General features: G+C 31.8%; 4 protein-coding genes across 7 annotated transcripts; 2 read left to right on the top strand and 2 right to left on the bottom strand.

Annotated features, from left to right (window-relative positions):
* Positions 1 to 36415: 36415 nt before the first annotated feature.
* LOC134710425 (leucine-rich repeat-containing protein 74B-like) lies at positions 36416 to 51798 on the bottom strand. Its single transcript, XM_063570784.1, has 13 exons — positions 51522 to 51798; positions 49874 to 50222; positions 48442 to 48614; positions 47530 to 47637; positions 47014 to 47107; positions 46667 to 46716; positions 46098 to 46179; positions 45424 to 45509; positions 45079 to 45273; positions 41290 to 41385; positions 39106 to 39381; positions 38124 to 38209; positions 36416 to 36861 (listed from the first exon to the last, which is right to left on the bottom strand). The coding sequence occupies exons 1-13, from the start codon at positions 51567 to 51569 to the stop codon at positions 36819 to 36821; spliced, it is 1686 nt and encodes a 561-aa protein (XP_063426854.1). The 5' UTR covers positions 51570 to 51798; the 3' UTR covers positions 36416 to 36818.
* A 3885-nt stretch (positions 51799 to 55683) lies between these two features.
* Positions 55684 to 63287, top strand: LOC134710423 (uncharacterized). The gene is made up of 3 exons (XM_063570781.1): positions 55684 to 55895; positions 57349 to 57456; positions 58003 to 63287. Exons 1-3 carry the CDS (start codon positions 55704 to 55706, stop codon positions 58567 to 58569), a joined length of 867 nt encoding a protein of 288 aa, XP_063426851.1. The 5' UTR covers positions 55684 to 55703; the 3' UTR covers positions 58570 to 63287.
* A 4665-nt stretch (positions 63288 to 67952) lies between these two features.
* Positions 67953 to 110267, bottom strand: LOC134710421 (disheveled-associated activator of morphogenesis 1-A-like). 4 transcript variants are annotated; one of them, XM_063570776.1, is made up of 27 exons: positions 110096 to 110267; positions 96852 to 97028; positions 92046 to 92135; positions 90118 to 90168; positions 89532 to 89620; positions 88661 to 88796; positions 87958 to 88155; positions 87175 to 87285; positions 86444 to 86547; positions 85409 to 85475; positions 84829 to 84946; positions 84100 to 84235; positions 83080 to 83206; positions 82347 to 82457; positions 81620 to 81788; positions 80698 to 80810; positions 79226 to 79270; positions 78166 to 78408; positions 77476 to 77582; positions 76999 to 77087; positions 76157 to 76371; positions 75352 to 75413; positions 74815 to 74875; positions 73736 to 73867; positions 73305 to 73475; positions 72674 to 72746; positions 67953 to 69342 (listed from the first exon to the last, which is right to left on the bottom strand). In XM_063570776.1, exons 2-27 carry the CDS (start codon positions 97002 to 97004, stop codon positions 69176 to 69178), a joined length of 3138 nt encoding a protein of 1045 aa, XP_063426846.1. In that variant the 5' UTR covers positions 97005 to 97028; positions 110096 to 110267; the 3' UTR covers positions 67953 to 69175. The 4 variants fall into 4 exon arrangements, with proteins under 4 accessions (XP_063426846.1, XP_063426845.1, XP_063426848.1 ...); XM_063570775.1 differs by lacking the exon at positions 110096 to 110267 and adding an exon at positions 106313 to 106448; XM_063570778.1 differs by lacking the exon at positions 110096 to 110267 and adding an exon at positions 106002 to 106289.
* Positions 110268 to 113466: 3199 nt separating this feature from the next.
* LOC134710411 (kinesin-like protein KIF6) lies at positions 113467 to 138127 on the top strand. The gene is made up of 21 exons (XM_063570766.1): positions 113467 to 113651; positions 115005 to 115114; positions 116622 to 116696; positions 117426 to 117468; positions 118034 to 118138; positions 120163 to 120272; positions 121910 to 122039; positions 122461 to 122579; positions 123121 to 123208; positions 123611 to 123754; positions 124090 to 124280; positions 124874 to 124979; positions 125442 to 125586; positions 126269 to 126487; positions 129866 to 130024; positions 131867 to 131917; positions 132926 to 133004; positions 133831 to 133966; positions 135169 to 135473; positions 136506 to 136600; positions 137353 to 138127. Exons 1-21 carry the CDS (start codon positions 113592 to 113594, stop codon positions 137367 to 137369), a joined length of 2487 nt encoding a protein of 828 aa, XP_063426836.1. The 5' UTR covers positions 113467 to 113591; the 3' UTR covers positions 137370 to 138127.
* Positions 138128 to 144179: the final 6052 nt, after the last annotated feature.

Raw genomic sequence — 144179 nt, 5'->3', positions numbered from 1 at the left:
CGTCTGAAACATTAATAAAAGACGTTTACCCGAGAATCAACAAAATAATACTAGGCGAGTCCGGACCATGACCTTAAATAACCCCGGACTGGGAGTATACGGATTGTATATAAATATACCAAATTATTTGTTAAATTGAAAGATTTTTTAGTCCCGTTTTGCTTTTGGCTTTTCCTTTATTCCTTTTTCTATTTCTTAAATTATTCGATAGTCATCGGAAAAATCAATAAACGACATTTAAGCAGCGATCACCCATGTAATACACAATGTTGAACAGGTGAGTCCGGACTGTGACCTGACATAACCCCGGACTAGTTTGAAGTTTACTATACCTGCGTGTATTGCATTACGACGACTAACTGTATGTACACTGTTTATTGTCGTAAAGTATATTGACGGGACCTTTGATCAAGCATGTAATACAGAAAACAATTATAAGATATTTATCCGACATTTAACGAAACAATTACATGTACTAGCCGAGTCCGGATGGTGACCTGAAGTAACCCCGGACTAGGTGTATTCGCAAACTATAGACATCGATAGAGACATAAAACTTCACAAATTATTTGATGAAACGAACTTTATCATTTTTATTCAGTCATTCATTTTTTGCTTACTGGATTATCGTCTGAAACATTAATAAAAGACGTTTACCCGAGAATCAACAAAATAATACTAGGCGAGTCCGGACCATGACCTTAAATAACCCCGGACTGGGAGTATACGGATTGTATATAAATATACCAAATTATTTGTTAAATTGAAAGATTTTTTAGTCCCGTTTTGCTTTTGGCTTTTCCTTTATTCCTTTTTCTATTTCTTAAATTATTCGATAGTCATCGGAAAAATCAATAAACGACATTTAAGCAGCGATCACCCATGTAATACACAATGTTGAACAGGTGAGTCCGGACTGTGACCTGACATAACCCCGGACTAGTTTGAAGTTTACTATACCTGCGTGTATTGCATTACGACGACTAACTGTATGTACACTGTTTATTGTCGTAAAGTATATTGACGGGACCTTTGATCAAGCATGTAATACAGAAAACAATTATAAGATATTTATCCGACATTTAACGAAACAATTACATGTACTAGCCGAGTCCGGATGGTGACCTGAAGTAACCCCGGACTAGGTGTATTCGCAAACTATAGACATCGATAGAGACATAAAACTTCACAAATTATTTGATGAAACGAACTTTATCATTTTTATTCAGTCATTCATTTTTTTGCTTACTGGATTATCGTCTGAAACATTAATAAAAGACGTTTACCCGAGAATCAACAAAATAATACTAGGCGAGTCCGGACCATGACCTTAAATAACCCCGGACTGGGAGTATACGGATTGTATATAAATATACCAAATTATTTGTTAAATTGAAAGATTTTTTAGTCCCGTTTTGCTTTTGGCTTTTCCTTTATTCCTTTTTCTATTTCTTAAATTATTCGATAGTCATCGGAAAAATCAATAAACGACATTTAAGCAGCGATCACCCATGTAATACACAATGTTGAACAGGTGAGTCCGGACTGTGACCTGACATAACCCCGGACTAGTTTGAAGTTTACTATACCTGCGTGTATTGCATTACGACGACTAACTGTATGTACACTGTTTATTGTCGTAAAGTATATTGACGGGACCTTTGATCAAGCATGTAATACAGAAAACAATTATAAGATATTTATCCGACATTTAACGAAACAATTACATGTACTAGCCGAGTCCGGATGGTGACCTGAAGTAACCCCGGACTAGGTGTATTCGCAAACTATAGACATCGATAGAGACATAAAACTTCACAAATTATTTGATGAAACGAACTTTATCATTTTTATTCAGTCATTCATTTTTTTGCTTACTGGATTATCGTCTGAAACATTAATAAAAGACGTTTACCCGAGAATCAACAAAATAATACTAGGCGAGTCCGGACCATGACCTTAAATAACCCCGGACTGGGAGTATACGGATTGTATATAAATATACCAAATTATTTGTTAAATTGAAAGATTTTTTAGTCCCGTTTTGCTTTTGGCTTTTCCTTTATTCCTTTTTCTATTTCTTAAATTATTCGATAGTCATCGGAAAAATCAATAAACGACATTTAAGCAGCGATCACCCATGTAATACACAATGTTGAACAGGTGAGTCCGGACTGTGACCTGACATAACCCCGGACTAGTTTGAAGTTTACTATACCTGCGTGTATTGCATTACGACGACTAACTGTATGTACACTGTTTATTGTCGTAAAGTATATTGACGGGACCTTTGATCAAGCATGTAATACAGAAAACAATTATAAGATATTTATCCGACATTTAACGAAACAATTACATGTACTAGCCGAGTCCGGATGGTGACCTGAAGTAACCCCGGACTAGGTGTATTCGCAAACTATAGACATCGATAGAGACATAAAACTTCACAAATTATTTGATGAAACGAACTTTATCATTTTTATTCAGTCATTCATTTTTTTGCTTACTGGATTATCGTCTGAAACATTAATAAAAGACGTTTACCCGAGAATCAACAAAATAATACTAGGCGAGTCCGGACCATGACCTTAAATAACCCCGGACTGGGAGTATACGGATTGTATATAAATATACCAAATTATTTGTTAAATTGAAAGATTTTTTAGTCCCGTTTTGCTTTTGGCTTTTCCTTTATTCCTTTTTCTATTTCTTAAATTATTCGATAGTCATCGGAAAAATCAATAAACGACATTTAAGCAGCGATCACCCATGTAATACACAATGTTGAACAGGTGAGTCCGGACTGTGACCTGACATAACCCCGGACTAGTTTGAAGTTTACTATACCTGCGTGTATTGCATTACGACGACTAACTGTATGTACACTGTTTATTGTCGTAAAGTATATTGACGGGACCTTTGATCAAGCATGTAATACAGAAAACAATTATAAGATATTTATCCGACATTTAACGAAACAATTACATGTACTAGCCGAGTCCGGATGGTGACCTGAAGTAACCCCGGACTAGGTGTATTCGCAAACTATAGACATCGATAGAGACATAAAACTTCACAAATTATTTGATGAAACGAACTTTATCATTTTTATTCAGTCATTCATTTTTTTGCTTACTGGATTATCGTCTGAAACATTAATAAAAGACGTTTACCCGAGAATCAACAAAATAATACTAGGCGAGTCCGGACCATGACCTTAAATAACCCCGGACTGGGAGTATACGGATTGTATATAAATATACCAAATTATTTGTTAAATTGAAAGATTTTTTAGTCCCGTTTTGCTTTTGGCTTTTCCTTTATTCCTTTTTCTATTTCTTAAATTATTCGATAGTCATCGGAAAAATCAATAAACGACATTTAAGCAGCGATCACCCATGTAATACACAATGTTGAACAGGTGAGTCCGGACTGTGACCTGACATAACCCCGGACTAGTTTGAAGTTTACTATACCTGCGTGTATTGCATTACGACGACTAACTGTATGTACACTGTTTATTGTCGTAAAGTATATTGACGGGACCTTTGATCAAGCATGTAATACAGAAAACAATTATAAGATATTTATCCGACATTTAACGAAACAATTACATGTACTAGCCGAGTCCGGATGGTGACCTGAAGTAACCCCGGACTAGGTGTATTCGCAAACTATAGACATCGATAGAGACATAAAACTTCACAAATTATTTGATGAAACGAACTTTATCATTTTTATTCAGTCATTCATTTTTTTGCTTACTGGATTATCGTCTGAAACATTAATAAAAGACGTTTACCCGAGAATCAACAAAATAATACTAGGCGAGTCCGGACCATGACCTTAAATAACCCCGGACTGGGAGTATACGGATTGTATATAAATATACCAAATTATTTGTTAAATTGAAAGATTTTTTAGTCCCGTTTTGCTTTTGGCTTTTCCTTTATTCCTTTTTCTATTTCTTAAATTATTCGATAGTCATCGGAAAAATCAATAAACGACATTTAAGCAGCGATCACCCATGTAATACACAATGTTGAACAGGTGAGTCCGGACTGTGACCTGACATAACCCCGGACTAGTTTGAAGTTTACTATACCTGCGTGTATTGCATTACGACGACTAACTGTATGTACACTGTTTATTGTCGTAAAGTATATTGACGGGACCTTTGATCAAGCATGTAATACAGAAAACAATTATAAGATATTTATCCGACATTTAACGAAACAATTACATGTACTAGCCGAGTCCGGATGGTGACCTGAAGTAACCCCGGACTAGGTGTATTCGCAAACTATAGACATCGATAGAGACATAAAACTTCACAAATTATTTGATGAAACGAACTTTATCATTTTTATTCAGTCATTCATTTTTTTGCTTACTGGATTATCGTCTGAAACATTAATAAAAGACGTTTACCCGAGAATCAACAAAATAATACTAGGCGAGTCCGGACCATGACCTTAAATAACCCCGGACTGGGAGTATACGGATTGTATATAAATATACCAAATTATTTGTTAAATTGAAAGATTTTTTAGTCCCGTTTTGCTTTTGGCTTTTCCTTTATTCCTTTTTCTATTTCTTAAATTATTCGATAGTCATCGGAAAAATCAATAAACGACATTTAAGCAGCGATCACCCATGTAATACACAATGTTGAACAGGTGAGTCCGGACTGTGACCTGACATAACCCCGGACTAGTTTGAAGTTTACTATACCTGCGTGTATTGCATTACGACGACTAACTGTATGTACACTGTTTATTGTCGTAAAGTATATTGACGGGACCTTTGATCAAGCATGTAATACAGAAAACAATTATAAGATATTTATCCGACATTTAACGAAACAATTACATGTACTAGCCGAGTCCGGATGGTGACCTGAAGTAACCCCGGACTAGGTGTATTCGCAAACTATAGACATCGATAGAGACATAAAACTTCACAAATTATTTGATGAAACGAACTTTATCATTTTTATTCAGTCATTCATTTTTTTGCTTACTGGATTATCGTCTGAAACATTAATAAAAGACGTTTACCCGAGAATCAACAAAATAATACTAGGCGAGTCCGGACCATGACCTTAAATAACCCCGGACTGGGAGTATACGGATTGTATATAAATATACCAAATTATTTGTTAAATTGAAAGATTTTTTAGTCCCGTTTTGCTTTTGGCTTTTCCTTTATTCCTTTTTCTATTTCTTAAATTATTCGATAGTCATCGGAAAAATCAATAAACGACATTTAAGCAGCGATCACCCATGTAATACACAATGTTGAACAGGTGAGTCCGGACTGTGACCTGACATAACCCCGGACTAGTTTGAAGTTTACTATACCTGCGTGTATTGCATTACGACGACTAACTGTATGTACACTGTTTATTGTCGTAAAGTATATTGACGGGACCTTTGATCAAGCATGTAATACAGAAAACAATTATAAGATATTTATCCGACATTTAACGAAACAATTACATGTACTAGCCGAGTCCGGATGGTGACCTGAAGTAACCCCGGACTAGGTGTATTCGCAAACTATAGACATCGATAGAGACATAAAACTTCACAAATTATTTGATGAAACGAACTTTATCATTTTTATTCAGTCATTCATTTTTTTGCTTACTGGATTATCGTCTGAAACATTAATAAAAGACGTTTACCCGAGAATCAACAAAATAATACTAGGCGAGTCCGGACCATGACCTTAAATAACCCCGGACTGGGAGTATACGGATTGTATATAAATATACCAAATTATTTGTTAAATTGAAAGATTTTTTAGTCCCGTTTTGCTTTTGGCTTTTCCTTTATTCCTTTTTCTATTTCTTAAATTATTCGATAGTCATCGGAAAAATCAATAAACGACATTTAAGCAGCGATCACCCATGTAATACACAATGTTGAACAGGTGAGTCCGGACTGTGACCTGACATAACCCCGGACTAGTTTGAAGTTTACTATACCTGCGTGTATTGCATTACGACGACTAACTGTATGTACACTGTTTATTGTCGTAAAGTATATTGACGGGACCTTTGATCAAGCATGTAATACAGAAAACAATTATAAGATATTTATCCGACATTTAACGAAACAATTACATGTACTAGCCGAGTCCGGATGGTGACCTGAAGTAACCCCGGACTAGGTGTATTCGCAAACTATAGACATCGATAGAGACATAAAACTTCACAAATTATTTGATGAAACGAACTTTATCATTTTTATTCAGTCATTCATTTTTTTGCTTACTGGATTATCGTCTGAAACATTAATAAAAGACGTTTACCCGAGAATCAACAAAATAATACTAGGCGAGTCCGGACCATGACCTTAAATAACCCCGGACTGGGAGTATACGGATTGTATATAAATATACCAAATTATTTGTTAAATTGAAAGATTTTTTAGTCCCGTTTTGCTTTTGGCTTTTCCTTTATTCCTTTTTCTATTTCTTAAATTATTCGATAGTCATCGGAAAAATCAATAAACGACATTTAAGCAGCGATCACCCATGTAATACACAATGTTGAACAGGTGAGTCCGGACTGTGACCTGACATAACCCCGGACTAGTTTGAAGTTTACTATACCTGCGTGTATTGCATTACGACGACTAACTGTATGTACACTGTTTATTGTCGTAAAGTATATTGACGGGACCTTTGATCAAGCATGTAATACAGAAAACAATTATAAGATATTTATCCGACATTTAACGAAACAATTACATGTACTAGCCGAGTCCGGATGGTGACCTGAAGTAACCCCGGACTAGGTGTATTCGCAAACTATAGACATCGATAGAGACATAAAACTTCACAAATTATTTGATGAAACGAACTTTATCATTTTTATTCAGTCATTCATTTTTTTGCTTACTGGATTATCGTCTGAAACATTAATAAAAGACGTTTACCCGAGAATCAACAAAATAATACTAGGCGAGTCCGGACCATGACCTTAAATAACCCCGGACTGGGAGTATACGGATTGTATATAAATATACCAAATTATTTGTTAAATTGAAAGATTTTTTAGTCCCGTTTTGCTTTTGGCTTTTCCTTTATTCCTTTTTCTATTTCTTAAATTATTCGATAGTCATCGGAAAAATCAATAAACGACATTTAAGCAGCGATCACCCATGTAATACACAATGTTGAACAGGTGAGTCCGGACTGTGACCTGACATAACCCCGGACTAGTTTGAAGTTTACTATACCTGCGTGTATTGCATTACGACGACTAACTGTATGTACACTGTTTATTGTCGTAAAGTATATTGACGGGACCTTTGATCAAGCATGTAATACAGAAAACAATTATAAGATATTTATCCGACATTTAACGAAACAATTACATGTACTAGCCGAGTCCGGATGGTGACCTGAAGTAACCCCGGACTAGGTGTATTCGCAAACTATAGACATCGATAGAGACATAAAACTTCACAAATTATTTGATGAAACGAACTTTATCATTTTTATTCAGTCATTCATTTTTTTGCTTACTGGATTATCGTCTGAAACATTAATAAAAGACGTTTACCCGAGAATCAACAAAATAATACTAGGCGAGTCCGGACCATGACCTTAAATAACCCCGGACTGGGAGTATACGGATTGTATATAAATATACCAAATTATTTGTTAAATTGAAAGATTTTTTAGTCCCGTTTTGCTTTTGGCTTTTCCTTTATTCCTTTTTCTATTTCTTAAATTATTCGATAGTCATCGGAAAAATCAATAAACGACATTTAAGCAGCGATCACCCATGTAATACACAATGTTGAACAGGTGAGTCCGGACTGTGACCTGACATAACCCCGGACTAGTTTGAAGTTTACTATACCTGCGTGTATTGCATTACGACGACTAACTGTATGTACACTGTTTATTGTCGTAAAGTATATTGACGGGACCTTTGATCAAGCATGTAATACAGAAAACAATTATAAGATATTTATCCGACATTTAACGAAACAATTACATGTACTAGCCGAGTCCGGATGGTGACCTGAAGTAACCCCGGACTAGGTGTATTCGCAAACTATAGACATCGATAGAGACATAAAACTTCACAAATTATTTGATGAAACGAACTTTATCATTTTTATTCAGTCATTCATTTTTTTGCTTACTGGATTATCGTCTGAAACATTAATAAAAGACGTTTACCCGAGAATCAACAAAATAATACTAGGCGAGTCCGGACCATGACCTTAAATAACCCCGGACTGGGAGTATACGGATTGTATATAAATATACCAAATTATTTGTTAAATTGAAAGATTTTTTAGTCCCGTTTTGCTTTTGGCTTTTCCTTTATTCCTTTTTCTATTTCTTAAATTATTCGATAGTCATCGGAAAAATCAATAAACGACATTTAAGCAGCGATCACCCATGTAATACACAATGTTGAACAGGTGAGTCCGGACTGTGACCTGACATAACCCCGGACTAGTTTGAAGTTTACTATACCTGCGTGTATTGCATTACGACGACTAACTGTATGTACACTGTTTATTGTCGTAAAGTATATTGACGGGACCTTTGATCAAGCATGTAATACAGAAAACAATTATAAGATATTTATCCGACATTTAACGAAACAATTACATGTACTAGCCGAGTCCGGATGGTGACCTGAAGTAACCCCGGACTAGGTGTATTCGCAAACTATAGACATCGATAGAGACATAAAACTTCACAAATTATTTGATGAAACGAACTTTATCATTTTTATTCAGTCATTCATTTTTTTGCTTACTGGATTATCGTCTGAAACATTAATAAAAGACGTTTACCCGAGAATCAACAAAATAATACTAGGCGAGTCCGGACCATGACCTTAAATAACCCCGGACTGGGAGTATACGGATTGTATATAAATATACCAAATTATTTGTTAAATTGAAAGATTTTTTAGTCCCGTTTTGCTTTTGGCTTTTCCTTTATTCCTTTTTCTATTTCTTAAATTATTCGATAGTCATCGGAAAAATCAATAAACGACATTTAAGCAGCGATCACCCATGTAATACACAATGTTGAACAGGTGAGTCCGGACTGTGACCTGACATAACCCCGGACTAGTTTGAAGTTTACTATACCTGCGTGTATTGCATTACGACGACTAACTGTATGTACACTGTTTATTGTCGTAAAGTATATTGACGGGACCTTTGATCAAGCATGTAATACAGAAAACAATTATAAGATATTTATCCGACATTTAACGAAACAATTACATGTACTAGCCGAGTCCGGATGGTGACCTGAAGTAACCCCGGACTAGGTGTATTCGCAAACTATAGACATCGATAGAGACATAAAACTTCACAAATTATTTGATGAAACGAACTTTATCATTTTTATTCAGTCATTCATTTTTTTGCTTACTGGATTATCGTCTGAAACATTAATAAAAGACGTTTACCCGAGAATCAACAAAATAATACTAGGCGAGTCCGGACCATGACCTTAAATAACCCCGGACTGGGAGTATACGGATTGTATATAAATATACCAAATTATTTGTTAAATTGAAAGATTTTTTAGTCCCGTTTTGCTTTTGGCTTTTCCTTTATTCCTTTTTCTATTTCTTAAATTATTCGATAGTCATCGGAAAAATCAATAAACGACATTTAAGCAGCGATCACCCATGTAATACACAATGTTGAACAGGTGAGTCCGGACTGTGACCTGACATAACCCCGGACTAGTTTGAAGTTTACTATACCTGCGTGTATTGCATTACGACGACTAACTGTATGTACACTGTTTATTGTCGTAAAGTATATTGACGGGACCTTTGATCAAGCATGTAATACAGAAAACAATTATAAGATATTTATCCGACATTTAACGAAACAATTACATGTACTAGCCGAGTCCGGATGGTGACCTGAAGTAACCCCGGACTAGGTGTATTCGCAAACTATAGACATCGATAGAGACATAAAACTTCACAAATTATTTGATGAAACGAACTTTATCATTTTTATTCAGTCATTCATTTTTTTGCTTACTGGATTATCGTCTGAAACATTAATAAAAGACGTTTACCCGAGAATCAACAAAATAATACTAGGCGAGTCCGGACCATGACCTTAAATAACCCCGGACTGGGAGTATACGGATTGTATATAAATATACCAAATTATTTGTTAAATTGAAAGATTTTTTAGTCCCGTTTTGCTTTTGGCTTTTCCTTTATTCCTTTTTCTATTTCTTAAATTATTCGATAGTCATCGGAAAAATCAATAAACGACATTTAAGCAGCGATCACCCATGTAATACACAATGTTGAACAGGTGAGTCCGGACTGTGACCTGACATAACCCCGGACTAGTTTGAAGTTTACTATACCTGCGTGTATTGCATTACGACGACTAACTGTATGTACACTGTTTATTGTCGTAAAGTATATTGACGGGACCTTTGATCAAGCATGTAATACAGAAAACAATTATAAGATATTTATCCGACATTTAACGAAACAATTACATGTACTAGCCGAGTCCGGATGGTGACCTGAAGTAACCCCGGACTAGGTGTATTCGCAAACTATAGACATCGATAGAGACATAAAACTTCACAAATTATTTGATGAAACGAACTTTATCATTTTTATTCAGTCATTCATTTTTTTGCTTACTGGATTATCGTCTGAAACATTAATAAAAGACGTTTACCCGAGAATCAACAAAATAATACTAGGCGAGTCCGGACCATGACCTTAAATAACCCCGGACTGGGAGTATACGGATTGTATATAAATATACCAAATTATTTGTTAAATTGAAAGATTTTTTAGTCCCGTTTTGCTTTTGGCTTTTCCTTTATTCCTTTTTCTATTTCTTAAATTATTCGATAGTCATCGGAAAAATCAATAAACGACATTTAAGCAGCGATCACCCATGTAATACACAATGTTGAACAGGTGAGTCCGGACTGTGACCTGACATAACCCCGGACTAGTTTGAAGTTTACTATACCTGCGTGTATTGCATTACGACGACTAACTGTATGTACACTGTTTATTGTCGTAAAGTATATTGACGGGACCTTTGATCAAGCATGTAATACAGAAAACAATTATAAGATATTTATCCGACATTTAACGAAACAATTACATGTACTAGCCGAGTCCGGATGGTGACCTGAAGTAACCCCGGACTAGGTGTATTCGCAAACTATAGACATCGATAGAGACATAAAACTTCACAAATTATTTGATGAAACGAACTTTATCATTTTTATTCAGTCATTCATTTTTTTGCTTACTGGATTATCGTCTGAAACATTAATAAAAGACGTTCACCCGAGAATCAACAAAATAATACTAGGCGAGTCCGGACCATGACCTTAAATAACCCCGGACTGGGAGTATACGGATTGTATATAAATATACCAAATTATTTGTTAAATTGAAAGATTTTTTAGTCCCGTTTTGCTTTTGGCTTTTCCTTTATTCCTTTTTCTATTTCTTAAATTATTCGATAGTCATCGGAAAAATCAATAAACGACATTTAAGCAGCGATCACCCATGTAATACACAATGTTGAACAGGTGAGTCCGGACTGTGACCTGACATAACCCCGGACTAGTTTGAAGTTTACTATACCTGCGTGTATTGCATTACGACGACTAACTGTATGTACACTGTTTATTGTCGTAAAGTATATTGACGGGACCTTTGATCAAGCATGTAATACAGAAAACAATTATAAGATATTTATCCGACATTTAACGAAACAATTACATGTACTAGCCGAGTCCGGATGGTGACCTGAAGTAACCCCGGACTAGGTGTATTCGCAAACTATAGACATCGATAGAGACATAAAACTTCACAAATTATTTGATGAAACGAACTTTATCATTTTTATTCAGTCATTCATTTTTTTGCTTACTGGATTATCGTCTGAAACATTAATAAAAGACGTTTACCCGAGAATCAACAAAATAATACTAGGCGAGTCCGGACCATGACCTTAAATAACCCCGGACTGGGAGTATACGGATTGTATATAAATATACCAAATTATTTGTTAAATTGAAAGATTTTTTAGTCCCGTTTTGCTTTTGGCTTTTCCTTTATTCCTTTTTCTATTTCTTAAATTATTCGATAGTCATCGGAAAAATCAATAAACGACATTTAAGCAGCGATCACCCATGTAATACACAATGTTGAACAGGTGAGTCCGGACTGTGACCTGACATAACCCCGGACTAGTTTGAAGTTTACTATACCTGCGTGTATTGCATTACGACGACTAACTGTATGTACACTGTTTATTGTCGTAAAGTATATTGACGGGACCTTTGATCAAGCATGTAATACAGAAAACAATTATAAGATATTTATCCGACATTTAACGAAACAATTACATGTACTAGCCGAGTCCGGATGGTGACCTGAAGTAACCCCGGACTAGGTGTATTCGCAAACTATAGACATCGATAGAGACATAAAACTTCACAAATTATTTGATGAAACGAACTTTATCATTTTTATTCAGTCATTCATTTTTTTGCTTACTGGATTATCGTCTGAAACATTAATAAAAGACGTTTACCCGAGAATCAACAAAATAATACTAGGCGAGTCCGGACCATGACCTTAAATAACCCCGGACTGGGAGTATACGGATTGTATATAAATATACCAAATTATTTGTTAAATTGAAAGATTTTTTAGTCCCGTTTTGCTTTTGGCTTTTCCTTTATTCCTTTTTCTATTTCTTAAATTATTCGATAGTCATCGGAAAAATCAATAAACGACATTTAAGCAGCGATCACCCATGTAATACACAATGTTGAACAGGTGAGTCCGGACTGTGACCTGACATAACCCCGGACTAGTTTGAAGTTTACTATACCTGCGTGTATTGCATTACGACGACTAACTGTATGTACACTGTTTATTGTCGTAAAGTATATTGACGGGACCTTTGATCAAGCATGTAATACAGAAAACAATTATAAGATATTTATCCGACATTTAACGAAACAATTACATGTACTAGCCGAGTCCGGATGGTGACCTGAAGTAACCCCGGACTAGGTGTATTCGCAAACTATAGACATCGATAGAGACATAAAACTTCACAAATTATTTGATGAAACGAACTTTATCATTTTTATTCAGTCATTCATTTTTTTGCTTACTGGATTATCGTCTGAAACATTAATAAAAGACGTTTACCCGAGAATCAACAAAATAATACTAGGCGAGTCCGGACCATGACCTTAAATAACCCCGGACTGGGAGTATACGGATTGTATATAAATATACCAAATTATTTGTTAAATTGAAAGATTTTTTAGTCCCGTTTTGCTTTTGGCTTTTCCTTTATTCCTTTTTCTATTTCTTAAATTATTCGATAGTCATCGGAAAAATCAATAAACGACATTTAAGCAGCGATCACCCATGTAATACACAATGTTGAACAGGTGAGTCCGGACTGTGACCTGACATAACCCCGGACTAGTTTGAAGTTTACTATACCTGCGTGTATTGCATTACGACGACTAACTGTATGTACACTGTTTATTGTCGTAAAGTATATTGACGGGACCTTTGATCAAGCATGTAATACAGAAAACAATTATAAGATATTTATCCGACATTTAACGAAACAATTACATGTACTAGCCGAGTCCGGATGGTGACCTGAAGTAACCCCGGACTAGGTGTATTCGCAAACTATAGACATCGATAGAGACATAAAACTTCACAAATTATTTGATGAAACGAACTTTATCATTTTTATTCAGTCATTCATTTTTTTGCTTACTGGATTATCGTCTGAAACATTAATAAAAGACGTTTACCCGAGAATCAACAAAATAATACTAGGCGAGTCCGGACCATGACCTTAAATAACCCCGGACTGGGAGTATACGGATTGTATATAAATATACCAAATTATTTGTTAAATTGAAAGATTTTTTAGTCCCGTTTTGCTTTTGGCTTTTCCTTTATTCCTTTTTCTATTTCTTAAATTATTCGATAGTCATCGGAAAAATCAATAAACGACATTTAAGCAGCGATCACCCATGTAATACACAATGTTGAACAGGTGAGTCCGGACTGTGACCTGACATAACCCCGGACTAGTTTGAAGTTTACTATACCTGCGTGTATTGCATTACGACGACTAACTGTATGTACACTGTTTATTGTCGTAAAGTATATTGACGGGACCTTTGATCAAGCATGTAATACAGAAAACAATTATAAGATATTTATCCGACATTTAACGAAACAATTACATGTACTAGCCGAGTCCGGATGGTGACCTGAAGTAACCCCGGACTAGGTGTATTCGCAAACTATAGACATCGATAGAGACATAAAACTTCACAAATTATTTGATGAAACGAACTTTATCATTTTTATTCAGTCATTCATTTTTTTGCTTACTGGATTATCGTCTGAAACATTAATAAAAGACGTTTACCCGAGAATCAACAAAATAATACTAGGCGAGTCCGGACCATGACCTTAAATAACCCCGGACTGGGAGTATACGGATTGTATATAAATATACCAAATTATTTGTTAAATTGAAAGATTTTTTAGTCCCGTTTTGCTTTTGGCTTTTCCTTTATTCCTTTTTCTATTTCTTAAATTATTCGATAGTCATCGGAAAAATCAATAAACGACATTTAAGCAGCGATCACCCATGTAATACACAATGTTGAACAGGTGAGTCCGGACTGTGACCTGACATAACCCCGGACTAGTTTGAAGTTTACTATACCTGCGTGTATTGCATTACGACGACTAACTGTATGTACACTGTTTATTGTCGTAAAGTATATTGACGGGACCTTTGATCAAGCATGTAATACAGAAAACAATTATAAGATATTTATCCGACATTTAACGAAACAATTACATGTACTAGCCGAGTCCGGATGGTGACCTGAAGTAACCCCGGACTAGGTGTATTCGCAAACTATAGACATCGATAGAGACATAAAACTTCACAAATTATTTGATGAAACGAACTTTATCATTTTTATTCAGTCATTCATTTTTTTGCTTACTGGATTATCGTCTGAAACATTAATAAAAGACGTTTACCCGAGAATCAACAAAATAATACTAGGCGAGTCCGGACCATGACCTTAAATAACCCCGGACTGGGAGTATACGGATTGTATATAAATATACCAAATTATTTGTTAAATTGAAAGATTTTTTAGTCCCGTTTTGCTTTTGGCTTTTCCTTTATTCCTTTTTCTATTTCTTAAATTATTCGATAGTCATCGGAAAAATCAATAAACGACATTTAAGCAGCGATCACCCATGTAATACACAATGTTGAACAGGTGAGTCCGGACTGTGACCTGACATAACCCCGGACTAGTTTGAAGTTTACTATACCTGCGTGTATTGCATTACGACGACTAACTGTATGTACACTGTTTATTGTCGTAAAGTATATTGACGGGACCTTTGATCAAGCATGTAATACAGAAAACAATTATAAGATATTTATCCGACATTTAACGAAACAATTACATGTACTAGCCGAGTCCGGATGGTGACCTGAAGTAACCCCGGACTAGGTGTATTCGCAAACTATAGACATCGATAGAGACATAAAACTTCACAAATTATTTGATGAAACGAACTTTATCATTTTTATTCAGTCATTCATTTTTTTGCTTACTGGATTATCGTCTGAAACATTAATAAAAGACGTTTACCCGAGAATCAACAAAATAATACTAGGCGAGTCCGGACCATGACCTTAAATAACCCCGGACTGGGAGTATACGGATTGTATATAAATATACCAAATTATTTGTTAAATTGAAAGATTTTTTAGTCCCGTTTTGCTTTTGGCTTTTCCTTTATTCCTTTTTCTATTTCTTAAATTATTCGATAGTCATCGGAAAAATCAATAAACGACATTTAAGCAGCGATCACCCATGTAATACACAATGTTGAACAGGTGAGTCCGGACTGTGACCTGACATAACCCCGGACTAGTTTGAAGTTTACTATACCTGCGTGTATTGCATTACGACGACTAACTGTATGTACACTGTTTATTGTCGTAAAGTATATTGACGGGACCTTTGATCAAGCATGTAATACAGAAAACAATTATAAGATATTTATCCGACATTTAACGAAACAATTACATGTACTAGCCGAGTCCGGATGGTGACCTGAAGTAACCCCGGACTAGGTGTATTCGCAAACTATAGACATCGATAGAGACATAAAACTTCACAAATTATTTGATGAAACGAACTTTATCATTTTTATTCAGTCATTCATTTTTTTGCTTACTGGATTATCGTCTGAAACATTAATAAAAGACGTTTACCCGAGAATCAACAAAATAATACTAGGCGAGTCCGGACCATGACCTTAAATAACCCCGGACTGGGAGTATACGGATTGTATATAAATATACCAAATTATTTGTTAAATTGAAAGATTTTTTAGTCCCGTTTTGCTTTTGGCTTTTCCTTTATTCCTTTTTCTATTTCTTAAATTATTCGATAGTCATCGGAAAAATCAATAAACGACATTTAAGCAGCGATCACCCATGTAATACACAATGTTGAACAGGTGAGTCCGGACTGTGACCTGACATAACCCCGGACTAGTTTGAAGTTTACTATACCTGCGTGTATTGCATTACGACGACTAACTGTATGTACACTGTTTATTGTCGTAAAGTATATTGACGGGACCTTTGATCAAGCATGTAATACAGAAAACAATTATAAGATATTTATCCGACATTTAACGAAACAATTACATGTACTAGCCGAGTCCGGATGGTGACCTGAAGTAACCCCGGACTAGGTGTATTCGCAAACTATAGACATCGATAGAGACATAAAACTTCACAAATTATTTGATGAAACGAACTTTATCATTTTTATTCAGTCATTCATTTTTTTGCTTACTGGATTATCGTCTGAAACATTAATAAAAGACGTTTACCCGAGAATCAACAAAATAATACTAGGCGAGTCCGGACCATGACCTTAAATAACCCCGGACTGGGAGTATACGGATTGTATATAAATATACCAAATTATTTGTTAAATTGAAAGATTTTTTAGTCCCGTTTTGCTTTTGGCTTTTCCTTTATTCCTTTTTCTATTTCTTAAATTATTCGATAGTCATCGGAAAAATCAATAAACGACATTTAAGCAGCGATCACCCATGTAATACACAATGTTGAACAGGTGAGTCCGGACTGTGACCTGACATAACCCCGGACTAGTTTGAAGTTTACTATACCTGCGTGTATTGCATTACGACGACTAACTGTATGTACACTGTTTATTGTCGTAAAGTATATTGACGGGACCTTTGATCAAGCATGTAATACAGAAAACAATTATAAGATATTTATCCGACATTTAACGAAACAATTACATGTACTAGCCGAGTCCGGATGGTGACCTGAAGTAACCCCGGACTAGGTGTATTCGCAAACTATAGACATCGATAGAGACATAAAACTTCACAAATTATTTGATGAAACGAACTTTATCATTTTTATTCAGTCATTCATTTTTTTGCTTACTGGATTATCGTCTGAAACATTAATAAAAGACGTTTACCCGAGAATCAACAAAATAATACTAGGCGAGTCCGGACCATGACCTTAAATAACCCCGGACTGGGAGTATACGGATTGTATATAAATATACCAAATTATTTGTTAAATTGAAAGATTTTTTAGTCCCGTTTTGCTTTTGGCTTTTCCTTTATTCCTTTTTCTATTTCTTAAATTATTCGATAGTCATCGGAAAAATCAATAAACGACATTTAAGCAGCGATCACCCATGTAATACACAATGTTGAACAGGTGAGTCCGGACTGTGACCTGACATAACCCCGGACTAGTTTGAAGTTTACTATACCTGCGTGTATTGCATTACGACGACTAACTGTATGTACACTGTTTATTGTCGTAAAGTATATTGACGGGACCTTTGATCAAGCATGTAATACAGAAAACAATTATAAGATATTTATCCGACATTTAACGAAACAATTACATGTACTAGCCGAGTCCGGATGGTGACCTGAAGTAACCCCGGACTAGGTGTATTCGCAAACTATAGACATCGATAGAGACATAAAACTTCACAAATTATTTGATGAAACGAACTTTATCATTTTTATTCAGTCATTCATTTTTTTGCTTACTGGATTATCGTCTGAAACATTAATAAAAGACGTTCACCCGAGAATCAACAAAATAATACTAGGCGAGTCCGGACCATGACCTTAAATAACCCCGGACTGGGAGTATACGGATTGTATATAAATATACCAAATTATTTGTTAAATTGAAAGATTTTTTAGTCCCGTTTTGCTTTTGGCTTTTCCTTTATTCCTTTTTCTATTTCTTAAATTATTCGATAGTCATCGGAAAAATCAATAAACGACATTTAAGCAGCGATCACCCATGTAATACACAATGTTGAACAGGTGAGTCCGGACTGTGACCTGACATAACCCCGGACTAGTTTGAAGTTTACTATACCTGCGTGTATTGCATTACGACGACTAACTGTATGTACACTGTTTATTGTCGTAAAGTATATTGACGGGACCTTTGATCAAGCATGTAATACAGAAAACAATTATAAGATATTTATCCGACATTTAACGAAACAATTACATGTACTAGCCGAGTCCGGATGGTGACCTGAAGTAACCCCGGACTAGGTGTATTCGCAAACTATAGACATCGATAGAGACATAAAACTTCACAAATTATTTGATGAAACGAACTTTATCATTTTTATTCAGTCATTCATTTTTTTGCTTACTGGATTATCGTCTGAAACATTAATAAAAGACGTTCACCCGAGAATCAACAAAATAATACTAGGCGAGTCCGGACCATGACCTTAAATAACCCCGGACTGGGAGTATACGGATTGTATATAAATATACCAAATTATTTGTTAAATTGAAAGATTTTTTAGTCCCGTTTTGCTTTTGGCTTTTCCTTTATTCCTTTTTCTATTTCTTAAATTATTCGATAGTCATCGGAAAAATCAATAAACGACATTTAAGCAGCGATCACCCATGTAATACACAATGTTGAACAGGTGAGTCCGGACTGTGACCTGACATAACCCCGGACTAGTTTGAAGTTTACTATACCTGCGTGTATTGCATTACGACGACTAACTGTATGTACACTGTTTATTGTCGTAAAGTATATTGACGGGACCTTTGATCAAGCATGTAATACAGAAAACAATTATAAGATATTTATCCGACATTTAACGAAACAATTACATGTACTAGCCGAGTCCGGATGGTGACCTGAAGTAACCCCGGACTAGGTGTATTCGCAAACTATAGACATCGATAGAGACATAAAACTTCACAAATTATTTGATGAAACGAACTTTATCATTTTTATTCAGTCATTCATTTTTTTGCTTACTGGATTATCGTCTGAAACATTAATAAAAGACGTTCACCCGAGAATCAACAAAATAATACTAGGCGAGTCCGGACCATGACCTTAAATAACCCCGGACTGGGAGTATACGGATTGTATATAAATATACCAAATTATTTGTTAAATTGAAAGATTTTTTAGTCCCGTTTTGCTTTTGGCTTTTCCTTTATTCCTTTTTCTATTTCTTAAATTATTCGATAGTCATCGGAAAAATCAATAAACGACATTTAAGCAGCGATCACCCATGTAATACACAATGTTGAACAGGTGAGTCCGGACTGTGACCTGACATAACCCCGGACTAGTTTGAAGTTTACTATACCTGCGTGTATTGCATTACGACGACTAACTGTATGTACACTGTTTATTGTCGTAAAGTATATTGACGGGACCTTTGATCAAGCATGTAATACAGAAAACAATTATAAGATATTTATCCGACATTTAACGAAACAATTACATGTACTAGCCGAGTCCGGATGGTGACCTGAAGTAACCCCGGACTAGGTGTATTCGCAAACTATAGACATCGATAGAGACATAAAACTTCACAAATTATTTGATGAAACGAACTTTATCATTTTTATTCAGTCATTCATTTTTTTGCTTACTGGATTATCGTCTGAAACATTAATAAAAGACGTTCACCCGAGAATCAACAAAATAATACTAGGCGAGTCCGGACCATGACCTTAAATAACCCCGGACTGGGAGTATACGGATTGTATATAAATATACCAAATTATTTGTTAAATTGAAAGATTTTTTAGTCCCGTTTTGCTTTTGGCTTTTCCTTTATTCCTTTTTCTATTTCTTAAATTATTCGATAGTCATCGGAAAAATCAATAAACGACATTTAAGCAGCGATCACCCATGTAATACACAATGTTGAACAGGTGAGTCCGGACTGTGACCTGACATAACCCCGGACTAGTTTGAAGTTTACTATACCTGCGTGTATTGCATTACGACGACTAACTGTATGTACACTGTTTATTGTCGTAAAGTATATTGACGGGACCTTTGATCAAGCATGTAATACAGAAAACAATTATAAGATATTTATCCGACATTTAACGAAACAATTACATGTACTAGCCGAGTCCGGATGGTGACCTGAAGTAACCCCGGACTAGGTGTATTCGCAAACTATAGACATCGATAGAGACATAAAACTTCACAAATTATTTGATGAAACGAACTTTATCATTTTTATTCAGTCATTCATTTTTTTGCTTACTGGATTATCGTCTGAAACATTAATAAAAGACGTTCACCCGAGAATCAACAAAATAATACTAGGCGAGTCCGGACCATGACCTTAAATAACCCCGGACTGGGAGTATACGGATTGTATATAAATATACCAAATTATTTGTTAAATTGAAAGATTTTTTAGTCCCGTTTTGCTTTTGGCTTTTCCTTTATTCCTTTTTCTATTTCTTAAATTATTCGATAGTCATCGGAAAAATCAATAAACGACATTTAAGCAGCGATCACCCATGTAATACACAATGTTGAACAGGTGAGTCCGGACTGTGACCTGACATAACCCCGGACTAGTTTGAAGTTTACTATACCTGCGTGTATTGCATTACGACGACTAACTGTATGTACACTGTTTATTGTCGTAAAGTATATTGACGGGACCTTTGATCAAGCATGTAATACAGAAAACAATTATAAGATATTTATCCGACATTTAACGAAACAATTACATGTACTAGCCGAGTCCGGATGGTGACCTGAAGTAACCCCGGACTAGGTGTATTCGCAAACTATAGACATCGATAGAGACATAAAACTTCACAAATTATTTGATGAAACGAACTTTATCATTTTTATTCAGTCATTCATTTTTTTGCTTACTGGATTATCGTCTGAAACATTAATAAAAGACGTTCACCCGAGAATCAACAAAATAATACTAGGCGAGTCCGGACCATGACCTTAAATAACCCCGGACTGGGAGTATACGGATTGTATATAAATATACCAAATTATTTGTTAAATTGAAAGATTTTTTAGTCCCGTTTTGCTTTTGGCTTTTCCTTTATTCCTTTTTCTATTTCTTAAATTATTCGATAGTCATCGGAAAAATCAATAAACGACATTTAAGCAGCGATCACCCATGTAATACACAATGTTGAACAGGTGAGTCCGGACTGTGACCTGACATAACCCCGGACTAGTTTGAAGTTTACTATACCTGCGTGTATTGCATTACGACGACTAACTGTATGTACACTGTTTATTGTCGTAAAGTATATTGACGGGACCTTTGATCAAGCATGTAATACAGAAAACAATTATAAGATATTTATCCGACATTTAACGAAACAATTACATGTACTAGCCGAGTCCGGATGGTGACCTGAAGTAACCCCGGACTAGGTGTATTCGCAAACTATAGACATCGATAGAGACATAAAACTTCACAAATTATTTGATGAAACGAACTTTATCATTTTTATTCAGTCATTCATTTTTTTGCTTACTGGATTATCGTCTGAAACATTAATAAAAGACGTTTACCCGAGAATCAACAAAATAATACTAGGCGAGTCCGGACCATGACCTTAAATAACCCCGGACTGGGAGTATACGGATTGTATATAAATATACCAAATTATTTGTTAAATTGAAAGATTTTTTAGTCCCGTTTTGCTTTTGGCTTTTCCTTTATTCCTTTTTCTATTTCTTAAATTATTCGATAGTCATCGGAAAAATCAATAAACGACATTTAAGCAGCGATCACCCATGTAATACACAATGTTGAACAGGTGAGTCCGGACTGTGACCTGACATAACCCCGGACTAGTTTGAAGTTTACTATACCTGCGTGTATTGCATTACGACGACTAACTGTATGTACACTGTTTATTGTCGTAAAGTATATTGACGGGACCTTTGATCAAGCATGTAATACAGAAAACAATTATAAGATATTTATCCGACATTTAACGAAACAATTACATGTACTAGCCGAGTCCGGATGGTGACCTGAAGTAACCCCGGACTAGGTGTATTCGCAAACTATAGACATCGATAGAGACATAAAACTTCACAAATTATTTGATGAAACGAACTTTATCATTTTTATTCAGTCATTCATTTTTTTGCTTACTGGATTATCGTCTGAAACATTAATAAAAGACGTTTACCCGAGAATCAACAAAATAATACTAGGCGAGTCCGGACCATGACCTTAAATAACCCCGGACTGGGAGTATACGGATTGTATATAAATATACCAAATTATTTGTTAAATTGAAAGATTTTTTAGTCCCGTTTTGCTTTTGGCTTTTCCTTTATTCCTTTTTCTATTTCTTAAATTATTCGATAGTCATCGGAAAAATCAATAAACGACATTTAAGCAGCGATCACCCATGTAATACACAATGTTGAACAGGTGAGTCCGGACTGTGACCTGACATAACCCCGGACTAGTTTGAAGTTTACTATACCTGCGTGTATTGCATTACGACGACTAACTGTATGTACACTGTTTATTGTCGTAAAGTATATTGACGGGACCTTTGATCAAGCATGTAATACAGAAAACAATTATAAGATATTTATCCGACATTTAACGAAACAATTACATGTACTAGCCGAGTCCGGATGGTGACCTGAAGTAACCCCGGACTAGGTGTATTCGCAAACTATAGACATCGATAGAGACATAAAACTTCACAAATTATTTGATGAAACGAACTTTATCATTTTTATTCAGTCATTCATTTTTTTGCTTACTGGATTATCGTCTGAAACATTAATAAAAGACGTTCACCCGAGAATCAACAAAATAATACTAGGCGAGTCCGGACCATGACCTTAAATAACCCCGGACTGGGAGTATACGGATTGTATATAAATATACCAAATTATTTGTTAAATTGAAAGATTTTTTAGTCCCGTTTTGCTTTTGGCTTTTCCTTTATTCCTTTTTCTATTTCTTAAATTATTCGATAGTCATCGGAAAAATCAATAAACGACATTTAAGCAGCGATCACCCATGTAATACACAATGTTGAACAGGTGAGTCCGGACTGTGACCTGACATAACCCCGGACTAGTTTGAAGTTTACTATACCTGCGTGTATTGCATTACGACGACTAACTGTATGTACACTGTTTATTGTCGTAAAGTATATTGACGGGACCTTTGATCAAGCATGTAATACAGAAAACAATTATAAGATATTTATCCGACATTTAACGAAACAATTACATGTACTAGCCGAGTCCGGATGGTGACCTGAAGTAACCCCGGACTAGGTGTATTCGCAAACTATAGACATCGATAGAGACATAAAACTTCACAAATTATTTGATGAAACGAACTTTATCATTTTTATTCAGTCATTCATTTTTTTGCTTACTGGATTATCGTCTGAAACATTAATAAAAGACGTTCACCCGAGAATCAACAAAATAATACTAGGCGAGTCCGGACCATGACCTTAAATAACCCCGGACTGGGAGTATACGGATTGTATATAAATATACCAAATTATTTGTTAAATTGAAAGATTTTTTAGTCCCGTTTTGCTTTTGGCTTTTCCTTTATTCCTTTTTCTATTTCTTAAATTATTCGATAGTCATCGGAAAAATCAATAAACGACATTTAAGCAGCGATCACCCATGTAATACACAATGTTGAACAGGTGAGTCCGGACTGTGACCTGACATAACCCCGGACTAGTTTGAAGTTTACTATACCTGCGTGTATTGCATTACGACGACTAACTGTATGTACACTGTTTATTGTCGTAAAGTATATTGACGGGACCTTTGATCAAGCATGTAATACAGAAAACAATTATAAGATATTTATCCGACATTTAACGAAACAATTACATGTACTAGCCGAGTCCGGATGGTGACCTGAAGTAACCCCGGACTAGGTGTATTCGCAAACTATAGACATCGATAGAGACATAAAACTTCACAAATTATTTGATGAAACGAACTTTATCATTTTTATTCAGTCATTCATTTTTTTGCTTACTGGATTATCGTCTGAAACATTAATAAAAGACGTTCACCCGAGAATCAACAAAATAATACTAGGCGAGTCCGGACCATGACCTTAAATAACCCCGGACTGGGAGTATACGGATTGTATATAAATATACCAAATTATTTGTTAAATTGAAAGATTTTTTAGTCCCGTTTTGCTTTTGGCTTTTCCTTTATTCCTTTTTCTATTTCTTAAATTATTCGATAGTCATCGGAAAAATCAATAAACGACATTTAAGCAGCGATCACCCATGTAATACACAATGTTGAACAGGTGAGTCCGGACTGTGACCTGACATAACCCCGGACTAGTTTGAAGTTTACTATACCTGCGTGTATTGCATTACGACGACTAACTGTATGTACACTGTTTATTGTCGTAAAGTTTGTTGACTGAACATTTGATTACACATGTAATACATCGGAAATTCCATTAGAAGTTATAGCTTATAATACATAGATATACCATTTGAAATTATACCACATCTTTCTTTTTGGTTAATGTTTATTGGCCTAGACGTTTTTTTGTTGTTTTGTGAATAGCCATTCAACATTCAAATTCCTTAATCAAGTTAAAATATCCCGATCAAGCTGCATGTGATAACACATTTTTTGTTGTATTGATCAAATACTTAAATATATATTTTTTTTGAATTGATGGAAAATAATAAATTAAGTAAACTTCACTATGCTTATCCGTCAAGAGCATACAGCCACCTTTCGATATATATAAATATTTTTTTTATTTTGTACGAGAATTATTTACATTTTAGTAATTTCTTTACATTTGCACTGTATCTTTTTTTGTCTTGTATACTTATTGTACCAGTTTTGTCTCTGATATAGACACCTGAAACAGGTTCCTTGATATAATCGTAATTGGCAAAATGAGTGATTTTGAGTTCATTTTCATTTCAAATACCATAGATGAATATTTTAGGACAGACAAGGAACAACCAATGAAATGCATATGCGATGTTTTTGATAAAACTCGGTCGATCGATTGTGTATGAATGCTCCAAGTGATTGTACAGTAAATTTGCAAGCGATTGTACTGTCAATAAAAATATCTGACATGGAGAAAATGAATATATTTGGAATTCTCCTTGGACAATGGCTTTGAAACTTTCAGACAGGTGAAACTATATATCAGAAAAGGTACACGTGAACATTCTGGTAGAAACAATTTTTTTTCGATGTTTATTTGACAGTTTTGATCGCTGATGTGAGACAGCTTTAATCGTTCTACTCGGATCTCCACCATTCTAAGAAACACGGTTTTTTTTATTATTTATTTGGTTCATAGTTACGGCATAGAAAATTATTAAGCTATCAAAATTTGAAGCAGAAACGTCATAAAGTAATATTAGAGTTCATCAAAGTTTCCATCAAGCAACTTGTAATCTACAAAATGTCGGATTCATGCTTGACAGTCTCCAGAATGACAAAAATATTAGAAAACCGTACAGTTCTGTTCCCACACTGTGTATAAACAATTCTTAATAATGATACCACAACACACAGATCAAGTTTATTTTTTTAAGTGTCATTTAAACCACTCTAAAGTAAAATTCCTTTACAAATGGAAAAAAATGCTGAAATTTTCGTTTCCGTTCTCTAACATTCACGAAGGTTTGACTTTACCAAATTTTTACCCAGTCCGGGTCCGGCATTCAGTCCGGGTCCGGCGTTCAGTCCGGGTCCGGGTCCGGGTTTCATACCCAAGTCCGGAGTCCGGTCCGGTCCGGGTTTCAGTGCGTACCCAACTTATCTCACCTAATCCGCGAAAATTGGAAAGAGATCGAAAAACATTCAAAACTATCCAAGATCTTTCCCGAGCCACCTGTACTGGCATTCCGTAGGCCCAAAAGCCTTAAAGACTTGCTGGTGAGAGCTGATTTATCCTCTCAAGCAGGCTTATCATCTATGGGATCTTGCAAGGGTTGCGGAAACAAACGATGTCTGACTTGCAAACAAATACTGGATACCCAGACTTTTAACAGTCACTCCACTGGCACAGAATACACCATATTTTGCAAGGTTAATTGCAAGACTTCAAATGTTGTGTATCTCTTACAGTGTAAATGTGGTAAACAGTATGTTGGCGAGTCAGAACAGCCGTTTCACAAACGAATGAACGGCCATCGTAGCGACTACCAATGCAAGCCAGACCTCCCTCTCAGTCGACATTTGAGATCCCCTGGCCACACTAAGGCAGATCTCAATCGACTGACCATTAAAATCATTGACCACAACTCTGCTTGGTCTAAGGAGGATAGACTCGCTCGGGAAAGATTTTGGATACGAAAATTAACAACTTTGGCACCAAATGGGATAAATGAGGGCCCTCATGGGGTTTTTGATTATGTGATTACTTGGCCGGTTTTTTTTAATGATTATTTGATTATTAAGCCAAATATTTCATGATTATTTGATTACCTAGGACTGTATTTTTAGTTTATGATTATTTGATTACTAAAGATAAGCAAATATTTAATGATTATGTGATTATATTGGCAAAAAAATGGTGATTATGTGATTACTAGGACCCCCCCAATGAGGGGCCTCATAAATGAAAAGATGTAGTTCGACTCCGTGTACTGCTTCACATTCAGGTTATATTACTTATTATTACAGTCTCTGTTTCTTTTTCTTAACCTTTTTCATTTGTTAAATACATTTGTTGAAGATACCAATTTAAATTGCCTAATTTTGAGGGATGTATAAGTACCTAGCCACGTTCTTCTAGTTATACTTAGTAAACAAATATTATTACATTTTTACGGCCGTTTGTTCACGATGTTTAAATATTCAGACTCTGTTGTAACTACTTTATTCTCAATTTCAAATATTTAGATCGTTCAGCAGTGCTGTCTATTTGGTAATTTTACAGACGTTATCATGCGTATACATGTTATACCATCATAATTGTCGTTCCCAATACAGTTTTAGAATTGTGCTAGTTCAAATCGCACATTATTATTTGTATTTAAAGCATATATATGAGCTCTCTGTTGTAATAAACCATATAACCTATGTCATGTTAACATTTTTTTAGAATGGTGCAAGCGTCTTTACTGATGTTCGGTTTGACTTTTTTTATTGTATAAAATTCAAGATTTAGTAAAAGTTTAATCTAACGAGACTCAAAGATGATTCATTTCACATCAGAATCTGACTGACGAAGGATATCTGTTATCCGAAATATTTATAAATAATTACATTTATAGTTACCTTTTTTTGTATTTGGAGTTGTTGTGTACACTTTTTTAGGCGTTTATATAATTTATTTATTGTGTACATGTATCGTTACGAGTAACGATCCAGCGCCCTCGTGGAAAAATCGTTGACTACTATACAGACGTTTTATATATATATATATATATAAGTCTATGGATCTATATGAATTTGTACCACAAGGTTCCATATCAATATAAGGAATGTTGGAATTGATTTTCAGGGTTGTGGCCCTAATGGTTTAGGAATTTGGGACTGAAAACAAAAAGGTTCTAATACTTCGTATAAATTGCTTAATTATTGATAAATTTATGTGGTTGAATTTTTTAGGTACATAAATATGGAGATTCCTATGGTGCATCTAGATTTTGTGTAGAGTTCTTTGAATCTGAATCTAACTGTGAATTTAGATATTGGGCCCTGTTATCAAATTGGTCCACATTGAAGTCCAAAGGGTTGAAAATTTAAAGTTTGTTTGATTTCACAAAAAAATGAATTCTTGAGGTTCTTTGATATGCTGAATGTAACCATTTAGATCATGGCTTTTGGACCATAAAAGGTAAATTTCCTAATATTTTTATTCAGTTCCAATGCATTCTGTGTTAGAAACCTATTAAATATTGAATTACAATCCAAATTCAGAGCTGTATCAAGCTTGAGTGTTGTGTCCCTACTTGTCCCATCTATTCAGGGTTTACCTCTTAAGTTGTATCAAAAATATATGATAAGGTCAATAAGGTTCCCATAATGTGTTCTTCTGTCATCTTTCTTGATGTTTCAGACTGCATCCTGAAACATCAAGAAAGATGACAGAAGAACACATTTTGGGAACCTTATTGACCTTATCATATATTTTTTATAGTTTTCCCTACTTACTCGTATATTTTCAAGCTTGAAAAGGTGATCTATTTTAGCTGCATTTCCTATCACCTTGCATATATATAGGAGGGGGCCACCGGAACTTCATTTGGTCTCTGGTGGAGTTACTTATTGGTAATCATACAACATCTTTTTATATTTACATAACAAGAATAAATTAATAATGCACAACCAAAAATATAAATTTCCCATATTTTTAATCACAAAATGATACAAAAGAATGTTTGCATACAATACAATGTTTTCAGTGCAAATAATAATCAAACATTTGGTCTGATGGTATTCACAAACCTCTCTGATTTATAGGTAAAAAATAAAAAATAAATGATCATGACAAAATAAACTACAACACAACAAACTGTAAAATATGGTCTACATGTAAAAGAATTTGATGGTTTGAAGATGAGACATTGGAACTTTCAAAAAGGACCTTTCATGTTTTCAAAATGAAGTCTGAGGGACCTTTACAATATTTCATATTGTTTGAATGAATGAAAAATGTAACATTTATCGTATCAGATGCCATGGGTATAAAAAATACACTTGTTATTTATTTTATTTTGCATTACCTCAACTAAAACCAGACATTACATGTAGCTTTCATAAATTGAAAACTTGAAATAGAAAGTTCAAAGTTAGTTTACATTCAAAACTTTTGTTGTACATGTATTTACACTAATGTATATATTTTTACTGAAAATTTCGAACAAAAATTGGTAATAAAATAATTGGTATTTAATACTTTAAAAATACTGCATTACAGCACCTATGAATCTCTTAGACACAGTCATACTGGAAACTGATAATGATCAACAACATATATGTACATATATATTAATGTTTATTTACATTGCATGACAATAAATATCTGAATGATTAAAATATTCTTCGAAAGAATAATTCATTTGTCAGTCAATCCACACTATTCATATTTCAGGAAGCAATCTTTATTGTCGTCGATACTTTGGCAGAAACCACACAATATTCAGCACCTCCAATGATCACTGGTTAATTCATATCACATTTTTGTAGCCTATTTTATATCACAGTGGAATAAATTCAGAGCTTCTTTTAGTCAGATAGTTCACAAAACTGAACATATACGGCTGCATAAAGTAGAAACTTGTGTATATAAACATTGCTGTAATTACAACTAAAAGAGTATCTGAGTATTTGTTAAGGTAACAATTTGTGTCAAACATTGAAAACAACAAAAAATTAAAAACGAGATGCTTCGCAGGGTGCAGTTTTATAAGACCGCAGAGGTCAAACCCTGAACGGTAGGGACAAGTATGGACACAACATTAAAGCTGGATACATTTTTTGTACATCCCTGAATTTGGGATGTGTTTAAATAGTTGACACAGCATAGGTTTCTGACACAGAATGAATAGCTAATGAACTTAATTTTTTTTTGCTTTTGAGCAATTTATGCTGTTGAATATCAATCCCCTCAAAGAAAAACTATTAAAAGAAATTTTCTTTTTAAATTCTAAACACATACCCCCCCCCCCCCTTTCCAATTATTTTTTTTCACTTCCCCCTTTTCATTATTCCAAAAATGATCTCAATTCAAATTTCTAATGGAGTTTGCAACAATAACTACTCATTTAAATACATCAAAAAATATTAAAATATAAAATGTCATACAGTCATGGTTAAAATTAATATTAATTATTATTATACTTCACGTTAAAATGCCATCTTTTGATTGGCTAAGACGAGGGTGTCAATTTACTCTATCACATAGCTGAGCGGGTGAAAATTTTTTGAATGTTACCCTCTCGTCTAGACCAAATGTAGCAATTGCAAAGAAATAGTAAAAACACAACCTACAAATCATGTCAAATTTTTCACTATATTTCTTGATGTAAATTAAAAATTATGGCAGGCTGAGTTTGGTAATATAAAGATTAAGTTGGCTTAAGGTCAACTTATTATCCAGTGCTCAGCATTGAATATATCAGGGTTTGAAATTAGCAGGGGCCCACTCGCCAATGGCCCCTAAAATTTTGTGTGGACTACTAAAATTTCAGTTTTTCTTGTATAGAACTACATATATAGTGTACAAAAGACAAGATGTGGGCTACTTTGCCATAAGTTTAACTTCAATCCCTGTATATGAATATATTAAAAGCTAGATGAACATGTACATTGTCTTTCAATCTTAAATTAAACAAAACAAAGAACTGAAGAACAAGATATCAGTTTACAATATGAAATGTTCTTATTTTATATGATTTATCTATATACATGTACATGTAGATCAATGATATTTTGGTAGGTGTAGCTTTTTTTTTATACAATTGAAAAATAAAGCCACATACTGTATGTATGTGCCTGTTCAAAGTCATTAGCTCAAATTCAGTTGTTTTCTTTTTGTTGATGTTACAGATTTGTTGTTGTTCAATTTTTATAAATAAATTAGGCCATAAGTTTTCTGGTTTGTATTGTTTAACACATGTCATGTAATATCAATACCAATTATAGCTGACACTGCAAAATGGCATTTGCACATTGTTGAAGGTCATTTGGTGAACTATCATTGTTAATTTCTGTGTCATATTGTGTCTTGTGGAGAGTTGTCTCATTGGCAATCATTCCACATCTTCTTTTTCGTATATGCATAAAAAAGGGGGATGGACACTTTCTTGTACAATAATTTGAGTTTGAGAATCATTAAAAGTTAACATATTGAGGAAATATCGTAATAGAGCAAAGAACAAAGAAGTCTAGTTAATCATTCGGCAGACACTTTACAGTGTACCTCAAACGTAAGGTGCAGTCCATAGGCATAGACATCATCTGATCATGACATATTATGTAAATACGTTACAAGATCTACCTCAGTTCAAATATTAGATTATAAAACAAAGGATACTGAAGACAATTCTCTCTAATGGTTCTAACATGTACAAAGAAGTAATTAAAGTGTACTGCAGATACCAGAAAGAGCAGAAATCTCGAATTTTAACTAACGTCCCAATCATTTTGAAGCACCTAATTTTTTGTTTACGAATATTGCGTGACAGTTCCGGTTTGAATACGGGAAAGATTTCAAAATCGAATTGTCTACGGTAGACCAAGGATTTGTATAGTGATCCTTGGGTAGACCATAAACATTATGACAACAATCAGACGAAATTTCCTAGGGTTTCAAATGCTGAATTCGCATTTCATTTAGCTAAAACATGGCTAAATAGATTAATCAAAATTATTCCACACGCGCTTGGGGCACTTCTTATTTTTCTTGAACACAAATGACTAGATCCATACTGATTAATAATACATACATCGTGGATCGGCTACAAAGTAACAACACTTGGTCAGCATCTCATCAGGAACATTTATGCTATATATGTTTGGTTTCATTCCATTCAGCACATGGCTCTCTAAAAGAAGAAAATTGAGTGTATTTCCCATAGGGTCCTATTATGTTAAACTAAGTCCCCAGCCGGCGGCCATCTTGGATAATGGATCAGCTACAAAGTTACAACACTTGGTCAGCACCTCATAAGGAACATTAATTCCATGTTTGGTTTCATTCCATTCAGAGGTTCTCTAAAAGAAGTCATTTGTATGCTTTTCCCATAGGGTCCCGTGTTAAACTAAGTCCCCCGCCGGCGGCCATCTTGGATAATGGATCGGCTTCATAGTAACAACACTTGGTCAGCACCTCATAAGGAACATTCATGCCATGTTTGGTTTCATTTCATTCAGTGGTTCTCTAAAAGAAGTCATATACATGCATTTCCCATAGGCCGGTCCTATGTTAAACTAAGACCCCCTCTGGCCGCCATCTTGGATAATGAATCGGCTACAAAGTGACAACACTTTGTTCATCACCTCATAAGGAACATTCATGCCACGTTTCATTCCATTCAGTGGTTCTCTAAAAGAAGTCATTTGTATACATTCCCCATAGGGTCCTATGTTAAACTAAATCCCCGGCGGGCGGTCATCTTGGATGATGGATCGGCTACAAAGTAACAACACTTGGTCAGCGCCTCATAAGGAACGTTCATGCCATGTTTGATTTCTTTCCATTCAGTGGTTCTCTGAAATAAGTCATTTATATGCATTTCCCATAGGGTCCTATTTTAAACTAAGTCCCCCGCTGGCGATCATCTTGGGTGATGGATCGGCTACAAATTAACAACACTTGGTCAGCTACTCATAAGGAACATGCATGCCATGTTTGGTTTTTTTCCATTCAGTGGTTCTCTAGAAGAAGTTCTAAATGTAAAAAAGTTTACGCCGACGATGGACGCCAAGTGATGAGAAAAGTTCACTTGGCCTTTCGGGTCAGGTGAGCTAAAAAGGGGGTATGGGTTTCTCAGCGGCCTGTCTGAGTACGAAATTTCAAACCTGGAAACACGTACAGAGCATGGGAAATTTTAATCAATAATGAGATAAATATGGATATTTTTTTTTAAATCAGTTTGGACGCTATCAATCTTTTTCTTCCTTTCCGGATATAACAATAATATCTGGGTTCAGAATATTTTTTTTTTATCTGCACAATATTGTTTTTCATCAAAATTTCATCCGAATATGTTTTTGGACTAAGCCAATTCCCCCTTTTTGTGAAGTTAACTTGATGGTCGTTCCCTCAAAATTCGGTGAACTACAAATGAATATCCATAAATTTACATACATAGCCTAAACATGAAAGCCTTTAACTGTAAGAAAGCTAAGTCCACTTATCAGCAAAATACGTCAAAAATGAAGGGGAAAAAGATTCAAAAGATATAGTTATATTTCATTTTAAGCTTCTGTCCATATCTTACTAAATTCCATGAAGGTTTGATTAATATATAGCTTTGTTAAAAAAAAACTAATCCTAGCTGACGCTGCATGACAACAACAATTAGTATTGTTTTGTCTGGACAAAAATTTCCAGTCCTATATAGTTCATATCAACGTATTTTTGTCATTACACACGATTGGATCATCATTTCTTTTTATAATAAATCTTCATTGTCATATAAGTAAACAAGATAATTGTGGCAAAACAAACAATAACAACAACAAAAATATAAAGAATTTAATTGAAATACAGATTTCTGATTCTGTTGTCCTTATATGACAAGAGCATGCGAGCTGTGATCTGAATTTCAATCAAAATTGAAAAAAATGGTATCGTCGTGTGAATCTTATAATGATGTGTTTCCCATTTGGTAATAGTGCTACACATTTAAATTAAAGTTTATATGCTCAATATTATGTAATTTTACATAAAAAGTTATATATAATCGAATTTACATACATGAAGCGTCTACAATTGTTTTATTGATGTGAGATGATAAAACAAGCAATTTATATAAATAAAGCATTTATACAACATAACACTACAAGCAATGCATGTAGTTTAATAAATTTATCCATATATAACCATGCCTATATAATCTAGTATATAATATATGTTTGTCACGGGTTGGAGATTTCGAAGCAGAGAAAAGGCGATCAACTGTATTAATAAAAGTATTAAATCAAAATAACTGGCTTTTTTTTGAGAATTGTTATTACCAAAATTGAAATAATGTCATGCACGGAAGCAGGAAGGAACACTTACATAATCATAATCTATTTATATCAACAGAAGCAGACTTTTCCATCGCTCCGTTTTCTCAAGCACCTGTTCCTAGTTTTCAGTGTTGCAGATTTTGAGACTCGATCATATGCAAGCTTAAGAGCAAACAAAATACTTATGGAGATTTTCTCCACGATAGATTAAAGATTAAGGGGCAGTGTCGATTTCCTGGATATATGTGCATTTTTAACATTGAAGACAAGAACAAATAAAGACTTTTTTTTTGTTGATACGGAATGGCTGTTTTTTTTGTTGTTTTTTGTTGGTATCTTTCTATCTGCTAAAATTTTGTTCCAAAATACAAAAATAGAGGAGAGATTCATCTTTCAAAGGCAATGACTAACTTACATTTTCTGCTATGTTAAATTATTTGTAGATCCTGTATAGCTGGTATTTTTTTATGATTACAATTTCTTTTTGTCTTCTAATAGGGTTAACTTGACTCGTTATTTAAGACCAGCTACTCTTATACTAACGAGCAATTTTGAATTGACCATTTCGGTAATGTAGAATTATATCAAGTTGTAGATGCTTGTCTTGCTCATTATTTTTTGATTTTACAAATTTCTTAATCTTTTTAAGTTTTCATTAAAAATGGGTAAAACTATTCATTTAGGGACAATAACTCCTATAAGGAGTCAACTGATAGTTTAAAAGAGACAGGCAAATAATCACAAGATTTAGAACTAGCTGTCATGAAGAGGGAGGTATATTGGGATTAAAGCTGAAGACAGAAAGTGTAAGCTATGTAAGAACGCAGTTGAAGACGAACTACATTTTCTTTTAAAATGTCCTGTTCTAAAAGATACTCGATCTCAACGTCTATCTAATTTAAATTCAAAATTCAAAATTTTTTCAAGATTATCTGATGAAATGAAATTTGTTTGGATTCTTTCATCTGAAGATTTGTTTGTAACTTCAAACTTATCTAATTTATTGCACTCCCTTTTTGAAGAACGAAAGAAAATTATAGAAAATATTGTTGTTTGAAAGAGAAAAAAAAATAGAAGAAAAATATATATAGATATATAAAGGAAATAAAATTGATCATAGACCTAGTACTATAAAGAATTATGTAATTTCTCCAGGTCACAGTGGCACCCATTACAACTATGTTTTGTCAATAACTTGGTTTATATCAGGTTAATTAGTGAAAATGTGTATTCTTGTGGTGGTTTTTTTTGTTTTTTGTTGTCTAAATGTACTTTAATCATTCTAATCATTTTCTGTGCTTTATTTTGTTATTCATTCATTTGATTGTATAGCTCAAATTTTGGGCACCATGATTGGTTAATAAAAAAAAAAAAAAAAAAAAAAAAAAAAAATATGGTAAAAATCGCCATTTTGGATGTGATAACTTCTACAGGAAGTTGTCTGACAGTTTTGGAGTAGCGGATAATATTTAAGTCAGTCTCAACATTCTGGCATTTCTTCTCATGTCAGATTTTCTATTTATTTTAATAGCGGGTTTCAAGTTGTCATTTTATATTCATACACATTTTCTTAAATAAGATAACAAGCGATGATTTGGGCTATGTTTGATTCAAATTATTTAACTAGTTTGAGAGGAGAATATTTTTTGATATTCAAAAATACAGGAGAACGACGTCGACGGACGCATAACGATGCTGAGTATTAAAAGCTCACTTGATAATTTGGTTAAGGTGAGACGAAAGATAACATGTGGAAATCAAAAACTCATAAGTCAAAGAGAAACTCATAACCCCACTACAAAAAGAAATACAATGTTGTAGTACACATCATGTTGCTCGTGATTAATTATAAAGGAATATGAGGCGAGATTGTCGATCAGTTAAGCACGTCACGGTTTACATGTGGCAGTTATTCCGAACGGTATTCAAGCAAATCCTGATGGCGTCCTTTACTGAACCTTCTTACGGAAGACTCTAACTTTCCACCTGGCACTCTTAGTTCAATAATTTCAATGCAACAACCTTCTATCGAATATGTTATAAACTAGGATTTTATACTAGATACATGCAGGTGCTGCAGGAATGTTCGTACAATAAAATGAAAAATTAACCAATGCATGGTATTTGGAATAATCCTTTTTTTTCATAAAGTTTTATATTAACAATTGACACCCACATTATAGTCTTTGTAGGGTTTTAGTATATATTCATGTACATATTACGATAAAAATGTAGACAAATAACAATAACTATATTTTATTTCAATGTAATATAACAGCACTTGCATAAGGACGGAATATTTTGCATCACAGATCATAAAACTCAATACACAACATTTTCTAAAAACAAATTTAAATTTATGACAATACGGGACGTTCGAACATTAAGCAAATGCATTTGATCATACATAAAAATAAATAAATGCCTCTTTTAGCGTAAATCAATTTTTTAAAGTAACTAATGATATCTCATTGTCACTGAAAAATATAATCCACATTTTGGCTGATTTCAATCATTTGACATTACAGATAAACATAAAATTTGTCATGAATATTACATATAGTGATTCTAGTGTGTCCAAGTCTTTTTTGAGCCAGTTTATATTATAAGTGAGCAGTCAATATGAGCTTATTTATTGTGCTGTTAACTCTCAGGCTTTTGATTCCCTTGTTGCTTCAAGAAGTCTCTGAAATTTAAATTAAAAAAAAAATGATATCAGCATATCTTCAAAATACAGATTATAGTAGTTTAATGTGTAATGACAATTTTATAATAGTCTGCTCAATGTTACTTTATCAGCAAGGAACGTAATCATGATTTCGTTTTTATAAGGAACAGACAGATACTGAGGCTTGATATACTCTGCCGGAGTATGTATTTACTACTGGCAGAATAATATTAACAATGCTATTTAGTTTTAACTGCTTTGTTTCGTATTGACAGTTGTTTTCGTAAAAGCAATATGCATCATTGTCCATTTTCAGATGTGTTGGTGTTCAGAGCAGTCAGACCCTCGGTCTGACATAAAATTGAAGCAATCATGACATCACACAAAGATGGAATGTAAGTAAGAATTGTTGTTAGCCGTATTTGGGAATCTTGGGTCCTCAATGCTCCTCAACTTTGTACTTGTTTGGCTTTATAATCATTTTGACCTGAGCGTCACTGATGAGTCATATGTAGATGAAACACGCGTCTGGCGTATTAAGTTCTAACTCTCAGTGGTACCTTTGATAACAATTTATCCTTGTCTGTATATAATTTTATGTATGCATCTTTAGACAAACACAACAAATATCACCTTACAAGCTAAAACCTTTTGCGTGCACGCATTGCCAAATATGTGAATATTTTAACGTTTGAATGTGGGTGTATAACTATAGGTGTGCTTCCTTTCCCATTGTGTTTATACTGGTTTTACATGTGTAATTAAATATGCGTTTAATTGTGCTTTAAAAGTCACCAAAAGGTGCATATTTCATATTGACCAGATACCAATACAAAAAAGATATTACCAAAATAAAAGACGTATCACTAAAATATACATAAATTAATAAGAAAAGTTCAATAATATTTTAAAAAAAAATAATATATATATATATATATACATCAAAATTTCCCCTCGAGTGGTTGTTTGTATTCACAAGTCTAAAATACATTTATGTTTATGGTATCTTGCGCCCGTCTTTTGGATACGGACATTGAAATTTTTAAAGATTTCTTCTTCAAAAACGTGATAAAACATCACGAAGAAATTCTTTCTTGAAAAAAGAAAAATGTATGGTTTAAGTAGCATGGAGTTTTTTGGCAGGACATCTGTTCGAAAATCTGGATTTTACATAATGATATAATCCAACGCAAATGAATATATTATACTTCACAAGACAGGCAATGCATTAGATTAATGTTCAATATTGGAGTATCGCATATTCTTCGATTAATACACACCCGAAATAAATTCTCCCCGATTGGTCATCTGCTAGTTTAAAAACAGCTTGTTGTACTTTTGGCTTATCATATGGTACTGCAAGTTCCTGTAAAATTGTAAAGGAGGTATACGTTTATTATCTACTTATTAAAGGTTTAAAATATCGCATACTGTTTTCCAAACGTCAAGATTGTCGATATAATACTGTTCGGTTTTATCACTTTTGAACTTGATTATAACCAAAACAATATATCTTGAAGTGCATACCAGGTATCAAGCATTTAATCTCAAAGTAAATAGTTTTTATCACTTCTTAAAAGTTCTTATCTTGATTACATTTTCATATTTTCAATGTATTTAAATTTATCAGCTTGACAATGTACTATACGAATTTGCATTGTTATTTATCTTATTATTGTATTTTTTATGCTACAAAAATACCATTTGAGATGACTGTGTAAACATTAGTGTCTACCGTATAATACTACAGTTACTTATATCCAGATGTAATTTAATAATTTTTCAATATAACTGGATACCTTGCATTTATCATGGTTTGCAATATATTAAGATCAAACTTCAGAAAATCTCCTCCCCTGAATTGTGGCCTTTAACACATATATCTTGGATTGAATTAGATACGCTCATTCGGTCAATCGCCCTCATAGGTGTTTATTTATCTTCTACTTTGTCAAATTGAATATGTCACCGAATAATTTTTATGACCGTCTTTCTAGTAAGAAGACCAAATGATTTTCACATCATCCACTTTAAGTCTAAAGATGACAATTTTCACCGTTTCATCATTAATTAGGCAAAAACGTTGCAGTATAAAAACAAAGAAACGTACATTGTATCAGATACCAGCTATATATAAGCTTCAGAAAGACTCGACAAAATACTTGACAAAATTTTTAAAAAATCCGATCCTCGAATGTTCTTCTGTTATCACATATTTTCATTCCGAAACAATGTATATATTTTTAAGTACTAGTAACATACCTCTATTGCTGCCATGAAATCTTCCGGTGTAACTAATAATGTTTGATCAGAGTCATATCTCTTTAAAATGTCTAACAAACGCATGTCATTCACAACTATATGTTCTTGTAACACTAATATGGGAGCCACTTTCTTCTTAGGATCAATACCCATTTTGCCTAGATCATCCGATGTATTTCCAGTTCTTAAAACAGGTCCAAACGAAACTTTAAAATCTGGTTTCTTCATCTTTATATCTTCACAAATCCTCAGGAACTCGTACTCAACTGGTACATCCTAAAGTTAAGAAAATTATGAACTTAAAATGTTGTTTTTTGACAATATCATACCAGTATTTAAGCAGTAAGTAGTCTTTAGTGAGCATATTGCAAAAATGATTTACCATTTGTGAGTGTATGTAAAAGAGGGACGAAAGATACCAAAGGGACAGTCAAACTCATAAATCTAAAACAAACTGACAACGCCATGGCTAAAAATGAAAAAGACAAACAGAAAAACAATAGCACACATGACACAACATAGAAAACTAAAGAATAAACAACACGAACCCCACCAAAAACTAGGGGTGATCTCAGGTGCTCCGGAAGGGTAAGCAGATCCGTTATCGATACGATGGACCAAAATTAAAACTGACATTAGGCTAACAACTTCGTCTCTTTTTCGTATTTGTTGTCATTAACGATATGTGTAGATTCCGATTGATTTAGAGTTCGTCTTATTTTCTTTGTTAGGCTTGTGCTGTGCTTACTTTTATGTGTGCTTCTCTATTTTCACCTTGCTTGCAGGCTTGTGCTTTAACTTTGGTGTATGTGTTGGTAGGTATCCGGTTAAAATATCTACCATAGAGCTTATGTTTTGTAGTTTGTAGCTAATAAAAGGCATACCGGAGTTCAAAATTCATAAATCGATCGAGAGAAAACTAATTAGGGTTACAAACCAAACCAATGAAACTCATCAACTTTACGTCCTCAAAATACAGCTTAATATTTAGTATAGCTTGCCACACAGAGCAAACACAAATACTTAGTGATACATAGAATAAGTATCATGAGGGCAAATAGCCTCTCATGCTTTAATGACGTTTATGTCATTTGTTTTCTCATTGCTTAAATTTTGCTACACTTTCCGGCTTTTTTTAATATCCTGAATATAGTAAACGTTCACGAGTATTTGTTATATGTGATATGTTTGGCAATTGAGCAGTACATCAAGATAGAAGGTGTTTTGTAATTGTAACTTCCATTAATATATGATGTCACAAAGGTTCCTGTAACAATATCACGTTTTAGATACTGTTGCCACAATAGAAAAACAAGATATTGTGAATATGCATAGTAAAATAACTCTCTAAGTGTAATCATTGCATTTTTACATTTGAAAATGCCTGTACCAAGTCAGGAATATGACAGTTGTTCCATTCGGTTTTGATGTGTTTTGTCAATTAATTTTGCTATGAATATGGAATTTCCGATTTGATTTTCCTCTGAGTTCAGTATTTTTGTTTTTTTTTCTATTGAATATCTAAATTTCAACAGTTTCCCTCTTATGTAAAATAGATATATGAAGTGCTTTTAAACAAATTTTAGTAATAACAAGACCTTAAATATTTATACGCTTTACACTAGTATTGCCAATGCTCAATTGAAAAAAAGACTACATCATCTCTTAAACAAAAAATGTTTCAAGTAAATAGAATTCCATGTGTTAGGTATATAAAAATATTTTGGAGGAACCACTAAGATTACACAACAAGTACACCAAAGATAGAATCATCAAAATGACGGACTTTCCATTGTCAGCATATTTGTTGAGTTAGATGGAACGGGCTTTCAGCAACCAGTCGGTATTCCAATGGGTACTTAGTGTAGACTTCTACTGGTTAACTTTTTCTTGTACACGTCAGTGAGTGATAACATTGCATTACACAGTTTTAGTTAAAACGTTACGCTTGTGCATGCACACACTATACTCACATTCTCGAATGTGACATTTTTACTAGTGTTAATTCTCATGACAGGACACGCTTATCCTATCGATGCACCCAATCACACTCCTTTTGAAGTACATGCACTTTCCTAAGTTCCTGTTTGTTACCTTGATTTGTAACTTCCTAATCAGTTAGCCCTAATATAACATTTCAAATTCTACATTTTATTTATAAAACCAAAGCTTAAGGTTACATACTGTCAAGTCCAGTTCTTCCATTTCAGTACTTTCAGATTCATTGATTACTTTAGCCAACGCAATAGCTCCTGCGGTAGTTAATAGGTTATTTCCCATCTGTAACGAAATAATTAAAATACTGGTATACATATTACCAAAAGCTATATTAATGTCTTTAAATGTGTGCAGTTTTTGTCTTTATCTGATTTTAAAATCTGATTAACGCCAATTGATAAAGTGAAACTCAGTAAAATTGTAGAATATTATACACTGTTGAAATCTTCATATTTTCACCCTCATATATTTAGTTGATATAGATATATAAGGAAAGCTTTAGTAAACGTACAGGCTATGAAGAAAATATGACATCTAAAAACATATCATAATCCCTTTTCTAGTGAATATGGACTGAATTTGTCAATGCATTTACACGTTTATAGTCTGTATATACACATGAGAAGGATAATTTAATTTAATATTATATGATATAAAATGGGAAGGCTAGTGCGCTAAGCTTTACAAATAAGTAACAGTAAAAATGCCATACGTCACAGATTTTCATAGGATTGTGCTTACAACTGTGGAATGTTATATTAAAAGCCGAAGAACAATAACACAAAGGTTCCTGGTTCGACTCCCGTTCGAGATGAAAATTTCAGGAACTCAATTTTCGGCTCTCCCTTGACACCATTTGCGAGTATGGTCTTTATGAAACGATGATAGTCCGTCGGAAGGATAAATGACTGACCCGTGTTAGGAGAGAGCCACATCTCTTGCACGTTAAAGAGACCCTTGTAGATTTCGAAAAAGAGTAGGTAAATGCCGCTATAAGGCAGCACTCGTACCCGCAAAGCGGAAAGGGGTTAATATAAGTTGCAAAACTCGTTTCCCAATCCACTATAAATAAATATGTTTAAGCTAATTGCGTCTTTCATTCTAAAATATTATTGGAGATGGATGAATTATTTCAACATTTATATCTGAGAAGGATCATCAACTTTGTCTTAAGTTCATTAATTTTCCAAAAACCAATGCATAGATTGTTTTTAAAATCGATAAGCTTTTGGTGGGGTATCGGTTCGTGTTGCCTATTTTTTAGTTTTCTATGCTGTGTCAAGTGTACTATTGTTTGTCTGTTTGTCTTTTTCATTTTAAGCCATGGCGTTGTCAATTTATTTTCGATTTATGAGTTTGACTGTCCCTTTGGTATCTTTCGTCACTCTTTTGTATGTGCTTTAGACGAAAAAAAGATATCAAGCTCCAATAAAAATTCAAAACGGAAAGTCCCTTATCAAATAGCAATATCAAAAGCTCTAAAACGTCAAACGAATGGAAAACAACCGTCATATTCCTGACTTGGTGCACTCATTTCCCTGTACAGAATAGATTAAACCTGAGTTTATAGCTCGCTTAACATCTTACTTGTCGGAAAGTCTTATGTATATACCTAATACTGATATTCTCAAGGTCAGATTTCGTAGAAGGAATAAAGCATACTTAGTTCTGTGAACATTAGCAAACAGATCGAGCCTTCACTGAAAATATCTTTGTAAGAAGAAAAAATAGTGATTTTGAGCATGTGCAAATATTCTAATACCTATATAATACCAAGTTTTTGTCTTTATCTGATTTTAAAATCTGATTAACGCCAATTGATAAAGTGAAACTCAGTAGAATTGTAGAATATTATACACTGTTGAAATCTTCATATTTTCACCCTCATATATTTAGTTGATATAGATATATAAGGAAAGCTTTAGTAAACGTACAGGCTATGAAGAAAATATGACATCTAAAAACATATCATAATCCCTTTTCTAGTGAATATGGACTGAATTTGTCAATGCATTTACACGTTTATAGTCTGTATATACACATGAGAAGGATAATTTAATTTAATATTATATGATATAAAATGGGAAGGCTAGTGCGCTAAGCTTTACAAATAAGTAACAGTAAAAATGCCATACGTCACAGATTTTCATAGGATTGTGCTTACAACTGTGGAATGTTATATTAAAAGCCGAAGAACAATAACACAAAGGTTCCTGGTTCGACTCCCGTTCGAGATGAATATTTCAGGAACTCAATTTTCGGCTCTCCCTTGACACCATTTGCGAGTACGGTCTTTAGGAAAAGAGGGACGAAAGATACCAAAGGGACAGTCAAACTCGTAAATCTAAAACAAACTGACAACGCCATGGCTAAAAATGAAAAAGACAAACGGAAAAACAATAGTACACATGACACAACATAGAAAACTAAAGAATAAACAACACGTCGTTAAACCAATCTTTTAGAATATAGGAAACGATGATAGTCCGTCGGAAGGATAAATGGCTGACCGGTGTTAGGAGAGAGCCATATCTCTTGCACGTTAAAGAGACCCTTGTAGATTTCGAAAAAGAGTAGGTTAATGCCGCTACAAGGCAGCACTCGTACCCGCAAAGCGGAAAGGGATTAATATAAGTTGCAAAACTTGTTTCCCAATCCACTATAAATAAATATTTTAAAACTAATTGCGTCTTTCATTCTAAAATATTATTGGAGATGGATGAATTATTTCAACATTTATATCTGAGAAGGATCGTCAACTTTGTCTTAAGTTCATTAAATTTCCAAAAACCAATGCATAGATTGTTTTTAAAATCGATAAGCTTTTGGTGGGGTACCGGTTCGTGTTGCTTATTCTTAAGTTTTCTATGCTGTGTCAAGTGTACTATTGTTTGTCTGTTTGTCTTTTTCATTTTAAGCCATGGCGTTGTCAATTTATTTTCGATTTATGAGTTTGACTGTCCCTTTGGTATCTTTCGTCACTCTTTTGTATGTGCTTTAGACGAAAAAAAGATATCAAGCTCCAATAAAAATTCAAAACGGAAAGTCCCTTATCAAATAGCAATATCAAAAGCTCAAAAACGTCAAACGAATGGAAAACAACCGTCATATTCCTGACTTGGTGCACTCATTTCCCTGTGCAGAATAGATTAAACCTGAGTTTATAGCTCGCTTAACATCTTACTTGCCGGAAAGTCTTATGTATATACCTAATACTGATATACTCAAGGTCAGATTCGTAGAAAGAATAAGGCACACTTAGTTCTGTGAACATTATTAAACAGATCGAGCCTTCACTGAAAATATCTTTGTAAGAAGAAAAAATAGTGATTTTGAGCATGTGCAAATATTCTAATACCTATATAATACCAATAAACACCAAGAAAGACATACACCATATGTAAATCAGGTTGGACTTTGAATCTAATTCGAAACATTTACAAAACTCCGGCACTATATATACACTGAGTCGTCAGTGCTGCATGATTTTCTGCTTCTTTTTTTTTATTTATTTGTTACTACCTGTCTTCAAGAAGAATCTTGGAACCAGTAAAGGTAAAGGAATAATAAGATTGCCTGGGACAATTCGATTAACTCATTGTAACAACTGTTATATGAGTAATTATAGGAAATTTAATTTCCAAAACCTTGCAAACCGGAAGTGTTTTATCGTCCACTCTTTAGAAATAGGATGTGAACTAATTACATCTTAAAGTTATTTAATCAATAATGCATTACCATAATTACAAAAATCAATTTAAAGTTATTAAATCATTATTTACTTGCGTGATTAGACACTCTTTGAAGTAGTTTGCATAATACATTACATGCATTCTGATTTTCCCAAAAGCATTTAACAATTTGCACGTCGTTAAACCAATCTTTTAGAATATAAAAAGTATATATCGATTGATCAAACATGACCGGATAGTATTTTCTTGGATTAACAAAAAAAACAAAAAAACACTCACTTACCCTTAGTATGCGTAAGTTGTCGTTAGAGAAGATCGATTTAGCTATCCTGATAGCTGCCTCAGCGGTTAGACGATTACCACTAATGTCAATCTCCAAAAGTGAATTATTTGTTGCCAGAGCATCTGCAATCGCACATCCTCCCTCAGACCCAAAGCCATTCCAACTAAGGTTGATTCGTTTCAGTCCAACATTCTCCTGTAAAAGAGTAGAATCAGCCTTCATTAACAAAAGTATTGGCGAACGCGTATGATTTATCCCCTTTCAAAATTTGTATTTCAATAATATAACGGTGTTTTTTTCCACATCTCATAAAAATAAATAATTATCGTTAAGAACTAAACATACCTTTATTCCATTGGCAACTGCAATAGCCCCCTTTTGTCGAAGATGGTTCCAGCTTAAATCAATAACATCTAATATATCGTTGGCACCTGTTTAGAATGAAAGTAAATTAATTTTAATGATTTAATTGAATGAATTCGGAAAATACTATACAACAGATGATTGTTTAATTTATTAAAACAAGAAATGTTTTTGTTTGCATCTAGAATTGCCAGTCTACCTTCCGTAGAAGTTGACTTATGTTTGCGACATCTCATCATGTATGTCTATGATTATTTTAGTTTCAACAGAAGGGGTCATAAAGTTAAAATATTTTCTTAATTTATAAAAACAATTTGCATCTCGCACAAACCAGATAAACGTATTTCAATGGGGGTTATTGACAATAATAAGGGCTCAAATATATGTACGTACTATATTCTAACAGTTGATATGTGCTTGAAAGCAGCGTGTATGTCTGTTTTATCAAAATAACATGCGTTGCCAACTGAACTAACATGAAATAAAACGCACTGGTTTTCTAACGACATATGATCGTGTGTGATACTTTGATTAAGTTGAAAACGTGTTTATGTAAGTTGTTAAGCCAGTTAAGGTGATATAAGTTTACCGGTGTTTCAATCTCGTAAATCGATAAATGAGACATCACTAATATCAGAAAATATTAAAAGAAATACCTATAGCAGCTCCTAATATCTCTCCGCCTTCTTCACCAAATAAATTATGACTTAAATTTAAATCTTTCAAATATTTATTATTCTGAAAAACAGAAAAAAAAGTCATAACAATGTAGTCATAGCAGCATACTCATATTTATGTATGGTATTGTACTGTATTAGTTTTATGTTAAATTTCGTATTTCATTTTAAGTTGGTTTTTGCTTTCACTTCCTTCGATATGATTAGGCAATTCAAGGAATCAATTTTTATGTAACTTCTTACTACAGTAAATACAAATAGAAAAAAAGAAATAAAACAATCTATGTTGGCACAATTTATAAATTTTCCAAATGTAACTCACCAATTATTGGTGAATTTAATTTCAGACAAATGAATTATATTAATGCTTTAAATATGAACTTCGAGTCATTATACAAATTGAGTTTACCTTAGAATTGAAAACAAATAATTTCAAAGTGAATTCGTATGCTTTCAAAGCATTGTCTACTTTATCTAAAATAAGTTATGATACATGAATACACTAGTAGAAATAATATGCTTGTAACTATAGAGCAGTTCATACTTACTTCTAACGTGTTCACTAAAAACTTGGCATCGGAATCAATAAAACCATTTCCTGAAAGTAAAAATAAAGTATATACGTGTTTGAGCGAAAGTTGTATACATGTAATAAGTAACGATTCTAAAATTACTAATGACAGGAAAATAAACGTTAGCAATTTCTTTGAAATGGAAATTTCATTATAAAACACATAAAGTTATATTAAGGATGGTATGATTTGGAACCACGGGTGTTGGAACTGCGTTCACTGGTACTTTTTTTTACTGGATGTATAACATGCAAAGTTATATCACTTTTGACCGAAAATGTCTATGTTTCCAAATTATATAAATAAAAAATTGAATTACATACCAGACAAATTAATTTTTCGAAGACCTGCATTCACGTTCAGCATACGACAAATACTTTGTGCTCCTTCGGACCCTAGTTTGTTGTCTGCCAAACTCTGTAAAAGAGCAGTTATTTTTAATTTGCTATAACGATTATAAAAGATTAACATTTTGCTTTAAACGTTGACAAAATATGTAGGTTAGAAATAATCAGTCACATTGAGAGAGAAAATACAGAATATTGTAAAAAGTTGTAAATGAGGCAAACATGTCATGTAATAAATTCGAGAGAAAATGTACATGTGCAAAATTCTCAAGCATCAGATAGGTGATGAGCAAGAGGCAAACGATTCATTAATTCTTGAAAATAGTCAAATACAAAAGGTTTTCTTTATTTCACAGAAAGTAAGAATATAAACGTTATATGAAATAGTTTTTTTTTTAAAACAATGAATATTTAAAATGACTTCATTATTTTTTTTAGTAATTAAATATTTTATCATGAACATTATTTTGTGCAGATTATAATTGTTATTACCAGATCTGTTATGTATTCATTTTCTTCCAACATCTTGGAAATAGCTTCACCTCCTTCTGCTTGTATCCAATTTCCGTCCAAGTTTAGTTTTTCTAGAGATATATTATCCTGAAAAACACCAGAAACTTGCAAGGATGTTCAAGTGGCAATATATATACTAGTAAAAGAACTTATTTAAGCTATAGCTGGTATTGCCTCGTAGCCTAGCCTAGTCTATTTGAACGAAAAAGGATTTTCTTTGTGCTGAATCACTTCAACTACTTCAACTTGTGTATAAATGCAAGAATAGATGATATTGATATATTTTGAAATTTCCGCTTTACAATATAGGAAATATGACATATGTATAGTCAAGTGTTATTTACCCCCTCTCAAGTTCGGATTGTTTGATGTTGGTTTTTTTATTGTTGTTGGTTTTTTTTATTGGGAGGGGGAGGTCGTACCAACGATGAACAGATATAAAGCATACCAGGCTTTGAAGGGAAAAAAAGTACAGCTTAAATAAAAAAAAATCGTAATTTTCAATATAAATCTTGAGTTGAAGGTTTTGTTAGGAAAAGACTGACCAGATAACATAATAAAAAACAGAACAGGCAAATAAAAATGATTTAATTTTGTTAAATGCGTATTTTGTTTCTAGATTTTGATATCATTTTGGTCAATGTAGGTGTTTTGTTAACTTTAAGTATTTCAATCAGTGTCGTATTTTTACTGTGACACATTGAAAGCCTTCCGTGTGGTGTTTTTTCTTTCTTTTTGATAATAGATCTCGTTTCACTATACCAATTAGTTTGAACATAATTATTTAAACTACTTAAAATATTTTGTCGTACTAGGTCATTATTTTAAAAAAAAATGGAAATGCAGAGTCGATTTTCATTATTGGTAATCAATTGTTATAATTGTACCTACTCGCAACACGAGGGCAATAGCCTTAGCTGCTGTTGGACTTAGTCCGTGGTATCGCATGGTGATCTCATTGTCTGTTATATGTCGAACAAAATACGATATAGGGACAAGTCCGTATTGTTGGCAGATCTTTAAGTAATTACTTTTCCCTGTTGTATCGTGGTAGAAAATCTCTTCTGAAAATAGACAAATACAAATACCATTAAAATTAAAACTCTTCAAAAGACAAATTCGTAATGATTTCGTGGGTTTTAAAAAGACTTGTTGTTCAACTGAACTAATATTGACAACCATACAATTTAAACATTATAAAATATTCATGAAATGAAAATATGATCTTTGTTAGTTCTTTCTTGTGAAAGATAATTCATAAATTTAAATTTAAAAATCTAGCTTTCTTCCGTATGGATTTTCACATAGTTAGTAGATATAGGAAGATGTGGTGTGATTGTATAAAGCCAGGAAAAAATGTAAGGTTCTATCTATTCATACAAAACAACAACAAAATTATTATGCAAGTGAAATACAAATATGTTCCATTGTATTGTCATGTTGGTTTACAAGAACTTTTTCAAAAACATTTTCAGACATGTAATTTATCAATACATATATCAAATATTTTATATCAATTCTTCACAAATCAAGTGACCAGTAAACGAGCTTTAGCAATACGTTTCCATGGAGAAAAAGCATAAAGATCGTACCGACATCAGTACGATGGGATCGATTGTAATTATAAAGCTTCGGCTTTTCAAATATAAGGATTTGATCTTTTTTCTTATCAGTTATTAATAATGATTTTAAATCCTTCTTTATATCTGTCAGTTTGTCTGTGGATCGACCATCTGTTAAGAAATGTTTTAAACCAGAAAACACGAAGTTTCTATTCATGGACTTGAGATGTAAATTGAACAAATATCTCGTACATTACTATGTTTCATAAGAACAAATATTACAGTAAAGTATTGAGACACAAAGTCCCTCCATTTATATTTAAATAAATAATAATAAAAGAATATCAAATAGGCATTGGCTTTTGGGTTGCTATAAAACAATTCTTTGATGAAAAAAAAAAGAATTGCATAATTTTGTATTCTGAAAATAGAGAAATTAAATACCACCCAAACACCACACGCAATATAGACAGACCTTTGTCGTCCTGAACATGCCTGAAATATTTGCCACTGGACGTCAAGCAACATAAAATCAACCAATCAATAGATCTATAAAACATGGTTCCGTGTACTTATGTATACGTTTATTTCAATAGTTAGGGTGTATGTGCATAGGTGGTTCAGACAAAATATATCTGTAATTTGTCCAGCAAAAATAAGACCAGTTTGGGATAGTCATGTTTGGCCACGGTCAGTTGGTATTCTAAACAAATTCCTAACTTGTAATTTCGTACACTAACATATATTCTTACTCAACCTACCATCAGCTTCTAAATCTGTATCATAATCATCCTCTGTTAACTGGGGCTTGTTTGTTTCTTGTGGCAAGACAATGTCCACTTCCTCTTCACTCTCACTGATATCGCTTCCATAATCCCCATCATCTTTCAATTCAGTAATTAAAAAGTCTTTTTCTAACTCAAGCTGAGATTCAGAAACCTCGAAGTCATTAGCCGGTGTGCGTATTAACATTGCTCGCGACCTTTGAGAAGGGACGCGTGTAGGACCTTGAGTAAGGTCATCTCTTGGACTAAGTTCATTTTTATTGTTGTTTTTATCTTGTTCTTCATCTTCTGTTTCCTCTTGGACTGATTCCAAGGGAAAATGTACCTATAAAGATGATATATAAACAATTGTTGGTTCATATAAATGATAAAATAAAGCGTGATTATTTTAGACATATGGTTTTATTAATTTCCCTTTTGTAAGTCTGCCGATCATTTTCAGGCACGGGTCTTTTGAGTGTGAAAAGAGCATTGACAGTTACAACTATGTGAATACGTAAATATACTAATAAATTCTATAATAAAGAGAGACGCATTATAACAAATATTCCTAAATCCTATATATTGACAATTGTTATCCTTTTATTGTGAAGTTCGACATTTATCGTACATAAAATAAAACATTATTTTGTGTGTAATTAAAAAGTAGAACTATATTCATATGAAAAATTGGGAAGAACACTGAATCAATTAATAGTCATGGATGAAAGAAATGAGAAAATAAAAACATAATATACATTTTATGAAGTAGTAACTTAAGTTAAAATTTTAATGTATGCTCTCAAATAAACAATTACCAAATGACTTTGAAAGGCAGGCATGTTTCCTTGTGTATACAAATGTTAGTATACTTTTAATGTTAATGGTAGTGGTGGCTTACAAGTTTGATGCACTTAAATAAATATAAAAGAAAATTGAATGAATTATATTTCTTTTCTCGAACCAGGATACGGATATTTTTGTAAAACTTTTTAACGTATAAAAACAAAAACAAAATAACATTGATTGTCGTGTATTTGTTCCTCGAATATTATAAGCAAAAGCTCAGACGGATATTTGTTTTTATCTTGGGATAAAATAATATGAAACTTTTAATACATATTAAAATTTCATCATATAGGAGGATTAAAATTAAGACTAGGTCGAGAACTTGGAAGTAAACATGATGATATTGGCGCCATACAAAGCATGATCTGGATTAAAATTCTCTATGTTTGCGGATTTAATTAATTACAAAGTTCATACAACTTGAATAAAATTGAGAATGGAAATGGGGAATATGTTAAAGAGACAACAACCCGACAAAAGTGCAAATATGCAATGGCACATAGCCAGAAGAAAAAAATATTTTCATTTTTCTGTTTATTCATTCATTTGTACATCTTTGAAATATACGCTATAAATATAAATATAAACATTTAAACAAAAACGTACATCTTTTATTAGATCATTCAGTGGCTCGTCTCTTTTCATAAGCATTTAAAGTTTAACCATTAAATGGAACGTGTAATTAACGCATTGTTTTAATTGAATAATGACATTTACTAATCAACAACGTGCTAGATCGGAATGATGACCTTTTGAAGAAAAAAATTCGTAAATTGATACACTACTAAGCACGTACCTGTTGAGGGGTTTCTGCTTGGTTCTCCATCTCCCCCGGAATAATCATTCTATACAATTATTTCATCCTTTCTTTCGACTTTATTTCATATCACTGTTATATATGTTTTATATTTGTATGCCAACTGTCAGCCATTAATATAAACAAACTTTCGTCAAGTGTAGTTTAGCCTATGATCGATTCATTCAATTAAATGGCAATGGTTGACAGCGACAGGTTCGATCAGGTTTTGATAGTATACCTTTATACATTTAAATTACCACGTAATCCGCTTTCATACCTGTAATTAAGTTAGATTCCTTTAAAGAAAATAAAAATCATTGGGAAAAGTAGTTTGTGCATTTAAATTAACAGTGTGTCAACGAATAGCAAATGATTTTTTCTGAATAATTTACCCAAATTTCTAGAAAACAAAGAAAAACAAAAAAATAAGTAAAAAAATAAAGAAGGCTAAAATGAAAAAATAAATTAAAAAAATTGAAATGTTATTATTATATTCTTAAGAAGACACAATCAGTAAGGCTTTAAATTGATAACTTTTTGATATAAAGGATTCCGAAGCGGTTAGTATAACCCAGGTATATATCAACTATCTTTACAATGATTCAAATTTATACCTGCATTCATTCCTGCAAAGCTAGTTTATCTTCTTTTAAAATATGAAATGTATGTCAAGAGTATCTCTTCTGTAGGTCTTCGTAGCTTACATTGATATGATACTATACAAATAAAAGAGGATGGTAACTCAGACGAGACACTTTTATCCAAGTCAATAGTTACCTAGTTTTTGTTTAACTTAAGTTAAAAGATTAATTAACACACCAACTTATGTTTCTGTAGATAATTTAGTTTCTTAGTTGTGCAATGATTTCAAACTTAAAAACAGATATTTATTTAATGATTTTATTTAAAAACGGAGAGCGGGGCGACCTAATTGTTCAGAGGCTGATCACATTATGTCATCACTTTTTTTGTCCGAAGCTATTATGATGGATCATTAGATGCATTCTTACATTTAGTTATATTTTAGGTGCCGCATACATAAGGGGAAAAGCTATAGTTTCACGTTATTCACGCGTCCGTCTGTCTGTCTGTCAACAATTTTTTTAAACGCATGTATTTAAACTGTATAGAATGTATAGGTAGGATGCAAATTGACGATCAATGCATTTGAATGGGGACATATAGTTGAACCCCCTTCTGAAAATGACTGTATCCGCTTCTGGGTTGACCGCTAAAATTTTTATATCAAATAAAATTAAGAATGGAGATGGGGAATGTGTCAAAGAGACAACAACCCGACCATAGAACAGACAGCAACAGATGGTCACCAACAGGTCTTCAATGCAGCGAGAAATTCCCACACCCAGAGGCGTCCTTTAGCTGACCACAAAACAAATATATATACTAGTTCAGTGATAATTAACCATACTTAACTCCAAATTGAACACAAGAAACTAAAATCAGTAAAGATAATACAAGACTAACAAAGACCAGATGCTCCTGACTTGAGACAGGCGCAAAAATGCGGCGGGGTTAAACATGTTTATGAGATCTCAACCCTTCCCCTATACCTCTAGCCAATGTAGAAAAGTAAACGCATTATAACAATACGCACATTAAAATTCAGTTCAAGAGAAGTCCGAGTCTGATGTCAGAAGATGTAACCAAAGAAAATAAACAAAATGACAATAATACATACATAACAACAGACTACTAGCAGTTAACTGACATGTCAGCTCCAGAATTGATTGAAAGATAATGTTAATCATATGAATATCAGGCACAACCCTTCCCGTCAGGGGTTAAGTATCATACCATCATAACATATATGAGAAGAAAATAACCCGTGCCATGCAAACAACTGTTTTTAAAAAAAATGTGTTTAATTGATGCAAAGACCCTATAAGTGAATCAATATTAACGCCAAAATATGCAATTTTTTATGACCTGACAACAGTATCGTAACCATATCCCTTCTTAATAAGTCTATGTATAGGTCGTGTTAGCTTCTGAGGTGAATACTTACATTTTTGTGCTTTATTAAGAATATTTCCATAAAAAAAAATGGATGTGAAATACCGGAACGTATAAGAAGTCTACATGTTGAGCTATATTTACGAATGATGTCCTTATACCGATGATAAAATTTAGTAAATGTTTTGACTAGTCAAAATATGTATTGCACAAAAATGTTTATTCAGGTGTATAAAATACATTTTTTAGTGAGGCCAAAAATTAAGTTTCAAAATTACAAGCACCTTTATGGGTCAGACATCAACACAAAACATAACGCAGTATCAACACATGTTTTGTAAAGAATAACCAATTACAGGTATAAGTATTATAAAAAATTCCAGTTTACTTTTGCATTAAAATTGAAATATCTTTTTTAACTTATTGGTGACTTATATTTTTCAAGGAAGCTGTACTCAAACTAAACTATTGTAAAGTTTAAACAATTTCTGTAATTTAGTTCTTTTTTATTTCGATATAACCTCTATTTCTCCTATTATTTCAACAGAAAAAAGTACATGTTACAGTACAAAAATGTATTCTTCTGTCGAAGGCAGATTGTGAATGAACGGTGACCCCATAGTTTTTTTGTTTCATTTTCCTATTAAGTATACGATAAAGTTCTTTTATAGAAAAATATAGCGAAATCCTATATTTAGAAAAAAAAAAAAAAAATCACCCATGCACGTACCCCCTTAAGTTTGATGATGGTTTAGTTTTGAACAAGAACCCAGTCATAGTGTTAAAACAGCTTATTTACTTTTCATGTTGACTACACCAAATCAGTAATTGATAGTGCCATCAGTCTTGACCCAACCGTTGAGCGCGATGCTTTTTTTTTTGTATGCATAAATAAATACATAAACTATCCACCAACTTTCAACGAAGTGGATGTAAGCAATGTTATAGGCAACAACAATGAGAAAAATAAAGGCAAGCCAACAGAAGTATACCGCGCTGTTCAAACGTCATAAATCGCTTGAGAGAAAACGAATCTGTGTTAATAAATTCTAAAACAGAAGGAAGCAAATCAACAAATCAAAGACATAATCTTTCATCAAGTTTAATTGATGGGTGGAGCTGACATGTCAGTAACTGCAAGTAGTCCTTTTTTACGAATTATTTGCCGATGACAAGTGCAATCGGTTCCCTGGCTTAACAGGACGCTTAAAAAAACATATGAGTTGAACCTGATTTTATGGCTAGCCAAACCTCTCTCTTCTATGACAATGTAATCAGGAACTTGACAAATATATATATTGACGGGACTTGACACTACCTGATTGTAGCCGATTTCATCGTCGGCTCATAGATGACATAGATATATAACGTAACGGTACCCAAATTGCACCTATTTGGCAAAAATAGCAGTGGAAATTTTAAAAATTTTCCTCGAGACTAAACAATTTGTATTTTAATTTATGATTTGATACTATGCATGTTTTTCAACAAAGGTGAACATAAATAAATATACACAAAACGTTCACAGTATTTATCAACAGATGAAAGTGTTTACCGACAAAGCAAAATGTATTGAAAAGTCGCTGTGCGACGTCATCAAAATGTCATCTTTTTAAAATTAGCAAATACGATGTGCTAAAAGTATCCATTTCTTAAAAAATGAAGAGAAAGCATGGACTAATATCCAGTTTTAAAAATATTTTAACAAATTAAACAAAAACTCTGTAATTCGACTTTTGACGATGCGAATTTAAGCATGGATGCAAGTTGGGTACTCCTCAGTCATTACAGATTCATTGCCATGATGGTTTGGAGGTCATTTCAGACCAGTTTTTCTATGATTCTATATATGGATTCAAAATTAATTTGGTGAAACCATATAGTAAATAATGATACATCTACAAAATAAACACATAATGAAAACTTTTGTCAGAAGCATAAAAAACGTAGGTTAAAAAAACTGTCAAAATAGGTGCAATTTGGGTACCCTTACGTTATACTGTTACCAGGTGGGTATAAAAGTACATTGATTTGTGATGGAATATATTTGATACACTTTTTTAAAACATGACCAATACAAAAATTCGTCAACTACGATGTTCCTTTGAATCATGCAACAGTAGTGGTAACTGAAATAGAATGAAGAAATAATATTCACAAAACGAAATCTTGCCTTTATTCATTCATTTTGTTGTCAACCTGAATATGAGCAGAGATAAAGTTGCAAAATCTAATGCATTGCATGAAAGCGAACAGCCTCTAGATCTATCAAAACCGCACAATGATAAAAACATTATAAAGCAATCGCTCAAAAGTTTAATTCAGACACGTCGACTTGCAGAAGGCAAGGGACTTTTGAACGTTACATTCACCCACGAAGAGGCGGCTGCTCATGAGGTACTGTTCCGGAACGGAACTGATAGTGTCGGCCGGAGTTTGAAAACATTGGAAAACAAAGCTACTGAAATAGCACATTTTCTGGTTTTTCCGCGATGTTTTAAATTGATGAAAATTTCCAAAAACAATTTGTCTAATTCAAAACGTGACACAACTTATTTGTTATCCCAGTTGTTTTTTATTTTCATTTGAAAAATATGGCCATGTTTCAGTTTACACCCCAAGATGTGTCTGAAAGTCTAATACTCATTACTGTACAGTTAAACAGGTCAGGAATAACCATTAATTGATGGATCATACCTCATTTCAGATATAATCCATCATTTGACATATAATGCGATCCACCAAAATGGCAATTGAGGGTGTAATGCAGTTTATATCACCAATTATTTTCAAGAAATAATGGAGCATTTTTTTGCATTTTCCATGACAAGCTTTGGTGACCACTTAGTCATGAAATGCAATTCATTCTGACACTTTTTGTTCCACAGTCTATTCAGATTTCTTGCCAAATTTAACTAACAAATCAACATACTGATGCAAACTTAATAAGAATGTTAATTAACCATTTGTGAATTATCTATCAACATGATCAACTACTGAACTAGGTGATTGAGGTATAATTAACATTTTCACAAAACGCAGCACACCAAAGGGAGTCCAATTACATGTCACAACTTGTCAAAGTTTTATATGATAAGAAATTAACTAAACGCAAAATGTCTAAAAGATGCTCAAATATCTCTTTAAAAAAATGTGTGATAAAAACTGCAATATACCTTAATTGGTCTATCTCACTATATGTCAAATTATGGATTATACCTCAATTGAAGTATACTCCACCAATTAAAATAAATGTAATTACTAACCTGTTAAACCAGAGTGTGCAATTGTAATTTATAATTTGCATAAAAATGTTTGGAATTTGTCTTACTGCAAAGTTTTGAAAGAGTGAATCTGTCAGAACTCAGATATTAGTCAAACATAGTTAACAATATTTCCACATGTATACAAAAAGAATTGAAACTTTATTGAAATTATTTTAGATTCTCATTCTCCACTTCTTTCAATGCATTAAATCATAGCTATTCAGATATTTATAAAACTTGTTTTAGTGATTTTTTTTTTAATCCAATAAAAATTCAGTTACATTTTGATAAATAAACCAGGAACTTTCTATAAATCTGCATAGACAGTCCCTGAAAAAAACATTACTTGTGTCATAAAGTCATAGAAAAGTCACTTTACAAGAAGTTATGATTTTCATGAAAATTTACAGATTTTGCTAGATTAATGAAGGTCCGAATATATATGAATATATACAATGTAGACTGAATGTAAGAACAATTAAATATTTTTTACTGTGTTTGTTTATCAATATATCAATGCAAACCAAACATTTTCTTTTATCCATATCATTTTTAAAATTACCTCTTATCATGTGTGATTTCAGCTTACAAAAGAGGAGCAACTAAGACAGAGCGAAAGAAAGGAGCAAAATAGAAGAGCTGCACATAAATGTAGACAGAAGAAAAAACATAAGCTAGAATATTTGACAGTGGTAAGTTTACACCTTTCGTATAACAAACATTTGCAGATACAATTTAAACAAACTATACAGAAAAGGCAAGAGAAATCTTGACTTAATTTAAGAAATACTGTATAAATCATCTTTAACTTAGAGGTAATTGGGTTATTATCCCTATATGGTCAAATGCACCTCATATTGAGAAACACAAAATAAATGTGCAATGAAATTTGAAAAGCAGAAAACCTTATGATAAAGATGTAAAAACTAGGGAGCTATATTTACCCTTTGACCCATAGCCACACTGACAGAAGTTTCTTCATTTATGTACTTGACGATGGCTAACATGGCTATTGTACATGTGTCACAAGTGAGAGATCTTCATCATGTAAGAAAAAAATAAAAATTGTCTGTAGTTATTTATGTCTTTATTTTATACACTTACACCAAAGACACAGGTTTGTCTTTGTTTTGATAAAAAATTTTTTTTAGAAAAAAACAAAATTTGTATATATTTGACATTAAAACTACATGAAAATTGATTTTTTTTTTGTCTAAATCATTATCAACTTTTTACAGGAAAAAGATAAGTTAAAAAAGAGGAAGAAGTGGTTAGAACAGACTTTAATTTCACTAGAAAAAGAGAAAGACACATTGCTACAAACACTGAGGGAAGATGGAAACAAAGAAACGACTGTGATAAAAAGCGAACCCAACACTGGTATTGACGGTAGTAATTCATCAATGATGGGGAAATCATGCATTTTACAAAACAACAAATCTCATATTTGTTGTGAGTGTGAAAATCAGTCCCATGATCCAAAGAATTGTAATAAAAATTCTCCATGCCAGTTCAAAGCCAAAGAGAGGCTGTCATGTGATAAACAAACACCAAATCAAACTTCTTTAGATAATGATGATAGACTTGCCTTTTTCAACTATTACATGAAAATGAAAGGCAATGATGATGATTGCTCAAATGATAAAGATTCTTTGTTAGACAGTAGTCAGTCTAATAAATATTATTCTAGTATTGATGAATATGATGATTATAGTGATTCCGACAGTAGTGATAGCGAGGGATATTTGGTGATTTATGAAAGCGAGTCTGATTCTGATATGTTTAGCAACAGTCAGTCATCTTAGCAGATTGTTATTGCTAGATTATTAAAAAGTGCTTTAAATCAAATTATTACTCATCAGTAAAGTCACTCAATCATAAAAAGATTGAAAATAGAATTTGTTATTTTGATTTTGTTAGTGTTTAAAGATTAGTAAAGCCTCATAGCTCTAAATAGCTTTAGTGTTGGTACCGCTTGAAAACTCATGAAGAGGTATACTACCATACAAAGCAGATTTACCACAAGACATTTTATGTTCTTCAAGAAAAAGGGAACTAGTTTAAAATTATTGAAAACCAGTATTTTATAAAACAGGGCATATAAACAGAGTTTTAGATACTATTGTACAATGTTGTATATACATAGGAATATAATTCCGTTTTTTGTATAAATGTTATATTCTATTTTTTATTTATGATAAAATTAAGTGGCTTATATTTATTTAAACAGTTACTTGGTTATATAATGTATGGCACAATGCAGCTTTAACAGTAATCTTTAATGGTGATGCATAATTAAAAAAGCAGCCTCAGAAGGCAACAGCCAAGTAGATTTGTTTTGTCTTTATTGCTCAGGAATCCTGTATATTACTTACAAACAAAAAAATGTCCAGAGTACATGTGTTTGAATGAACTTCACATTTGAATAATACTGTTCATGAAATTTAATTTATGGATTGTTTTTATTTATGGATTTAGTACTTTCGGTATCCTGCTTGTTTTAATTAATTGTTAACTTTACTTTATGAAGGGATGACTAAATCTTAATTATTATATAAACTTAATTATTATATATGTTAGATGTACATGATGTAAAGGGTGTTTCAAAAGTAACAAAATATAGTCAACACAGTAATGACATACATGTACATGTATCCCTATCATAAAATTGCCTTTTGTGGTTGATTGATTGTAGCTTGCTTTCACATGCAAAAAGGCTGCAATGCACATACATGTAGGTATCTTTTGATAAAAGAAATACTATTTGAAAGCAATATTGTGTTAATGATATACATGTATGATGATATAAAAGGTGGCCTTTGATGTTGGTTTTGTTTTATTGTACAAAAACTAGTGCTAATAATAAAGTTTGTTATGAATTGTACCTTTTATACTGCAAAAATAAGGTTTTCTCATTTAAGAAAAAACGTGTTGATTAAATTGCATGCTGTTTTATTTTTATGTGATAACTGTTTTATAGGGCACTATTATTATGCTTTTTCAGGTAATAGATAGTTCAGAGGTTGAAAATAGTTTTCTTTTCCATTTTTGTTTTATGACTAAAATCACAAAAAGTTTTGTCTTGGATCATCTGGATTGTGATCAACAAATGGTAAATTTTCTTATAACAGATTTTGAAATTTTGTGGATATATTATATTATTGTATAAGAATTACACAATTTTGAAGGCAAATAGCCAGAGAGACTATATATAGACATTGTTTAAATGTTAATGAACCTTTCTGAAAGTGAAAGTGATAGTTCAGCCTTAATTTAACCTGCTCAAGAATAAGTATTGATATGTTGTATATTTATAAGTAACACAGGCAGCTTGTTATGTATGCTTTGTCATTTAAATATATTATTGCATTAATTCATCTAAACGTCACATGATATTAGAGGGATATTTTATTTGAGAATATGTAAATAGCCATAGGGTGACCTATAGTTGTTAATGTCTGTGTCATTTTGGTCTTTTGTGGATAGTTGTCTCATTGGCAATCATACCACATCTTCTTTTTTATATTCACGATTATTACTATATAGAATCAGACAATTCATAAAAGTTGTTTTTAAAATTTGATATAAACATTATGGGACCTATGTGAGAACTAATCTAAAATGTAAATAACTTAAGGTTTTCTAAGATAGAATGTACCTCATTTGAATTGCCATTTCAAACACATCTGATCAGCTTAAATTTATTAAGATTATCCTGCTGTTTATTAAGTTTGCCTCAACATAGTTGAGGAAAGCAATGAAGAATCATGTGCAAACATGTTTGTGTCTGCATCTTCTTCAAAGTCATGAAAGTCATATTTTGAGAACTGCTTTGCAACCAGCAAGATTTGGTTTTAGGTGCATTTAAATAAGTCTTGCATATGTTTTAAGGAGAAAGTCATATGACCAATATTTCATATGATGGTATGTCTCTCTCACTATACATTGAAGGATCCATTATATTAGTGTATGAATGTGTCCTTTACTGTACACCAGCATTCAGGCAAATGAGAGGTACTGTAACTTTTTTGTTGTTTAACTTCATTGATTTGATTGAGTTAAATTTCAATGTTCTTTTTCAGTCAATATACATGTATTGAACATACATTCTACATGTAGAAGTAGGATCAAATAGTGTATTATTAGCTGAATTTTAATTTATGGACAAAATCTTTGGATTGTAGTTTATTAATTCTTTACCAATCTTGGTTGAATGATGCAAATGAGACAATGATGATTTCTATGGAAAATCAGCAGTGGCGGATCCAGAATTTTTCATAAGTGACCACTCCAGGCATGCTTCAATGATTCCCTATATAATCAACCAAATTATTACCTCAAAAAGGGGGGGGGGGCTGAAAACCCCTTTAAATCTGCCTCTGATTAGGTGAAAATTTCAAGGTCACAGTCACTTTTGACAGAGTGAAACTTAATTTGATGATGCCCCTTAAAAACAAATTAAAACAAGAATGTGTCCAAAGTACACGGATGCCTCACTCCAGGGTTTCCGCTGGCGGTCGCCATTTTTGCAAATTGCGAAAAAATTATAATTGTGGCGATTAAAATTCGTCATTGGCGAAAGAAATATATAACGATTTATTTTCAGCCATCTTGTTTATCTACTTTTTTTCGGGTTTCTCTGACTTTACCGATCAGACAATACTCGGAATTCACCTTGAACTTGTTAAGATTTTGACAGAAAATCAATAATCAGCTGATTGCATTTATAGCTATCGACATCAAAGGACTAATTAATAAAGGTGTTGATTGTATGATATGACAAAACGATATTGTTAAATGGCTTCTGTCACATGTCACAAAAGGGATTTATTAACCACATTGCGACGCACGTGTTTGAAGCAAAATTTTTACGCTTCCTCTCCTTCTTTTAATGATAGTCTAGCAAAGAAAATTGTTGTTATGACGAAAAATGTTCAAAAGCAAGAAAGGTCTCTGATTTAAAACTCTTATCATTTAACTTTCATATAGGTCATTGATTTGAATTGGAACTTCAAAGTCGTTTCAGTAACACACGTGTTTCAAGCATTTTTTTTAACTTATTTACGATGCCGGTCTAGAGAAGAAAACTGTCGTTATGAAGAAATCTATTCAAAAGGTTGGCATGAGAGTAACCCTTCAATGTAATGACTACACCTTACACGAGCGATCAATTCCTAGTGATGAGATTCTTCGTTTTGTTGTAAAAAACACTTCCTATTTAGGGGGGGGGGGGGGCTGGAAAAAAGGAAAATGTGAAAAAAAAATATATTTGTGTTTCTTTGCGAAAAAAAAATAATAAAGTGGCGAAAAATATATTGTTTTGGCGAAAGAGGTGGCGAAAAAAATAATTGACCCAGGGGAAACCCTGCCTCACTCGCACTATTATTTTACATGTTCAGTGGACCGTGAAATTGGGTAAAAAATCTAATTTGGCATTAAATTAGAAAGATCACACCATAGGGAACATGTGTACTAAGTTTCAAGTTGATTGGACTTCAACTTCATCAAAAACTACCTTGACCAAAAACTTTAACCTGAAACTCACACTTTCATTTTCTATGTTCAGTGGACCGTGAAATTGGGGTAAAAAATTTAACTTGACTGTAAATTTAGAAAGGTCATATCATAAGGAACATGTGTACTAAGTATCAAGTTGATTGGACTTCAGCTTCATCAAAAACTACCTTGACCAAAACTTTAACCTGAAACTCACACTTTCATTTTCTATGTTTATTGGACCGTGAATGTGGGGTCAAAAGTTTAATTTGGCTGTAAAATAAGAAATATCATATCAAAAGGAACATGTATACTAAGTTTCAAGTTGATTGGACTTCAGCTTCATCAAAAACTACCTTGACCAAAAACTTTAACCTGAAGTGGGACAGACGGAGGAATGAACGAATGAACGGACGGACGGACAATCGGACACACAGCCCAGAAAACATAATGCCCCTATTATTGTAGGTGGGGCATAAAAATCCTGTATAGATTTTGAGGTTGCTAGGCAGAGGTCAAAGGTCACAGCAGCAATTCTTAAACAGAATTTTTGGGGAAAATTTTGGTTTTCTGCAGGATGTCCTTTGAACCATATGTCCAACCTTCACCTAACTCGGCTGAAAAACACTTTGAACAAGCTTGATTTGTCATTAAATCAAAGGTTAAGGTCACAGTACTAACTTACAAATAGACTGATTTTTTTGGTACACAACAAAACCTGATGAGCCTTAACTTAGATCTTTACCTATCTGCAGTGACTTATACACCTAAGTGGAAAAAAAACAAATACTTGTCAGGTATATAGGTCAAGGGTCAAGGTTACAGCAGTGTACATCACAACTTTGCTTCTGCACTTGTGGTGCTTTTGTAATTTTTTGCTTTTCTAACATTGATTTATTTAATCAAATGGTGCAGAATGAGATGCACTTTGTAATCATAAATAACCTATGTTTATATTATGGCTTTTATGCATGAATTGCATTAACATGAATATAAAGTGCAAAATAAAGAGTATTATATACATGTCTTTGATTTTGTTTTATGTTAAATGGTTAAGTTAAATAATCCGGAGGAAAAAACCCAATGTAAGTTATTCCATGACCTTGTGAAACAGTTTTGAAAAACCCATTGTTGGTCGTTATAGAAATAAGGAGATTGGTTTGATTGCTAATAAGACAACAATTCACTTATGTTCAAGTGTAGTGGATGTCAGCAATTATAGGCAACTATAGCCTTTAACAATGAGAAAAGGACATATTGTATGGTCGACTTTTACAGCACAGACATGCAAATTATTCAACTGAGAAAACCAACAGCCTAATTTATAACAAACCAATTTACAAAAAAACAAATATGAAAGACATGAACCAGCCACAACCACTGAAGTACAAGCTCCTGCCTTAAGACAGACACATTTATAAAGAATGTGACAGGGTTTAACATGTTTGTGATAGCTCAACCCTGGCCCTAACCTGGGACAATGGTGTAGCAGCTCAACAAAAGAACAAACTTAAAATCAGTTGAAAAGGCTGGACCCACCACATGGATACAAATACATCTTACAAAAACACAAGAGTGGACATGTACAGGTACTTATACATCCCCAAAACCAAAAAGACACTTAAGTACAGGTCTGAGAGTACTTCTTGATAGCTAGTTCATATCCAATACCATTGTAATCTTTTTCTTCTCAGACTTACCAACATAACCTCCATTATCATTAAATTACCAAAATCAAATGATAGGACATACAGAGTATTATTTGTTTTAGGTTTAACATACAGTTGTGGCGTAAGAAGTTACAGACTGCAGTTGATACACTTGTGCCCTCAATACATTTGTATGCCCATCTCACCCAAGTCACCAGAACTTGACTTATATTTTATGGTTGATTTACTCACATTTACTGAAGTTATTCAGTTATTATCATAGTCACGTATTTAGCTCACCTAGCTAATATGGCTATTTATAGCTATTTTCATTACATTGCGTTATGTGGTCTTTACACAATTTTTGCTGTGCCTGTAACTTTTGTTGCAGAAAGCTCCACATAGGGTTTGTGATCTGGCAAGGTACATCAGCTGTGTATTAGTTAACTTTTTAAAAGCTTCATCTTTTAGAAGGTGGAAGATCTGGAGGCTTCATCCTTTGTATATAGATGCCTTATGATACAAGGTTTAAATCAGTCTTTTGCTCATTGTCCTTGACCTCACTTTTATTTAGATTAGTAAGAAGGGCAAGACATTTCAACTTGTGCACTCTTGTTCCTTTTAGTTATCTTATATGAAACCACCTAGCCAAATTTTACCAACCTTTGTATGCCATTCATAAATTGATCCAATGAAAATATGGCATTTTGTGGCAAGCTTTGAGCCAACTTTTGCTAACTTTTGTCAAGGTAGATGCCAAATGTGCATGATGGTACTAATTTACACTGTCACTTTGAGTATGGGATTATAAACTTGAGACTCAAGGAGGCTACATCTTTAAATTTCAATGTAGCAGGTTTTAAAAATGGGTTTAAACAACAAAAATAAAGTCCTAATTTATAACCAGAATCGCAGGCTCCTGACTAGGGAGAGGTACATAAAGAATGTGGGAGGGTTAAATATGTTTGTGAGCTCTTAACCCTTTCCTTACCCTAGACAACAGTGTCAACAGATCAATACAAAAGCAAAAACAAAAATTAACACAAAGCACCAATTAAGGGTAATCACAATTACTGAAAACTAGAAACCTATGACAACTAATAATAAAACCATGTTCTCCAAGACTAAAGTATCAATCATAACACACCCAACAGATTAATTGTAACAATTGTATATGTCCTCCAGTGGCAAGCTTCATCATTGGATAACGTTTTCAAACTTTGAGATGACGGTTTATGGTTTTAAAGGATAAAACTATTTGAATTTCAATGGTTACAAAATTTATTGTTACAAAATTAACAAAAGAAAACTTTCATAACACAATAAATGTAAATATATAAATTATATAAAATAAATGCTGTATAAATAGTACAAAATAACAAAATCATACCACAGACACACACAAATCAGATCAGGTGGTTTGGTTTCTATTGCCCTTATAACTCATTGCACAATCACCAATCAGAAACAAGTCGAAAAATCCTGCAACTTTTTAACTGCTGAGTATGATATTGAAAAAAGGAAAAAGAAAGAATTTAAAAAAAATTTAAACACTTCTTGCCATAATTTGATTACTTTCGTACATCATTTAAAATCTGTTAAAATATAATACTCATTTAAACAACAAGTTTCAAAATGTTATATAATTTTTCATAAGTTGTAACATGTTAAATAGAACTGTTAAATATGATACTGTTGCTGGATTTTCCAAATTGGTTCTATCATTTCCTAATATCAAATATATACAGATATCCATGTAGAACATGGTAAGATATCTAAGAGCGACTCGCATGAAAATATGGAAAAAAACAAAACCAATTAGAGAGAAACTGTTCCATTCAATAATCTGTATTTTTACTGTAAACTGCTAACATTACAATGTGTTTTCTTTACATCTAAAGCTTAGCTGAAAATACCAGTAAGCGTGCAAAAACATTGACATTAAAATTTTTAAATATGCAAAATACTTGTTCATATTTAAATACAATGTGTATGTAGTAAATTGTAAATAGATTGATTGATTGGTGATTAACACCACATTGCGGTATTTCATGGCAGTCAGTTTTATTGGTGGAGGAAGCAGAATTGCCTGGAGAGAACCACCTAACTTCTATAAAATTGAAATTAGAAAAGGGAGGAAATAATTAATTATTTTTATAGAAAGTAAAGGAATTAATGATACACAAAAGAAATATATAGCAGTTAACATTTCACAGATAACACAGATCAATGTACTTTAAGAATACTATATCCTAAAGCATGCATACACATTTACACCAGATTCTTACAATATGTCAAAACATGTGACTGGTAGTTCGACAGAAATATATAATCAGAAAAAAAAGTATTGTATTGCATAAATAGTGTTATTATACTTTTCTTATTATACTATATATAACTAGCTGTAATTGGGAATATTCCAGGACAAATCATTTCAAAACAAAATGATATTACAGGGTACAAAATTACAATCAAATTATTTTAGTGATGAAAATTTGTGTTTGAAATTGAAGTTTTTGTGCTATCAAAGTGAACCACAAACGTACAGAACATTTTTTAACTCGTTTGTTTTGAGAAAGAGGAATTTCATCTAGAAAAAACATAGAGATCTTTGATCGTACATCTTTTGGTACATATTGCTAAAACTTATATCTACACTATAAATGAAAATGATTCACTGGTCTTTAAGTTATGGCAAGATATAATATGAACACATTGACAAAATTTGAAAAATCTTCATTTAAAGCTGAAAACTTTGAACTAATAGGGATTTCTTTTTACACCCTTATTCAAATGACTGATGTAAATTAAATATTGCACCTTTTCAAAAACCGAGCTCTTGCGTTAATCCAATAAGCTGAACATCTGATATCTTTTGATCTAAAACTTGCTATTTATGAATATCGGATTTCAATGTTTTGAAAGTGAGGTAATATACTGGAATACAATCTAATTTTTTAAATATGTAAAATGTAATATATATGAAGCAGCATTTGAAATGATATTGAATAGGTTTAATTGGCACATGATTTATAAATATAATATCAGCAGTTAAAAAAAAATTATATTATGTAATTGTCAGAGAAATATATTATTGAATTAAGGTACAGCCTTGTTTTACTTATATAGTATATAATATTGAAATTATAATAAAATGTCCATCTTTAATTAGCAGCAGCACCATACAACAAAATATGTCAAAACATTTTTTTTTTCTCTTTTTGCTGTTCCAAAAGATTACACATAAAAATAAACAAATATCACTGTTCAAAGTAAATCTATAATTATGCAGTGTCAATATTTACATTTTGAAATATGATGACAGACTGCAACTATGATATAACCTCTTTATTTGCATCCCCCTTCAATAAAATAAACATAAATGTGTATTATGTATAATACAACCTATACTGATACAAACTAATTGTAACTAATAGTAAATAAACTATGTGTAATACTGATTACAAGTACAGTCATGGTTTAGGTATAAGAGAAAACAAAAGTACTTAATAAATAAATCTATGTCCATAATGAATTTCAGGTACTAGAAAATACAACAGTACCATACTTAATAGAATTTTGAACAAATAATTCAATGAATATGTAAATTGGTTACAAGACAAATTTGATGGTTTACATGAAATAAACAATACATTGGGTAATCTTTATATTAATCCTAAGCACTTGATATATAATGGCGAACCTTCAATTTTGTTCTTAACATTTAAAATTGTTCTCTGGAATTTAAGTTTGGTCCTCACTGAGGTAATGACTTAACAAAGTTAAACTTTAAGTACAATATAAATGTTACAGAGGTAGCATATCTTGGAAATTTGCAAATACCTGAAAATCATACCAATGCTTACAAATGATAAGAAAGAAATACACATGACCAAATATAGAACTGTCAATTATTTTTTTTTTATTTTTTATTTATTTTTTCAATAGTCAGGATTTAACATCACCCTTACAGCACCACCTGACTAAGGTTGTACAGGGTTTCAAATATATAACAACATAGGACTATTGTTTTATCAAGAACTGTCAATTATATGTGAAACTATTTTATATGATTTTGATTGTAAATACATAGACTGCTCTACTTTTCATGTACTGAGTCATTCATGTTGTTACATATTTCTATTTAAAAAAAATCTAACCTGAAAAAATAGAAATTGACATTACGATTTCATCGCATACATAACAGCTTCTTTTAAAGCTACTACAAATATCAAAACAGAATATGCTAATTCCAGAAAATATGTAAGAAGTGGTTTTCAATATAAACACTGAATTTGAAGATAGAAAGGTCTTCACTATCAATACAATATCTATCAAGTAAGCAAATGAAATTTCAGTAGACTAATCTACATGATCCCACCCACTTTAAGGAAAATGTCTAATATCAACCTTTTTACACTTGTGAATAAATGAGCAATTAAATAAACAAGATAGAAAACTAAATATAAATATAATACTAATAACAGTCATTACCATAACAACATATCAGGGAACAACAACTATAATAATACATTCAGTGAAATATGTAAAAAAAAAATATTTAAGTAACTCTGCCTTTCATTTCCTTTATCATACAATTGTATTCTTATTTCAGTTTGAATCAAGATTGTATTGTCATTATTAAGATTCTCAGCATCAGAAAGCTCATCAGCCAGATATCATGTTATTTTTCTGATTTAATTCTAAATCAAATATCAAACTGTTTCTTGAGATTTTATTTGTGTAGATGTAATTTAGTGATATTCTTATAAAGTATATCAGGTTTATAAATTATATTCATAAAGAGAGAAAGTAATATACATTATGTCTATAAAGAATTGAAAAAAATTATCCAGCATTTTTTTAAAATAAATTTTAATCTAATAATAAATACTGCTTCTCTTTAATGGTAAATAATATCATTTTACTATTATGTCGGAAACAGAACATAATTCTCAGATCGTTCTCTTCAATACATTTGTATTTTTTCTAAATAAATGCCATTTCAAAGTCAAGATAATTTTGATTTGAAGTAAGAATATCAAAGTCTGGAACAACTGAATGTATGAGATTTCCATTTCATTCAATTTTACAATCCTTCCATACGAATTTCAATGAACACTTGTTTGTAACGAAAAACTACAATTCTACTATTGCATGTGCATAATTGAAAAAAAGTCATTTTGTTACATAACTAATGAGAGCACTAAGTACACAACCAATACAAATTAAGACCACATGACATACATTGCTTGTAAACTGACATTTATTGTTCAGTAAGTATGGCTCTGGCAGTTTTCATAGCTCCAGCTCTTTCTCTTGAGTTTTCCCTTTGTGGAGTTACAGCCCTTTTTCTGTTTCTTCTCATCTTTGACAAATCTTCTCCAAATACATCTCCTGTCCTTAACGCTGATATAAGCTCGTCAAATTCACCTACAGCAATAAAGACAATATGTAAAATGTGAGTGGTTTATCCAGATAGCAAGGTTACAATTTGCTACTGAAAACAAATTTTACTTATCAATGAGTTTTTATAAATTTACACGAAAAATAATCAATTTAGTCTAGAAAAAGTATTATCAAATTTAATATGTGGTAAAAGAGCAATAATTAAGGTTCAGTGTTCCAGCTAGGCCGTTTTCAGAGGGCGCGGCGCCCGCCCTTTTCTGAGTTGCGCCCTGTGCCCTTTTAACAGTTTGCAGGGCGCCCTGCCTTTTTGAAGATTGATTGCATATTAATTTGTGCGTATTGATATGATACGCTAATTACTAAATTTTACCTGGGGAAAAGTTTATGACTTTGTTTAGGCTTAAATTAAAATATTGTTTGTTTGCAGTTTACCGACCGACCCTTGAAAATCCTCCCGACTGTGAAAATTTTATTGCTTTAAATTTGAAGATTTTTTTTTAATACCTCTATTGACGCGATCCGGAACTTTGGGTCCTTTCCGGAAATTATTTAAAGTCTGGGTCAATTACGCATTTCAAGTTTCGGTTTTTCTTAGCTTCCCGTCATGCATTCATGTGACCATTTAATGTTAAAGCACATGGAAATTGTTTACAGGTATCCACGAAGTCACGGAGGAGTACTTTACACTGTCGTCTTGTGTCAATTTTAAGACAAATAAAAAACAAAAAAGTTTATTAGTAAACTATTTATACAGATTCAGATGTAATGATGTGTGATGATATCATTGACGATGATGCAGCGGATATTCATAACTGACACTATAACCATAATTTCTGTCTCAAACAAATCGGGTTCAGAATCTGTGGAGCCTGACTTAAGTTTATGGAACCAATTTCAGTGGTTAAATAATTCGACAGCAGCTTGAAGTATGGCATATTTTCTACAAATCGTTGTGAAGACGACAAAGATGAAACCACTCATCCGTGACTTAAATCTTCATGGATATCTGTAAACACGCCTGTACGGAGGAAGGGCTCATTTTGAAATGTTAACGGATATAGATCATGCCAAATCAATAAGAAGCAACCCTAACTACACAAAGATGTAGAGAAAATGAATGGTTAGCTTGAAAAATAAATATACTCTCTCTATATTAAATCTATCTTGGATTGCAATGAGTATGCTCCTTTAGGATAAGGGGGGCTGCCCCACTCATTGCAAATATTCTCTTTCTTACAATATTAAATATACCCAAACTGTGTGGCCTGTGTGAATTCAATTAAAACATGTCCTTAGGAGCTATGCTGCCAATTTTTTTTATGCATTAAAAACATTTCAGTACAGACCATTTACTTTTAATGGGGTGCTATGGATTTCACTCCAAACTTTAGATTTCTTAGGTTTTCATTAAAGCCTGGCAAAAATATAACCTTATCACATATAATTAAACATTGTTAGTAATATGAAAACAGTTGGATGTCTTAATACTTTTTTTCAATTGAGGAAGATTCAATTTTTTTTTTTTTTTATTAAAAATACACTCTTTAATAATTGTCTTATAAATCTATAATATATACATTTTTCTGATGAAAATACTCTACTCATGAAAACATTCTAGTCAAAAAGCATACATGTCTGAATATATTTCTTTAGTTCTAGTCATAATGACATTCCTTGTTTATAAGTGTTCCAGTATTTAATAATTATTCCGTATTTTATGTCATAAATTGGATAATGACACTCACTATGTTAAAGTTTCAGTTTTGGTTAAAAAGTTTTTTATCTGAAAATGCCTGTTCATTTGATGTTGGTTTTCAGCATGTCCAGTGTTTGTTGTTTTAAAATGTTTTTTTTTCTTCACAAGAAACTTGGTTTAGTGTAACTGCTTGTTTAAACTGTATTTTGGCTGATAAAACAAAATATTTTTCCTACCTACCGACCCTTCAGTCTGAAGGTACAGTCGGAAAACTGCAAACAAACATATTTTTAAGGTTGGCCTTACGACCCCAAGCTAATCAATGGTTACAACTGGTGTCATAATCTGTTGTTATAGGTAATCCGTTTATCGGATGGGTCATTAATGATCATCAACATTAATTCATTCAAATAGAATCGGTCAGTCAGCAATTATCTTTGATGAAATGTGCACACAACAACTTGGGCACAATTTGCGATGTTTACTGTAGTTTCATGGAGGAAACGTAATGACAGAAAGTTGGAAAACCATAATAAACTCGTTGAAGACATTGTTTTACTTGTTTTCCATAAAATAAACAGAAAATTCAGACGTATTTGTCATTGACTGCCTTCATTTTTGATACGAAAATAACAAAATCGGCCGCCATATTGTGATCATATTTACATCATATTTACGTACTGTTTATAATCCTCCAAAGAAGGAGCACACCCGAATAAAGAAAGATAATTCAATCTGATTTTTTCTCTAGCATTGAGTAACCCATTTAAATATTCTAAAATATGTCTCCATACTTCTTGCTTAAGAATATATATGTCTAGGTATTTATTTTGAGTTATGGGAAAAGTTAGAGGGTCTTAGTAGCAGTGTTGGTAGGGTGCCTTGGTCATCTTTTTCTGTATTCTTTATTTTTGATACAATTTTTCACTGTTGCTTCATATCCTAAAATTGTGAATTTACTGAGCACAGCTGTTTTGTGCTGTATTGCCATTAAGCACAGCAGGGGTAGAAAGGTGAAACTGGTAAAATGTGGCAGACCATAGACCCAGTATGAAACAGGTCACCTTTCAAAACATACTGCATATAAAGTTCAACTGTGCCAAGCAATGATCAAAAAACTTGTGTGACAAGCTGCTTGACAAGTTTTTCAGCCTTAAAATTAGAAAGATAGAGTTCTATATGGGCTAATGATGTTGTTCTTGTATAACCTGTGATTCAACAAATAAACACAAATATTTGATTAACATCTTTTATTAAAATATGCCCTTTTCATATTATCATATCGCGCGTTAAATGCCCTTTTTCAGGATTGGCACCCTGCCCTTTTGAAAACCTAGCTGGAACACTGAGGTTGGTAGGTGGCTAAAAACAATTGTGATGTTATGTTCTGATAAATATAGCTTGAAAACTGTCTTATTACACTGTTTTACAAAAATTGAAATTCTATGAATTTTTTTTATAAAAATTTAAACTTTTCACATAAAATGTTTCTTGAAAAGGCTATTAATTTAAGTAAAGATCAACCTAATTTAATTTACTATTTACATTAAAATTAACCACATGCAAGCGAGATCCCTAAAAAAACTTCTACTTGAACTCTTATTGCCAATATAAAATGAGCAATATTAACTTTGAGTAGTTATTTTACTGCAAGATTACCTTTGGCAGATCCAGCTTTGCCATTTGAATTCTCCCCTTTTTTCATTCTTGATTTTTCCCTTTCTCTTCTCATCTAAAAATAAGACATTTGGACATTTATTAATACAATTTTTACTATCATTAAAACACATTCATCACTGTTCTCGTTCTCTTCTACACAAAATGCCAATGTTTTTCAAAGATTTCTCCAGAACATTAATTTGCTTCAGGGATACGAATACAAAAATACAGATACAAAGAATATGTTTGTTGCTTTTGATAATAAACATTGCAGTTGTGAACAATTAAAAAACAATAAGTTCTTTCTTTTATTATAGACTAAAAATTGTTATTTTCATATCAGGAACTTAGTGCCCTAATCAGATGCAGAACATTATGCCTCTAACAAACAACAAACAGACATTATTGGCATATATATAGTTGGTTAGAAAATTTTATGAAGCCATTCCACAAGCATTTATAGAATTTACTTATCATATTCTCAAAACCACAATAAAATAGAAATTTTCAAACAAATATCAAAACTACATTTTAGATGTGTAGTTTGTGAAAATTATGCAACATTTTATTCTTATTCTTATTGCATGTTTTGCAAATAGTCAAAATATCTTGTTTCTTCAATTACTTTTACCTGTTCTTCTAATTTTGCCCTTCTTTCTTCTTCTTCTTTCAACTGTCTTATTCTCTCATTTTCTTGTTTTGCATCGTTTATTGAATTTATGAAAGTATCCATGATTCCAAAGAAATCATCAGGTTTAGAATCATCTGAGATATCTCCAAAGGATTTTGCTGCTTCTTTAAACTTTAATAAAACAAATCATAGATTTACCTTCACTTTCTTTTAAATTATTTACATAATATGTTTCACATTTATTACATTTTTTAAATATTTCAATGAATTTGTATAAAAAAAAATCATATTTCAAAATTAATTTTAAATCTGTTAAAAACTTTGATGAACATAAGAGCATTAAACAACAGTAATATGATAAACAAGATGTACTGACACTTATTTCACTCTACATACTACAAGTTAAAAGATATATTAATTTTTTATAATACCTTATTTATCATTTCTATATAGGCTTCCTCTATTTCTGATACGTTATAAGATGCCACAGCTACAAAATCCGTCATCACACTGACAAATCTCACTTTACCATGCATGGACTGCTTCTCAAACAATACTATCTCCTAAAAAGATAAATATTTGTTCTCTTACATGTGACTGACAAGTAAGTGACACTACAACCCTATACCTAGGTTTTCTGAAAAAAAGTACATGTACAAAAAGCACTTTCAAAGATTTTTGGCTTCAAGAACCATAGATAACAAGACTGCATGTGCTGTAAGCTAAGCATGACCAACTCATTAGTCAAAGTATATAAAACAAGCAGAAGGTGTCTAACTTATATGAAAAGCCCTTACAAGTTACATGTCATCACTGTTTTGCTGCAGACCATAGAGATCTATTATATTCAATAGTACGGATCAATGTGTGAAAATGACAGTAAGGTCATTCAAAATATTGAAAAATCTTATGTATTTTTTTAAAGTCAAACAGAAAGCAACTGTCTTTCAAAAAGTGTACACATGTTACAACTCATCGTGGTTATGAAGCATACATATCATTCTGTTCAGTAGCACCCTAAGATGAATGGACAGAAAGTGAAGGTAAATGCTGGAGTATTAAATAACTTTAATACTGTTTATTCAGAGTGTAATTAAATGATTTTTTTGCACCTATTTCAACTTCCCAATCTGCATACTGATGCGATTTTCAAGTATCAGTATATGTAACAATCATGAAATTTTTAGGTTGAGTTTAAGATGATTTCACTTTTAAGGATAGTATGACATTTTTTGTGACTGAATCTATATGTTTCATGCCTTCTTTCCTCATGCCTGAACATTATACATTACTGTGGCAACAAGTCACTTTCTTTCTTACAAATATTATGCTAGTGCATAGTCCTAAATATGTAAACTCATTGCTAGATATTTTGTTATCTGATTTGTTTACTCAATTGCCCCATATAAAGTATACTCTCTTGGCATTATGTATTATATATAATCTATTTTCCACCTTGTATTTTGGCAATAAATTCAGGTTGATCATTGCTTATAAAAATAATGCATACCTTTTCTATCTCTGAAAGACCTGACCTCAAAACAACTATTTCTTTGTCCAACTCTCCCATGCTGAAAAATAAGATATTACATACAAAATAAACATTTTTGGTTAAGACACTTTTCTTGTTGTTTTTTTTTCGTTTCCTTTTTCTAAAACTATGTTCGTGTGCTATTTAATTGACATACACTCCACATCATCTTTTTTCCCATTTTTCAATACTTTGTACAGTTTCTGTGATTGGTCTAAATTCTGAAGATTTTTCATCAATCAAACATGATCTAGATGGGAAATCATGGTCTATTCATTGTTTGAAATATGGGCATTGGATGAGTTTTTCTGCAAGTACTTTTTGCGTATTTTTTCATTTTATCTATTTTTCTGAATTGTATCGATCTGATGAATCATGACCTTTTCAACTGAGTTTTATCTGTTTGTTCTAATTTATAATGATGATCTCTGAATAAATTACAATTTTTTACTAATTCCCTAAGCTTTTTCACTGGCTTTATTTAAATAGCAAACTTGAAAATATAGTCTGACTTACTTGACTTTTGAAGCCACCTTTACATCTGGCAACTCACTTTCTAGTGGCATGATCTTGGGGAACTGAAATAAAATCAATAAAAAAAAATTACTGAGGTTTTCTTTGAAGAAGAAGTTTGCTTTGGATGTGGAAATCACTGTGACGGTGTAATCCATACTTGATTTTCAAAATGACAAATACCCAAGTCCACTATGCGATTGAGTAAGTTATGGACATCCTCAGCTTATTGGAATATATTAAAGTTTTATTATCACAAAATGTTTTAATAAGGCATTATATGGGACAAAATAGTTTTGTCAAAAATATATATCTATATGAATTAGTAAAATATAGCTCTGCTTTCCATGATTATATTATTACTTATACAAAAACATACCAAAAACTGATGCCACTTCATATTAAAATGGATAATGTCATTCCAAATATATGAGATTTTGATGTACAAACCATATGACATGCCATATTAGAATTTCATAATTCTTAGTAAATTATCAGCTTTGAGGGTTAATATGGGGGTCTTTATTTCTGTATTCATTAAATTTTAGGCCATTTTCTCTATGTAATTTAGTATTTTTATATATATTTTTATATATATTTTTTATGGGATTTTTTTTTTTTTTTATATTTTAGCACCTCATTATTCTTTTTTCTCCTTTTTTAAGACAACTCTGTTGGATCAACCTGATCAAGACCTTAACTATAAAACTTAAGCTCACAATATCTTACTTGGTAATTATTACTAATATGAATGTTTTTTCTTAATAATTTTTTTACTTTTGCTTTATAATTTATAAATAATTCTCACCCTTTTCTCCAGTACGTCCACCAGATAATGTAGCAGTGTAACATTTCTATCCATACTTGATTTAGTGTCTAACATGTTGTTTAGACTGTTCAGTTTAAAACCTTTGGCGTTTCCTCTCTGTCCTCTGTTCATAAAGTTACCTAGGGCTAAGATTATCTCTAGGAGTTGTCGTAACTTTGTACTTTTCATCATTGTGTTTGATGAATCTATCACAGCTAAAAATAAAATGTATTGTGAAAGATGAAAATTTCTGGATATATCAAAACTCACACTGAATCAAACCTTTGTTTAGAAAGACTGAAAACAGTTTTTCTAGTCTGTTAGACAATGCCTCATTAATAAGATATTTGAAAATCTCTTAATTTTAACAGATTTATACATTACTTGACTGGTTAATTATATAAACAGTGGAGAAATTTTGTATTAGAGTTGATGCAGCGATGGAATCTATATAAGGTTTTGTGCTAAATTTTCTTAGAAATAGAGTAAAATGTTACAAAACTGGCAACAGCAGGACATTGAACATTAATAATGCTTGAATTTTGTCTCAACTTAAACTGAATCAACTCTTGTTAAGAAAATTTTGTATGGTTTTGCTATATATAACTGACCTAAAACAAAATTCTCTTCCCTGTCACCTGAGAATCCAGCAAAAGTAAATAATATGCTTACTTTTGTCTTAAATTCACAAATTTGTTCAGGTATACAATTTTTAAAATGTTTTTCATCAGTTCTAAATAAAAATGATAAAAAATATTTCATTTTTTCTTGCACACCATCAGGTATTCCTACCTTCGTAACCAAACATTTCTCTTTCCTCATGAAGAAATATAAATACTTACCATTTATCTTTGGTCTGATATCACCTAATCGCTCTGGGAACTTTTTCTTGAAATAAAGGGCTTTTAAAATAGCTTCATAATGGAAAACTCTGGAAAAAATACACCTCATGTATTATAGATTACCATACAGAAAAACCCCAGAACTTCATTTATGTCTTTAAAAATTTAAACTCTAAATGATAAATATAGGAAATAAAAAGGATTCAAATTATTTAAAACATTTTATTTGATCAATTTTAGTTGTTACTTTTTACTAGTATTTTTTTTTGTGTTCAACTTAGATTATCTTTGCCAACAAATATGCATTTGGATGAATATTTGTAATTTTCTTCATGATTTTATTCAGTGATTTTGGATAGTCAGTCAAGAAAATACACTAAATTAGTTGGCAATTAAAGAGTATTGATTGCATAAAACAAAATGTGAGTTCATGGCAGTCACAAAATAAATATGTTTGTTAATCCATGACACACTTACTGGCTGGCTTCAAACAAGAATCTGTCTGCTCTTGCCATATTATCTACTTCCTGTGAATGCTCATTTAATGTTTGGATTTCTTCTGCAGTTGGCACAAATTTTAATAACTAAAAAAAAAAACAATACAAAGAGTTGAAAGAAAGAATACACAAATCTATATATGTCTTTATAATATTTGTGTCTGCTTGATGTTTACCATGTCAATCATATTCATATACAACAATGATTCAACAATACAGTAGGTTGAAGATTTCAGACAGTTTCAAGAGTAATTCTGTAAGGTAAAGTTGTTTTTGCTATGTTTTTTTTTTCATAGAATCTATGGTTCTTTGTGCTTTAAATTCTTTGTGTTTTAAAATAACGTAAGTTGTCTCTAAAAAAATATTGATTTAAGTAAAACATTAATATATTTCCTATCTCTTTTTTTTAAGAGGTCAATTAAAAAATCATTGTGACCAGGCCTATTTTATACAATACTTTAATCGAACAGTCAAGTCAAGTTAAGTTCAGATCCAGTGATTCATTCGAAAAACTACATATATCAAAACCAGCGTAATAATTGCAATGAGAAATCATTTCACATCTGCTCTGGCAGTAGAGTCAAGATTTGCAGTTATATCAGAATTATGCAAGAGGCAGGTAAAAAAGCAATAACTCTTATGATAATCACTGTTTTATGTTTGAGTTTACCTGTTCTAACATGTCCTTAGGTAAATCCTCTCTACTGTCCATGTCTGTCACAGCCTTTATTACTTCCTCGTTGCTTAGTTTCAGTTTAGATAACAATATTGTACAGTTTTGAGCACGACGTCCATCAATCAAAGCTAACTCTTTGTGTTTACTAGTCCTACTAGATTGTTCTTCACCTTCTATCTTTTTTTGATAGGCAGAAAATGTCTTTTCAAAATCATTTAAATCTAGTTTTGGATACACCTAAAAACAAACCAGACAAATCATTGCATTAAAATACCAGCAGAATATGAGCAAAAAAGTTTAAAACTGTTTAAGAGCTGATCTCAGAGAAAACCATGCAAAATTTGAAAAATTGTCCAGAAGCAACTATTGAGATTTGTTTTTTTGTGTTGTTTGTTGGAATGTCAAATGACTCAGCATCACTTTGAAAGTGTTTCAAATTATACCTGTTTGTGCTATTTTTAGTAACACATGTTTCTATTTTTAGCAAATGGGAAATCCGAAAATCTTTGAAATTTCATCGAAATCGCAAAATTTTTGAACTTAGAAAAAATATTATTTTGACATTATATAATGATATATTCAATGATAGAATCACAAAATGTATGTTACAGATTAATAAAAACTCATTGTTTTGTCTGTTGTGTGAAAATTGGAACTTTGCCAATATTTGGAAGTTGTGTCAGTTTAGAGAAGTGCATACAAGAGGTGTTTTCTGAGACTCGTTTCTGTCAAAGTAACGCTTTAAATATTAATATTTTTGGCTAGAAGGGGTCATTATATGATAAATTATTGATGCTTAATAGCTTTTGCTGGTGATTTGATTTGATTTGATAGGCTGTATTTTGTACAGTTTAAGTTTCAGTCATAATGTAAGGTCAAGATATGAAAAATCAAATCATCAAAGGGTTCAGCTATGTTAGAAAGATTACTCTATTATTTTTAATCATTAAACTAACATGAAACTTATTTATTCAAGTTACAAAATGTATCTGTGTAGATTGGAATGAACCAAAATAGTGATACACAATTATTTTCTGTTTGAATAAATTTTTACCTTTTCATGTTGTAAACGATTCCAAACTGTCCCAGAAACAACCATCTGAAATAAAAATTTCTTTTTAAAAAACCAGGAAAACATTTTTACATTTTTTTATATCACCATGTATCCATGAGAAGAAAATTAAAAATAGATCTAGGATAAAGTTTTATCCCCCACATCATGACACACAGGGATAATGACTTAGGACATTTTTTTATACTGCTGAAAATATCTCATTATCATTTTCCATCTCTTCCATAACACATGTGTTTCAATAATAGTATGTATCAGTGATACAGTATCACATGTATTAATGCTATGCATCAGAGATTTTGTATTCCAAAGACACTGTAAAATTTAACAATATATTTGAAAAATGTAAAAAAATATATTTACAGCTTATTTTTATCTTCAAAACTTTGTCAATGGTGGTTTCTTTAAAATTATAAAAATAAGATTTGTCCTTGACAAAACCTTTCACGTTTAAATTTTTTCATAAGTCCGTTTCACCCAGCAAATGAGCAAATATGGTAAATAATTTTTGCCATACCTTACGCAGACTAAATAAATGCCACAACCTTCATCACCCTTCATGAAACAGGTCAGTTCAACATTTTATTAACGTAATAGGTATATAGACATTTGACATCAGCTTAAATCAACCTAGCTCAGGACAGAACAGCTGACCAAAGTATCTTCAATTTACCTTTGATCTTGATACAATATAAATTATACTGACCTGCTGTTAGAAAATATGCATTGAAGGGGCACTAGCTACGATATATATAAAAAAATAAAGTATGATTTTTTTTTAGATCAATCATTAATCAAATTGGAATAATGAAATAATAATTTGTTTTTAGCAATCAATTTCCTTTAATTTTGTTGAAATAAGCGATTAAACATAATTTTTGACTGATTCACTTGCAAGTGAAAACGTCATCATCATTCTTACCGGTATTCATGTGAACTTCAAGTTAACCCCTAGCTAGAGATTGACAACGCATGCATTGTACGTGTACTGGTTATTTAAAGAAAAAGAATGTCAACAATGAAAGTGAAACTACGGTAAATCATTTGATTACTAATTCGATGCACATAAAATCATTCTTATATGGTTAAAAACAATGAGAAACATCTATTTTTAATCTATAAAATAAAATCAAACAGACCTATAAAAATGCAATTGCACGTGTTGGTTTAATCTATTCGTATCTTTATTTTTGTTTACATCGCTTATATGGTCATCTGAGGTCAAATCGATAGTTAATTAGATGGCGTCTGGACTAAAATACACACGAAACGAACCTATATATTATCTACCCCATGCTCTGTAAACTGTTTATTTTAGACTTTTGATAGTTTGGATAAATGTTTTACATTGTTATAAACCAAATATGAGAATTTGAGTCAAATCGGTTACAATGAATTTGACAGCTAGTGCCCCTTTAAGCAACTTCACAATAAATATCTTATCTACAACTTACATCTGGAAGTTTGTCCCAGTTTAATGACTTCATTGGTTTTTTAGGTTTAGGATGATTACTGGATTGACCCCTTCCTGACATCATCCCTGGAGCTGGCGGTGGAGGGGGTGCACCTGTAAACAGCAAATTTAATATTCTAAATACCAATATATCAAATTTATTTAGTATTGGCTGTACATTTTTGTTATTGATAAAGACTTGTTATGAAACATTACAATGTAAAAGTGCTAACTATAGTATTCTGTGTGTGGATTCCTTTATTTTTGTGGGTTCTAATTTTCAATATATTTTGAACTAGTGTTTTGTTGTGCACACTATTTATACAAAAATAGCCAATGAATGATAATGAAATACAGCACTTACAGATAAAAGCTGCATTTATCAGAACTTTTCAAAATTTATTTTACTTTCCAAATCATTCAAAACTTGTCTTGAAAGCAGACAATGAAGAACACACCTGTGATATATCCACCAAAGAAGACTGTAATGCAGACCTTTAGATATTTAATCTTTATAATTATGTTATGTAGTCTGGTTCAGATCTAACTGAATGCACTTACACCTACTTTTATTCATATGTATTGCACAATAAATAGTATATCATAAAGTTGTAATCACACCCGTAAATTAAATGGTGTTGTCAGTTATTTTAGATTTATGAGTTTGACTGTCCCTTTGGTATCTTTCGTCCCTCTTTTAAATAAACTTTAAATATATGAACAACAAATTTTAAAAGTCACATCCTCTAAAGAAACTGTTATGATGGAATACAGAAAATACAAGCTTGTTCCTTCATATTAAATCAATTCCCAATAACCAAATTGTGCATCCAAACCATAAAACTCCTTGAATTAGTGCCAATAGTGGTAATAGCAATTGATTGAGATTTTGTTTAGGATACCAAATTTGGCATGATCTTTACCTGGTGCTGGGGGTGGTGGTGGAGCCATAGGGGGTGGGGGTGCTGGAGCTAATGATTTGTAGTATGCGTCTGCAGCTGAAGTTGAGATTCCTACTTTAGCATCATCAGGTATACTACAAGAGTTGATGACCATGTCTGATAATCTACTGTCTGTAGGTTTGGCAGCTAACTGTAAAATACAAAATACAAAAACATAGATATGTTCCTGTAATGTCACTAAACAATTACATGTACTGCAGTAATGTAACACAGGGAAATTTTCAATCATGTTTTTGATATCAATGGTTTTCCACAGTCACTAAAACTATCTCCTTTAAGAAAAGTGACCAAAAGGAAATTGTACAAATGTGAACATAATAGTATAAAAATAGCTTAATTTATTCTCTGGTGGAGAGTTGTTTCGTTTGGCAGTTATACCACCTCTTCTTATTTGTACATAAAGTTCAGCTAGCAGACATGAGGATAGATCAGTGTTGTTGTGTTCTTGTATGTTATTCAGGCATATCAATTCAATAGGAGGAACAATTTTCATGTATCATCAGTAAAACTGTAGTCTTTTGAGTCAATATTTCAAGGTAAGAATTCTTTTTATTAGTTAATTCAAGCAAACTGGGGGAAAAAACAAAATTTCTATATTGGTCTATATTAATGGTATACATATTATTCAAACTACTCAGCTGTGCTTTGTCAACTGCTATGAGATTCAATCTGACAGAGTTTTACATACCTGGGCTTTGAGCATTTCAATTTCCATATTGAGTTTATCTATAACTTGTTTTAAATCTGTTTGACTATCAAGTTTTGCCACCATTCTTGTTACTGTAGCTGCTAACTCAGCCTAATCAATAGAAACCAATATCTTTTAATGTGACAAGTATTGCCATTCTAAATCATACAAACACAATTTATATTATAGCATGAATCTTACTAGATAAAAACATGTTTCAAATAAAAAAAACTTGTGTTTTCTTTCAAGATTACATGACTATTGATCTCTCAGAATCTTCAGCTTCAATTACTTATATAAATAAGTAGAGATTTATTTCTTAACAACAGTTCCATCCTTATAAATCTTAACAAAAAGGATGATGTGATCTATAATGCTAAGCAAAATTCAGGTATAAGCTAAATTAATTCATTCAAGGTACTATTAATAACAGCACAACAGGATCATAGAAAAATAAATGGAACGTGTTCATGGGACACAGATGATGCCCCCACTTGCATATTACATTATAAAGGGACACAACTCAAGAACGATAAAAGTGACATTACCCCAAATCATGCTTGATCTGAGTTTTTTTTAGTAATACGCAATGTGTATAAGATTCATAACATTTGATTGAGGCAAACTTATGTTACAGAAAGGAAACAAAACTGAAAGACCAACAAAGGTAAAATTTTGAGCCAGGGACACTAAAAAACTTTATTAAATTTTCTTAATCTAAATGTAATCTAACCTTTTCTTCATTTTTAATTTCACATTCATGGTCTTTCTTTGCCAGTTTACTTTCCATTTCTTCATTCTGTTTAGACAGATCTTTTAATTTCTGTTGTAAACTATTAAGGTCTGTCTCACTGGTCATTCTACAAAGTCAACAGTTAGAATATAAGAGGCAAAAGAGAATTTTGAAAAGAGAAATTGACACAAAATTCAACCACAGGAAAGGATTTTTGGCTGAATTTTGTATTTGGCAAAACCTTTCAGAAATTGGAATACCAATTCCTTTTAACTTTTTTCTTAATTTGGCCTTTTAAACCTGTTTTAATTTGAGCACCAATTAAGAGTCTTTAAAGAGTCTAACATTGCCTATGTGAAATTTTAAAATTGTTTGCACATACATTGAACAACAAATATATGTGACGTATAAAATTTTCTGACGTCAGACACCTGAATCAATGAATGTGTTTGTAGATAAATGTTTTTGTGTTCTGTTAAATTGTTCCTTTTAAAATTGTTACAAGATGATGACTGCTGTACCCATATTTTGACTATTTTATTTATTGTGTCTGTTTACTTCATGCATCATTGTAAATATAACAGAATTTGATGAGACTGTCATCAAAGTGAAAAAGTTAGCGCTATAAAACCAGGTTTAATCCACCATTTTCTACATTAGAAAATGCCTGTACCAAGTCAGAAATATGACAGTTCTTGTCCATTCATTTTTGATGTGTTTTGTTATTTGATTTTGCAATTTGATTAGGGACTTTCTGAATTGATTTTCCTCTAAGTTCAGTATTTTTGTGATTGAACTTTTTTTTAATAGAAAAACACTAGTTTATTTATCCTTTTAACAATAATTAACAAAATTCATTCATTGAAGTCAATGAAACTTTTTTTTCATGAGATTAGCTGGTCTTTACCAAGTTGTTCAAAAACCTCCAGAAACCCCTACTGAAAGAAGTATAAAATTAGCATAGATTTTTTCATTCATCTGCAAGAAGCTGTTTAAAATAAAAATATCTATATGACTCACTGTCTAACAATATTTTTGACATTCATTTCTACTGTTCCCACATCTGGATCCTTGCCATTCTTCTGTTGTAGCACTACTTGTTGCACAATCTGGTCAATCACTTTCCATAATCCAACTATGTTCATATCATTGCCAACTACAAAACAAGTCAATAAAAAAAGTATGATTTTTTTTCTCTTCCTTGTTAAAAAAAGAAAAAATAGTATAAAGTCCAATAGCTCTCATGAAATTTTGAATTTAGTATCTTACACACTCTTTTTTTAATGAATGTATCAACTAATCATTGGTTACTTTAATAAATGAAAAGTAAATTAGCCCATACTTATCATTCCAGTAAAGTTCCTTGCCAAATTTTTAATTATGATTTTTTTTTAAAGCGCCTGATTATCCTCCACGTTTTTCCTGTATATGACCCAACATGGTAAAAAGACATCCATGGTAAAAATTATTTCTGCCTAAAACTAAATCATCTGATAAGTCTATTATCCTTTTTAACCCTCTGTTCCTTTTATTTCCTTTGCTTTTGACTGATTATTGCAGAAGATACAGAAATATGCAAGCTAGATTTGAACTTCTTTATTGTTTAATACATTCAAAAATCCTTTTTCATAAGATATGAGAGTTATAGATATGTGAAGTTTCATTTTTAAATCAAATTCATCGTAGCTAATGTTATTTTTTTTTTGCTATTGAAAAATCAAGGTGTATAATAAATTAATTAACACCTACATGGAAGTAGAATAAGATGCTGCATTATAGACATAAAATTTTGATAAGCACTACTCATGGTTAACTTCTTCCGCAGTACATCAAACATACTGTAAGCACTCTTTGTATCTACATGGACCTGAAATAATAAAACAAATTTCAAAGGTAATGTCTTATATAAATCAAACAAGTTTGAGAACTGTCTATCTTTTATATTTTAAAAACCTAAGAATGACGAGTATAATTACACTGTTAAATCCTTCCTTCTAGTATACTTACTTTTTATATTCTATAAGAGGACTAAAATATTTAGTAATAAGTTCTTTTTCTGAAAAGACATACTTGGTCAGTGCACAAAACAGAAAGAAGAATAGAGACTTGCCAGATCTGGTGTCCACTCTTTGTTTACAATAATCTGAAATCTATTTTAATCCTATTGAGTAGATTTATGCTGTCAAATATTGATATATTGTAAATTCAGAAATTATTGTGATATTGAGAAAAAATCCTGTTCAATTCATATTGTGAGTTTAAATTATTGTGATTATAACCCTGTTGCATTTTTCAGAATTTACAATATAGCCATGCTTAAATGACTTACATTTTCAAATCTTGAGCATAACTGCTTTTCATCAGCATTTCTCATCATTTCAAAGTAGTCTAAATGTCTGAAATAACATAACAAAACTTAAATGTAAATATTGTCATAATCATTTTATGAAATATAATATAATGTCTAAATAAAAACACATTTCCTCCAGCAAAGTAAATTGATTCAAGAACAAAAGTTTTTAGTTGCACTATTGAATGAGTACTTCAATGTGTTTTAATGAATAACATTTGAAGTTTTTTATAAATCTTTGAAATTCCTTTGCTGAAGTTTTATTTTACTTTTTATATGACTTTTTTCTAAGATATATAGCATTTAAAAAAAAACAATTTAAAAGGATTTTTTCTTTTCTATTTCTTATAATTTGTGTTGATAAATGATTTTAAAATACATATTTTTCTATCCTTTTGAGAATCTGGAGAGGCTTATAAATCTTCTGTCGCCTCTGTTCAATTCATTAAAAGCTTGTCTATGCTCAAATGTACAGATATAGATAAAAGTCATGAGACACTGATCTATTATTGAAAAAATATGTAAACCTCTAGATGTTTTTTTCATCATGCAATTTATTGCATTTTTAATTTGCTGCCTCATTTTGCATCCTATCTCTTCTAATTGATACATTCTCAACAAGACAGACAGAAATCAATTCCAAGGTATGTGTCCTTTGATATCTAATATTGTAACAAAAATTTGTAGTGAATCCAGTTATTGCAATGATCCGTGTTTATTTCAAGGGGATCTCATTGGGGGGTTCTGATTCCGGATCCTGCTTACTGTTATGTCATATTCCAGTATCCCGCTTACACTATGTACATAAGCAATTCTCATTTTTTTTGTAATTTCCCGTGTCCCGCTAGACTTCATTTCCTGTTTTCACGACACAATAATTTGACTTTCACCTGTCACGCTTGCAAAAAATTGGGAATCCATCGTCACGCTTAGACCCCAATAAGACCCACTTTCAAGTTTCTTTAAAAAAATCTCTATCCTGAATTGGTATTTAGAAATGATAAAGAAACCTACCTATCTAAAGTAGCATTTCCATGGTTTCTTAGTTTATCTATAACAGGCTGTATACCAAGCATAAGAAACTCATATCGAAGATGAAGACGAAATTCTAAACTTTCCTGTAAAATAGATAAAACAATATATTTTGTTGAAATAAAAAATAAAGTAATTCAAGCAATAATGATCTGTATTTAAGGTTCTTTTTATAAAGTAAATCCTTTGTTGCTTTTTGATAATGCAGTATTGAACAAGATTTATTTCCTTTGTGGTATACTTGCTTTAACAGAGAAAAACAAAATAAAAATTATATGGTTTATTCTTAAGACTGTTTCAAATTTATATATATAGAAAGGATAAGAGACACTAAAATAAGTTGATTGTGGGCACTTGCATTTTCTTTTAAAAAAAATTGTAAGAATTATAATTATAAGTTAATTGAACACTTTATAATATAGAGGGTTGGGTCTATATAAAATGCCATGCATCCCCCAATGAACCATAATAGAGACTACCGTGAGAAAAGGATAACAATTTTACATGTTCCCTATGCTTAACTGTAAACAGGTGTATCCATAATGACCAAACTATAGTTGTCATCAATCAGATCCAATTCCTACATGTAAATTAAATTTTGACAAGAATAAAAAGTAAACATGATTGATTGAAAATATTCATGAGAATATCCTGGTTATAGTCACATCAGAAAACAGCTGTTAGCTTTTACTAAGATTTAATGAGATTTGTACCTGCCCAGGACCATATTTGAGAGCAGCATTTATGAAAGACATTATGGCTGTCTTTAGATTCACTTCCTCTCTGTATCTTCCTGTACTTCTCTCAAGGTCAAATATCAAACTCTGTTCAAATAAAACAACATTTTTAATAAATAAAAAAAATATAATGTTTCTAATTTAATGTAACTAAACATTGACAGTGACCTATAGTTGTTAATTCTTTGTCATTTGGTCTCTTGTGGGGAGTTGTCTCATTGGCAATCATACCATATCTTCCTTTTTTATGTTGAAACTATAATGTCTATCTACATACTTTTATATGTTATAAATCAATGTAAAAGATGAATCACTTCATGAAACCTAAACACCCAAATACTGTCAAATGCTGCTGTAACATCTACACCCTTATTACAAGATTTTTCAGCAAGGGATTGTAAAGTAATTACGTTTTTCTTCTCCTTTTCAAGACTGTCAGTTTATCTGAACAGTTTTACTTTAATATGTATACATATTTGTACTATTATGACTGTCACATTTGTTTTTTAAAGAGAGGTCTATTTTAGTTCTTATAGAAAATTGTATAAAACTTTTTTTTTAAATTCTAAGAATTAATTTTAACAAGAAAATGACAAACATTTACTTGATTTCAAACCCATTTAATTTACTTATGTTTTTAGTCCTATCATATTTATCCAATTCTTGTTCTTTATGATAAAGTGGTGTATCAAATATCTGCTTTCTGCTATAAAGCTATAATACTCAAGGAGTGCATGCTTCATTTGAAAGGACTGTTACCTGAAATCTGGTTCTTTCTGCAGCATATTTCTGGTAATGTAGCATTGCCTCTAGAACCTTTTTATGACCACCAGGAACCAAACACATTGCACCAAGAATTTCATACAAAGCTGTCTTTGTTTTAATGTTTTCTGTTGATAAACTTTGAGCGATGATGTTGACACTATCAGGAAAAGCAAATACATGAGCCCTTCCTTGCTACAATACAGGAATATAAATAGACAATAGTTTTATATCAATTTATATAAAGAAAGATAAACAGAATATTGGCATGCCTAGGTCTACTCATCATTTTAAAAATGACTTTCAGAAGTAAGTTGTAAATATTCTTACTGGTTGTATGAACGATGGATGATCAGTATTTTTATAAATAAGCCTGTCTATATGGATATAGAGTTATGGCATTTTCTTAGGAGTTTAGGTCCTTTTGTTTTAGCTTATCCTACTATTAATTTATTATTGTAATAAGAAGACTTTTCTGTACAATACAATATATCTGCATGACAGTGCTAATTTAACTGCACAAGATGTAGATTTTGACACTTTTTGATTCTTCGTTGATGCTCGCGGCTAAAACATTTGAAAATCAAAAACCCAATATAAATACTGAAGAGCTTAAGACACCAAAAGGGATCCAACCTTAAAGTTTGTCATTCATTTTTTATCCTTGTTATTCATCCCTGCTCCCATAAATTTAACTTACAGAATTATTCATAAGAGCCTTTATACATCCTATAACAGATGTATGTATACTGCTTTCCATTGTGGTAAAGTCCATTCTCTTCAGAAAATTCAGCAAACATTCTAAACCTTCCTTGTCCAGAAATCTTGTCACGAAACTGAAAAATGTATTCAATATTTATATATAAATAGATATTTATATTGCTAAATATATGTGAATTCTAAGCTTTTTATAAAATTTTGTGTTCTGTATCTAATTAATGTATTTATATATTTGAAAACATGAAGTAACAAATACATGTACAAAAGAAGCTTAACCATGCATTTCACAAAAAAATGAAATATGGAATGTGTCCATGGGACACAGATGATGCCCTCTTGTATATCATATAAAGTTATGAAGGGACATAACTCTAGAACAATAAAGGTGACACCTCTATATTCTAACTTGGTCTGTATTTTGTGGTTATAGGCATTGTGTATTAGTTGCATAACATTTGGTTGAGGCAAACTAAAGTTAGAGAACGGAAATGAAAAGTTTATCAACTTTCATTTTATTTCATTTATGATGGGGCATAACTCTAGAACGGTTAAACTGTCACCACCAAATTTCAAACTTTATCTGAGTTTTTTTGTAATAAGCATCATTACATTTGGTAATGGCAAACTAGTCAAAAAACGGAAAACATCTTTCAGACGTAAAAAACAATGTGCAAATGAAGAAGGGTAAAAATTAATGACCCCTTTGCTATGGCAGGGGCATAATTATGACTAAGATGGAATTGTACATGATTCATGTGTTTTTCATCATAAAATACTTCTATGGTATACTTCTACTGTTTGGTAAAAATCAATACCACCATTATAAATGGTATATTATTTACTGAACCTACCTCATAGGTTGCGTCCTGAGGGCTGTTTTCAGACCATCCACAATTTCCAACCCCTGGTCTTCTTTAAAGTCATCAAAACTTACTCTAGTCTGTATCAATTTAAATGATTATTCTTAGTAACAACATGAAACTATGGACAATTTTTGTATTATGTTTGTAGTATTCTTAATTTTCCTTTTCATTGACTTTTGATACCCAGCACTGGGGCCAACACTGAAAATTTTGGAGTTGAGCTTTTTTTTTAATATATATAATTTTTGAAAAATATTTATTTGGAAATCAAAGCCTTCGGCAGCTTTGTTAGCTGTGACTATGAACCTTTCTAATGAAAATGTTAAAAGTGTGAAAATATGAAATTCAAGCATAAAGTGTACTTGAATGTAATCATATAAACAGCAGATACAAATCTAATAAAGTTACAATTCCTATTTTTCAATACTTTTGAAGGAACTATAAAGAGATATCCATTTCCTGTTGATTGCAGTGTTTTTGTTTTATGCTTTTTCTGTACTAACAAGATGGATGATATGCAACATAGAGGATGTATTTAGATAATTATACATATATATTTTAATATAATACATACATCCGATAAACTGTTAATGTTATCAATATAGGCGTCTGGCATTTCTCTGTCCTGTAATACAATTAATAACTCATTGTGAAATTAAAAAAAATATATAAATGAAGAAAAAAAAATACTGTCAATCAACTGCCAAATTAATTCAATGATTTGATTCTATTATCACCACACAAGCAGTCAGTTTTATTCTGATGTAACAGCAGCAATGAAATCTCAATCTAGATAAGATGTCTTTAAGATACAGATAGATGCAGATGCCATACCATTATCTGAAAAGTATTGACTATTGGGACCTAGTGTTCTTGAATTTTAATGTACACCTAAGTGCTTTTGTATTTTGGCTGTGCATCTTAGTGATTGCCTTTTGGATTTGCATCTTAGTGTTCTTGTCTTTTAGTTGTACATCTCAGTGTTTTGATCTCTTTGCTATTCATCTTAGTGTTTTGATCACTGTGCTATTCATCTTAGTATTTTGATCTTTTTGCTATTCATCATAGTGTTTTGATCTCTTTGCTATTCATCTTAGTGTTTTGATCTCTTTGCTATTCCTCATAGTGTTTTGATCACTTTACTATTTATCTTAGTGTTTTGATCTCTTTGCTATTCATCTTAGTGTTTTGATCTCTTTGCTGGTTATCTTAGTGCTTTGATCACTTTGCTATTCATCTTAGTGTTTTGATCTCTTTGCTGTTTATCTTAGTGTTTTGATCTCTTTGCTATTCATCTTAGTGTTTTGATCTCTTTGCTGTTTATCATAGTGTTTTGATCACTTTGCTATTCATCTTAGTGTTTTGATCTCTTTGCTGTTTATCTAAGTGTTTTGATCTCTTTGATATTCATCTTAGTGTTTTTTATCTCTTTGTTATTTATCTTAGTGTTTTGATCTCTTTGCTATTCATCTTAGTGTTTTGATCTCTTTGCTGGTTATCTTAGTGCTTTGATCACTTTGCTATTCATCTTAGTGTTTTGATCTCTTTGCTGTTTATCTTAGTGTTTTGATCTCTTTGCTATTCATCTTAGTGTTTTGATCACTTTGCTATTCATCTTAGTGTTTTGATCACTTTGCTATTCATCTTAGTGTTTTGATCTCCTTACCACTTGATCACTTTACTATTCATCTTTGTGTTTTGATATCTTTGCTTTTCATCTTAGAGTTTTGATCTCTTTGCTATTCATCTTAGTGTTTTGATCTCTTTGCTATTTATCTTAGTGTTTTGATCTCTTTGCTATTCATCTTAGTGTTTTGATCTTTTTGCTATTCATCATAGTGTTTTGATCACTTTGCTATTCATCTTAGTGTTTTGATCTCTTTGCTGTTTATCTTAGTGTTTTGATCTCTTTGCTTTTCATCATAGTGTTTTGATCACTTTGCTATTCATCTTAGTGTTTTGATCTCTTTGCTATTCATCTAAGTGTTTTGATCTCCTTACTACTCGATCACTTTTCTATTCATCTAAGTGTTTTGATCTCTTTGCTATTCCTCATAGTGTTTTGATCACTTTACTATTTATCTTAGTGTTTTGATCTCTTTGAATTGCTATTCATCTTAGTGTTTTGATCTCTTTGCTGGTTATCTTAGTGCTTTGATCTCTTTGCTATTCATCTTAGTGTTTTGATCACTTTGCTATTCATCTTAGTGTTTTGATCTCATTGCTATTCATCTTAGTGTTTTGATCTCTTTGCTATTCATCTTAGTGTTTTGGTTTCTTTGTTATGCATCTTAGCGTTATAGACCTTATTGCCCTTTGGAAATTTGTGTGGCTTAACCAGAGAATTTGTGCCTCTTGACCTACTGACTGTGTTCTTGGTTATTGACTGGGCAACTTTAGTGTTTTTGTCTTTTGAAGAAGTTGTTAAATGAACTGATGGTACACCTATGTCTAGTTAATGTTCTAAACAGTTTGGATGGAGAATTCAATATATATCCATACCTGAATTTTACTGCAATACAGTTGCCATTTCTTGTCTGGTGGCAAGTTAAATAAAGCATCTCTGTGGGCTTGGTCAACATCTAGTTCAGCCTGAAATTATAATAATATAAAACAAACTCAGAAACATGAAGTGTAAAAATGCTTTGACATTTTAAAGTAAGTGGTCAACTCTATTACGAAAACCACAACTCCAAAATATCTCAATGAACTTAAGTAGCATACAAAAAGTCATCTGTATTTCAGGAATCAGGGCCCAACAATATAAATGTCAAGTTTCATGTATAAAATGTTAAAAGATTTGAGATTTTTTTTAATTCAGATTGCATCTTAAATTCAAGGAGCGAATATAACATTTTCCTTAAAATAATTATAACACAGCATATTTGTTAAGTTTTTATTTTAGAAAACACATTACTATCTAATCTGGAATGTCTAATTTCTTTTCACCTGGCATAATGATAATGAACATATGTCCTTGCCTGGCACTAGATAGAGTAACAACTTTAGAAATTGTCACCTTTCATACTGTATACATCAAATACTATCAATCATATGAAGTCATTGCCCCTTAATCAATCAAGTTTGACACAAATCAGTGGACACTGAAACTGATCTGGACAAACACAATCACAATGGTTGTTTCTTATATGATCCCTCTCCTCAACGTCCTCCAAAATATTTTGAGTGAAATAATTTTTGGCAACAGATTGAGAGCTGATGTTAAATCACAGTGACATTTAGTATGGTATTTCAAACTTTCAAAATCGAGTTTTAAACAACTCACTTTCAAATGAAACAACAGCGTTCATCCCATAAATCAAGAGAGAGGAAAAGTGTCAATTTATTATGCATAAAATGTCTTTGACCTTCCACTTTTAAATCACATGAAATTTAAATTATCAGGTAAACTCTATAAAAACTATTAAATTTATCAAAGGTTTAAATTATTGCCTGTACATAAATACACCATATTTATTTGAAAACCCTGTAGCTGGGTTAAAGTACCAATGTATAGATGAATTTGTAGTAGAACCTTTGACACTATGATATATTCATAGTAATACATCTATGATATTTTGATATATTCAAACCAAATCAATTACTTGATTCTTATAATGAAAAATTACATATATAAATCATAAATTAATATAAATTATAGGGTCCTTTTTAATTAGCACAGGAAGCCAGAGTCCCAAAAGAAAACCACAGGCTTTCAACAGGAAACAAGCAATTAGCGAAAAATATTCAGTTCAACTTTAAATTAAGAAATTAAAACAATATTTCAAAACACAGAGAAAACCTGTGATATCACCGGAATCTCAAAAGAGAACCACAGGCTTACGACAGGAAACTGGTTATCCGTGAAAAAGATAAATAATTATAATATTTAGTTCAACTTTAAATAAAGAAATTAAAACAATATTTCAAAACACAAAGAAAACCAGTGATATCACCTGAATTCGAAAGAGAACCATAGGCTTTAAACAGGAAACTAACAATCAGCAAAAAAAATATTAATTAGAACATGAAGAATAATCAGTTCAACTTTGAGAAAATTAAGAAATTAAAATAATATTTCAAAACACAAAGGAAACCTGTGATATCGCTGGTTAGTATCTCAATTAATTGAATATAAATAAAACATACAAATTAGCATGATTCATTTGTTTAAATAATATCCTATTTAGAAATTTGAACTTGTAGTAACCTTTATCTGAATTAAACAAAAGACATTTAAAAGTAATTGTTTGATGAGATTGGAGTTGACAGCCTCTGGTTATACATGGATTATTACACAGATTAGCCTAGATAACATTTATGTCATCATGAATTGTAAACCAGTCACTGTGTCAAATACATTAATTATACCCTACGAAAACATATGTCATAAGGTCATAAAGGTGGTCCACTTCTTACATTCATCATAACGATATTCTACATCTTGTCAATAGTATTTTTATATCAGAATGACATCATTATTTCTTTTTAATCTAAAATGTTATTATAAGGTAGCAAAAGGGTGGTCCCTCATCCGAAATTCATCAATTTGTAAATGGAAACAACACCTGAATCTATTAACCCTTTTAACATAGAAAACTCATTAAATTGATAATAACAAATATTTAAGTATTTTTAAAATATTTACAGAATAAAGTGTTGTGTTCAATATTTAGTATGTAAGTACTAAAAATATATCCTCTTTTTACCTATGTCCGACTGATTTGTGAATGAAGTTTCTTTAATTTGATATGAAACAGTAACTTGAGATGGGTGCTATCTTGTTTCCTCTGCCACTTCACCCTAAGTAGAATAACTTCACAATTAATCCTATTAAGGAAGTATATCTCATACAGTTTTGATCACAGAGGTAGATAATTGAGTTTGGTTCAAACTCTGGTCTTTTTTCTATCTTTACACATTTCTTAAATGAATTTGACAAACTTTGCAGTACTGTAAACATGAGAAATATACAAAAGAAGATGTGAAATGATTGACAATGAGACAACTATCCACAATGAGAAATGTTCACAAAGGGGTTATTTTCGCTTAATTCATGATTGCCTTAATTGCTCTTAATATTCCCCCCAACAAACAGTTTTTACAAGTCAACACTTATTGATGTAAAGATGCACTTTTCATTCAGTGCACAAAGTTTATCCTCTGTGAGTAAATCATTATCAAATGCATTAAAATCATAAAAATTATGCATGTTTATTTTTATCTTTTTTTTATTTTTCATATCATATTAAAGAAATTATTGAAAATTCTTTGAATCTCAACTAAGTAACATCAGGTTTTTCAACTTTGCATGATAAAAAATATGCCTTGTGTCTGGAAGTTAATAATGACCCATGAAATCTACAAATTGCATGGTTACCACCTTATAAAAAAGTTTGCACATTTCACAGTAATTTTCATAATTTAATTTCAGAAACAGTTGTTTCCTGTTCTAGCAGCTTGTGCAATTCAAAGAACTGTTTCTTTCTTAATATTCAAATATTTATATAAATCATTTTCCTTAAGGTATTTTGTTTGTTTGGGTTGAAAATTATTATAGGGTTAGACATTTACTTCTGTAAACAAATTCCAGATTACATAACACAATTCATCCCTTGGAGAAATACACCATAAGTGATACTGCTGCAAGCGTGGGAATTAATCAAATTTATCACCAGCATGGTCATATGGTAGACTTCAAAATTGGTATTTTTTGCTTTAACTCAATGCATATAGTGTGGGCTGTTGTCTGCACTATGGTTAGGTTTTTGTCTCTTTAACAAATTCCCCATTTCCATTCTCAATTTTAGTTATGTACAAGTTAGACTTGTCATCTTGTAATCAGAATATTGTGTCCCTTTTGGATGACAGCTCTTCTGTTCATAATCTTACAAGTCTAAAGTGCAAAACATAAACATGTCATCATCATGAATATGCATTTTTAAAATATTGGTTGCTGGACATTAAACCGCGTCAATCAATCAATCAATCAATCATTCTAAAAGTTCTTGAAAGTTTAAGAAATGGAAGAAGTTTTTGAGATATATGTAGATCTGAAGTCACATCTCACATGACAGCTATATATGTACCATATTTATGAAATCAAATTACAAATTTAAACGAAATCTTTATCGGAAGTTTAATTTAAATTTTGTGGTCCAGTGTTTTTAAAAACGATTTTCTACTCCTGTGGCACTGTTTCCTGTGGATACATTTCATCACTCGAACATGTTTATTTTCCTTTATAATGTATTCAATGCTTAACCACAAAAAATATTTTAACATGTATTTTTTCTTGTTTTGTGTGATGAACTGACAGATGGTTGATTTCCATGTCATTCAAGAATACATTACATGTATGTTTTTTGTATCTAACATGTCACGAAGACAAATTTATTAATACTAAATAAAGTCTTAATTGATATTCTTTTGACAACTGTAATTAATGAATGAAAAAAAAATATAGCTATAAATTGCAATGACTTTTTCAAATGTTACAACCTAATCCCTTTTGGGTTAACTACAACCGCAAAAATGTCTCTTTAAAATGTGGATAATTGCTAATCCTTATTGATATCCATTGTCTGTTAGCCCTTTTCATAAATAATCCCTCCAATTATAATGACAATAAGTTTTAGTTTTCTTATATGGCTGGCCAGATAATTCATAATTGAAGAAAACAATATATGTACAAATGTATAAGCATTCATATTCATAAAATCTCAATGTGGTTTTTTTTTCAAAGTTAAAAACTTCAACTTCAAACCTCATACATGTCCATTCAAAATATGGGATATTGCTAATCCTTATCAATATTCATTGTCCATTAGCCCTTTTCAGATAAAATCTTACACATAATAGTGATATAAAGTTTTATAAGAATGTAATATAGATGTAAATCTAACAAAATTTTAATTGAAAGATTTTTTTTGTTAAATGGGTTGCAGAGAATTTATTTTTCTAATTTAGTTGGCCAGATAAGAAATCAGCGCTGGACATCAAATCTCCACTGGGATAAGGCTTATTGCTGAGATACTTTGATGTAACTTTGTTTGACTCTAGTTTATCATACAAATAGATTGTAACAGCACTATCTTAAGTGAAATCATAAGATCACGACTATTAATAATAAAAACGTATATTAAAAAAATTATTAAAAAATCGTGAGCAGAGGTGAATGATTCACTAAAAGATGGAGTTATATGATATAAATCATTGCCTTTGTCTATAATAATTTCAAACAGATGTTATGCAATATTTTGTAATAAAACTTATAAATATTTTTGATAAAAACCACATAAACTTTACCACAATCTCCGAAAATTTTGTATCGATTTCATTTTCATCATCTGGCATGGGAATGTCAATCTGAATGGGTTGGATAGGATCTGCTGCAAGACGAGTAATTTCTGGGGGACGTCCACTAAAACAGCAGCACCAGCTGCTTTGCTTTGATGTCATCTTTAACAATATTTAAACCTTCAACTGAAAAATAAAACAAGATGTTAAAAACTCATAGATATCTCAATCAGTACAGAATATATTATATATTTCTCACTCAATATACCCATTGGCAATAAATGCATTTAAGCAACAAGACAACTTTATACACTGTTCTATTACCGATAAGATTTGCCAACCAGAAAGGAAGTCAATATATTCATATTGACAGCTTTTAGACACTTTTTTATTTGTTCATTATCACTTTATAAAAGCCAGAAAAGCACAAAAGTGTGAAAAAAAACTAGGATTGACATCTGATTGAACAAATGACAACAAATGTTTGATAAATGTAAAAAACATATGACATAATTGATAATAATTGACTAAACAAAAACTTAAAGTAATTAACAAGAAAGGAAAAGTATCAAATACCCCAAAATCCTGATATTGTTCAATAAGCTTTCAGGTGACATTGACATTTGATCTACATGTATAGCCCTTAAGTGACCTTTCACTTCACCAGGACTGTTGACAATACTTTTCATACCCGTAGCCAGGGGTTCGGATGACCCCCCCCCTTGAAAACAAATAAGCACTGTTAAAGTCAATGTTCTGTTCGAATTGTGACTGTTTAAGTCGAGTTTGTGAGTCCAACAAACCCCCCCTTGGAAATTCCTGGCTACGGGCCTGCTTTTATATAAATGCAAAACTGTAGTCTAATATTCATAAAAGCTTTAATCTTGTATTAATGTAGGTCAGACGGCCTTGATCCCTTGATGTAATGAATGCAAAAGTTCTTGCATTCTGCATGATTAAGTGCAGACAAAGTGGTAGAAAAAGAAGGCTAAACACACAGACAGATGGTAGAATTGCTATATATTCCTTCTGCAACTGTGATGTTACGCCATAATTAAAATCAACAATTAGAAGAAATCAGTAACATGAGAACTTAAAGAGTTTTGTAAAATAGGTCACTTAACTCTACAAAAACCAAACCAGATTCAAAATTCAGACATTTTTTTATTCCACAAGATCTGAATAAAAGACAAAATTTCTTTCCAATAAACATGATAAAACAATGTATTGATTTTGAACTACCAACTTTCTAAAAACCAATTCAAAATTGTCAAAAACCAATTATCATATTTTTTAATCTAATATCTAGTTTTTCATGACAATTGGTAAGTGAATATATAACATTTTTGAGGGCAATATAACATATACGTAATATATATATATATATCCTTTGTTAACAAAAGGAAAGATAATATGATGTTGTAATATATAGTATAAACTTAGTTACTTAATCATTTTAAAACTAGTATTTTGTTACACACTCAAAAACATAAGGAGATTGGGAAGTGGTAATGGGTCAATATGTCTCAGATTTGGTGATTATTTGCCACATATAGACCTCATTTTGGTCAATCAACTCATAAAGACAATTTTAACTTTTAATCATAATAAACTGAGGATGGAACTTCTTAAAAACTTTCTTGTGGCTGAAAATGATGAATTATTAACATTACACATTGTAAATGCACTGAATGTTTACACCTGGAAAATTGTTTACTAAAAAAACAAAGATAGATGTGCAACATCCTATTTAAATATATTACAACATATTTGTAAAATAAATTAGTGGGTAAATAAGTACATAAACATATTCCACGTTTTTTTCTTCTTCTGAAAATGATTACGTTAACAGTCATAAAATACAATATATGTCTCTGAGTGTTTCTTATTACTTACTTGCTAGGATTAGTGATAGAACAGCAATAAAATAGCCAACTAACATGGTGGTTTATTATTGACCACTCATTTGGAATCTAAATAAATCTGCTATAATCAAACAAGTGTTCCTTGTAGCATACTGTGTACAGATAAAATAGGGGTGCAGAATAATATCAAACTTTCTACAGATTTACTATAAAGAACAATCTGGATGAGGTTTACAGAATAGAGAATAATAGGCACTACTATCATCACTTCAGACAAATGGTCCAAAATTTATAGAATAGAAAAAAAATAGGCCAAAAAAGACAGATGTAAGAATAATATGACACTAATATATAAGTAATAGGCAAAATCAAAAATAAATACTAGCAGTAATTTATCAAAAAATTAAAGAATATAGAAATGATGACTTCCACCCTATCCTATTAAGACCCTCATACCATAACTTGAGATTTTGGATGTACTCAAAACTTGAAATCAAAGAATTTAGAAAAAAACAACTTTATGCAATTTAATGCCATTCAAAAAAAATCAAATTGAGTCAGAGAATTGCTGTTGTCACAAAAGAAGTCTGGTAAAAATTTGTGAGAAAAAGTAAAACATGTTTGTGTAATCATGATCAGATGGTTATGCAATACAAATTCAACCTCTATAAATTAGGTAATTTATTCACAGCAGTTTTATTTTTGCAGTTACAGGCCATGACAGAATTAAAGGAAATACAATCAAGAGGATTTAGAGCTCAACCTTTTATATAGACACCTGTGATAGACTGTATGATATCCTCAATCGCCTCTGCTAGTCAAGGGTTAACTTATGACCCATACCCCTCCATATGTCCCCGATCAAATGCATTGATCAGCCAAAAAAAGGGCCTGGGGTTCCAACCCATACACACATCTTATCTCATTTATTCATGTACCCAGTGCACATTTCCTTCATTTTGTTCCACAAACTACTAGACAACAACAAAAGGTGTAAATAACACGCTACACCATAGTGGAGTCTGGAAAAATACAAATTTTTCTGTATGTCAGACTATTTAAATGTTTTAGTATCTACAAATGGATGAAAACGTTTCAAATTTCAAGTTGGCCACAGTTAAAATATCCATCAACCTAATTAATTACAAGTTGCCAGGTACATATAATCAATCAATTTCTAAAAAAAAAATCAGCCTCCTTTCTGAATCTTTAACACATCAGAAAAAAAACAACCAATTTAAATTGTTTACATTATATTCAAAGATCAAATTTTGTTTGGTAAATAAGTACAGAAAAAAGCTCTGAAGTTTTTGAACTTCTATAGAATACAAGCTTAATGATAGAATGGTAACATGTTTCTATACTTAACTAACCAGACAGAAAACTTGGCAGCAGTGATAGTATAGCAATAAAATAGCCAGCTAAACTTGTTAGTTTATGATTGACCACTCATTTTGAATCTAAATAAACCTCCTATAATCAAACAAGTGTTCAGATACTGTGAGTTTGTAAAACAACGTATATACATGAAAGTTTTCTAAGTAAACAGAGTTAACACAATCCTATCCAATATATGTACACGTATCTAAATAACATAGAGAATGGAAATGGGGAATGTGTAAAAGAGACAACAATCCTTCCAAAGAGAAGAAAACAGACCAAGGTCCCAATGGGTCTTCAACACAGAAAGAGAATCCTGCACCCAAAGACAGGCTTCGGTAAAATGATTACCGTACTACTTGAGTGAAAATGGCCCCATGGATGTCACACTAAATTTCAGAAACATACAAGACTAATAAAGGCATTTACCTGAATCAACCAAAACTAAAATGAAAGACTGCATGCAGTAAATTAAAGGTTGATAGACTGTGATTTTAAAATATTCAAATATAAATGAGCTATGACTAAAGATGGGCTGGGATAATATGTGAAAATGAAAAAAGTCTGTTAAAGATATTAAAAACTGTGTGAGCCTATTATTTGAACATATGCAACTATAGTAAATCAGGAAATATTGTCACAGCAGTATTATTTCAAGGTTACAGCTTGAAAATTAAACTGCATGTGCAACATTTGCACAGCACTGAAAAACATATAAAATCAAAACTGAGAAAGTTTTTCTAAGGATGTTGATGGTTGTTTCACAGATCATTACATGCATATCAGGATGAGAAAAGGTTAATGTGTTCTATGAATATGAAGTGATGAACGTTAATTCTGTGACTGTGTACTTTGAATTAGACCAATTTTTTATAGTCAACATTTTTTTCTAAAAGATACAGGTGTTTGTAAAACTTTAAATATCTTAAATTTTCTCCTTACTAATATTTTTTACATTACATTTTTTTCTTTTTTTAATTTACATAAAAAGTTGTCCAGCAGGAGTGTGTTCAGTGAACTGTTTATTTACAATATCTACACAATCACAGCTGGTGATATACTAGTCAGTTACCACAGCTTCAAATGTCAGATTGCCTAAAATTAAACATTTCCTTCAACAGAATGACCTCATAATCTATCATTTATCATAATCTGGATGATAAAAAATATGATGAACAGATACAAGGGCAATATACTATTTTATTGATAGGCTATTTCTAATTTCATTGCTATCATAATATATACCATCCATCATAAAAGTATACTATTGACCCTTTCTTGGCTAGGTGTGCCTTAAAATAACAGGTGTATACAATGTATATAATTCATTACATGAGATTTAATACACTGTTTATTTAGTTTAATAAGACGCACACTGAGAAAACATAATCTCAAATTATATATTTTGAGGAATAGTTTATTTGAGAATGTTTCAATAACTCATAAAATAAGCCTTTGGTTGTTTGAACTTTTTACATGAAAACTATCATATACAGATGTAACAAATTATAATAAGATTTATTGGAATCTGAACTTGAAGAATTTATAACTTTTTTATATAGTTTAAAATGAATATTTTACCCTAAGGCCAAAATATAATAAATACATTGTACATGTAGGTGGTTGACATACGTACCTATCAATTAAGTAACTATGAAATTCTGTCATAGCCATTTCAGTGTTAATAATGTTTGCGAAGAAGTAACAATAAAATCTACATGTAAGGCATGTATGATAAAGGGAGTAAAATAATCATATGAATCAAGGGCTGTTTTTATTTGTGTCCCATTGTTCAAGCCACTGACATGAAATCTTGGGGTAATGTAAACAAAACCTCCTAAAATAGATTTTTTTTTTGTTTTGCTTATTTTGAACTCTATAGTCCACCCCCTGTTTGGCAGGTTCAATTTAAGAGAATTGAATTGCAGACTTTTTATAAATAAGCCTGAATTCAATATCATTTTAGGTGCTATATATTAAATAAGTACAATGTAGTTAATCAATGATTCTAAAACCATACATTAAATATATGATAATATGCAATTCTTCTTGTTTATTTTTGGGCTTAGTAGGAAACAATAAGAATAATATCATTAGTCTATTCCATTCTTGTCTGTTTGGCATTTACATTGATCTCTTAAAGAATAAAAAAAAACATTAGAGTATAAATTCTACAACCGTATAATATTTTATTGCAACAGGCCAGACATATTTTTATTTCAATTACAGAACTTTTGAAAATAAAAGGGTACTAATTAAATCAAAATTGATTAAAAAAGTTAATACATGTACATGTAAAATGTATCTATAAATAGATTCAGTTCTTTGAATGATCTCTCCAACATGTCCAATAGCAATAGGAATTTATGCATTTTGAAATTATCTGACCGGTACATGACAAAGATTTTGTGATATGATTTATTATATGATATTTACACTTCTCGGTAAAGATTCTTGTAAGATTATACAACATTTTATTAATGAATAAAAAAAGATGAAAGAAATGCTAGCTATTCAATTGTACAAATTCTTTTCAGATTTTTTTTTTAGACACCAAAAATGAAAAGTTTATCTGTCTCTTCATTGATGCAGGTAAATATTTACCTGTTTTCACAAAGACATCGCATTCCTTAAGACAGGTAGATAATAGACACAAATTTGTGGCTCTATTTACTACGGAAGCTTTTAGATTTATAAAAGTTATAAACAGTAATATAATACTAAATTTCTGACACAATTACTATTTAAGACATAATGTTATCTATCTTATCCCTCAAAACTCATCAAACTTAGCTAAGTTTGTAACAGTGTTTATAATTACACAATTCTTGTTATTTGGTAAAGAACTGGGGCAGAACACTGAAATTGTTTAGTTTTATATGATTATCAAGAGTCCAGGTCTATATTCTTAAATACACAAGGATTTACATGCACGTTAAAAAGCAATATATCTTCTTACATACATGTATCAGGTCAAATTCCAAAAGACAGCAACCCAACAATAATGGACTGAAATTAAATTTTTGTTTTTGGACAAAGATGAGTTAAATTTGAATGTCAAAGAGACAACAACAACAAAATAGAGAATGGAACACATACTAACTATACCAATACATGTATCTAGATAAAACATGACAAATACATGCTTGATAACCTAAAAGTGATTTTCCAACAGCAAAAAAAAACCATGATAGCAAAAAAATGGTAAACAGACAGGAACACAACCGTTGAACCGTGCTATATAAAGCTAAACTAAAGATGTTAACATCTATGCCATTTGGTCTCTAGTTGGGATTTGTCTCATCTGCAATCATACCATATCTTCTTATTCTTATTACACATGATATATTGTGTTACCAGAGACTGACAGCAACAAAAATCATGTGAAAACTTAGAGGTAAAATATACATCTACATTGTAGTTAATATAAAAAAAGAAGATGTGATATGATTGCCAATGAGACAAGTCTCCACAAGAGACTAAATGACACAGAACTTACAAACTATAGGTCACTGTACAGCCTTCAACAATGAGCAAAGACCATACCTCATAGTCAGCTATAAAAGGCAACGAAATGACAACTTTACAATTATCAAATATAAACCCATGTTTATGGTATGATCCATATATCTAATAGTGTCAATACATAGATACTTACAGTGCTTACTTGTACAAGGAATATATATACAACTGATCTACAAAGATCTATTGTACTTATCCTTTCACCTTCCTTATAATTTTAATTAGAATTAAAACCTGTTTAAATATTTCCTCTCAAATTCACTACCTAACAAAATCAAATCCCACAAAATCATCATCTTCCTTTAATAAAATTTATAAATTTTCAGATGTTTATACATATATATGGGTTTTTATCATTTTATTTTTTCTCAATAGCAATTGCAAGCTTCACATATAAACATAAAGACTCAACTGCTCAATGTGCATTTTTGTTCACTTACAGGGAACTGCAGCTTTGTCATTCATCTAATGAAATTTTATGTTTGAACAATGTGACAACCTCTCATACATGTACATGTACATGTAGTAAATACTGAGTTCATGACCTTTTATATAAAGGGTCATTATTTTATTGTTATAATAGATATAGGAAGATGTGGTGTGAGTGCCAATGAGACAACGCTCCATCCACATAACTATTTAAAAAAAAGTAAACCATTATAGGTCAATGTACGGCCTTCAACACGAAGCCTTGGCTCACAACGAACAACAAGCTATAAAGGGCTCAAAAACTACATGTATATGTTCAATTTTTTGGGGGTTTAGTACACATACAAAAATCACTGTTAATTTGGTCCAATTTGAAATATCTCCTTATCTCTCAGAGTGCAAACTTTATGTCACTTGAAAATAACCACTTCCATGACTTCAGTGGCGGATCCAGAAATTTTCATAAGTGGGGGCCCACTGACTGACCTAAGAGGGGGCCCGATCCAGTCACGCTTCAATGATTCCCTATATAAGCAACCAAATTTTTTCCCAAAAAAGGGGGGGGGGGGCCCTAAATCCGACTCTGCACTTACACTGTATTGAACATGTTGAAGAGAAGAATAAAGACCTTTTCTTGTAATTTATAAGTTGTTTTAAATTTTTTTGAAAGAAATTATATATTCTTAATCAAGGCTAGACACTGCTTTGTCTACCAATTATTTTTTTCCAAAATCAAAAACCCATCATGTCCCCTGCATGTTCATCTTTCCGTAACGCATCCAACATTGTCCAATTTTATAAAGAAAATTGTTAATTTTAATATCTTTCTTTATTGGACCAAACAAACAAGTGAAAACAATTGTCTGAAAGATATTAGCGGTAGGTTGTAACGTTTTTACACAATTGCATTCAATGTAAAATAAGATGGCAAGGGCAAGTGACAGCAACTGGTATCTGATGATAAAAAAAATGTAACTGGGGCCACACTTAAAAATACATGTACTTTGGTTTGCCCAAAGCCTACACAAAGGTTGAGACATTGGGTAGGTAGGTAGGCATTTTCTTTTCTTTTTTTTTTCAAAAAAAGAAATTTAAGTATCAGATGTTTATAAGTCTTCATGCCTATTTGATTAAAAAAAAACTTCTTCAAATCAGGACATAAAAGAATTTGAGTAGGCAGCTTTTTTCTGGGTAGGTAGCGTTTGGGCAAACAAACCTATTTTTTATTATGGCCTGGTTCTTGATCAGTTTAGATCTGAATTCAATGTATGTTTTCCTATGAAGACACATTTGTCTGTTGCACTAGGACACCAGTATATTACAATTGATACATATGTACAAAATGTATACAAATGAACACTGTTAATGCTGCTTATTCATACATCAGGTACAAAAAAAATATAATTCAAAATTAGAGTCAGTTAACATTTATCAAGTTTATTGACATGAAATATTCATTTTGAATTCTTTATCTCTCATGTCAATGAACCTTGCCAAGACTGGAGTTATAAAACGTCATAAAATAAAGAGGAACATTTACTGCACAGTACACTTAAACAGGTGTCTTTGGCAAAGGGAATGCTGGATTTGGAAGATAAAGAAATGAACACTTACATGACTAATAAACATATATACTTTAAATATAGAAGAAGAATACTTATAAGTATAAGCTATACCAATGACGTATAACTAATAAACTAACGTCTAAATAGCTGCGGATCCATAAAGACCATGTAGACCTATGGTCCGCAAATAGTTAAAATAACATAAGGACCTAAAAGCTACAGTTCTGCAGCTAACGACTATAAATTAATATACATCCTTGACTATATTAAATAAAAGAATTACACTCCACATGCAATATTACATGTTGAATGTTATGAGAAATACTATACCACAATGAAAACACAACAGACCAGAGATGCTTGTACCATTTTCAAGTTGTAATTTAAAATGTACATACTAACAAACCTGGTGACTGTTTTTAACTGTTTAAATCCCAAGAAGAAAATCACATCTGTGGTAAAAACTGTACCAGAATAAATCGTGTTTTGTAATCTGAATCTAAACTCTGATTAAATCAAGTGTAATAGACTGTAAAATCTAATTTATCCTGTGGCACTACCATTGTCTCATTACTGACAACATATGATTAACATTTATGAATGTCAACATTGTTCTCTTTAAAATCGATCATTCAATAACAATTATGTATTTTTTCCGATCTGTAGCAATGATATGTTTTATCGAAAATAGGTACATAGATAAATTTACCGTCCAAGTTAAGTGATAACCTCAGTAAGATTACAAACAGGATACATGATAAGCATCTTAGAAGGAGATTATGTGCATATGGTTCTCTCAATTTGTAACCATCTGTCAAATTTTTGTTAGGTAGAATTTAAGTAAAGTCTAGAGTTATTCCGAATAAGATTATATAGGTTTCGGACTCTTTCCATTTTAAAGAAAATAAAAAGTAGTTTCCCTTGTATTTAGGTATCGAGTAAACCTAAAAAGTTACAAATTTAAAAGATACAAATTATATTTATTAAAATGTATGCCGTGTTTAAAACACAATTTTATATTTGGGGGGGGGGGGGGGGGGGGGGGGGGGGGGGGACATGATTGATTGTTTGGCAAATTATTTTGACAATGTGTCTAGAAAGTAACAAAAAAGAATTCTGTGAGTAGGCTAAACATTTTTTTTTATAGCTGAACTGAAGGATGCACCAAGGGACGGTGCTATATGGCATGGTGGGTATATTAATAAAATGTGTATCGGGCCATTAATGATATGGTCAGATAATGTAAGAAGTTGCACAAAACTGGTATGTCATCCTCGTGCCTGGTAGAGTGGGACGCCCATATTCGCCGGGGACACAATTTCGCCGTTTTATGATTTTGAGGTGTAAAATCTTCAAACGATGGCTAAAAAGGTAGAAATATGCCGGTATATAATATTTTTCTTACAAATATGATATTTTTTTAAACTGATAAAAAATTTCTGCACTTACCGCAAAGGACCGAAAAACGGACAACGATTTTCGGCCTATTTCCTTAATGAAAAAAACCGATTTCAACGAAGTATTTCTTAGTAATTCTTTGACTGATTGCCCTTAATTTCAGTTCTTTACACCTTTAAAATGTCTGCTATTGATCTGTAATGAAATTCATTTGATAAATATTGTTTAAAGCTGCAGTTTTTTTGTTTTAAATAGATGTGTAAAAACGGCGAATATGTGTCCCTCTTTGACAAAAAATTAGGAAATTTCAAACACCCTTTGATCTATTTTTCAGATGATTTTTTTTCAAACACACACGTTTTCAAGCAAAGAATATTTTATATTTGAAGTTATCTTCAGTCTAGATATATCAGTGAAGATATATCAGTGTACTTCAAAAACATAAAGACCTAAACATAAACTGCAGAAAACATGGAAAGATGTTGTGAAAATGAGCACCCCACTCTGTATATTTTTAAGGGGCCAGCTGAAGGAAGCCTCCGGGTGAAGGTGTTTCTCGCTACATTTAAGACCCATTGGTGGCCTTCGTCTATTGTCTGCTCTATGGTTGGGTTGTTGTCGCTTTGACACATTCCCTGTTTCCTTTCTCTATTTTACATATAAATAGAAAAAAATCTGAGACAAGAACCTGTGTCACTAGGGACTTTCTATACAGCGACAACCCCCCTTATTTTTGGATCCGGCCTATGAGGCTATCATCACAAGGAAATGTTTTAATTACTCAGGCTTTTGTGTTTTCTTTTCTATACTTAGATTTTCATTACCATACTTATGTCAGTACCGTAGTGCCTGCCATTGTTAAGAAGATGTTTATACATTTTTTTTATTAGTCCCATCAATGTAACCGCGTCTATAGCCTAAGTCAGGTGTTTTCTAAGAGCCACATATATTAGACTTAAATCCATGCACTCATGATAGACATAAATCGGGGTGGAAAAAAGTCAATGAGATAGCAACCCAACTGCATTATATACAGGAAAAATTGCAACATATGTTTTTCATATGTTTGAAAATAAAACATATCATCGGAAAACATATGTTTGCTTCCATATGTTTTCATATGTTTCAACAATATATGTTTGGATACGAAAAACATATGAAAATCATATGCATGTGTTTCATATATTTTGAAAACATGAAACACATATGTTGCATTTTTTCCTGTGTACAATTTAATAGAAACTTGCATATATATGCCGGCCATGCATGGCACTTTTATCATATTCTAGACAAGGATTTGTATAGTAATTTTTACTATACAAATCCTTGTTCTAGACAAGTTGTGTGAATTAATGCTAACATTAGCTTTCAGAGTAGTCTGATTAAATTCCTCCTTGGCCTGACTTCGTTTGGCTACAGTCATTTACATCATACTAAGAAAAGATACCAATTAATAAGAAAAGGTGAAATGATAAAACGAGACCGCGAGACAGAGACAACCAGTGCAAGACTTTAAACAGGCACACAACATATGTGTCGGTATTAAGCCATCCTCCGTCTATTATCTCGTTCTGTACAGGATCAAACACGTCAAACACCCAATACACGTCATCCAGAAAAGATTCCCAATCCAATTAATACAATCACTAATACATGAAACAAACAAAAGTACAGATACTTGTAAAGTAATTACAATAATTATATAACTTTTCTTCAAAGGAATTCAAGAACGTATTTTATCGGTTGATTATATATCTCTCTAATATCGGTCGCTGTGTTTCTATGAAGAATGAGACAGACGATTTTTTCTTCAGTTTACAGACATGGAAAGTATAATTGCACATTGCTTGTAAACATGCAAATCTTGGTGCTGACTTAAACAGCCGAAATGAATAGGAAATATGAAAAACTGAGACATTTGCTCATTGTTGGAGGCAGTACGGTAACTTATAGTTATTAATTTCTGTGTCATTTTGTCTCTTGTGGAGATTTAAATAAAAATAATGATTCAAAAGCACCTCCTCTATATTGTCTCATTTCCTGTTGAATATATTCGGGTTGCTTTCGCTCTGACGTACATGGATATCCATCATATCTTTCTACTTATGCACATGTGCGTTTGACGTATATTTAGGTGCTCTAAGTATTAAAACAAGTCACTTTTGCATGAAGTTCTGAAGTTATCATTCAATGTGTTGATATTGAACCTTTGTGTTTACTTATCATAGTATGTCCAATGAATATATCTTACAACAGTTTCATATAATATAACAGTGTAAGGAAAACACGATCTGATGTTTAGGGAAAACTAAACTTTGTACAAAAAATAGCATGTTTAGATGATTGATGACCGTATCTTCGCGTCTAGTAGCAAACTTAGCACGCTTAGTCGGATAACTGTGATTAGTTTATGCAAAAGAAATCAGTTTATTTGAAAATCCTCGATGGAAAGAGATAGTACCATATCTGAAGATATGCTACAATATAAGCAGCATTTTTATATAAACATCACTGAGTTCTCTATGATATAAATATTGAATCTGAATCTATATAAACACATGACTTGCAATTAATATATCAGTAACTATATATATAAAAATACATGTAATTAACATTCAGCAATAAATTGTCGTTAATCACTGTAACGAGCGAAAAAAGCTTTTAATGGAAACACCTTGTGTATACTACTACTTTAGTAACTAATTGTCGTTTACCTATATCGGAGAATACATAGTATATATGTCTGCATATATCTCACTAAAATGCACTTCAGAATTATGAAGTATTAAAAATGTTTCTTATCCGAAATTATTATATTTCCATGAAACGTTTATGAAACATGGAAATCATATTCCTCGGGTTAAATATATATATCCAACGAGTTCAAAGTGTAAGACCCCAGAAATTATAGACTTTGATACTGTGTCCCAACTTTTGCAATCTGTGTTAACATCGAACTGTCTTCACGAACTATCAGCTAAACTAAAAACGTTACAAAATTTGCCAGTAATCTAAGATAATTTCTCTTAGATTGTTCAGAAACATAAATGTATGTCTCTGATTCCTTAAATTTCTTTCATGTTAAGTGTCTTACCTTGAAATTAAAGTTATAAGTTAAATATATCCGTCTATTTCACAAAACACTTAAGCGTTAAATGCACTCTGTGCTATGAAACAATCAAAACAAAAATTAGTGATTCATCTTAACACTTCCATCGAGGTGCGTGTGTATTACTTGAAAACACCTCGTAATTTACGTCAGGTATACTTGTGTTTCATTTGTCTGTACCCCCTACAGACAAATTGTCACTCGTCATTTTGTGGTGATCATCTATATTGACTAGACTCGTTAAAAAGTGATAAATGTCATCAAATGCAATTGCAGTACAATACTGTTTTATCATGTGAGACAAAAGAGACATTTTATAATTTATTTGTGAAAAAGTATACGATTTTTCGCACTGGACCCTGCAGTTAGCTCATTGTAACTGATTTTATTATTTATATACACGTGTACCAAAGTTATGGCAAGCACGACCCCTCTGTACATATTTATGGAAAAAATATCATTTTATCTATAAAAACACATCATGATTGAATCCGAGTTATGTCTTGGTGATTTCTTTCTTATTTTATATTCACTACAAAATTGCACGCCATGCACTCTGGGCATGCACTACCCCGTCTGTCGCAAATGCATTTTAGTAAAAAGGTTGCACCAGTCTGCATAATAAACTTACCGTATACGTGTAACTTTTACAAATCTGAAGACTTTTTTTAAACATATTTTGATTAAATTAAGATAAAGATGCCACAATATTAAGAATAAGTTCATGTATATGCATCGGTACCGATTCACAGTGACATCATGTTAGACAGTCACACTGAAGTTTCTGTGCGTTGTTTACTAAATTCTCAAATCTTTGGGGAAAAAAGCTTGTAACGTACCAAATATAAGTATCATGAGTGTTGCAAAATGCCAGGAAAAATGATCACAAAATGTGTCCATTTCCCCCCATAATTATAAGATCGCAAGTTACATACCAGGTTTTTTTAAGTTTGAATCTCAAGTTATGCAAAAACTTCACATCAGATATTTAGAAGTGTCAGTCATAATGCATGCTAGTTTAAGACCTTGTGGTTAAACAGCCAGAACCGAACAAATTCGTAAATATTTTATAGGAATTGAAAAATATGTAAAACAAATGCATGTAGACAAAGCATGAAGGTACGCAAAATAGACACAAGTGTGGTAAGTGACTATACTTTGATTTCATTCAGTAAAATCATTGAACTATACATAATTTGTCTGCTATGTTACACGGAGTCCAACATATTTTTTTCTTCAGATAACCGTCTCTTTAAGGTCTGAAAACCTTCTGCTGACCGTTATAGTTGTGAAGTTCTCCAAATACATGTTTGTCATATATCGACTGAATGCTCTTTATTTTTGTACATAGATTTAAAACACTTTAACATTCAGTCGACGACATCAACAGCTAATTGAGTGAACAGGACATGATAAATAGAAATAGAACAAGATTATATATGTATAAAGAACAATTGATTGACAGAAACTACATTTTTTACAGCCATAGATAAGAAAAACAAATGTTGCTAAATCGACTGAAAAATCATGTTAATAGAACTGGTAGACATTTCAACGTTTTGACTGCTAAATCGATTATCACTGTAGTTTTTGTGAAAAAGGCATCTGCATGCACTCCCACCGTGTTACAGACAATGTATATGGCAATATATAATAGCAACCGGCATCGATTCTTAGTGTGAATTAAAGAACATCAATGAGATAGCAACCAAGCAATACATTTACATTGTCAACAGGTGTCATACAGACGAAAAGCTCTTAATCGCTTCGAGTTCTGATATGGTTAGTTTGGAAAAAAGAAAAAAATACGAGATGAGTCCAGAGATTCAAAATCTGATTTAAAAACATTATAGACATTTGTTTCTGTAATGTTGTTTACCCATTTACTTTAACAGAAAGTGGTGTCATGTTAAAAAAAGGCCCTACATCAAGCAAACATATATATATATATATATATATATATGGGAAGCTTTGTAGCTATAGCACTTTAACGACTCATTTTGGTCTTGAAAGATATCTTACTTTGTCACAATCACCTGAGTAGAGGAGAAATTTCACTCGATTGCGTATTTCTTCTCACAGACTAATAATTGAAAAAAGGTCGCTATCAGGGTACTCTCCGACAAGACAGAATATGTCTCAAGTGCACCTCAAATGAAGTTGAAGATGAAAAACATTTTTTATTCTCGTGTACATCATCTCAAAGATAAGAGAAATTGTTTAAATTCCACTCTTAACTCACTGAGCTAAAACTTTACGCATTTGATCCCTAGCCAAAAACTGATATGACTTTTTAATGTAGAGAATCTTGATATCTTGATATCTGTCTGTGAGTTAGTTGATGAAGAAAAATTATAACTTGAAAAATGATTATTAAAATAAGGCTTTCTGCACTAGGCACGAGGTTGTCATGGTGGGGTACATGACATATCGTATAAGTTATGTTACTGGCTTTCTGTTGGTGATATTTTTTTTATTAAACTGGTAATATTTTATCTTTTTCGTGAAATGTGCACTTTGGTATGTCAATTAGCATTCCTTGGTGCCTCGTGCAGTTGTATCACTTTAAATAGTTCTGACTCCCTTGCACCAGGCACGAGGATGACATACCAGTTATGTGCAATTCCTTACAATATCTTACCATATCATTAATGTCCCGATACACATTTTGATATGCACCCACCATGCCATATAGCACCGTCCCTTGGTGCCTCCTGCAGTTCAGCTAGTTATATTTAGCCTACTCACAGTATTCTTTTTTGTTACTCTCTAGAGGTGTGTCTGAGACGGAAGGTTTTATATATACCTATGTATATACTAATATATGAACACTGTTGTTTCTTGTTTGTGTTTGTAATTATGTATACTGTATTGTTTATTATATTTGTTAAAGAATAATAATATAATGATATTACATTATCCTCCTTGTGGGCCCAGTTATGGAAATAAAGCATTTAAATTCTTCTATATAATAGCAGTACTGCGAATAAAGAGTCAGAAAGAGACGATTATTAGAAATCAGAAATGCTGTGTGATTTTGATTTATTGAAGGAAACCGCGATATGTTCTTATACAGTACTAATCTTTTTATTTGGAATGTCCGATCTCAGTAAAAAAATATTGTATTACGAGTTATTGGTCTTTTTTCTTCAATAACCAAGCAACTTAAAAAAAAACAGTGATCAAAAGTATATGAAACCCTTATACAATGAATTAGTCAATCCTAAATGTATATTATTGTACTGTAAATCGGTATACGTGTGTTCGATTCAAGAGATATCTCGGAACATGTGTCGTAATCTCTCCGAGACAGGACAGAAGATTATAAACTATATTTAACCAATCAAAAACGAAGGAATGTGATTCCTCGGTACTGTAATGTTTTAAAATGGCTGCCTATTTTGGAAACCAAAGTTATTTTCTAATTAATTAACCTTTCGCTAATTAAGCCAGTAAAGATTTGCAAATATAACTAAAAGATATGGTCAAGCAAACTATACAGATATTTGGAAGAGTAAAGCCAACTCGATCCAAAGCAGGGGTAAACATATACACTTCATGTTTGTTATAGGATAAAGTGTTTTCATGCACAATAGTCATTAGTCAAATATTTAACCTGACAGTGACAGCCTGCTGAATTAATGTTTAATTAGACATTTCCATAGAAAAAAAGTCTTAAGAAATCCTAAATAACATTTTATTATAATCAAATATATATTCATGAAGTTGTCACACCCACAATATAGCCAGCGACTGCAGAGTAAACAATAATAAATGATGCAAACATTATGTGCATAGCATTTTCTCTGAAAAAATAGAAATAATATGAGCCAGGCATAACCTGTGACATGGGACAAAGTCTGTATGATTAATTTTTTATTCAATTTAAACATGCATTACATATTCTGATAACAAAAAAGAAACAGAAATAACATATTTCAGATTTTGGTTCTATTGTTAGGGATTTTAGCTGTGACATTATTTTAGTCAAACATGTAAACAAAGAAACAATATCATCAGGTATTTCATAGAATTTTTAAAAATGAAATTGGTTTTTAGTTTCTTCATATATTTTACTAAACTGAGAATTATATATTTTATTCAAAGTTTCATGCAAACAAGACCGGAAAAAGGAAGTAGATTTCGATCCGAGCAGATGCAGGGAATTGAAAAAGTCTGATAAAGAAAGTTAATTATTTTGAGTTCATTAGTAGAATGAAAAGTTTTCCAGAAGTTTTGGATTTTTTTTTTGGTTTGTTTTTTTTGTTGATTTTTCTTCTGTAATTGGGGACTGGCTCTATTCCCATATTACATTCTGTCACTGTCGACAGCAGCGTCCACAAATATTCACTCTGTGTTTATTAAACTTGGACAGAAGCTTCTAATAATCAGTATCTAGAGGAAATTTTTTAATATTTTCCCCCCATTTTGTTGAGCCTGCAACTAACAGCAAAAGTAGGTCAGAGACACTAAATTTAGTGGAAACCATTAATTGTTTTTAGAAATAGCACAACAATGTACTTACGACCTTTGAAAATACATCATGTATATTTGGATTTGGTAGATAGTCGTCTATCCCACTTACATTGTAAATCTACTGTATATATTTACAGTGAAGAGAGAGTATAAATGACATTGGTAAATTAGTTTTGTTAGTCCATGTTTTTTTTTAACCTGATGGCTTTCAAGATTTTCGACTCTGTAGTTCAAGAGTAATGTTTAAGAGCCTTTCAAATGCTTAAAATTTTGTCTATAATTGTCATTACATCCTTGAATTTGAATGATATAAATATATTATGATTATTAGAACAATTATGAGCACAATGTTTCCCTAGTCAAGATTGTACATCAGATGCATTTTTTGATATAAATAGTATCTTTTTCTTTATTCCAGCTTTATGAAATTGATGAAGATGATGAAAGCCATCCTAGACTGACAATTACTGTACCTAGAGAACTTGCTGATGGTTTTGTAAATAATAAAAAGGAAAATTATAAATTTAGGTAAACAGTTAAAACAATAAAAGTCAATATGAACTGCTTGTATTTTTTATAAAGATTTTTTAGCCACATTTTGCATAGGATATTTTAATATAAAACAGCATAACCTAATGAAGTACTATTTTTTTTAGCTCATCAGGAACTGTGAGCTTTAGCCATCACTTGGCCTCCGTTGTTGTCGCCATTTGTCTGGTGTAAACTATTTCAATCATCTTATCCTCTGAAACTACTAGACCAATTCCATCCAAACTTAGGCAAAATAATCCTTAGGGTATCAAAAATAAAGTTTGTGTTTTATTTTCTGTTTCGTCAAAAAAAGATGGCCACCAATGACTTAAAATAGAACATTGGGGTAAAATGCAGTTTTTGGCTTTTATCTCAAAAACTAAAGCAGTTAGAGCAAATCTGACAATGGGTTAAATTGTTTCTAAGGTAATAATGTAGTTGTCCTGAAATTTTTAGATGAATCTAATAGCCAATTGTTGGGTTGCTGCCACTTAATTGGTTATTTTTAGGAAATTTTGCAGTTTTGGGTTATTATCTTGAATAGTATGCATGATAAAGATACACTGTAAACAGCAAATATGTTCAGCAAAGTAAGATGTACAAAGAAGTTTTATGACCAAAATTGTAAAATGACCCCTTAAAGAGTTATTGCCCTTTAAGGACAATTTTACACAATTTGTGAATCATTTTTTATAACTTTAAAAAATCTCCTTTCTGAAACCACTGAACCAATTCTAAACCAAATTGAAGAAAGTATGACAAAAAAAACTGCATTTATAAACGCTTATCAATATACATTAAACCAAGAAAACAAACTACGAAGAAATTGGACACTTACATTCTTAAACGAAAGATAAATGCCAAAAAAATCAAGGTGAGCGATGCAGGCTCTTGAGAGCCTCTAGTTTGACAATATATGTATCAAGTTTTGTGAAAAAAAGACTAGCCTCAAACACAAAAAAATCTTTTTTAGTTGATGTTTACCTATACATGCCTTGGTAGGGTTAGGTAGGACATTCTTTGTAATTTATTTTTCTATCTTCATGCTTAAATAATAATTGGTTAAAGTAAGATATTTGTAATGTTCATTTATGTTTATATTTATGTATGTATACATTGAGGAAACGTTGTTGAAAAACTTGTCTAATCATTTGCCCCCCTTCCCTCCCCTCCCCTCCCCAACCCAACATTTTGTAAATTGTTTTAGATGATAAGGCAAGAATATCTTTTTAATTAAAGGTTAAAACATATGTGTCATAAACTCATAAAATATTTCAGGTAGGCTGCTTTAAGTTGGGAAGGAAGGTAACATCAAACAATTCAAACAGTATTTTTGTCCTTCAAAATGTTTTTGCCAAAGCTATTGACAAATTTAACTAATCACATGGATTAGGCATAATCCCATTTCATCTGTACACTTATTTACTGATACTGTGAGAAAAAACAAGTTTTCATACTAGAAATGGGGAACAACTCTCTCTATCTTATCATTATTTTTTTTCAGATTTCAGAAGGTTTTTGATCAATCCACCCAACAAGATGAAATATTTGATAATGTTGCAAAGCCAGTGGCAGACAGGTATATTTTGTACCTATATGTAAACAATGTACTTTAAATTATAGATACAGTTTATATTTTATATAAATTTGTAATACACACAAAACAAAACAGACATTTAAAAAAATATTTGACACCACAGCAGAATTTGACAACTACTGAACCAACTCTATAATTAAAAAAACACACAAACATTTTTTCTGTAAAAATCTCAGACAAGAATATAACGGCCAATCAATTACAAAATTTTCTGAGAAAAGAGCTACTGTACAGAGTTGTAAAGGCAAACTATGTGTGTTGTTGAATAAGTTTCTCCTAATACCTTTCTAAATACATACCAAAAGTCTTGTACAGTACAGCTTCTAATTAAATAACCACAAATTTAACAGCAAATGAAGAGACAAAAAAAATAAAAAATTAGAATCTTGGTCAAAATGAACTTGGTGGTTTTGATAGGCTTACTAAAGTAGCCAAAACATTTGGTTGACTATTGCACCTCAAGAAAACATAGGGTCAAAGATTGATATTGTATTTAATCATGTAAGAATGTATACCTGTCATAAAAGATGGATACTGAGTAAAAATTTGTATCTCACAATACTTTTTGTAGCTTTGACTTTTCAAAATTATAGCACTGGACATTTATTTTTAATTCTCAAGAGTATTATATCTTTTTTTCAATTATACAGCAAGCACATATGCCAAATCTGTCTTACTTGGTTATAGCTTTATATTTTATTTCTGTTTTAGTGTTTTGCAGGGATACAATGGAACCATTTTTGCATATGGACAGGTAAGTTTACAGAAGTGTATAGGTGTGGTAACATAATTTATTCATTTCATCTTTCGTAGGCCGGATATTAAAATTGGGAAGAGAGACACATGTATGACTGTATGTACGGTTAAAGATATTATCTGAAGGTAAAGTTGCTTGAATAGAGAAAATAGATGTAGGGCTGAGTTTAGAAATATTCAATTTATGATCTGACATTTTGTTCTGCATCAATTATTTTGCAGATTTATCTTATTTACGCAGACACATATTTTACAATTCTATTTCATTGTCTTCTCAAAATAAATGCTGACCAGGTAATAACACTATTTCCTGATGGGACCATTTTTAAAGAGGAACAGTATGGTTCTTATCATTAAGTATTAAATCATGTAAAAAAGCATCTAAATTGTGTTTTGTTTACAAGAGTTTTTGACCAATGAAAGTACGTTTGACCGCAAAAGAAACTTTAGTTTCCTTTTAAAATTTTGATAGTTGAACAAATTTTAGCATTCTAGATTTATGTCGTTTTGACATAAATCTGGAATGCCAAAATATAATTTATGATAAAAATATTGTTTTTCAGACAGGCAGTGGAAAAACCTTCACAATTACTGGTGGGGCAGAGCGTTATAATGATAGAGGAATAATTCCTAGATGCTTATCATATTTGTTTGAACAGTTTGAACAGGTAATATATCAACTTTGACTATTAATTTGTTGGTTGGTTTATTTTGTATGGTTTTTCAGATTGACTATTGTGTCCTTAAGGCTTTATATTTTATAATATGTCACCTTATGAAGGAAAATTCTTTGTTGATAAAATGATTATAATATAATTTGTTTCTGTCATTAAAAAATATTTGCAATGTTTTCATACAACTGCAAAATTTTTGCAGTCATATATTGCTATCACTTTGGCTTCTTAAGCATTGTCCGTAGACACTTGGTATCCGAACAATTACTTTAGTATAAATGAAAAGAAATCTATGAAATTCAAACACAAGGTTTATAACCACATAAAGAAGGTGGGATTTATTTTGGGGGTTGTGGTCCTAACAGTTGAGTAATTATAGGCCAAAATGGGGCCTAAATCAGCATTTTTCTAGTTTCCAGAAAATATTTTATGGAACATTGTATGGATCTCTCTGAAATAATACCATATGGTTCCATACCAGAAAGGGATGGTTATGATTGGCTTTGGGGGGTTATGGCTCAAACCCTTTAGGGATTAGGGGCTCGAAGGGGGGAAACAAGGGTGTCCTGGTCAATGGACAATTACAGAATCGTTAGGGTTTTTTCAGAAAAAAAAGGGGGGGGAGGTAAATAGAAATTGTAGGGGTACAGTATTTTTTAAGATTACAAATATTAAGAAGAAAATTTCTTCAAATACTTTTATGGGTCAAAAAAGGGTTGGGTTGGGGTAAATATTTTGTTCTATTTTTTATGGGGGTCCATTCTCAACAGCTTAGTGTATTACTCAAAATCAATTAAAAAGAAGAGGAAAAATGTTTTTAAAATTTATTTTTTTGGAGGAGAGGGGACAAAGGGAGGGGGGGGGGGGCAATTCACTTTAGCACAATAGTTAAATTTAAATATGAATTCATATCATATAACAAATTCTAAGTTTTTTTACTACAATTATTCTGTGCAAACAACCTATTATGTATCAAATATTTAATTACAATCCAAATTCCCACGTTTATTCAAGCGCAAATATTGTGTCCATTTTTGCCCCAACTGTTCATGGTTCTCTGTGGTTGTTTCCAGCTGCGCAATTTATTTTGTTATTGCGAAAATTGCAATATGACAAGTTTTTGAATCTAGCAATTATATTTTAATAGAATTATTTGTATGTTACATTTAATGAAGTTGATAAAGGAGTAGGGGCAATAAGGCCCTTATTTGGCCCAAAAATAACTGCAAATTTAAAAGTTATCATACATATTTTTAAATTACTGAAAACTTAACTAAGGTATAAGGTACTTAGAAAATCAAAACAAATTTGACATCAAACAAGTTAATATGGCAACAAATCATGACCTAATTTGCATATTTTGTAAAATTTCGTGATTTTCTTTGTTTATACATCATATTTTAAGTATATTTTAGATTGAAAAAGTATGTGCGCACCCAAGAAACAACTTTATTTGTGGTGAGATTATGCCAATAGTTATAATAAAGCTTCTGTTAAATAATTTTGTTGTTTCTCGGCTGCGCAGGCTGGAAATAATGATAGAAAACTGCATAAATTCTGTATTTTTCATCGTTTTTGTGAAAACAGTACACATTATGACGTAATTCTGACGTCATCAGATAAAAATCTTTCTGTTTTTTTAAATTTATATTTCTTGACCCTATGCATTTCTAAACATTATGTGCCAATTTGAAATGGTTATCAAACATTTTATTTTCTTGGGCCAAAACTAGGCCTTAATGCCCCTACTCCTTTATATCACATTTTTTTCTATTGTACAAAAATAACAATGGTGAATACACTTAAAAGTATACTATAATTTTTGTGACTTTCACAAATTGATAAACTACTCAAAAATTAATTGTCAAACTATAAAATCATAAGAAAATAAGTTGCTTAACAATAAAAATAGGGCCAAATGTGAACTGAAGTAGTTTGTAAAAAATTTTTTTTTACAGTAATTATAAGTGTAATATGATTCTTATTTATAATATCTAGTTATTCATTTGTTATTGTAGGATGGAGGTCGGTCCTATACTTTACATATATCCTACTTAGAAATCTATAATGAGAGTGGTTATGATTTATTAGACCCTAAACATGATGCCGCAAAGCTAGAAGACCTTCCGTAAGTATTCAGGGCTCAGGCGACTTGGGCGAAGAAGTCTCTTTCCACGACCGTCACTTGGCTTTCCCCAACCCCCAAAAGCGAAAACAAATTGCCCTGTTATTTTCGATACTTGCTTTCAGTCGCTTCCGTCATCGGACATTTTCAATTTTTACCAAGTTGATGAAACATCAACTTTTTATTGATAATTTAATAAATTCTGACATAAAAGATTCATAATCTTAAGAAAAGAGGTTGAAGCATTGTTTTTAAAGTGTGTAGCAAGTTATTAAATAAAATTACAACTTTTTTATCACTTCGTGCACTTCCGTAAGTTCCGGTGCTTGTTACTCGAAAACGTACATCAACCTAACTTTCGGCTGCAAAATAAGTTTGTTACTTCATTTAAATGTGATAAAAGTTGCCTCCAGTAAATGTTCAATCCATTTATTGCATTAAAAACGTCATGATCCTTTCCAAATAACTTGTCAAACATCGTTTATTTTTGTAAATTTTCTTGCATTCGTCCACCATTGACCGATTTCTAAACTACGGATCGGTAACGGACCAGCTATGACCGAAATCTGTATTTTTACAAAAATTACTAGAGATGCACAGATGGAACAGCTGACAGAAGAATATTGATCCCAAAAGGAAAAATAACGCATTCCACACGCATTAAAAGACTTTTGGTTACATCTAAATAAACTCATCATTGTTTGGTGTATATAATTCCCTATAATTTATATGGATTGTTGTAAACTATTGTATAGTTGCTTAACTCTTAGACTATTACACTTATATCAATATATTATGGCCCAGCTTACCTTTATATATATTTTGATGAGAAACACTGAATTTCATACACAAGATAGTTTTTAATTAAATTGTAATTGATATATTATAATTTCTTTACCTTTTAAAAAAAAATCATTATTTTTTTAGTGCTAGATATTTAGTTGGTAGTTTCTCACAAGGACCTTGGTAATTTTTAAACAAATTTTAATTTGAAATGTTACTTTAATTGTATTACTTAGATATGAATTGAACAATATAAAAAGAACATTATTTACAAATGACCGTTTATACTAAAGTAAAATCCAAACATTGTTGCACACCGCACGAATGAGCACTTCTCTTTCAAATCTCACCACTTCTCCCTATCAGTTTCAAAAAGAGAAGTCACTTCTCCCTAAAATTCTGAAGTAGTGTGAGCCCTGAGTATTGACAAAAAATTAAGACAAAAGTTCTAACTGTTATAAAATATCTTTTACATCTAACATTTGAATATTACCCACTATTACCAAAGATTTTCCGATCAGGATGATCCTGTCCGAGTAATATTTTGCAAACCTTGAAACTACGAAATATTGGAATGACCTGTTCTAGCAGATTCCATAAAAAGTCAAAATAAAATACAAAGATAGATAACTGTTTGGAAAGTTAAATATTGATTTCTTATTTAACATATGAATAAAAGAAGGTGTATGTATTGTAGTCTTTTATTGTGGATTCTTCACTTTAGATAGACCTCCACCTTAAAAATTTATGTTTCAATACTGTATTGTAAAACGAAAGCTTTTGAAAATAGACGACATACAAAACTATTATGACAGGCTTGTTGCCATTTATTTTATGGTCTTCATTTTGTGTTTAAGGAAAGTGAGTTTAATGGAGGACACAGACCAGAATATCCATTTAAAGAATTTGTCTGTACATCCTGCCAATAGTGAAGAGGAAGCATTGAATTTACTCTTCCTTGGAGACACCAACAGAATGATTGCAGAGGTATGGTGCAATTGTTACCTCAGTTTCGAATAAATTGCCCTTTCATTGATGCACAATCTGATTAAAAGTTTTGCCTCAAATGCTCAATTCAACTTTCTGTGCTTAGACACAGAATCTGTGACAGAGTAAAAGAAACATCCAAAAAAATACTCATATTCTATGGAATTAAGTGGTCGTCCTATGTCCCTCATGGGACGAAGTGGATTAAGTCAAGTCAAAGTCTGTAATTAAACTTTAAAGGATAAAAATGAATAAGGAGTAAGAGGTGGAGAGAAGGAGAATTAAGTGGCCTCTCCCCCTGTCTCTGCATCAAAGGTATAAAAAGTAACAAAAATTACCTTGTTTTACAAATTTACCAAATTGTCTTGTTTATGTCTTAAATAATTTTTGTTGTAAGGTGTCCGTATGTTTTTATTGACAGACACCTATGAATCAAGCCTCTACAAGATCACATTGTATATTCACCGTCCATCTGACTTCTACAGAGACTGGATCAGCTACCATCAGAAGATCGAAACTCCATCTGGTGGATTTGGCAGGGTAATACTATACTTGACTCTAATAATCTAGTTCCATTTCTATCATACTATTAGTGTAAAAGTATTGCCTTGTGTTTATAACATGCAGATTTTGTGAAAGCATTATAGGTCCAACAGTAAGATAAGTTTGAAAAACAACAATATCTTGATGTTGTCATTCGGTCTTCAATAAAAGTGTCCAAATGTCAAATCCTCAATTACTTTGACTCTGAACAAGCTGTGAATAAATTTAATATTGAGTTCCTATAGTAAGAAACTATAAACCCTCCTCTGATTGTTTGATTAAAAAAAAATCTATTTCAATAATAAATCTAAATAAGGTGAAAGTTAGTGCATCATGAGTCAACTAAATTTAAAAAAAATTATGAACTATTCAGAATAGTAAAATAGAACTATCTTTTTAAATTGAACTTATTTTGGTATACGTTCTGATGTGTAAATCAGTGATCTTGATGTTTTAATAAAACCTTACTGATAATGAAAAATAAAAAAATGATTTATAGTGAAATTGTGACTGATAATTTGTAGAATTTGTATTTTAGATCAGAGAGGGTATCAAAGACTGGTGTTAATGGAGTACTACTCAAAGAAGCTAAATATATCAACTTATCATTACACTTCTTAGAACAGGTAAATATTCAAATACAATATTAATATGAATCATCCTAAACAATGTTGGTTTTTTTTTAATAAAAAGAATCTTGGATAGAACTGTTCTATTAAGGAATTTATTTCAACCAAAACTCTCTAAAGAAGTTGTTTTATATTTTATTTGAAATATAATAAGTAATAATGTGAAAAAATCCTTATTTTTTTCCTCATTGATAGAATAGAGCAATTAATAAATTAAACCTGCATTTAGAGAGGGCATGAAAAGGTTTGAAGATTTTTACTTGTTCACTGCTGATCTTAGTCCATAAAAGGACAGCATTGGTATTAAATAAACCTTGTTCCTTTGTGTAAAGTATAAAAGGGTCCATATGGTCAAGTTTTCACCTCATTCACTATGAAAGTTTTTCTTTTCTTTTGCAGGTGATAATAGCATTAGCAGATAAGAGTCGTCAACACATCCCCTACAGGAATTCTATGATGACATCAGTAATACGGGACAGTCTGGGTGGTAACTGTATGACAACCATGATAGCCACTTGTTCTGTGGAAAAGAAAAATGTTGATGTAAGTTGACTAAAAAATTTTGGAGATCTTGATTTTTTTGGGGAATTTTCTTGAAATATTGAATTAGTGATCATTTTTATTTCTGAAGTAGTCATCAGATACATTACTCCTTTTTCTCTACTGGGAAGAAATCAAATATTATAGATACAGTGCCTTAAGTAGGAATGTTTTTTGGATGGAATTTCTTTTTGTAGCCAAGTGGATAATAATGAATTATCAGAAATATAAATTAATATTGTTAATTATTCAATTTGTATTTATAATGTGTTGAAATTACATTAATTAACATAATGTTTAGAAATAAAATGAATTAACTTTAATTTCTTCTTTAACAGGAGACAATTTCAACTTGTCGTTTTGCACAAAGAGTTGCAATGATTAAGAATGACGTCATGGTCAATGAAGAACTTGATCCAAAATTACTGATAGCAAGATTAAAAAAGGAGGTTCAACAGTTAAAAGAGGAATTGGCCATGGCTACTGGTGAACAAAGAACAGATAGTCTCACTGAAGAAGAATTAAGCAGGTAATTATGTTGTAACTATCTCCCCTTGGTCCAACAAAGAACAGATAGTCTCACGGAAGAAGAATTAAGCAGGTAATTATGTTGTAATTATCTCCCCTTGGTCCATTATGAATTATAGGCAGATTTATTTCACCAATAGTCATTTTAAAAGTTGGTATTATATTTATTAGGAAATGTGTAATTTTGGGGGTCTAAGTTTAAAATGTACTCAAAACTTCAATTTAAAGTTATCTTGAAGAAGTGGAAAAGTAGACTTTACTGTATTAGTTCATGACAATATTTTACACCCACATAGAAACAGTGCCTTCCATTTGCTTTTTAGTTTGAATTATTTAATTTTTTTAATTTTATTTGTGTCATATCGAAGGCTTAAAAAGATCAATTGAATACATTGATAAAAGAGACATGCCTTTTTTCATGAAATTAATTTTGCAGTTAAACATCAATATGGCTGATTATTGTTGTCATAGTTCAAGTTGCTTAAAAGCATGTTGTAATTCAAATAAAAGTTGTTAATTCTAAGAATTATATGATCAGCCTGAATTTTGATGAGTATGTAGATAATTTTTCTAGGCTTATTTTTCTTTTTTTAGATGTAAATATGCAGTAGACAACTATTTAGCTGACAATGATAAAGAATCAACGTTAGATATTGGTGCTGATATGAGGAAGATCCAGTATTGTTATTCTCTCCTCAAAGTAAATACAAACAGTCAACATGTTGTTATAAAGAGTTAGATCTAAATTAAGGGACATAACTCATGAAAATCACTGTTGTGTCAACCATTTTAGTAAATATATTCTAAACTTCTTGATTATATAGATAAATTTACTTCTCGTTAAAAGGAGTGTTTGATAGCATTGATTTAGGAAATTAGTTTTTTTTCCATTAACCCAGGTTTAACCTCAGACATCATTCTTCTAAAGATGGTTCAGTTTACTAGCCATTTTATTGACAGTATTTCTCTAAACTATTATAATTGTAGTCTTACATGTGTAATTTATTTGAAAATACCAGAAACCAAAAAGTTTTCTTCATATTTAAGGACTTAATCATGATTAAATATGGTAGAGTACGAATAAGTTAGTTTTATTTTCTTACAATATACATTATTTTACTTCGCTTTTCAAATATAAAACCAAATTTAAATTTCTTCTTAGCAAATGGTACAAGAAAAACCAAAGGTAGTGGAAGTGGAGGCTCAGCAGAGATCCCCGTCCTACACTGATGTTGATACTGGTCCTTATAGAGATTCTGAAAATGGCAGATTAAAAGAACTTATTCTACAGAGAGATAATGAAATCAGTATCCTTTAATACACCAAATTGTTTCTGTTTCTGTAATCAATAATACACAATTATGACTGATTTTTTTTCTCATTGTCATTATTTAACTTTGAGATGAAGTTGTATTAATTCAATGATATCTGGTATTAAAATCAGTGGTTATTTAAATGTCTTCATTTCTTGGAATGTTTATTTAAAAACAACTAAAATATAATTTATAAAACAGCTAAATCAAGTTTAAAATTTTTAACTTTCAACAAGTTATTTTCTTAAGTTACTGTTAAACACATATAGATACTTATACCATCGTACATTTAAAAAGTTTTATATCTTTAATATTTTTTTGTAAAATTAGATACAGACATATGTAGAAAAATTGCAAGTCTTTCTGAGGAAGAAAGAAAAGGCTCCTTCATTTTTGTTTTTGATATATTCCTGTTAGAATAATCATTGTTCCAAAAATTAGAAGTTTGTACACTTTGACCTTTTAAAATACTTGACTATCTGCCATTCTAATTCTATGTATTAATTTATTAGTTTCCATATTAAGAATAAGGATCCTGTTTTGGTCTTGTTATGATAAAACCATATATCAGTTATCTTCATAGGTTGTTGTCTCAGTGTCTTTCAACCACCTCTCCTGTTATTAGTATCAATGAGTTTAAGAATTGTTAGAATTTTCTTCCTTGACAGTTATAAAGATATCTTAGTGGGAATGTTAAAGAAAGAAAAGAAAAGATCTGCTGATGCAATGGCAGAAGTAGAAAGTTTTGGTCATATGAAATCCTTTGAAGACAACAGTCGTCCATCCAGTGGTAGAAGAAGTCGTGGAAGTAGAATGAACACAGCAGAAAGTCTCAGTGCTAATAAACGTAACAGTAGTAGTACCAGTTTGGATGAACAAACAAAAACAAAAATCTGTAAGTACTAAATACAAGTAAGTCAATTCTTGTATGTTATGTCTTATTTCATTGGTGAGTGTCATAGCAACCAAAAACTTACTAGATGTTTAAACTCAAATCAAATATGTACCCTCATGGATAGTGAAGGTCATTTAAAACCCCTATTAGATGGAAGAAATACTAATATTTAAGTATTTTTAGCTCACCTGGCCCAAAGGGCCAAGTGAGCTTTTCCCATCACTTTGCTTCTGGCGTCCGGCGTCGTTGTCGTCCGTCTTTAGCTTTTACAAAAATCTTCTCCTCTGAAACTACTGGGCCAAATTAAACCAAACTTGGCCACAATCATCATTGGGGTATTTAGTTAAAAAATTGTGTCCTGTGACCCGGCCAACCAACCAAGATGGCCACCATGGCTAAAAATAGAACATAGGGGTAAAATGCAGTTTTTGGCTTATAACTCAAAAACCAAAGCATTTAGGGAAAATCTGACAGTGGGTAAAATTGTTTATCAGGTCAAGATCTATCTGCCCTGAAATTTTCAGACAAATTGGACAACCAGTTGTTGGGTTGCTGCCCCTGAATTAGTAATTTGAAGGAAATTTTGCAGTTTTTGCTTATTATCTTGATTAGTATTATAGATAGAGATAAACTGTAAACAGCAATAATGTTCAGCAAAGTAAAATCTACAAATAAGTCATTATGACCAAAATTGTCAATTGACCCATTAAGGAGTTATTGCCCTTTATAGTCAATTTTTAACCATTTTTCATAAATTTAAGTATTCTTTTAAAAAATCTTCTCCTCTGAAACTGCTAGGCATAATTTAACCAAACTTGGCCACCATCATCATTTGGGTACTTAGTTTTAAAAAATGTGTGGCGTGACCCTGCCAACCAACCAAGATGGCCGCCATGGCTAAAAATAGTACATAGGGGCGAAATGTAGATTTTGGCTTATATCTCTGAAACCAAAGCATTTAGAGAAAATCTGACAGGAATAAATTGTTTATCAGGGCAAGATCTATCTACCCTGAAATTTTCAGACAAAACAAACAACCTGTTGTTGGGTTGCTGCCCCAGAATAAGTATTTTAAGGAAATTTGGCAATTTTTTATTTATTATCTTGAATATTATAATAGATAGAGTTAAACTGTAAACAGCAATAATGTTCAGCAAAGTAAGATCTACAAATAAGTCAACATGACCAAAATCGTCAGTTTACCCCTTAAGAAGTTATTGCCCTTTATAGTCATTTTTTAACAATTTTCATAAATTTTTGTAATATATTTTCCACTGTAATTACTGGGCCAAGTTCATTATATATAGAGATAATTATAGCAAGAAGAATGTCCAGTAAAGTAAGATCTACAAACACATCATGATCACCAAAACACAATTTTGTCATGAATTTATCTGTGTCCATTGTTTAATATGCACATAGACTAAGGTGGGCGACACAGGCTCTTGAGAGCCTCTAGTTTATATATTTCCTTAGTCCACGTTTTTTTAATTTGTTGATTTACGGATTTTCTCCATGAAAAAGTCAGGTCGGTCGGTCAGGAAAAAAAGAAGAAAAAAATCTTTCAAGACAGAAAACTGATATGCAAAATAAAAAAATATTTCACCTTTCTTATATTAATTTGTTATACTATTTTGTCATCATTCTTAGATTTTAGTTCGATGAAATATTATTGCTCATCTGAAAACATCGCATGACATTGTCTATTATAAATTTTCTGTTAAAAAAAGGGGGGTGCATGGTCAAAGACGAAATTAAATTGTCATTTCACAAACAAGAAAAACAGATTAACGTAAGTGGCTCTTAATCAAAACTTGGTGAATATTAATAAGCATGAAAACTGCTAAAAAAATGTAAAAACGTACGAAAATAAGTTTCAACACACATGTCAAAAACGTAACAGACTTGTCCACTGGAAAAACGAGAATATCAGGTTAAATAATCTGTTGCCATGCATTCCCGTTTTTTATCCAAATGGTCGATATTTTTTTATTATCTATGAAACAAGAAAATATCAAAAGATTTGATAAAATTCAGCACTTTAACTTGATGTCTTGAACTTCCACCTGTCCACGTTTGGACAAGTCTATTTCTATGAGAACATGCATCTTACGGACTGGTGACAAATAAGGGAAATGAACTTATTGTGTAATTGGTTTTAAACACAGGTTTCGTTCCGCAAAATTATTTGCGCAAACAACATTTCAAGGTCATTAATAATTGATTTGTCTATTTTTAGAAACGTAAACTGGAAAATTATTTTTTTCACAACAGAAAGTGTCATCACTTCTGTTAGTGATTAATGCATTTCATTTCATAGAAAAAGGATATTTTAATTATTTTTCAGGGATAATGCATTTGTTAAGGTCGATGGGAATAGAAAAGCATGAAAAGTCGATTTTATTTTTATTCAGGAAATCGGCAAAATCGGGTCGGCGAATCCGTACACCAACAAATTAAAAAATCCTGGCCTTATATAAAAAATCAAATGGAAACATTGAAATGATGAAATTTGAAGTTTGATAATTTTAAATCAGATTGTGATTTTATGGGAATATATGAAAAATGACTTTAAGATCAGCCATTCTCTCATTTTACAATCTAACAATCCACTATTTCACAATACTTCAAATCACTAGTAAAATTGCTAGACCCCTATAATATGTTTAAAAAAATTATTATATTTAATTGCATAAACTCAATACCGCCTTTGTTAATAGAAAAATCACTGGATATGATAAAACCCTCTTCTATGAAAATTTAATTAGTCTTTTGCACTTACCACATATTCCCAAACAAGATAAAAACTTATAATTCATCAGAACTTATCTCTTATTTTCACCAATAGGACTTTATGTAAGACCCTTCGTTAATTGTCTGTTTTTAAAGATAATCATTAAATGGCAAATTACTGTTTTAATTAATGATATGCCTTTGATTAAGGAAAGGTGTTGGCAGCTTCATTGTTTAATTCCTGAATATTTAATGTTAAAAACATCAAACATATGTTCAGGTGTAATTAATAATGATCTTATATGTGTAAAAGTTAATACAGTGGGAGACAACCACACTACCTTCTTAAACATATAAAAAGAATCATAACTTTTCAAGTGAAAACTTTTTTTTTTCATTTATAGTTAGTTTTGTCAAAGTTATAAGGATATTATTAAGTTTAACTTCACATGATCAGAAACAGCCACAGATTTTTTTCTCTTATTTTCGCCCAATATATGGGGAATTAATAAGAAGTATTTTAAATTATGAAATATGAAACTGAAGCAAACACCAACGAGTGGAAGAGGATGACAATCAATTTCAGTAAACATTTAACCATGAATAATAGAATTTATTTAATTTTACTGCATATATATCTTTCAGTGGGAGACATGTCAACAGGTAGACAGGAAGCTTTTGAGACATTTAAAAGAGACTATCCAAATAATTCTGCCATTGAAGACAATAAAGACGCACTAAAACAGAAATATGTGGAAGCTAAAAAATTGGGAGAATATGTCAACAAATCTCGAACAAAAATAAGTAAGTATAACAAGATCTCTTTTGGGGTTTTCATGGTGTTGGATTGTTGTCTCATTGACATATACGCCACATCTCCTAATCATAAGTTTCGACTAGGCTAGATTTTAGCAATGGATTAAAGGATTATACTCAGTTTTTATATGAGCGCAAAAAGTAAAAAAAAATGGTTGTATATTGGTATCACATTGTTGTGGTCGTCAGCTTCTTTCGAATACAGTTAGTTTCCGGACAGTAAGTTAATTTAAGTGAATACAAAATAGTTTGAAACCACAAAAGAAAGGTTGGGATTGATTTTGGGGGTTATGGTCCCAACAGTTTAGGAACAAAGGGCCCAAAAGAGGTCAAAATAAGTATTTTTGTAGTTCCAGACAATAACTAGTGTGTAAGTGTATGGATCTTTCTGAAATTGCATCACAAGGTTCCATATCAAACTAGAGGCTCTAAAGAGCCTGTGTCGCTCATCTTGGTATATGTGAATCAAACAAAGGAAGAAGATAGTTCATGACAAAATTGTCTTTAGGTGATTGTGATGTGTTTGTACATCTAACTTGACTGAACATTCTTGCTGCTTACAATTATCTCTATCTATAATGAATTTGTTCGTGTAGTTTCAGTGGAAAATGTTAGTAAAAATTTACAAATTTTATGAAAATTGTTAAAAATTGATTATAAAGGACAATAACTTCTTAGGGGGTCAATTGACCATTTTTGTCATTTTGACTTACTTTAGAGTCTTAAATTGCTGTACATAATTGCTATTTACAGTTTATCTCTATCTATAATAATATTCAAGATAATAACCCAAAACAGCAAAATTTCCTAAAATTACCAATTTAGGAGCAGCAACCTAACAATGAGTTGTCCGTTTCATTTAAAAATTTCAGGGCAGATAGATCTTGACCAGATAAACAATTTTCCCCTTTGTCAGATTTGCTCTAAATGCTTTGGTTTTTGAGTTATAAGCCAAAAACTGCATTTTACCCCTATGTTCTATTTTTAGCCGTAGCAGCCATCTTGGTTGGTTTGCCTAGTCACAAAACACAATTTTTAAACTAGATAGCCTAATAATGATTCTGGCTATGTTTGGTAAAATTTGGCCCAGTAGTTTCAGAGGAGAAGATTTTTGTAAAAGATCATGGAGATTTACGAAAAATGGTTAAAAATTGACTATAAAGGGCAATAACTCCTAAAGGGGTCAACTGACCATTTTGGTCATGTTGACTTATTTGTAAATCTTACTTTGCTGAACATTATTGCTGTTTACAGTTTATCTCCATCTTCAATAATATTTAAGATAATAACCAAAAACAGTAAAATTTCCTTAAAATTACCAAGTTAGGGGCAGCAACCCAACAATGGGTTGTCTGATTCATCTGAAAATTTCAGGGCAGATAGATCTTGACCTGATAAACATTTTTTCCTTGTCAGATTTGCTCTTAATGCTTTGGTTTTTGAGTTATAAGCCCAAAACTGCATTCCATATGTTCTATTTTTAGCCCTGGCGGCCATCTTGGTTGGTTGGCCGGGTCAAAAAACACAATTTTTAAACTAGATACATTAATGATGATTGTGGCCAAGTTTGTTTTAATTTGGCCCAGTTGTTTTAGAGGAGAAGATTTTTGTAAAAGTTAACGACGACGGACGCCAAGTGATGAGAAAAGCTCACTTGGCCTTTTAGGCCAGGTGAGCTAAAAAGGAAGGTTTGCTGTACTATGGACAAATTCTTGTATATTTTATCTTTTATGCCTTTATCTGATTTTGGTTATAATCATTCATGTAAATAATTGTATAAATAATTATGTTTAAAATAATTGTAAATATTTCATATTTTGTTTTTAACAGATCATGTGAAGTCCCAGATAGAACAGTACAGAATGCAATTAGCAATGAGAGGTAAGTAGAAAAAACTATCAAAAGTCTTTCTTAATGTTTTGTTATTGTGTTTCTGTCACAGCTATACATACTTATCCTACTTTTCTAATTTTTTCATAGAAAAAAGATGGGTTGTTGGAAGTTTGTGCAGCAATACAGTGAATCCTGACTAAACCCAATTCTGTATCAAACGAAAACCTTTCTTAACCAAACATTTTTTTAAGCACCGTCATATCAAATTGTATGCGTTGTGAACCTGATAAAACCGAACATCAATCAAAACCAAACAAAATGTAAAGTCCAGAAGAGGTTCAGTTTAAACAGGTTTCGCTGTATTTCCTTACCAAAGATATATATATAGTTTATAGTTAACGATAATTGAATAGCAGTATTTGTACTTGAGATATAAAGAAGAAGTTCATTCAATGATATTTTTCTGGCCTTTAGCCAGGAATTTCCAAAGGGGGGTTCGTTGGACTCACAAACTTGACTTTAACAGTCACAATTTTTACAGAACATTGACTTTAACAGTGCTTATTTGTTTTCAAGGGGGGGGGTTCATCCGAACCACCCTGGCTACGGGTATGTTTTTTATCAAAATGTATAAAGATGTACTATGAATTTCCAATTCTGTAAAATAGTCGGTTACCCATATTTAATTTTTTACCATAAGAAAAAGGGGAAGATAATAAATCCTATTATATATACATTGTATTAACTTTTAGTAAATATTTAATACTGATTTGAGCTCAATGTGTACAAACCATAAATTCATGTTGTGAAGGATATTCACCATGGTTCCTTCTTTAGATTCTTCTGTTCAAAGGTTTCAAGGGTAGCTACGTTTCACAAGGTTCATTGTCTTCTATCAAGATATTTTATTGATGTTTTTAGTAGATGCTGTTTTAAAATAGAGCTGAGTAACATTTTTTGCTGAAATAATGGAATATAACCAAATTTAACATGGAAAAAGAATTCAGGTTTGAAACAGGACATCAATTATGTTTTGAATTTTTTCAATATTTGTAGGCCTTGTTGATCCAGAAGATGCTGAACCAGACGAAGAAGAACAAGAAATGAGAAACGAGATGGAGGAGGAAAAAATGAAGTAAGAGAAATATTTTTTTTATTTTTACTATTTCTATTCTTCTTGCAAATTAATTTTTTTAAATGATTCTTTTTAAAAAAAATAGTATTTTTATAACCAAATGGATATTGAAGTATAATATTAAGAACTTTGAACTAACAAGAAATTTCAAAGTAAAAATAGAAGTGAAGATAATGTATTCTGAACTATTTTGAAACATGTTTCTTCAACAGCAAAACAATGATAAATTTGATTGAATACATCTATTCAACAGTTATTCAGTAAAACAAAACATATGTCTCTATTTATCTATGTATTTCTAGTTTAATGGATGTTTGCTGTACACCATCATGTTTTAAATAATGTTTTGATTGAAGTGAACAATAGCTGGAGATTTAGTTTACACAAGATTGTTTTTATGCCCCACCTACGATAGTATAGGTGCATTATATTTTCTGGTTTGTGCATCACTTTGTCTGTCCATCTATTTGTTCGTTAGTTCCTCCCTCTGTCCAGCTTCAGGTTAAAGTTTTTGGTCAAGGTAGTTCTAAAAAGAGTTGATGTCCTATCAACTTGCAAATTAGAAACATGTTCCATATGAAATGATCTTTCTAATGTTTACGCCAATTAGAGTTTTTACCCCAATTTATTTTCCACTGAAAATAGAAAATGATGATGTGAGTGGTGCATCTGTGTACAATGGACACATTCTTGTTTCTTTTTGCTGTGTCAGGAAAATTGATAAAGTATACTACTTATGAGGTGTTTTTTTCTTGTTTTTTTGCACTGATGTTAAGAAAAAATAAAAAAGCAATGTAACTTTTACTGGTGATTTTCTTTTTCACAGTTACAAAGGATGTTTTACAAGACTTAGAACATTAAAGACAGAAATAGAACATTTACAACATTTGTTAGAGAAGTCAAAAGTGAAATTAATGAAAGATTTTGAGATGTGGTGGGCAGATCAAGTTAATTTACAACAAGTAAGTAAACATCTGAATAACAATTAGATAAAAGTATCAACTATTATTGTTTTATATAGTGGTGGTGTGTACCTCAAAAGTAAATACTGGTTTGTCCTGTAAATTTCCATAATTTAGCAATAGAACAGATTTACAAATGATATAAAATTATTAGACTTACTTTAGTTGATAAAATCCAGAAATAAACTGAAAAGCTCTTTATAAAAAAAAGGAAATATGATATAATTGCAAATGTGACAACTATCCTCTAAAGTCCAAATGATTTGGATGTAAGCATCCACTGGTCACCGTAAGGGTAACAAAGAACCAATCTGTATGGTCAGCTATAAAAGGCCCTTTTTAGATTTTAGAATTTCACTGCGCTTCAGAAAAACGTTTCTACATGCTTAACAATCCTTACATAGTTTTGAATTACATTGAGAGCAGTAATGATATAAATATACTCTTTAATTTTCTTTAGAAGTGATCATGCATTTTCATAAAATACAATCCAGGCAGTTAAGGTGGTACCTAACACTACAGGGAGATAACTCTGTAATATCAGCTAAACGTTTTAATTACGTTGCATTTTGAAGGCAATATAAAGCTTCTCAATGATCAAAATAAGTGTTTGTCAAACTGCTAAATAACCAGTGTAATTTTTCTGATAAAACGCTTGGTTCAAATTTTTTGAATTTTTAATAATTTTGTAAAAGGGTCAAAGTAAATACTTTGTCCAAATTTTATGAAAATTAAACGAGCCAAATTAATTTTAGGGAAAGTGTTGGGTACCACCTTAAACAGTGTCAGTCTATGAATAATAAACAAAGCTATAGTAGACATAAAGACATCTGTCTTCAGGGGTAGCTCCAGGCATTTTAAAAAGGGGGAATGTTCCTAGCCTAGGATAAAAAGGGGGGCAACCATATGTCCCAATTCAAATGCAATGATCATCCAAAGAAAAAGGGGGTTTCCTTTGATCCATGACTGGTCTTTTGTTAGAGACTGTATGCTGCCTGTTAGATGTCATTTAGTTATATTTGTCATTGGGTTACTGTCTCATGTATAAAATCTATGAAATAGTTTCCATTTTTATTAATTTGACAAAGAAAAATAAACCTAAAATTTATGTTATGTTTATTCACTTTTGATAGATACAAAATGAGATCCTAGAAAAATGGAGGTGAAATTTAAGGGTTACACATTTAAGCTGTATATTTCAGAATAATAACAGCAGTAGACAACAAAAGGAGCAGAAATCAGCCTGGAGAACACCTACACCAAACAAGTCAATTCAAAATGGTGTCCATTCATCACAACAGTATGCACCAGACGGCAGGAAACAGTCAGTTCAAAATGGAATCCAGTCATCACAGCAATTCAGTATGGATGGCAGAAAACAGTTTGATCCATCTCAGAGAAGCCCTTACGAGTCCAATAGTAGAAAGCAGTATGATACAGTAGAAACTGATAACAGAAAACAATATGATACTGGACAGAGAAGACCACCAGGACTTCCAAAACCAAGGTATAGGTTAAAGCAACCATCGCATTGATAGTATATATATTTGGTTGTTTTCATTATTTAGAACTTTTGTAGACTCTGGGTAATTAAAAGTTTATCATATGGCCAATATCTGTTGTTTACAATTGTTTAATGCCCTTTAGATGTCTTTTACATGCTGTTTTTTTACTGTTTTTATTGGTATGTGTTTCTTTATTCCATACTTGGTAGAGGTATAGGGGGAGGTTGGGATCACAAAACATGTTAAACCCCACCGCATGTTTGCACCCATCCTAAGTCAGGAGCCTCTCGCTTTTATGAGTCTTGTATGTTTTTATGCCCCACCTACGATAGTAGGGGGCATTATGTTTTCTGGTCTGTGCCTCCGTTTGTCCGTCTGTGCCTCCACGCGTCCATTCGCTTCAGGTTAAAGTTTTTGGTCAAGGTAGTTTTTAAAGAAGTTGAAGTCCAATCAACTTGAAACTTAGTACACATGTTCCCCATGATATGATCTTTCTAATTTTAATGCCAAATTATAGTTTTGAATCCAATTTTATGGTCCACTGAACATAGAAAATGATAGTGTGAAGTTCAGGTTCAAGTTTAGTCAAGTTAGTTTTTGATGAAGTTAAAGTCCAATCAACTTGAAACTTAGTACACATGTTTCCTATGATATGATCTTTCTAATTTTAATTCAAAATTAAAGTTTTGACCCCAATTTCACGTTCTACTGAACATAGAAAATGATAGTGCGAGTGGGGCATCTGTGTACTATGGACACATTCTTGTTTTCTTTTTTTTTTTATTTTATATGTTTTGGAGTTTAGTGTGATGTCCATTTTCACTGAACAAGTGCATAATTTTTTTTAGGGGCCAGATGAGGACCACCTCTGAAATGGGGATTTTCACGTTGCGTTGAAAACCCATTGGTGACTTTCAGCTGATGTCTGCTCTTTGGTTGGGTTGTTGTCTCTTTGACATATTCCCCATTTCCATTCTTCATTTTATGGCATATTTTAAAATATTTCTTTGTATTAATTTTTTTTTCTTTTGTAGGTCAGATTCAGGAAATTTACCAATGACGGGAGATGCTAAGGCTGATGCGGATATCATGGCCTTTATCAAAGCAAGACAAAATCTTTTACGTCAAGGTAATCTATCTTATTAGATTAATGAGGTGTTTATTTGTTGAATATCCACTATCATTTGAAAGTCATGTCTGAGGAAATTATTTGTAATTGTAATAAACATGAGCAAAATAATCGACCTTTGTCTTCATTTTTTTTTTTAATCCTAAAATATTTATACACAGCTTAAAACTTTTTCTTACATTGCTTTTCATTCTCAACAAATTTTATTAGTTTGTGAAAACAAATGATATCTATAAAATTGGAGATAACATCAGTACACAGGTTGACAAAATAATATATTATAAATCTTTTGAAAGTTTGTGCATTTTAACATTGTATGTCTTTAGCATTCTACAGTAGTTTATGATCATTTTTATCACATTTTTTTAAAATAATTACTTGAAGCTATGAGACAAAATTTAATTTCTTAAGTCTCACAGATTATTTTGAAGGTGTTTGTTGATATATAAATTTGGCCCACTCACTCATGCTTAAAACCTGAAAGTCATAACTTTCTGGTTTGAAAGTAAGAGGCTTAGTTTTCACATAAATTAACTTTGTAAAAGTAATATTCATTAATTATTCCATTAAAATGCACTAAAATTCTACCATGATCAAATATTTCATGAACACTTAGAGAACAATTTTGTTTTAGTGGAGAACTAATACCAATAAAATTGAACCAGGTGTATACATGCAATACATTTTGATTACTTTTATGCTCAGAAATGAACTATCACCTTATGAAATTATCATCCAATATCTTTTAACAGCACAAGACAAAAGCTGACATAAGAAACCATAAGTGACATAGCTGTCCAGCAAACATGATACTGGTGCTCCCTAACTAATCTCTATCTTGCCAGCAAGGAGAACTCATTCATTTCACAGTAGTACTGTGTGACATTCATCAGTGTAGAAGATACCAGGATTGTTGCAATTTGAGTGGAGTAAAATAATGTACCATCAATTGAATGAGAGAAATATATGAACAATGTAGCATATAGAATGCAAGAGAGAAACAAAGGCTTTGACTTATTAAATAACTTACTAAAGTCAGATACATGAAAAATAATGCTTTGGAAAATATATTTTCTCAATGTTAATTTATACCAATATCTGTCTTGTTCCTCTGTGTGAACAAATTTACGATTTATTTTTGAATATGGTCACACAAAATTTATCTGACAAGTTTCTCCAAACTGCTGTTAAAATTCCATTTAGTATTCTGTGATTTAAAATTAAATGCTAAAAAAATTATCAAAAAGTTATCACAATTGATTTTATTGATTATGTGAAATAGCCAGATTCAAGGTTTCATTTAAATGCAGCTTATAAACAAAGTTATTGGCAATTAATGACAAATTGACTTCTGTTTTGTAGTTATCGAATTTGAGTTTTTAAATACACAGAACATGTTATCTGCAGCTTGTAAACATTCCTTATTTGTTGTTGTTTTGTTTTATATTTGCTTTACATTTACAACAAGCATATTGCATTGATCATAAATATTATAAAGGTTGGCATTAATTATTTTTAAACATCAGGCATTACAATGAATATTTTATAATTGATCTGTATATTTTTTCAAATACTTATTAGTGAAAAAATACAATGTCATACATCCTCTTCAATCTTCAATTATGTTGCAGTATTTTTAGCCCACCTGGCCCGAAGGGCCAAGTGAGCTTTTCTCATCACTTGGCGTCCGTCGTCCGTCGTCGTCGTCCGTCGTCGTCGTCGTCGTCCGTCGTCGTAAATTAAAGTAATCTTTTACAAAAATCTTCTCCTCTGAAACTACTGGGCCAAATTAATCCAAACTTGGCCACAATCATCATTGGGGTATCTAGTTTAAAAAATGTGTGGCGTGACCCGGTCAACCAACCAAGATGGCCGCCACGGCTAAAAATAGAACATAGGGGTAAAATGCAGTTTTTGGCTTATAACTCAAAAACCAAAGCATTTAGAGCAAATCTGACAGGGGGTAAAAATGTTTATCAGGTCAAGATCTATCTGCCCTGAAATTTTCAGATGAATCGGTCAATCGGTTGTTGGGTTGCTGCCCCTGAATTGGTAATTTTGAAGAAATTTTGCTGTTTTTGGTTATTATCTTGAATATTATTATAGTTAGAGATAAACTGTAAACAGCAATAATGTTCAGCAAAGAAAGATCTACAAATAAGTCAACATGACCAAAATGGTCAGTTGACCCGTTTAGGAGTTATTGCCCTTTATAGTCAATTTTTAACCATTTTTCGTTAATTAAAGTAATCTTTTACAAAAATCTTCTCCTCTGAAACTACTTGGCCAAATTAATCCAAACTTGGCCACAATCATCTTTGGGGTATCTAGTTTAAAAAATGTGTGGCTTGACCTGGTCAACCAACCAAGATGGCCGCCACGGCTAAAAATAGAACAAAGGGGTAAAATGCAGTTTTGGGCTTATAACTCAAAAACCAAAGCATTTTGAGGAAATCTGACATGGGGATACAAATGTTTATCAGGTCAAGATCTATCTGCCCTGAAATTTTCAGATGAATCGGTCAATCGGTTGTTGGGTTGCTGCCCCTGAATTGGGTAATTTTGAGGAAATTTTGCTGTTTTTGGTTATTATCTTGAATATTATTATAGATAGAGATAAACTGTAAACAGCAATAATGTTCAGCAAAGTAAGATCTACAAATAAGTCAACATGACCAAAATGGTCAGTTGACCCGTTTAGGAGTTATTGCCCTTTATAGTCAATTTTTAACCATTTTTCGTTAATTAAAGTCATCTTTTACAAAAATCTTCTCCTCTGAAACTTCAGGGCCAAATTAATCCAAACTTGGCCACAATCATCTTTGAGGTATCTAGTTTAAAAAATGTGTGGCGTGACCAGGTCAACCAACCAAGATGGCCGCCACCGCTAAAAATAGAACATAGGGGTAAAATGCAGTTTTTGGCTTATAACTCAAAAACCAAAGCATTTTGAGGAAATCTGACATGGGATAAAAATGTTTATCAGGTCAAGAACTATCTGCCCTGAAATTTTCAGACAAATTGGACAACCAGTTGTTGGGTTGCTGCCCCTGAATTAGTAATTTGAAGGAAATTTTGCAGTTTTTGCTTATTATCTTGATTAGTATTATAGATAGAGATAAACTGTAAACAGCAATAATGTTCAGCAAAGTAAAATCTACAAATAAGTCATTATGACCAAAATTGTCAATTGACCCATTAAGGAGTTATTGCCCTTTATAGTCAATTTTTAACCATTTTTCATAAATTTAAGTATTCTTTTAAAAAATCTTCTCCTCTGAAACTACTAGGCATAATTTAACCAAACTTGGCCACCATCATCATTTGGGTACTTAGTTTTAAAAAATGTGTGGCGTGACCCTGCCAACCAACCAAGATGGCCGCCATGGCTAAAAATAGTACATAGGGGCGAAATGTAGATTTTGGCTTATATCTCTGAAACCAAAGCATTTAGAGAAAATCTGACAGGAATAAATTGTTTATCAGGGCAAGATCTATCTACCCTGAAATTTTCAGACAAAACAAACAACCTGTTGTTGGGTTGCTGCCCCAGAATAAGTATTTTAAGGAAATTTGGCAATTTTTTATTTATTATCTTGAATATTATAATAGATAGAGTTAAACTGTAAACAGCAATAATGTTCAGCAAAGTAAGATCTACATATAAGTCAACATGACCAAAATCGTCAGTTTACCCCTTAAGAAGTTATTGCCCTTTATAGTCATTTTTTAACAATTTTCATAAATTTTTGTAATATATTTTCCACTGTAATTACTGGGCCAAGTTCATTATATATAGAGATAATTATAGCAAGAAGAATGTCCAGTAAAGTAAGATCTAGCATTTAGAGCAAATCTGACAGGGGGTAAAAATGTTTATCAGGTCAAGATCTATCTGCCCTGAAATTTTCAGATGAATCGGTCAATCGGTTGTTGGGTTGCTGCCCCTGAATTGGTAATTTTGAGGAAATTTTGCTGTTTTTGGTTATTATCTTGAATATTATTATAGATAGAGATAAATTGTAAACAGCAATAATGTTCAGCAAAGTAAGATCTACAAATAAGTCAACATGACCAAAATCGTCAGTTTACTCCTTTAGGAGTTATTGCCCTTTATAGTCAATCTTTAACCATTTTTCATAAATCTAAGTAATCTTTTACAAAATCTCCACTGAAACTACTAGGCCACAATCATCTTTGGGGTATCTAGTTTGAAAAATGTGTCCGATGACCTGGCCATTCAACCAAGATGGCCGCCACGGCTAAAAATAGAACATAGGGGTAAAATGCAGTTTTTTGCTTATAACTATGAAACCAAAGCATCTAGAGCAAATCTGACACGAAGTTAAATTGTTAATCAAGTCAATATCTATCTGCCCTGAATTTTTCAGATGAATTGGACAACTGGTTGTTGGGTTGCTGCCCTCCAATTGGTAATTTTTAAAGAAATTTTGCCGTTTTTGGTTATCTTGAATACTATTATAGATAGCGATAAACTGTAAACAGCAATAATGTTCAGCAAAGTAAGATCTACAAATAAGTCAACATGACCTAGATGGTCAATTGACCCCTTAAGGAGTTATTGCCCTTTATAGTAAATTTTTAACAATTTTCATTAATTTGGTAAATTTATGTAAATTTTTACCAAATATAGTTCTCTGTTACTAATGGGCAAAGTTCATGATAGATATAATTGTAAGAAGCAAAATCGTTCAGTAAAGTAAGAACTTCAAACACATCACCATCACCAAAATACAATTTTGTCATGAATCCATTTGTGTCCTTTGTTTAATATGCACATAGACCAAGGTGAGCGACACAGGCTCTTTAGAGCCTCTAGTTATTAGCTCACCTGGCCCAAAGGGCAAGTGAGCTTTTCTCATCACTTGGCGTCCGTTGTAAGTCGTTAGTGTTATCGTTATTAACCTTTTCAAAAATCTTCTTCTCTGAAAGTACTGGGCCAAATCTAAACAAACTTAGACACAATCTTCATTGGGGTATCTTCTCCCCTTAAACTACTTAGAATTTGTAATTTTAAGAAAATTTTGCAACTTTTGGTTATTATCTTCAATATTGTTATAGGTAGAAATAAACTGTATATAGCAATAATATACAGCAAATTAAGACCTACAAATAAGTCAACATGACCATAATGTTTTTACAAAATATTTTCCTCTGTAACTACTGGGCCAAGTTCATTAAAGATAGAGATAATTGCTTGATATGCACATAGACCAAGGTGAGCAACATATGCTCTTTAGAGACTTTAGATTTCAATTGTAAGTGAAACTTCTAGGCTAAACGTTTTGAATCTGTAAAAAAGGATTGATTAACTTGAGAACCTTTTAAAAAGAACCCTTATTTATGATTGATATATTAGCAAAGATGATGGCATTGTTGAAACATGGTTCTAATACAAAGAAGGCATTTTGTAAATAAAAACACAATCACATTTTGTTGAGCCTGTTGCAGAAAGTTCGACAGAGAGATAGTGATCTAGTGGCGGCGTTGAAAAACTTCTTCTTGGCTTCATATTTTAGAAGATGGAAGACCAAGATGCTTCAATTTTATATATAGATGCCTTATGTAATGAAGATTCCATCTGTCATATTTTCATTGTCCTTGACTTAATTTTCATAGTTCATTTCTTTATTATTATGAGTAACAGGATAACTATATTTAGTATATGCATACCTTGCAAGTTCCTCATGCACATCATACAGTTTACATATGACCTGAACCTCATTTTACAGATCAGGGAACAAGGTTTCTTTTTCAAGTTTAAGCCCATACATCCGACTCTATAAGCAATAAGTCTACTATATTTGATAAATGAAATGATTGTAAGGTGTTCATGTCCAACTGGCAGGTGTCATCTGACTTTGAGCTCATTTTCATTGTTCAGTGGTCAAAGTTAAGGTTTTGATTTTTTTTTCTTCTGTATGCTATATTTGGTGGGAGAATTGTAAGGTTGAGTATCCAGCTGGCTAGTGTCATCTGACCGTGACCTCATTTTCATGGTTCAATAGTTATGGTTAAGTTTTTAAGACAGCCAAAAAAAATTTTGGATCATATAACGGTATGATGTCGTCAGAAGACAAATTGGTGTCTGGACAATCACTTTAGTTTACATTAATGGATCTCTTTGAAATGTAATAAGTAGGCTCAATACCACAAGGTTTAGTTTAAACATATTTATTTATAGAGGATGGGGAAACAAGTTTTGCAACTTATATTAATTCCTTTCCACTATGCGGGTGTAAGTACTGCCTTGTAGCGGCATTAGCCTTCTCTTTATCGAAATCTACAAGGGTGTCCTTAACGTGCAAGAGATATGGCTCTCTCTTAACAAGGGTCAGCCGTTTATCGTCCCCTTCCGACGGACTATCATCATTTCCTCAAGACCATACTCGCAAATGGTGTCAAGGGAGAGCCGAAAATTGAGTTCCTGAAATTTTCATCCCGATTGGGATTGATTTTCAGATAGATGGTCCCAACCGTTTAGGAATTTTAGGTGGCCAAAAGGGGCCCAAAATAAGCATTTTTATACTTTCAGGATAATAACTTGTGTATAAGAATTTCAATTGGTCTGAAATTGTTCCAGAATGTTTAATACCACAAGTAGAAGGTATGGATTCATTTTGGTGGTTATGGTGCCAACAGTTTAGGAATTAAGGGCCAAAAGGGGGTAAAAAAGAAACATTTTTGTCATTTCTGGACCATAACTTGTATATAAGAGTATGGATCTATCTTGCATTGTACCACAAGGTTCCATGTCACAAAAGGAAGGCTAGGATTGAGTTTGGAGGTTATTGCCCCATTCATGCAGAAACTAGGGGCCAAAAACTAGCATATATCTAGTTTCCCGATAATAACTTGTGTTTAAGTGTATGGATTTCTCTGAAATTATGCTAAAAGATTCCATACTACAAAGGAAAGGCAGGGATAAAGTAGGGGTAATTGCTGAAAGGAGAGATTCAAAAAGTTGTTGTTTTTTTTGGGGGGGGGGGAGGGTTCATTTTTTTTTCTTCAAAATTTATATAAAGTTTCATGAAGAAATCTTAAATTGCACAGTATTGCGTAATAGATTTGTAAGATCTTGATATTTGTTTTGTGTCAGAAACGTATATTATGTCAAACATTTCATCACAATCCAAATTCAGACAGTATCAAGCTTTAACATGGTGTCCAAATTTGGCCCTCTGTGGTTGTATCAGGCTGCACTCAGCAAAGTATCTTATTGTGTTTTGGTCTAATTTTATAGGACTGCAAACATTTTTTGGGGATATTATAATGTTATGATGTCGTCATCTTTGTTGTCTGCGGCGTACAAAGACACATTTGGTTTCTGGACAATAACTTTAGTTAGAGTGAATGGATTTCTATGAAATATAATAAGATACCAATAAGGAAAGGTTAGGATTGATTTTGGGGATAAGGGTTCTAACCGTTTAGGAATGGGGGGCCCCTATTGGATTTTTCATGCATATTCTACATTCAGGATTATAACTTGCGTTTAAGTATTGCATTGTACCACAAGGTTCCATATCACAAAAGGAAGGCTGGGATTGAATTTGGG

The sequence above is a fragment of the Mytilus trossulus genome, chromosome 3, assembly GCF_036588685.1.
Source record: "Mytilus trossulus isolate FHL-02 chromosome 3, PNRI_Mtr1.1.1.hap1, whole genome shotgun sequence".
NCBI classification, from domain to species: domain Eukaryota; kingdom Metazoa; phylum Mollusca; class Bivalvia; order Mytilida; family Mytilidae; genus Mytilus; species Mytilus trossulus.
Note: the sequence above shows the minus strand (reverse complement) of the source record. Positions and strands in the feature narration are given on the sequence as shown.

What these genes read in the sequence shown, in the direction of transcription:
- LOC134710425 (XM_063570784.1), bottom strand. Translation starts at nt 51,569, where the DNA reads ATGATTATTCCGGGGGAGATGGAGAACCAAGCAGAAACCCCTCAACAG. An exon ending in CTATTGCCCTCGTGTTGCGA is followed by an intron (nt 47,638 to 48,441) that starts GTAGGTACAATT and finishes GGTGTTTTTCAG; the next exon opens with GATAATATATCTCTAGAAAA. An exon ending in ATGAATACATAACAGATCTG is followed by an intron (nt 47,108 to 47,529) that starts GTAATAACAATT and finishes GCTCTTTTACAG; the next exon opens with AGTTTGGCAGACAACAAACT.
- LOC134710423 (XM_063570781.1), top strand. Translation starts at nt 55,704, where the DNA reads ATGAGCAGAGATAAAGTTGCAAAATCTAATGCATTGCATGAAAGCGAA. An exon ending in AAGAGGCGGCTGCTCATGAG is followed by an intron (nt 55,896 to 57,348) that starts GTACTGTTCCGG and finishes GTGTGATTTCAG; the next exon opens with CTTACAAAAGAGGAGCAACT. An exon ending in AGCTAGAATATTTGACAGTG is followed by an intron (nt 57,457 to 58,002) that starts GTAAGTTTACAC and finishes AACTTTTTACAG; the next exon opens with GAAAAAGATAAGTTAAAAAA.
- LOC134710421 (XM_063570776.1), bottom strand. Translation starts at nt 97,004, where the DNA reads ATGACATCAAAGCAAAGCAGCTGGTGCTGCTGTTTTAGTGGACGTCCC. An exon ending in TTGAAATGCTCAAAGCCCAG is followed by an intron (nt 81,789 to 82,346) that starts GTATGTAAAACT and finishes TGTATTTTACAG; the next exon opens with TTAGCTGCCAAACCTACAGA. An exon ending in TTCTTGTTTGAAGCCAGCCA is followed by an intron (nt 77,088 to 77,475) that starts GTAAGTGTGTCA and finishes TATTTTTTCCAG; the next exon opens with AGTTTTCCATTATGAAGCTA.
- LOC134710411 (XM_063570766.1), top strand. Translation starts at nt 113,592, where the DNA reads ATGGTCAAGCAAACTATACAGATATTTGGAAGAGTAAAGCCAACTCGA. An exon ending in ACTGAAGAAGAATTAAGCAG is followed by an intron (nt 124,281 to 124,873) that starts GTAATTATGTTG and finishes TTCTTTTTTTAG; the next exon opens with ATGTAAATATGCAGTAGACA. An exon ending in ATTGTTATTCTCTCCTCAAA is followed by an intron (nt 124,980 to 125,441) that starts GTAAATACAAAC and finishes ATTTCTTCTTAG; the next exon opens with CAAATGGTACAAGAAAAACC.